A 106,649-nucleotide genomic window follows, 5' to 3' on the forward strand; every position below is an offset into this window, starting at 1 on the left:
TCCCCAGGAACAAGCGCCAGGAGCAGAGGAAACGGCCTCAAGTTGCGCCAGGGGAGGTTGAGGTTGGATGTGGGGAACAATTTCTTCCCCAAAGGGCTGTGGGGCATTGGAACAGGCTGCCCAGGGCAGTGCTGGAGTCACCATCCCTGGAGGGCTGGACAGACGGAGATGAGGTTCTCAGGGACATGGGGCAGTGCCAGGGGTGGGGTGACAGTTGGACTCGATCTTGAGGGTCTCTTCCAACCAAAACAACTCTCTGATGCTCCCATGCCGCAGACACTGACCCCCACAATGTGCTTTACCCCAGCAGAGCAGGACGGGGTTTCATTCGCAAACATCCCTATATTAATAACTTCCGTTGGTGTTTTACATTCGGTGCTTCCCTCTCCCTTCCCTTCTCAGCCTTTATTCGCTAAAACCCCAGACACCCCGCAGGGACCCGCACCCCCTAAATCTCCTGCCCCCCCACGAGGAAACACGTGCAGCCCCTGACCCCGCCCCTTCTCCAGGCCCCGCCCCCTTCCCTCGAAAACACTGGGCGCCCGGAAGGGGGCGGGGCCACCTGGAGGACCGCCCTGCCCGCCGCCTCTATGGTAGGTTTAGCTGAGACGGGACCTGCTCGGGCCGCCCGTCTCTCCCTCGCCGCGCTCCGCTTCCCCGCCGCTCCTCTCTATGGTGCGGGGCGGTGCGGTCACGTGGCGCGGGCCGGCCGGAAGCAGCCGGGCAGCGGCGGCTAAATGAAGCGGGGCGGCCGGGCCCGGTGAGTGCGGGACCGGTGCGTGCTGGACCGCGGGCTCGCGGCCCGGGCGGGGTGGCGGAGAACGGGGGGAGCCAGGCGGCGGGGGAGGGGTCGCTCCGGACTCCAGGGTTCACGCCGGGGCTCCGCGCCTCGTTTCCCGGGCCTTGCCTGTCCCCTCGGCCGGAGGGCCCGCTCGCCGCCCCTGCCCCCCTCAGGGCTGTGTCCCCGCTCTGGGCCGGGCCCTCTCTGCGCTTCCCCTCAGCGCCGCGTCCTTCCCCTCCTCAGGGCCGAGGCTGCCCCACTCCTTTCTCCCCTGGGATCAGCGGCTGGTCCTGGGGGGCTCTCGCCTCCCTCCGTCCCCGCGGTCCTGCCGAAGCCCCGTGTGCCCCCTCAGGGCGGTGCAGCGGGTGGGGACCCCCAGGTGCGGTTTCCCACCACCACTCCCCGTGGACTCTCCTCACCGGCCGTTACCAGGTGCCCCGGGCTGTGTGTTCGTGCTCGGGAAGGAAAGCGGCAGCGGTTCTGGCGCTTCTGGGGAAAGGCGGATACAAGGTTGTTCTTGTGCCTTCCTGTCTTGTTGTGGAAACACTTGGTGCCGCTGGGACATCTTGATGTTTCAGACATCTGCTGTGGGAGCTGCTGCAGAAAAGAAACCCCAAACACAGCTGTACTCAGAGCTGAGGATTCTGTTAGGGATCTGTTAGGGATCCTCCTCTTCTCCTCGATTGATTTAAGTGCTGGCTTGGCTTGGGGGCAGAGGTCAAAGGCTGCAAGCGATAACGTACATGTTTGCGTAACGGAGGCGTCTGACGGGTGTTTCTGCTTATGGTGCTGTGCTCGTTCCCCCAAACAGCTGGAGGAAGGTTGAGGTTCCACCAAAGTGTTCAAAGGGTGAAGAACCGTAGGTAAATCCGTGTGCAGAAGGAGGAGCGTGAGGTCGCACCCACAGCCCCTGCACACAGGTTTGGGATGGGTTGGCTTGGAAAGTCACCGGCATCCTGTGGATCTCCTGGCTTTGCAGCTGCACTCGTTGGAGCCCTTGTGTGACCCCTGAGAAGAGAACAGCTGCTTGCACCTGCAGATCTGGCCAGGGGGTCTTACTTTTCATCTCACCTTCACTTTATGACCTCAAGTGTTGTCTTTAATGTCTTCTAATACCTTAGGGTGTTATTGAAAAATACTTGTACCAGAAGCATGACTTCCATATTAATAAGTTCGTCAATGTTTCTGTTCAGATTCCTTCATGCCCATCAAGCAAGGTTCAGTTTCTTATGTGAAGTGTTATGGTTTAGTCACTGGTTTGAGACCTCTGATGCTTTTTAAAAAAGAAAAGCTGATTTGCTGGTGTGTACTTTTATTTCTGTTATTGAGGTGTAAGGCTGAGGAACTACAGCTTGTGCTTTTCACAGTGTCTCTTCTCATGTTTCTTGTCCAGCTTACCGACTGCTACACAGAGCAGCAGATGCTTCTTGCTTTATTTCAGGCAGTGATCCTAAAAGCAATAGCTAATTGCTGTGGTGGATGAAAGGCATGGGCAGCATTAGCGCTAAGACCTACGAGTGGATCCCCATTACTCTGTTCTGCGCTGTGGTGGTCGGTTCCTCTTTCTTACCATTTTTCCTCCTTCGATCCAAGTACTTTGGAGCTGTTGTGGGTTTCCAGCGGTAGCAATGGGGGAGAGAGCAGGTGTCCCCATGCGGGTAGATAGGCTGAACTTTGCATGCTCAGCAATAAAGTGGCCTCCTGCATCCAGAGAGGGTGGCATACGAGCTCTTTTCATCCAGTGGCTTCTTTGGAAGCTGAGGGGGGATGTTTGAGACCCGTCACTTTGCAGACCCAACTCTTGAGCAGGTTCTGGTACACAGACCATTTGGCGGCACCTGTTTTCTATAGGACTGGTAGAATTACAGGGACAGCTGTTAATTACAGACCTGTGGGATTTACAGCTTTCTTCCGAGTTTTTCATTTCTAGGATGAATGCTGTGCAAAAATTCCACTGCCTTACATCAGGCCTTTCAATACTGTAAACATCTTAATAGATTTAACGTGCTGGGTGTCTGCATGGTGTGTCTGGATGTTAATGAACAATCATCTCCACAGGAGTTTGTGCCTGGAATACCAAGACTTGGGAAAGCACTCAGGCCCCGAAGAAGATCTTTAGAGATATTCAGCCTATTTGGTAGTGCTACATTTTGGTAAGGGGCTTTCTTCCATCTCTTTTTCTTTCCAGGACGTTTTCCTCTTGGCCTGGCTGCAGGAATCCTTCTCAGGCAACTGTGTAAGTCAGGGCACGAGTAACCATTCCTGGAGGAGCGGTTGGGGCAGGTTTTACTCATGATAAGGTACATTTTGGTTTCCAGCAGGGCACTGGCAGCTTGTTCCTGCACTTGTGTTTCAGAAGCTGCCTCGGAAGTCTAAATTCCTGGGTAGACCAATGCTTTGTCTGCCTGAGAATGCAGTGGGCGTTACTGCCGCGAGCAAGCTACGATCTCTGGCGGCATGGCTTGTGCTTTGAAATCGGACACAAATCGCTTAAAAGTCCTGTGGCAAAAATAGGTGGAGCGAGCACGCAACTCCGGCGACTTTGGCGCTGCTGGAGAGAGGCAGAAAACGCATCTCGAGGGCCAGGAGCTGGTTAGAACCCCGAGCTGCACAAACCCAAGTGCAAGAGACATGGAGCCCTGTGGGTGTTTTTTAGAGCCGGCTGGAAGAAGCTCCCAGTTGTTAATTTGCAATGGGTGTCTTGTTATTTTTTTTCAAGTCATTGTGAGTGGTTTTTATGTCGTATGGCCGGCAGCTCGGCGCAGCGATGGGCGTTGGGGCTTGTCGCTGGCTGCATTCTTTTTGGGACAGTCAGAACTGTGCTGCTAATTCCTCTCGTCAGAAGCTTGGAGTGTTTTTTGCACGTGGATTTGGTCTGGAGATATTTTAAGTCTCTGTTTAAGTTATTGAAATCAGACATCTTCTTAACTACTTCAAGGAGAGGCGCTAATAGTCTCAGATGTCTGTGTGTGCACTAAAATAAGTGGTGCGTGTTGCCTGCCTTGATCCATGGGTGGGCTTTTCAAGCTGCTGTGTGTAACTTCGGTTACTCTCAGTAGGATCCATCGTCGGTGGGGTAGGTGCCTTTTTTAACACAGTGAGCAGCAGAAGCTGCAAAACATGCAGTTTGCTGGGTGCACCAGCTCTCTTCCAGTAACAGCCCAGGAGATAAGGCTATCTGGGTACTGACGTGGGAGTTTCTGTGCTTGAAATGGAGCTGAATAACGTGCTGATCAGCGTTGGTCTGATGAGAAGTAGAGGAGTTTTCTTTTAAGCAGGTTACTGGGACAGGGAAATCTGGGAAATTGGGGAAGGGGTCGATGGAGAGAGCAGGAAAGAGAGAAAAAGACCACTTAGCGTTCTCGTGACTTGAATAAGTTGTCCTTGCCAAAGCACTGAGATGTGAGATAAAGAGGGATGTTTTACTGAGCTGGGATAATCTCCTCTCAGCAGCCTTCATGTCGCTTTGATAGAATTTCAGGTTTATTTTGGAATATCTCAGGAGTGATATTTTTCCTCTAGGTCAGCGCTGAAAAGCTTGTGGTGGTTTTAAATTCGTAACCATCCTTGAGAAAGCTTAATTCCCAAGGACTAGAAATCATATTCCTGCTGAATGACACCTTTCTCCCAATCACCAGCACTGCGGTGGTTCCTTCTCCACGTTCTTGAGGGGACCTGGCAGTGTCTGATTAAATGGAACAAGCGTTGGGGAAAGATTTCAGCACGGGGCAGCTGCTACCCTGGGTCATGATGCCATTCCGCAATGTTTGCGACCCAGGCTGAGGGAGATTTAAACTAAACGCGGCTTCCTCGCTGGCTTTGGGAGAGCTCAGCTCTTTTGCTGATGCCGACGGTGCTGGTCTGTTAGCTTTTGGAGGCTGTTGTTGTAATGAGAAGCAAAGCTGATGAGCTAAAATAAATCAAGGAGCACGTGTAGGTGTCAGGGTGACCTGAAACGTTTTCAGTTGGCTTCTGAGGACAAACGCTGTGTTGCTCGCACTCCCTCTGCTTACCTCTGTAGGGAGGCCAAGCTAGTATTTGCGTTATTTTAGATAAACATTTGGACAAGATGTGTAGAGGCACCACGTGATACCACTTTGTAGTTTAAGGGGATCAGGATTTATAGTAGCTAGAGTCTCTGTTTGGGGAATATAAGGATGGAAAATGGCCTCAAGTAATATACTGAGTGTAAACTGCTTCTGGCCCAAGGCTTCTGTGTTGCTTCGTCAACACTGTCCTGCTCTTACCGACCCGTGGGTGCTGTTATTGCCATTTCTTGCCTGGAGAAAGCCCAACAGGCGTTTGCTTTTGCCTTTGTAAAACCGGACTCAGGAACAGATTTACACTTCTCCTTCCAAATACCATCCTGGAGACGTGATACATTTTTATACTTGATGGAGAGGGGGGGAGACCTCCTTTGCAGGTCGTTTTGCTTGAAGGTACCTGAAAGCCGGTAGCAGGAGTGCTCACCAGGTACCTGCAGGAAGTACAAAATAATGTTGGGTGAAGGTGTTACCATGGGGGTTGCGAAGTGGAACAGGCAGCGATGTTAAAACTGCCTGCAAGACTTTTCCTTTTCTCCCTGCTCTGCCTGTACTGTGCTGTAATGCAATTTGGAGCAGACGACAGCAGCAACAGCATGGAGTGGCAGGAAAAAAGCTTTGCGGGAAGCCAGCGGCATGGGATGTTTTCACCTCCCCTGCTGCTGGGATTTCCAGCCACGGATGAACAAGACTGGCAAGACCCATTAGCAGTAACTTGGCTAGTGTAAATAGTTCATGTCCTTTCTATATATTGTTAAACCGGAATCCTACTGGAGTGGAGCATTGTGTATAAACTGGGAGGTGCCCTTGGATCGGCCCCGGCTCGCGGTGTCTGGAACACACCTCCGGCTCCAACCGTGTCTGCAGAGTCCTCTGCTCAATGTTTTTGTGTTTGTTTAGCCGTTTGCGGCTGCTTTTACTGACCCTGCGCCCCAGATGGTTAAATAATCTATTTGATGTTGTACTGTTGCAACACCCAAGGAAAGAATTTATATTCTGCTATGTGATGGCTTAAACAGTGTTGGACACTTGACTGTGATGACTAAGGGGTAGGCACATGAATTTGCAGCCTGAAAACATTAGCGTCCTTAGCGAATGGTCTGCCTGCAGCCTGTGTAACCTCATAGCTGTGGCCAGTAGTGGTTTTTATAGTCTTGCACATACACAAAATATTTATTTCCCTGGGAGTGAAATTGTTGGGTACCTTGCAGCCTGCTATAGCTGCGTGCCCATACCTGGAGAATTAATCTGCAGGGCTGCTTTCGTTGCTTTTCAGCTGGCCAGTTGATAGCTCATCCATTTGTGAATTTAGGTGCAGAAGAGAATTGTGCTGGATGTGAAGCGCCTCCGAACCTGGCCACGATCTGACTTCACTGCTGCCAGTTCTGGTGTAGTTACCTCAAATACAACCTCTTTGCTCTTCTGTTGTTTTGACACGTTCCACTTAAACCCTGTGATGGCCGCTGCCACGCGGCGTGGGTGAAGTCAAAGCGGACCAAGTCGTGAGCCTGGAAAGCTGCCCTGGGCTGGGATCGCTTGGCTGTGAGGCTGACGCGTGGCTGCAAACAAAACGAAACCCGGGCTTACAAAAGCAGTTGTTGGCTGGCTCTAAACAGTGTTGTAACAACTGGTTATCTGCAGTGATTGAGCTGTGAGGACATGGCCAAGGTTCTTCGAGGGGGTTTGTGGGAATCCTCCTCGTGTGGTGGTTGTTGGGTGCAGCTTGTGGCTTTTTCTTTTTTACTCTTTCCAGCAGGAATTGGTGCAGAGCGTGGACTTGCTGCTCTGCTATCGCACGTGCTTTACAACATTTCCGCAGGTGTTTTACTCTCAGTACTTAAGGCAGTTTAAGAGCCGCTTCACTGCGAAATAACCTTGGCCTGTGAGCTCAGTGTAGCTCTAAGCTGGCTCTTGTGTGTATTTAAACCCTTCAATTGAAGGTGTAAAAGCCTCTTTCAAAGGCAGTGCCTGATCTTGGACTAAGAGCGTGTCCGGTTTAAATGTTAGCTCAATATCGGCTGTGGTTGCATAGTATCAACTGTTAGCCTCCAGTTTAACATTTTTCCCCCCTTCTTGCTGTTTATTTCAGCGTCTTAGTTCTGTTGTCCCACAGCGGATGTGTGAGGAGAGAAGGTACCTGACCTGAATCCTACAAAAACAGTTTTCCAGGGCATTTCTTTTCAAAGCTGTTACAAATGCTGGTGGAACTCGGTGTGAGAGGAAGCAACAAGCTGTGGTGTGAGAATGTGACCATCTTAAGTGGGTATTGCAGTGAAACCCTTATTAATATGAGGCCACAGCTCCTGACCATTTGAAATGATGGCAAGTGCAGATGCTTAATATGGCTCAAAACCAGGGTACAGCTGTGACAACCGGAATGCATGACCTGTGAAGTCATTCATTTTGGAAGTCCCTAATTCTGGGATGTTTGACAACTAGAATGGTTGGTGGCAACCTTTTAAGTCGATACTTCTAAAAGTACTGTGCAGATGACACAAAACCCTTCCTTTTTGCTAAGGTGGGCTACTGCAACAAGTCAGGACTTTTTTCCTTCTGTGCCACCTCAAGGTCAAGTCTGAGCTTTTGTGCTGTCAGCAGCTTTGTGAAATGCGGTGAGCTGCGCTTTGCAGACTGCAGCCATCCTTGAAAGCAAAGTTTCTTGTGATAGCTTCAGGTCACATTTATAATAAAGCAAAATAAGAATTAAAAAATGCCCCCTTCCTTTCCACCTTTGCTCCTGGGCGTGTGTTATGTTTTTTTCTGGAACAAAACTTCCCAAGCGCATTTTAAATGAACGTTTCCAGAGTTGCTCTGCTGGGCAGCAGCTTAACATCTAGGATGCCATCTCAACCTACAAATCCTCTGTGATTTTAAAGTCTTCTGGCTGTTACTGCGCTAAAACTGGCTCTTTGTGCTTTCCAGCCGGTCTAGTTAGTCCCTCGTTGCTGTTTCCGTAGTGCCAGTTGTGCCCAGCCGGTCTCTGTTCTTGCTCCCGGTGTCCCCGGCAAGCAGAGCTGCTGGGTGTTCATCTCCGTGGGTATCAGTGCCGCAGCCCGTCCCAGGGTTACTCTAACCAGCAACCTCACTCCTTTATTTTTCCATTTCCAGTGAAAAACGGTGCCGAGATGGCAGCCCAAAGGTTCTTGAAGATGCGCATCCGACTTGTTAAATAACTACTTAAAAGGTTGCGCTTGGTTTTCTTTGCTCTGCTATACCTTTTAAAGGTGACATTCAGGATCCCTAAAGAAAAAAGGAAAGAAAAAAAGAAAAAAAAACCCAAACTACTAAGGATTTGGAGAGGAAGTGCCGTGTCCTTTCTCCAGGAGAGCTCTGTGAAGCACAGGAACAGGAGCGCTCTGATCTCTGTCCTGGCGCACAGAGGATGTTTCTCTGCGTCTTTTCTGTGTGGCCGCTGGGTTAATGGGGCAGAGGAGGCGGTTGCGATTAATGTTCTGTAGAGCCGTGACAGGTACGTGCAGCACCTGGTAGTCGATGGAATCCGTCTCCTTCAGACACTGGTGGGTTTAATAATTGTACTGCCTGGAGAAAGAAGCCTCTGCCCCTTCTTGTGGGGGGTACGTGTGGATTTGGGGAAAGAAATCTGAAAGTAAAACTCACTCTGGAAGTGGCAAAGCTGTAAATCACGTGGTTTCACATGCTCTTTTGTTCATCCCCGCCCTTGCACCACAAAATCAGAAGGAAATGTTGCTATAAAGTGATGGTTTGGGAGATGGACTGGGAACCCACAGAGCTTGGGTTTGTGTGTGTGCTGTCCTGGCAGTGCTGAGCTGCCCAGGTCTGAGTTCCTGCTTGGACACGAAATGCCAAGCTGGCACTTAGGTTTCTGATGTGGGAGGGAGGTTTTGGATTTTGGGGATTATACCATGCGATGTCTCACATGCCACAAGTCTGAGGCAGGCAGAGTAGTAACCTTTACAGGAGCTAACTGCAGAGGTGCCTTTTCCTCCCCTAAAGCCTTGAATTTTCACTTGGCTCTTAAAATGAACTGCTCAAGGCAATGGCGTTTACACCCCTTTCTAACTGGATCTTGTAAACATAACCTTTGTTTCAGGACTCATTTTGATAGGGGAGGCAAATGACTGATCCAAAGCTCTTGTGCAGAGTGTGGGCTTTTCTTTATGTGCGTCAAAATTAGCAATTTCATGCTGGTCAGCGATGTGATGATAGGGAGCCCTGTTATTTAGCAGAAGGACTGAGGGGGGTCATGGAAAGGCTATGAAATTTGGGCAGTTGACCTTGATGCCAGTGCTTGGGGAACAACTTGAAGGCATCAGAAACTTGCAGTTGGGTTGAATTAGTAGCTGCCCATTTTTGGAGAATGAATGTATCTGTTTCAAAACAGTCTTACATTTTAGAGATTGGTTTTATTAGGAAAACTGGGGTTGTTGTAGGTGGCCAGCTGTTAGGTGAATAAGATAAAACCAGGCACGTTTCTTTACTCCTGTACTTTATGTTAATAGATGCAATAAAACAGAGATTAGGTGTTTTTAAAAAAAAAGATGAAGTGATACTGTCACCTTAATAAAATGACGAATTGGAAGTGAGGTTGTTTAGCTTTGTGATGTACAACAGTCGAGGTGTTTCATCTAAGACCTGCATTGACTTGCAAAATGGGGAGAGTATAGTTAGAGATTTGAGTTTTAGTAATCCTTAAAAATCTACTCTCTTAATTGCTCCTGACTAAGCAATTTTCATGAGACTGGAGCAGTAGCATATAGATGTAGCTTGTACCCTGTTAAACCATAACCTCTCTTTTCAAAACATCTTCTGATGCATTCTTGGTAATGCTGTTGACTGCGAATTGATTGTAAAGGAGACAGGAGAGCTCTGCATGGAGCTACAACACCCAGCCCTGGTTCTAGCCACAAGCAAGGTTTTGGTAAAGCTGGACAGCCCCGTGCTAGAGAGCTCATCATTGATTTTTTTTTTTTGTCGTTCTGGTTATCCAGAGCTCGTGTTGATGGTGTGCCGGGGTGGAAATGACCATCGCTCGCTTCAGTGCGTGTTTCATGCGGTGGCTTTCCTTTGAGAAACAGGGAGCTTTCGTGAGACATCTAGAAGTTGTGATTGCTGCCAGAGAAGTTTAAAGACTTGTTGTCCCTGTGAATAGCGCTCTGTCCCTGGAGCGGGTTAGGATGCTGATGTGGCCGCAGAAATAGCGGCGGCTCTTCCGACATGCTTTCCAAGCAATGTGTGTGCTGGCCATCTTGTATGTATGGGGAGACAAACATTCCGTTTTGATTTATTTGCCACAAGACGCTTCCAGTGTTCTATATCATCTTATGTTTTAGTGTGATGAAACCAATTCTCCGGCTTTCTGGAGTAGAATAGTGTGACCTGGCTCTTAATGGAGACAAAAGTGTTCGGCTTCAGTTTCGGTTCTTGATTTTTCTCAGATCTCAGGAATCCTGTCATCATCGTCAGGGGCACGTCTGTCTGAAGTCATTTGGTAAACCAATCCAGCCGCAAATGTCTTGCGAAACACTTAGGGAGTGTTACAAAACTTAAAAGCCGATTCTGTTATTAGATGATCTTCTGGCGTGATGTTCCTCTTCAGCACAAGCTACGGGTCCAAACCTTGGTGGCAGAGCTATGAGGGATGCAGTTGTGAGTTCACCCCTGTTCTGTGCTCCTGAGAGGAGCTTTTGTGTGAGACCTGGAGCCAATTGTGCCGTTTTTCGGAGCAAACCGAGCGGCTGCTGGAAACCAGGTGGTGTTGCCTGTGGGTCTCTGCCCACACGCTCCTGCCTTCAGGAGGCCGGGGGAAGGTTTTTGGGCTGGGGCTGGTGGGTTTTGGTTTGGTGTGATTTCCCACTTTTGCCTGAGCAGAAGCCGTGCTGCAGGTCCTCATTTTAACCTCTGGCTTTATTCCTTTGTGAGGTGCGATGCAGCGGTGGTAGATGCCTTGTGCATAGCAAATAGAAGCCTTTTGTGCCCAGCGGTTCTTGTTGAGCTTATGATCAGGGGATTTCTAATTTTCGGTTGGGCTGATGCCGCTTAACGCGACCAACCGCAGTTAAACTCTCCCTGCTCTTGCTAAGTGTCTGATACAAGGAGCAAGCCCCCAGCAAACTGTGAACCCTTTGAAATATTCCAATGAAATACTCAACAGTAAGTCAGGCAGGTTTATTTCCCTTCTGCTGTGCTATTTTTTTTTAAGGGCTGAATTTTTAGCTTTTCATTTTGCTGCTTGTCACAAGCCATGCATTATTTAAACAGCTTCTCTTTGTTTTACAGCTTGAAAGGAGCCAGCGATTCACCTTGCTCGCAGGCTACCAGCAGCCGCGTTTGCTGCCCGCAGGCACAAAGTAGGAGCTGATGCTCTTCTGACAATGTAGGTGAGCAACAGTGGTGTTGCTGAATGGGGGAGAGGCTAAATCACACGATCTGATGTTGCTGACATCTCTTTCAAGTTATGTTATTTTTTCTTCCCCTCCCCGATTCGATTGGGATTTCAATTCCTACCTCTCCTGCAGTGCTTTCTATCTAGTTCTGTTGCCTTGAGCTAGAGCCAGAAAAGAGCACTTTGAGTCTGGTCCCATCTTGGGTATGTGGGAGTTCAAGATTTCTAATACTGTAATTGGAGGAAAAAATACATTACGCTGTGTCCAGGAGGGGGGTCTCCCCTCGCCTGTCGGATTAAATTCCAGCGCCGTCTGAAGATGCTCATTGCAGCACAAATGCGAGGTGGAGGGAGCGGATTTGAGTTCTGCTCCAATTACCGCAGTCCAGAAACGCCTGCGTATACCAGGAATTTAAATATAGGCACACTACCGACGCTTGCTATTTTTAGGTCAGGCTAAAAATATGTAACGTGGTGTTTGCAGGGGGTTTGGGAAGGTTTTGGAAATCCTCGTGTAAGCGTTCTGTCTGCACCTGAGACCCACTTCACCTCTTAGCAGCAGATCTGGCCGCTGGTTGGGACCAGTGGGTTTGTAGATTATATTTTTGCATGTATGAGAAGCTTGTTTGGGAAGTATGTGCAATTTCAACTGTCAGTCAGAGATCTGGTCAGTTCAGACAACAGTTATACAGTAAGTCCCCGATGGTCTCTGATTCTTTTCCAGTAGCTGTTTTGTTAATGACTTATTCTCTTCTCAAGTCATTGTAGCAAAAACCTTAACAGGGAGGATTTTATTGCCTGTGCAGTGAAACAACTTGGATGTGCAGAGTTGTGAATACGTGGAGTAATGTGGAGAACGGAGGGGAGACTTGGTGGTGTTCATTGCACTGTCTGTGCGTGGCTTCGAGGTGACAAGAGTTTTGTGTCACCCTGATGCTGCACAGGGATTCCAGTCCCAGGTTCAGTTTTATGGGCTGTAGTGTAAGGGGGATATCTTAAGGAAAAGGAGAGCAAAAAAGAAAGAAGCCTACAAAGTGTGTATCTGTCTGCTGCCAGGTCTTTTTCTTTTGGAACTGTTCTGGTATCTTGCCCTTGACTGCATTGCAAAAAAGCTGATGGTCATGTTAAGCTTGGTTATAGGTAGCCTTGTTCTTTACCTATAAATGAGCACTAAAATCACGGAGATAAGTGTGGGACAGCATCTTTCCATCCATCTTGCTTGCTTTTTATGGTATTGTTTATGTAGGGCAAGACCCTAGGGTGACTTTGATCTTGTTACTTTGCCTTGTTGGTGGCCTAGTGCTATAAGCACGAATAAACTACTTATTCATACCACTAGGTGGGACTGGCCCATGCTTTTAGATATTTGTTCAAACTTGAGCTCTGGATTGAGTATTGACAAAATGAATTGCTAGCTCTTGTTGGAGCTTGGCTTTTACCCTCAAAGCAGTGCTTTATTAAGCTACTTGGGTTCTTACACAGTATGTGTTATCTCCTGTACCTCTTTCTTGATGCTGAAGTTTGAAGTTTGCAAGTTCTGCTCTGCAGGAACCAGAGTTGCCTGTAGAGAATATGGTCTTAATGTTGGTCTCGTGGCTTATCCCTTGTTCTTGGATGTGAACAGCTGTGGTTCATCTAGCACTGGAATAGCACCGTTTGAACTATTTGAGAGGTGCATTTGTGGTGTCGACCCACCCTCATGTACATACAGACCCAGCTCCGCTAATGCGTTGCATGCACCTGATGGGAAGAAATATCCAACCCACTTAGCTTTGCTCGGAGCAAATCTGAGCAGACAGCTGTCTGGCCTCTGTCCGCACCGCTCGATGCCGCGAGGGCTGATTTGTGGTTTTTACGAGTGTTCCTGAACCATTTTTCCCTGCCAAGAGGTTCCTTGGAGCGTGAGTCTGCGTGAAGGCGGCTGAGACGAGGCGGCCGCCAGCTGTGCAGGGCTGGTGCGTGTTGCTGTGGGTGGGAAAAATGCTGTGCGGGACTCGGTGGTAGCTGTGCACAAGTAGCAGGGAAAATACAACTGCAGTAATGTGGATGTGACCTTTTCAAAAGGCCGGGTTGTCACCCAGTACGCTCACAGTGACCCAGCTTCTGAGCTGCCGTTCCAGCACCTGTCTGCAGCGATGAGGACTGCACTTTCATGCTGTTCTGGCAAATGAACATTTATTTCTCCTTGCTTATAAGGCAGAAGCTGAAGAACCTAGTGGAAACTTTCCCAAAATCTTGATTTTGAAGTGTTTCCAAAGCATTGATATGCCCGTGATACTCTTGGAGCTGCTTACCAGAAACAGTGTGTGCTACTGAGGTTTGAGGGCTCACGTATAGGGGTAGTTGTGTATTTGTAGCGATGCTGGTTAGAAGAGGTGTCTGCAGTTCTCTAGCCCCATGTCCCAGTAAAATCTGGACCATCACCAGTGCTGGGACCAGGTGAGTGTTGCTGTTTGTAGCCAAGTCTTGAAAACCTTTATGGTGAAGGTTCTGTCTGGAGGAGGCTGATTCAGGCAGAACTGTGTTGCTGGCACCTGTTGTGTGTGGTGGGCAAGTGTGCAAATGGGAAAGCACCGCCGTCTTCCTTCGCTTATCCCGCTGCCCACAGAGCGAGGCTGCAAACTGTGTCTGTGCAGGCTGTCCTGCAGCCGGAGGGTGTCCTCCTGCCCAAAGCCACTTTCTGGGAAATGTGGTTTGGGTTTTGGCTTTAAGTGCTAAATTACACTTTTTTTTTTTTGTTCTATCCCATATTAAAATACTTTGAAGATGGTAATGTCTAGTTCCTTGTAGAAGGGATACAGATATGAGTATACAATGTGCATCTGAACCAATTTCATTTTGCTGTCCTAGCTGCAAATCCTGCTCCCTGCAGAGGAGGTTAAGTAGAATTATCGAGGAGGAGTTTATACTGCTCTTACAGACTAGCAAACAGGGTTTTATAGCAGACACACCATTTTCCTCCAACCTATGCATCAGTAAATATTTAAAACTGCAAATTCCTCTGTGCTGTAATAATGAGATGGATGCTTCTCAATAAAGAGACCTCCTTCCTCGTTCCAGTGATCAAATTGTGGTCGGAGTTCCCGTACGTATTCAGCCGCTCTGCGATAGCGGGAATTGAGAGCTATAAGCTGACTGAGCATAAAATGGAAACCTACTGTTCAGGTTGCAGTGATTCCTCTGATCTCCTAATCCTGCTCGGGAGCCTCCAGCTGGCTCATTGTGCCTCTCCGAGAACAGGTGGGGGTGGCAAATTTTAGTCCCAAAAGCTTGGTCTTGTGGAGGAACTTGATCCCTGTCGTACTCTCGTTTTGGTTTGAGAGCAAGTGGCGTATTCTGGAATTTGTACCAAACCCTCACTGAGGAGGGAAGGTGGTGTAGATCAGGGAAGTCTCTTAAAAATAGCAGATGGTGGCAGGAAAGCGTACTCTGTAAATTTGATTTGTTCCCGTTGTTCATAGTGCAGACACAATGCACACATTTACTTATTCCCCTGCCAGGGGTGCAGCTTCTGACATGCCAACAATGTGGACGTTGTAGAACTGAGCTCGAAGCATCTGTGGTCCCTCTCAAGTTGTGCCTCAGCTTGGCGGCACACGAGGGAATTTGGGGTGTGGTGCTGGTGTCTCTGTTTCAGCAGCGTGGCTCATTCCACAGTGCAGCTCCTCAACACCCAGGCTGTCAGGTCTGACCCGTAATATTGGCTTTTCACCTCAGTGCTGGTGTTTCTGCGGTGTTTGCGCCTGGTATGGCTAATGACATTAAATGTGGTTGTAGTGACATCGACCGGTACGTTTGAGATGTAGGTTACACCGTGTTGCCTGGTGGCAGCTCAGGCAAGTGGCTTTTGCTCCTCTCACCAGTAGATGGTGGCAGAAACACCAGAATGGGAGTTGGTGCAGCAGGTTTTTGACTTCTTGGAAACAGAAAGATCCACATTTGGGGAAAGTTTGAGTCCTGGCTGGACAGAGTTGCATCTTCCCATGGTTTCTGTGATTGCATCGCTATGAGCAGCTTTGTGTCTTCTCCAGAGAGCCTTCTCAGGCCTGACTACACTCTTCAGTCGCCTGTCTTTACTGTCGAACAGAAGACAACAGAAACATGTCTGCTTTTAGGCACTGGGAAGGTGGTACAGAAAAATATCCTTGCAGAGAGGCTGTGCTGGGAGGGCCAGGAGAACCCCCAAAATAATGTAGTGGCTTAGTCTTGGGAAAGCCAGATTAGGGTGCTGCTGAGCTGAGCTTACCTTACTTCTGTTTTTATTTTGTCTTCTAGCTCATCCTGCAAGCCTGACTGCCATGCCTGCACAGTGACACTTCTGGAGGATACAGCTGTTTAAAATGGCAGAGAGAGGTGGGAAGGAAGGAGTAATTAACTTGAACAGCTTCTCTAATCACAGAGGCAAAGGTGAGTACTGATCTGTGTATATTTCTGAAACTCTTAGTGAATCTCTGCTTACAAACAGCAGGATTCATGGATACTACACTTGTGAGAGTGTTCTTAGTTGGAACCTGCTCGTGGTCTGTTCTGCCGTGTCAGACGCTGTTACACTTATTTCACAGCAGCCCACAGAAAATTTTCTCATTTTTATGCTGATGTGCAAAATATTTGGCTGATCTTTCTCATGTTGTACTGCCTTAAGGCACACTGTGAACTTCTTGAGAAGACCATGTAGAGGTATTTCAGCAGATCGGAGGAGCTCAAGGAGAGAGGCTGGTTCTGCATTAGTATCCTCAGAGGGCTGTGCACATTGGTACCTGTGTCTCTAAGAGCAGAATTCAAGATGATGCTTTCTGTGTATGCCTGGAGAGTGATAAATAAATACTCATGAATACTTATGCTAAAGCATAAGCCAAAACGTTGTGTTAAATCATAGGGAAAGCACGGTTGTATGCTGTCTCTGCAGTACAGAAACCCTCTGGTTCTGGCTGCAGTGTCTCTCCTGAGTTCCAGCAGCTGCGCTCAGTAGCCTCTATATTCCACTCTTGACAAGCCTTGAGGGACAAGCTTGTCATCTAATAGCAGGATATCTTCTGCACGCACAGTTGGGCCCTGTCTCAGTTTTGCATCAGGTACCCTGCAAAGTCACACTCTTTCAGAACAGACTGAATGGCCCAGGGAACCTTATTGCTCCTCTGGGATGCACTGCACATTACTAGAAGAAAATGTATTATCCCTGAGATCCTGAAAGTTCAGGACTTCTCTGCAAAAATTAGGAAGTGCTCTGTACACGGCTTCTTCAGAGTAAGTTTTGCAGCAGCTTGACTCGTGCTAGAGTTTGGGACAGGAGAATCCCTGCAGAAGTGTCAGAGTGACTGTGTGATGCATGTGGTGAGCTGTGGTTTGTGCAGCTGTTTTGCTCAGAGGAGGGGGGGATGTAGGATGTAACAGTAGCTTGCAGAGGCACCCGTGACCTTTGAGCACTTCTTCCCTCTTGCTGCAATGCAAATATGAAGATTGCTTTTTTCAGGCATTTCGGTGCTCTTGCCCTGTAATTTTGGTTATTTACCTTTAGCAAACAGCTAACTTTACTTACTTTACTGCAGACCGGATAAACCGCAGGGACGAAGGTCTTATCACGATATCGGATTCCTCGGATGAAGAATCACCTTCACTGGAAACACCAGCAGAGCAGCAGCATGAGGAAGATGACGATGACGTAGTCGTCTTGGCAGAGGTGATTTTTCATTCTTGTACTTGCCCTGCATTATTCATGGCCTTTCCAGTCAACTCCTGTGTAAATATCTGATACATTCCTTTGAGAGTCCTGTCCTGTTACAGTAATTTACTTAGGATGTCTGAAATGAAATTTGAAATGATGGCATTTTGCTGGCTTTAAGTGTTTAATTTTGAGCACAAGAGGTGAGAACTAGATGTTAAATTGCATTGTATTTAAAGTTCTGTTTAACAAAAGTTGTAGCTTCTGTAAAGTTATCAAAATCCAAAAAGGTGGAGTGCTTTGTAAGAGGATTTGATGTTCCTCAGAAGATGGGTTTTCAAAACATGCCTTGTTTAACCCTATATGCTTTATATTCTTCCATGCTATTTGGACTTCGGGCCGGTCGCAGGCCCTTACATTTTTGCAGTTTTACAAAGCCAGCCCACCTGATAAATCTCTTTCCACTGGCTTAGGCAGCCACACAGAGGAAGGCCAAAGGCTTTAGCTATGTTAAGAATACATTTTACTTTTCTGTTAAATTAACCAAGGCATTGAAAAAATCTGTTGCAAAGCTGACCTTTCTGTTTCTCAATTGGAAACAGTATCAGAGAATATTCAGACTCTGGCATACAGCAGTGTGTCTGCTGGAGGCAAAAACAAGGCCAGAGATTAATGTTTTGAGCTTTGATTCCTGGTTGTTTGTTTAAATTGGTGAGAAGGCCAATGTGCCATCAGTTAGTTCCTCCTTCCCAAAGTGTTTTGCTGGAGGGGAAGTGGGTACCAAGGCGAGCTTAAGGACTCAAAGTCCTGTGCATCCCCAGTTCTGCCAAATGTTCTCTTAGTATATGGAGACAGACTGAGGATGGAGTTCAGTGAAACAAAGATACATGGGTGGCAGTTTTATGGCTTATTAAACACTTTGCTAAAGAGACTTTTTGTCTGTTTCAGAAATTTGATTAGATGCAAAAGATCATCTGGAGCAAGGATTTTGACATGCAGACCAGAACTCCTCCTAATTTTTGTCTGTTTTCTTTTTAGAACCCAAAGCATCAGCAGCTTGTGCGTCCCAATGTCATCAGACCTGCTGCTCCGTGGCAGGGTGCAAACACTGTGGGAGAAGGAGGATGTAAAAGCGCTGTTGAGCCCTTGAAGAGCATGTATCTGCAAGATGAGAGCTTAGCTCTGCGGTGCCAAGGAGACCAGTATGGTCTCATGGGGGAGAACAGTGCTGGACCAAGCAGGGGTGAGAATATGAACTTTGCCTTGCAGCAGCCTGGACTATCTGAGCTTAATGGCCCCAGGTTTGAACTTACAAGTAACCAGGAGCCTGGCCCAGCAATAAAGACAAATCCACAGCCTGTTGTTAACAGAGACACCGTTAGTCTGGAGAAAGCAGACCTACCACAACAGGAGAAGGTGGAAGCCCAGGGATGTCAAGAAGGGGACTTGGAGCCAGAGCAAAACCTCAGAGGAACAGCTGCTGCTGCTACCACAGAGCAGGAGATCCAGAACAGCCAGCCCTCCTTCCAGCCGCTGGAAGGTGAACCCCATGCTGTCGTCAGTGGTCGTGCTCCTCAGCAAGGGCAGCCTGAAGCAGATCTGGGATCGTTGAGGTCATTTGGAGAGGAGGCTCCCGGGCCAGCCTTCCCCCGACCTGACCCGCAGCAGGATGGGATTCCAGGTCCTGCTTCGCCCCAACCAGCACATCCGCCAGAAGAAACGGGTCAGCAGGCAGCGATAGACAATGAACAGCCAGGTCCAGCGTTCCCAGCTCGAGGCTTTCAGGAACTTGGCTCTAGTAACGTGCCAGAACAAGGAGCTGCTGGGCAGGACCAAGAACTCATTGCACTGCTCATCAGAGAGACAGTAAGTATTCCCAAGGTTTGTTTGCTTTCTGTGTGCGTGTTATTTTCAGACAGGTTTTTCAAGGCGTGTAGTGTTTCGCATGCTCAAAGTGCAGCCCTGTTGACTTCAGCTGCAAATCCTCTCTGTTTTGACTGAACCTCGGGTATGCCCCAGGTGAGGAGCCGCAGTGAACTGTCTTGGAAAACTCTCGTTTGGGAGACTAAGCCCAGAACTGTGGCAGAAGTGGTGAGAGGATGCAGGTCTTGAGGGCACTGTTTGCTTTGGGATGGACTCTTGGCCAGAGAGATTGAGCAGAACTGATTGCAGGGTCTCGAGGGCACAGTGAGGTGCCATAACATGGGTCTCTTCACTAAAAGGCCACTTAGTGCCCTCTCAGTAGAGCTGGTTTAGGGATGGATCTAGAGTTTGATGCCTTATGAAACACTTTTTTTGCAAACAAGTGTATTTTACTGCATCAGTATCATGCACCACCACCCCCACCCTCTCCAAGTCTTCTCTTCACATCCCAGGTCTAATTCAATTTGGGAAAACTGCAGTTGAGGAAAATACTCTTTAAGAAGCAGTCTAACAAAATTCAGTTCTTTCCAAGTAAGACCTTGTTGATCAGTGACTTACTTTGAGATGGGCAAGTAGATACTCTTGCATTGTCAGGGTTGCTTGACAACCATGACCAGTCCGGTCTTGCAAAGCAAAATATGATATGGTGCAATCGATTGTGATACCTGTACAGAAACCCCAATGAGAGGACAGCAATTGGCGCCCTTTGCTATGTGGCTGATGCTGGGAGAGGTTGCACAGAAATACCAGTAAAGGTTTGTTGTCTGTTCTGATCTCACCACTAGTCTGTCTGGGTGCTTTGGGTGGGTATGTGGATTGCTGGGGTTTTTTTGCTTTTGCTTTGGAATGTTGTGTTTCAGCACACAATCTGGAACTCCTTCATCTTCTGTCTGAAGGTAAATATTAGCTTTGCTTGTGTTGTAGATCATACCTACGTGCCTCTCCTCTTTCCAACCTGAATCGCTCGTTAGGCCGTTCACATCACTGCCCATATTCTTCCTGGGAGAAAGAGCTGTTAGCAATTGTCCTGTGGAGGAAAATGAAGGCAGCAGCTTGCAGTATCCAGGCTTGGTGGATATAAATGGTCTTTTGAAATCTGTTTTGGCCCTTGTCTCAGGAGAATGCTAGATAATTACCTGCAAATCTCTGGTTTTGGTGCTGTTGCTGTGTTGTGCTACACAACTACTCCAATATCTATGTCACCTTTAGTGTTTCCTACTACAGGAAGCAAGATTCCCAGATGTGGAGAAGGAATATATTGAAGAGTTAATCAGCCTCAAGAACTGCTATGACTTAAATGTGTAAGTATGGAGCTCAGAGCCAGGTGTATCACGCTGCAGTCACATTTCCATTTCCCCACCTGCTAACGATGCTGTTCTAGAGCACGTCCAGGCTGGGAGGCAGCACCACACTGATAGTGCCAGAGAGCAGAGAGGTTTTTTCCTTCTAGTAGAGCTTTTCTTAAATCCTCTCTAATTCTGATCTTGTGCTGTAACTTCTCTGCTTTTAGGATCATTTGCTCGTTTAAAGATATTGCATGTAATTTCCTCTTAACTATTTCTAAGGTTCTTAAAAAGGGCGACTAGCAGGGTTAAGGTGTTGAGTTGACTTCTATAAAACACAGCACAAAGGTGGGTTGGTGAGTTTTCAGTTGAAGAAGATATTTTCCTACCTCTTCATCTCACTAACTTTCAGCTTTTTCCAGGTAAAGCTGGCACGGTTTTGGACTCCTGTATTTAGTGTCATAATGTTGGTGTTTATCCCCTTAATCAAATAGCAGTGGTACTGTTTGAGTTCTCTCATATTGCCTTTTGCAGATAGAATAGAACAAGCACATTGAAGGGCTGGTAGGATTGATTCTAGATATCAGTGGAGGGGCCAATTTTGGTCAAACTGAGCAGAAGTGTGAGCCAAGAAGGGAAATAAAAGGAATGGGACAAACAGCGTGAGGATTGTTGCTTTCCCAGTTGAGTTAGCAGCTCCAGAATACCTGAGCGTTCATCATGCTGGATATCTCTGGGGCTCATGTTAGAAGCAAAAATGTTTTAAAAGTCATTAACCTTACTGATAACTTGCATCAGCTCCCTGCCCTCTTGGGTAAAGCTTGCACAGCTGATGAGTGAGGGGTTGTGGGTGTTGGCACCAGCAGCACAGAGAAGAGTGGATTGAAGTAAATCTCTTGTGAGTTGTCTGGTGCAAGGTGTCCCCTCTCTCTCTGCAGCTGTCACTGCCATTGCAAACATATTGAAACTACTTATTCTTCATACCTGTATCACACAATAGGTGTTGGTTACCAGAGTATTCACTTTATCTTGTATTAATCTAATGGCCTTTCCAGTTAACCAGGGCACTAATTAAGCAGTATTTAAGTGTGTGAGGCTTAGAATTAATTATTGAACCATAAATAAGTTAACTGGCAAGGAACTAAGGACGATCCCATCCATCAGGCATAAATTTCCTATTCTGCTGCCATTGCCTGTGTTGTGAGTTATGTTTCCATAGCAGGGCTGCTTGGTTAGAAACTTCTTTCTTGTCCTTGGAAAATCCTTTCCCTGCGGTGGTGGTGTGGTCAGCAGGAGAAAAGCTTTTGGGTGCCCACACCACATACTTGGTGCACCTTGGTGTGGATGGTTGTGTTGGGAGAGTAGAAGACACTCCTGGGGGCAATTGGGCCATTGAAGTTGGGCATCTGGCCACAAAACCCTTTCACAGGTTGTGTGTGAAAACTCAGTATTATGTCCTGCAGGGATCTAGCAAAGCCTGATAGAATTCAATCCCAGTATTGGCTTCTATCAGTCTTAATGTGTTCCTTCCCTTTTTGCTCCCGAAATCTCTTCTCTCCCATTGTGTGCCACAGACACAGGGAGATGAAAAGGTGCTTACAGGCTTCCCTGGAGGCCATCTACAGTGTCTGCTCAGCGGTGCGTTACCCGCTCGCTGGATGATAAAGATTTCTTCTCCATATTTTTATTCCTTTAACCAAACTATCTTTTGAGTTGTCAGTGCGTCTTTTGTACGAGAACAAATGGGTCAAAGCGCTGGTCAGCCTGGCTGGCGGGGTCTCTTTGATCTCCATGGTGTGTCAAGCCGAATCAGGCTTGAAATATAATAAACAAGGGTGGCTGGGTTTGGGTAGGGATGAGGCTTTTAACTGTCTCTGTGTCCTGCGGTGCGGATATTAATGAACAGGGCTGCAAGGGTGCGTGTGGTGCGCGCTGGGACCCACTTAACTAATTGTCAGGCATTGAAGGTGAACGTCTCCGAAAATCCTGAGCGTTGAAATGGCAACATGCGGAATAGTTCAAATGTATTCTGACTGTGCCCCAGCTGAAACCCTCCCCTTTGAGCTGCAGTGATTTGAGCTCCTTGAAGTTTATTTTGTTGGATTAAAACAGGGGTTTTTTTAGTGGGGTGCATGGGGGCTGGAAGCTATTAAATGCTCAGTGCCGAGATATTTTGTTGTTTTCCGAAATGATCTTAGAACTTTTGAACTGATGTGAAAGATAAGATGTGGGAGCTCCTCTTAGCAGGGTATCATCTATTCAGCTTTTGTGTGCAGAAGCATTCACACTCAGTCAAAAGCTGCTGGCTCAATATGTCATTACCTGATTAAACAAAAAGAAATGCCTCTGCTTTGAATGTGAAAGCAGGGCTAAAGTAATCATGCCTCGATAGTGGATTAATGCTTCAAGCCAGTTCAGATTTCTTAATTAGGGACTGATTTCTGACATTAGGAATGTAAATTAGCTGCAATTATGTCTTTGCTGCATCCTAGGACCTTCTCATTCAAACAGTTTTACAAATGTTAATTGCTTGTCCTGGCTCCTTTCGGAAGGATGTTATTCTACAGCTGGGGAAACTGAGGAACAGCTTCTGTTACCTGACGCAGCCAGCACAGCTGGTTAGCGGTGGTTCAGAATAAGCTGGAACAGTCGGATTCCAACCCAGCCTACAGCAAGACAAAGCTTCCCTTGCAGAACAGCTTCCAAAGGATTCGTGGGTCTCCAGCAATGGGCTATTCTGAAGCTACTTGCTAGAGTCTTTTCTAAGCTGAAATACTCAGTTAAACTAAATTTTCCTGAACAAGTTATGGTTGGTTGTAGTAGGACCTCACGTATGCTGCACTAACAGGCTAGTATGCATTTTTTTTCAGCAATTTTTCTCACTAGACCAGTTTCTAGTGGGAGTTGGACACTGCTGGTGTCATTTCAAGCTTTGTTACAATGAAACCTGTGTTCAGACTATGTATTATATTTAACCACAGTTTAAACATCTTTCTGTCTCTGCTCTAATGTGAAAGTAGATCAAGACTGGAGCCTTTAATTCAAATTTGAATCTATAATCTTCTCTTGAGGAAGACATAACCTTTCACAGGTTTTGTAGGGGTTTATATGCTTTTTTTTTCCATAAATGCGTTTGTATTAGCCACAGCAGATGACAGCTAGATTTCAATTAATGCTGCTAATATTATGACTGTTGCTTCTTGTATGGTCTTCCTAATGTTAATTCCAGAGTAGCAGAACCTCAACTCTTAGTCATGCAGGATTTGACACGTGCTCACAGGAGATACCACCTTACATGGTGTTTCATTCTACACTTAATTCTCAGTCATGTACTTGCAGTTTGCCCTACTCCAGAACCTCCCTTGGTTCTTACAGGGGCTTGCCTGCCCAGCCTTGTAATTATAGAATACTAAAAACTGGACAAGTGAGGAATAAACCTCATCTCCCAAACCCTGAAATAACTATATTTATCTTTTCAGACTCTGCAACTATCTTCTGGAAAATCCAGATTACCCAAAGAAAGAAGGCAGAATGGTTTTAAATCCCAGCAGCAGCCTGCTTGCCAGCCAAGATGAGACAAAGGCAAGTGAGAGTATTCTCATCTACAGCATGTGTCTCATGCAGTCTGTTCAACCTGAGTGGACCTTGGGATGTCTGGTTCTCTTAGTGCATCTTGGTGGAGTGCCTGGTTGAGCCAGACTTTCATAGGAGGCCTCTGAGTGCATTTAAAACTCTGTTAAATAGCAATAGTTAGTTGCTTGGAAGGTGACTTCCAAGTCTTTCCTGTTTTGCTGTTGCACAGCTGCACTTTGTCTGGTCTTTTGCCTTCAGCGAGACCTTCTGCCCTGCCTGCCTGTCAGCTGCCCCCTCTGAAGTGCTCGTGTTGATAAGTGATACAAGAATCCCATGGTCATTCAGTCACCTGAAGTAGATTAGGCCCTCAGGTCTCTCTTGTGTGGCCTTTAAGCATTGCCTTTCAGCCTCCTAACTGCGAATCTTCCTATACCTTCTTGGTTTATTATTTTTATATCCATTTGACAAAAAAATTCCTCTGAGCCGCTTTGTGTGTGTTGAACTAGCTGTGCGTGGCCTGAGAGGGAGAAAAGTTGAATACCTCCTTCTACTCTTGGAAACATCTCTCAACGTTGAGCCAGTGAGGTTTTTCACCCTTCATAGTATCATCTCCTCGCTGTCTCGTGCAGCCACGCACGACAGTGTGAACGTTGCGTTGTGGGTCCTGCACCATGGGGTAGGTGACCCGCACAAGTGCAGACACCAGTTGGCTTTGCACCCAGCTGTGCTCTGAGCTGGTGGTTAGATACATGCTCAGAACTAGCTGCTGTGTAACCTGAATTTTGGGTGGTGTTTCAGAAGGTCCTGATCACTGAAAGAGTGGTTTGGGGTGTTCTTGTATGTATTTATAGCAGCTTCTTTTAATATCTTTTGCATTTTCTCCTTAGGTGCCTAAAGTGGACTACTTTGACTTCTCCAAACTTGCCCCACTCGATCAGCGGTGCTTTATCCAGGCAGCTGACCTGCTCATGGCAGACTTCAAGATGCTGAGCAGCCAAGACATCAAGTGGGCGCTGCATGAGCTCAAGGGACACTATGCAATCACACGAAAGGTTCTGCAGCTCAAGTCTATTTTCTTTCCTAGGGTTATCTCCTGTGTCTGTGGAGAGCATTGTGATGGCTTTAGCCTTTCTGTGTCATCTGCTAGTGTGTGATGATACTTTTTTTTTATTATAATCTTCCTTTTAAGAAATATTGGTCCATTTAGTAGAGACTTGCAAAATTTATTAGCCAGACAGAACACTGCAGGAAGTTTTTACTCTAATAGGAGAACGGGGGAGACACGAGCTACTTGATGGTAGGCGATGCATTAAACTGGGAAGTGTTCCTGTATGTTGCTGCTGAAGTGTGGTATAATTGCCAATAAATCCCAGACATTTTGCTAAATTTTTAGATATGTAACTGCTGGTATTAGTTAACTGACTGCATGTAATTGAAGAGAAGCCAGAGTCTCACTGTCCTGTTTCTTCTTGCTATGACTTGTAGAATGAGTCCTGTATTCCTCATAAGACTGCAAAGACACTTGTTTTAAGTATTAACAATGTAAATGTGGCTTCAAGCTTTTGAATTGGATCTCTACCCATCTGATGTGCTCCTCTTGCTTGAGCTTCTTTCTCTGCTATTCCAGGACTTAACTAAAACTTCTTGTCTATTCACTTGCTTGATAGAGCACTGAATATTTGAGCTTTGTTTTTAAATTAGATAAAAAAGACCCAACAAAAAACAAGAGCAAAACCAGCTCTGCATCAGAATGGACACAAGTTGTATTAGATTTAATAGCTATGGGGTAGTGAAGTATCATTCAACTGTTTTGCTTTTATGGAATGATTGCTTTGTGAGTACATAAAGCAACACGGTGATCAAAGGAGAGAGGTGCACTTGCCTCTATATGGGGTGTTTGGCTTTCCGGTTTTGGATCAGTCTTATGCACATGTTTGTACTGTACTTTGATTTGAAGTATGTGCTTCTGCTTTCTTCCAGGAACAGACATGATTTAAGTCTGTATGTTGTTTTCTAGACCTTTTCAGATGCCATCAAAAAATGGCAGGAGCTGTCTCCCGAAACCAGTGGGAAACGAAAGAGGAGGAAAGAAATGAATCAATATTCGTATATAGACTTCAAATTTGAGCAAGGTAAACACCAAGCTGTATGCATTGTGCCCTCTGTGTTGTTATTTTAAGCAGAGCTGGCTTGTGGCAGAAAAGTACTATTCTTGAAAAGGGATGTGGTACCAAAACAGTGATGTTTCTGTCACTGTCTGGGGTCTGTTTTGGAGATATTCTTCATTAGTACCCTGCATTCTGTTTGAGATGCTGGTGGTGTGTGGAGGAAGGAAGGATTGGATCTTTGTTCTGGCTGCTCCATCCTGTGTCATTTATCTTTAACTCTGCTTTAGGGGATGTGAAAATCGAGAAGCGCATGTTCTTCCTGGAGAATAAGAGGCGTCACTGGAGGTCCTATGACAAACTCTCTCTCCTCCCACCGGTGCTACGGGAGCAGGAATTCTATGAGCAGAAAGTTAAAGAGATGGCAGAGGTGAGTGGTAGGAGCTGCTTTGATCTTGTGGTGCAGACATCTTCAGCTATGGTAGAGGTCTTGCCCCAAACGTGGAAATCTGTCTCTTTGAGAAATTTAAGTTGAACAAAATATTGAATAATTGACTATCTCTGCCCCTTTACTACCTGTTAATGTGTATGACTTTTCCCAAGTAACTCATTTCTGAAGGAAAAAAAAATAAGCTTGGAGTTTCATACATATTCAAATACATAGCTGCTACTTTTGCAAACACCGTTCTGGACCTTTTTTGCTACAAAGCTGAAAAAGCTTTACTAATTTCTTCCTGTAATTGTTAGCAAGCTTCTCTGCTACTTTAGGGCTTGTAATTGTGGCTCAGTGCTGGTGGTAATGACCAGACCCAAGGCAGCCTGTCCACTCCTCCACCTCCCCCAAGCTGGTGGTCCTGTGTCCAGAACGTCTTGTCCCGTGCTGAGGACCACGTGTTTCGCAGCAGAACCCTGCAGCACCCGCTGCTGTGTTGTCTTCCCCCTGTCATCTGAGGCAAGACTGAATTCACAGCTCTGCGCCTACGATCTTTTCTAAAGTAGCTTCTTAAAGACCCCATCTCTTCGGCAGATGGATGGTGTCTCCTTTTAAACACAAAGCACATGTTCCTTGGGGCTTTCCCTGGAGGGGCCCATTGGGTGAGATCATCTCTGCCCATGGAAAGCTGAACCAGCAGCCCTCCATAATACGGAATTTGGTTCTTTGTTCTTGTTATCTTTACTTCTCCCATCTGTTTTAGCTGAATCATAAATGGCTTAATGGATTGGAAGGATGGGCTGAGTGATGCTGTAAGCAGACAGTGAGGCTTTTATAGTGGTTTGTGAGTCCTGAGATAATGTAAAAGAGTGGAGAGGCTACAAAATTGCTTTGTCTATTCCATAAATACAGATGCACATATCTCTCTTACAGCATGCGGACTTTCTCCTTGCTCTGCAGATGAATGAGGAGCAGTATCAGAAGGTCAGTATCTATAATGTGGTCCCTTGAGTTCAGCTTGTACATAGACACTATTTTGCACTTACAACTTCGGACTCTTTTGGCTTTGGGAACAGAGCTGTTCTGAAGCTGCATTTGTACCGTGCGGCTTTTGCTGAGCTGGCAAAACCTGTATAGAGTGTTGGCTGGCTTTTAGAAAAGGTAGACAAGAGCCGAGCCCAGCAGTATTGATGCACATAATGATCTGTAGTAATTCAGTCAGCTGCTGCTTGTATCTTTACTGGCCAGAACAAACATTGCAATAGAATAGGACCAGGTTTGCTCTTGCTGCCACCATTACAGCTGTTGGAGCTCTGCCAGTGGATAGGCATTCCTCATTTGTAGAAAGGACTCTTTAAAAACCTGAAAATCAGATCTTTCCCTTTAAACGAAGAGAGAAAAGTTAGAGATCAGTTCAGCAGCAGTGGATTACCTTTTCATTCTCAATGCCCGTTTCTCTCCAAACATTGGAGAAGATGTCGGACCTTTGAAGAAATGGGTGTACTTACTGTTTAACAGTGACAAGCTTTTCCACTCCTGCAGAGAAGAGCCTGAGACAAAGTCTCTCCAGGCAGATGGGTAAATGTTCCTTTAAAGGGCAATAGATCTGAAGGTTGGCTTTCCCCAGATGAATGGTTTGTATTCTCTGCTGCTTCCCTGCAATTGCAGTTTCCAAAGCCCAATATGCTTCTCTGCCTGTGAACTAAGAATTATTAGAACACTGTGTGTTCTGTAGATTTTTAGAACCTGCCGAGCAGGACATACAGGTATTAAGTTGCTTAAAACTGAGTTTTTCATTGGTCTTAGTGAGTTTTGACCACCAAATAGGATATCTAATGGAATGGTGTATATCTGTTGCTCTTTTTTAGAATAAATGCTGGTATTGCTTGTGGCTTGCAGTTATATGTGCCTGTATGTTGCTATAGTTATCAATGCTTTGATGGCGATGATGCTAATACCTCTGTTTATGGCTGCAGGATGGTCAGATGATAGAGTGTCGCTGCTGTTATGGGGAGTTTGCATTTGAAGAGCTAACTCAGTGTGCAGATGGTCACTTGTTCTGCAAGGAGTGCCTGATTAAATACGCTCAGGAGGCAGTCTTTGGCTCTGGGAAGGTAAGAGTTTCCCAACTGGACAAGGGGAAAGTGGGTCAGTCGCTCTTGGGAGATCACATTATGGTTTGTGTAGTGGTGTTGCTTAAATCAGATGTAACTGCACTTCCAAGGAAATATTTGGATGGATTTGTGTCCTGAAATCCAACAAGTCAGTCTCACACCAAGTGAAGCCAGCAACTTCAAAATGGGATATCTGCTGAACAGGATTTCAGTTTTGCCAACCTCTGTCAGTTGTGCTTCATGCCTAACAATGTGGATGATTAGGAAAACTTTCTACAGCATTCATAGTGACAACAATAACTTGAACTTGTCTGGTTTTTATTTTCTGCTTAATAAACCAATGGTATCTGCACAGAGAACACACTCTGACCTCTGACTTGCCCAGTCTCCTCCTAGCTAAGGCTGTTTGTCCTTCTAAATGTGATCCCAACTGAATTGAGGGATTGGTTCCTCTATGATACAGCTAACCTTAGTTGGTAGTTTAGCTTCCAATTATCCTGGTACTTAGCTGAGCTATAAATGAGTAATTACTCTGCTCTGAGGTCTGCATGCTCCTTTGCCTCGAGCTGTGGTGATCAAACTGTGGGATGCTTTTGTACTCTGAGATCTCTATTTCACATAAACATATAAACCATCAGCTGTATTTATTACCATATTGACAAGAATACAACGTGCTGTTTGTGAGCAGAGACCACAGAGTGATCAAGGGCTGCTATGTGGTCTTGGACTGGACTGTGATCCCAGCTGTCAACAGCATCTTCATGCCCAAGGTTTGAGGCCTGATCTGTTTAAGTTGTCTTGTTCTTGTCGTCTTCAACCTGTTATCTGGCAGTCATCTGCTGACTTGGGCTTTATTCTCTCTAGGCAAGGCTTTGCACTGGTTTATATGGAATTGTTCTGAGTACGAGGCCTTGCTTTTTGCTGGTGCTGTACTGAACCTGAGCTCTCTCCTTCCAACCCTAGTCGGAGCTCAGCTGCATGGAAGGCAGTTGCACGTGTTCATTCCCCACCAGCGAGCTGGAGAAGGTGCTTCCAGAAAACATCCTCTGTAAATACTATGAGCGGAAAGCCGAGGAGGAGGTGGCTGCTGCCTGTGCAGATGAGCTTGTCAGGTACGTGTCCATCCGAGGGTGCAGACTGCACTTACTGCTGTAAGAAATTGTTCTCTGAAACTCTAAATGTGTGCTGACTATGAGACACAGAGCTTTCAAAGAGCTATGTTATAAATTCAGGCTTCTGCCTTCCCAGGTCTCTTTTTATTCAGGTTGGTCTGCCTTTGACTAGGAGCAGATTAAAATTCAATAGACTTGTCTCCCCCAAGACTTGCTTGCCAGCTCTGTGCTGATCCTCTAAATTACACGGTCAGAAGCAGTGCTGAGCGTATAATATTTTGATTGTGAACAGGGAAGTGATCGAAGAAATATGAGCCAAAAGGCAGTAGTCAGCATATCCTGGTGGCAGGCGTTTGGTTGGCAACCTTATTAACTAAATCCGCTTTCAGCAAAGATATGTTTGACACTCTACATTAATGGCATCTTATTTGGGGCTGCAGGTGTCCGTTCTGTAACTTCCCAGCTCTACTGGACAACGACGTGGAGCGGTTCAGCTGCCCAAATCCCCGCTGCAGAAAGGTAATTGGGGGCTATTTGCTGTTTGGTCTCTTCTGAAGTGTTGGGCAGGAGAGCTGGGAGGACAACTCTGCTCTCCTAGCAGGTGAGTGAATATCTGATGTTACTGGATGGGGGCAGCAGCCAAAGTATTTGCTGCGTCCTGCTGATCTTCTATAAAATTGTGTGGCTGGTCAGGACACCGTTGATAAAGAGAACACCAGTATGTATATTCCTTTCTTTCCTTCAAAGATGTTGGCTAAAAAAGGCTTCTAGAGGCCTTAGCTTGCTGTCTTGCATATACAGAAATGTTTTAGGTAAAAATGGAACTGGGTGTTTAGAAGACATAAAACCAAATTGTGATTCTTTATCTGATGAAACTACTGAAACAACCTTATGTGCTATCCCTAAGAGAACTGACATCTGCCTCTTTCTTTTATGCTGTCACCTGAATACAGATTCAGTTTGAAATGACAAAAAGTCCTGTTTGAAGAGCCCACTGAAATGTGACCATTCAAAGGGCAGAAGATCTTTGTGCTTCTCTGTTTGCTAATAGCCATAGCAGGAGACTCACCAGGCGCAATGGGGGACAGGGTGGGGGAATCTTGCTGCTGCTCCTGCACCATCTGGTTTAGGGAAAAACAGAAGCATAGAAATGTGTTTCCCAGTCTCCTGAATGTTTGCAGAACCCTATTTACACCTGGTACCAATGAGCAGAGACCAGTACGGTATCAGTGTTTAGCACTGAAGCTATGAGGTGTCTTGTGTAACTTCAGCCACAACAGTGGATTCTTGTGCAATAGGCAGGGAGCTGCCTGTCCCCCAGCAGAGATTTCTGCTAATCGCTGAAATTCCTCTGGAGTGCGTTAATTTTATGCTTGTAGCTGCTGTAGCTTTGGGTTCTCATATTGACATGATAACCACTGTTTGACTCTCTCAAGAAAGTAATAGGAAGTCAAATATCTGTTGTCTGGAAAAATTGAAGTCACCAGCAGTGAACTTTGCATTCCGTAGTGAAAATTGAACTTACTGGTGGGGGAAAGAGGCTTATGAAAGAAGCATGATTCCATTTTAGATCTCTAATCTGCAGATAACATTTTGTTACAACAGCATCCACCTCTAGCATTTGGGAAAGAGATGGGATTGTGACGGATCATCCAAGTGTCGTGAGCAAGGAGGTTTGCGGTCACTAGGTGGCAATGTTGATTCATGTGTAAAGATTCATGTGTCAAGCGAATTGTTTTCAAAATGTACATGTGTCAGCACCGCAGAACAAAATTCAGGCTTGAAGAGCACAAATGCTTCAATGTGCTAAATGAATTGAAGTAGCTTTTTCTTTTGTAAAATGTATATTGTGGCACAGTAACTGGTAAGAAGGGTCATTGCTGAGATGTCCCTTTCCTTCTGGTGTGCTGTTTCATTTCCTTCCTAGCGTACTGCCTGTCCCCCCTCCCCAGGCTTGCAGCATTCCAGTGGGCTGGATTTCTGGTTTCCTGGACAGCTTGTGTTGATTCATTAGCTGAAAATCTGCTGAGTAGCTTTGTGCTCTTCTTAGAAGTCTTGAACGACTTCAGGATTTGCAGCAGAGGGTGAGGAATTCGGATAGCAGGATGTGGTGTTTCACAGCAGCAACTGCAGTGATTCCTCGTCTTCCCGCTATCTCGCCTCTCTCCAGAATGAAGGATTTTGGTTAATGCTGTTGCTTGCAGGAAACTCTTGCCCTTAGGGAGGAAAGGGCTTATCTGGGGAACTCTGTAGAGGTTGGAGAGGATGCGTTGGCTTTGCTAGTGGTGCCTCTGGCAGGCTCCGTGCTGGTGATGACTGATCCTTGGAAGGAGTCCCTCTGGGTTGGAAGGACTGTACTTGCACAGCTGAACCTAAAGCGAGGGGAAGCGTAGAAAGGGAAAGGTCAAAATGTGCCTCTCCTGAAACCTCGGGGTTCCTCAAGAGTGGGAAAAGGAGGAACAGATGGTGGACCCGTTGTGTTCCTGTGCTCCATCACCTGGATCCTTTGTCTCGTTTTGAGAGTTCATGTTGATACTCTCAGGCTTTCCTTTACATCTTGCAGAGAGGTTGATTGATCATTTAGGCCAGCTCTGGATGAGTTGTAAAGTGATGGGAACCAGCTGGAAACCTTCATTTTGGCTGTATATGTGTGTGTTGGGCTCAATAATGAGAGTTGTAGGCGTAGCCAGGTCATTCTTGTGCATCTCACCTGTGGTTCAAGTAATTTGCACCTTGCAGGGACCAAAACATGGCTAATTGTAACCCCAGCAATGGGCAGAGCTGCTGGTCCGTAAGGACATGAGTCTGCACCATCTGCCATGGCTACTGCGGCTCCAGCTGCCTGTTGTCAGCTTTGGCTCCTAGTTTGGTGGCCAGGGCTTGAATCTTAATGTCACAAACTGCAGGGTAGAGAAAAAGCTTAATTAGCCAAGGAAAAATGTTTCCCAAGGCACCCTACAGATGCATTCTGCTGTGTGTGTGTGTGGGGTCAGAGCTGGTGCTGGGGGAGATGCAGCTTTTGCTCAGACCTGTCTGAGTTTTGGGGTTTTGCTCTATAATGGGTCACTGACCGCACCTGGGGCCAGGCATCCCTGGGACAGCGGCTTGCCAGCCCACTCGGTCGCCCTCAATCTTATTCTGCACAGGGATCCCTGCGTGGAAACAGCTCTTGAATTCCTCATCTCTAATGATGTGTGTTTCTCCTCCCTGTACTTTGACCCAGCAAACCAAAGCTGGCAATTCTGGTAAAACCAGGCAAGGCACATGTTGCTTGTTGATTTGTGCAGCCCTGGGAAGTGAGTTTGCACTTTTGCACGTTGGGGGAAGTGCTGTTTCCCACCAGAAAAGGAACTCTGTCTTATCTGCTCTGCCTCCCTCCTCCCAAGACCCCATATTGTTGGTGAAGACAAGGCTTTTGTTCCCGGCCGGCTTGCTGCTGTCCCCGGCGCTGTGTTGCGGGTGGGGGGGAGATGGTCTCTCCCCTCTTTGCAGTCTCAGCACAAAGCACTGCGGGGCTTTCAGCCAGCACGAAGAGATGGGGAGGTAAAAGCTGCAGTTGCCATGGAAATGATGCATGCACAGAGCAGCGCTGTCCCTCGGTGCACAAAACCCTCCGCGCGCTTTTCATAGCCAGGCCACATCGCAGGAGCTTGCATTTCCAAGAGTTTTTCTTTAAAAACTCCTTTGTATGGCTTAATTTTTATTTCTTTTACTTAATTGCACCGAGTTGCTGTCTGCCTTGGTGCAGGCTGGACACCGAGAGGCGGCAGCGTGTGGTTGCACGGTGCTAATTGCATCTCCCTCGGACTGGGGAGCTACCGCTCTCACTCAGGGTCCTTAGCGCATCCATTAATTGGGGCTGTGTGTAGGGAAGGGGTTTGCCTGCTGGGTGTCTGAACTATCACACTGGAAAAATCCATCTGACACGAGCACATCAATGCTCATAAAGTCTCCTCTCTTTTGCTTTTTTGGCTTCAGGTTGGGCTCTCTGGCCACGGCAATCCTTTGCGTACTTCTCATTTGCAGGACTAAGACATGGTGGCTTAGGGGGCTTGTTTTTAAGCTGCTAGAGTGTCTCAGGATTGATTTCAAGGTGCTGGCTAGGAACAGATGCACCCAGCTGCTTTGAAGCTTCATTTTTCTGTTAGAAGCGAGGCAGGTTTAAGCTTGTACAGAGTTGTGCCCAGCAAGCCGTGCCTGAACACGGCATCTCTTAGCAGGGTGCTAATGCTGCATCCCCAAGCCATGTTAATAAGTGCAAGTCGCGTTGTACAATTTACAGCAACTTTGACGTGAGTGACCTTGCTGAAATAAATAGTTGTGTGATCAACGAGACCTGAAGTTAGAGAAGCGACTGAGGCGTCTGCTGCAACGCCACGATCTCCATACCTGGTGTGGTGATGGGGGATGGAGCTGTTTGTGCTTCAGAGGGAGGTAATGAGGCAGCCCTGGCCACCTATGATCCAGTTGCAAGTGTTTTATAGGGTGCAAGGGGAGATGTTTGTGTAATCAAGTCCCCAGCAGCAGGGGATGTGTTGAGGATGACAGTGGCTGCCAGGAATGTCATCCAACACATACCACAGGGCGCATCCTTGTGCGAGGGGCCGCCCGGAGCTGCCCTTCCTAACTCCAGTGTGTGGTGGTTTTAGGTTTAAACTACATCAAGATTTGTGACTGGCAGGGTGTGTGTGCAATGGGGGGAGGAGGGGGGATTGTTCTGGCTGGAGGAATTGAGCTTGTCCAAAATGCCTTAGAGTAGGATGTGCATGTGGAGAATTACTTAATTCTCCTTGTTTTGCAACATGTTTTCCCAGCTGTTGAAGTCTGCTGTCTCATTCAGCTTCCTGACAGCAGTGCAAACATTTTGAAGGTCCCATGGCCCCGTCTCATTCTCTGTTTAGCCGTTTTTATTGCTGTTCTCTGTATGCTTTTCCTTGGGCGTATTTATTTGGATTTGATTGTTACTTAGAGCTTAGCCCCACAGCTTTAGTGGAGAACAGAGCCAAAGGTGGCACTCATGCCAGACCCCTGTAATTTCCTTCTGATGGCAGTGACCTCGGACCCCAACTCCCAGTTTTAAATTCCCATCCTCTTGTGTCTGTGTGAATGTGGCTTAGCAGAATTTTTTAGGATGGGGAAGAAAGGGAAATGCAGTATGGGGGATCTTACTACTTGTGTTACTGGGTGGGGGTTAGAAATGGAGCACTTATGCCTGTACACACTTTTGTCCTGAGGTCTGTGTCCTGCTTGCCTGAGCTGGCAGAGCAGTCTAAGCCACCTTTTCACGACTCTGCCATCTTCTTCCTTTGCGCTGCATCCCCGAAACCTCCTGCTCCGGACCTCTCAGCTTTCTCCTCCAGCTCAGTGCCTTCGCTGCACCCTTTTTAAACGAGCGGTACGCATGGGAACACGCTCCGCTCTGTTACTGCCAAAACCACAACAAATGGCAAGTTTCCGTCTGTCATCTCGGCTCTGAGGCACTCCGCGGCCGGGCAGGCGATTTTCATTTTTCTTCCATAAAAGGACATTGAAACTCGTCGGCAGCCGCGGCGCTCGGTGCCGCGGGCAAGGCGATGCTATCGCCGGCAGCGCCGCTGATTTCCGTATCTCTCCTCAAAGGGATAGGCAGGAGGGAGGGACCAAGGCCAAAGGTGGGGTTGAGGTGATTGTAGGTGGCAGATAACACCCCGGTAGGTTTTATTGCCAGGTCCTAAAGGAAGATAGATAACAGGAGGGCGCTCCTGGTATGACAAAGCCTTAAATGTACAGTCCCGTGTAGGAAGAGGATGCACATGCTAAACCACGTGGTGCATCCCGTTGAGGCGCGTAGGGTCAAAGTTGCGCGGGGAGTGCTGAGAGTTGGGAGATCTGCTCGTCCCCAGCTTTCTGCTGGGCAAGATACTGATCTTTTGGAGGGAGATGAAGGGAAAGCCACATGCTGGGGCTCTCCTTGGTTTCCTGGAAGCGGGGCGGTCCATGCCTACAGCTTGCTCCCCAGCTGAGAAGGAGCATCCAGCAAAGCCAGGGACCAGGAATGATTTGTGTCCTGGGTAAATCCTTTAGCTTGCTCTTTGGTGTGTGCTTGGGCTGGGCTGGGAGCAGCTACAAGAATTGACTGGTACCAGCAGTAACTTGCTCCTAAATGCCCCTTTCTAAAGAGGAAGCACAATGACCAGCCCAAAATTGCTCCTTGCCTCGTCTGTGTACCTGCCAGTCTTCCTCGGGACATGTAGGAAGGGGCTGTAGAAGCTCCAAGAATACCTCACCTGGGAAGAGGGCAGGAGCAGACTGGGTTCATTGCGGTGGTGGTGTGGAGAGATCCCATCGGGAGCTCAGGTGCTGCTGCTTTTACAAGGTCAAGTCTATTTATGCAGTGGTATGTGGAAATGCTCCACTTGATAAATGAGTCTGACAGAGGAGGAGAGGGTGAAGCCCAGCCTGGAAATGGACCTGAGGAAAGAGGTCAGTTTAAATGGGGTATCTGTCTTTTAGGGGGGGGGAAAGCTGCTGAAAGCAAGAACTCAAACTAGTCCCTTTAAAAATAGACTGTGTTAAGTCAGTGCAATTTCAAGCAACAAAGCTTAGTCCTGTGCTTGCTTTCTGCCTTATATAGCAATATCCATTCAGTGAAAAAGGCAATTCTCCCACTGTTTACTGACCAGTGAATAGCTCTTTGTCAGGTCCATAAGAGGTAGCAGTGCTATCTTCCCTTTGTAGCCTTGTCCTTTGCCAAGGAAAGGCCCAGAGGTAATAAACTGAGCACAACTTCACGTGGGGATGGAAACTTCAGCCTCGACAGTCTCATCCCACCTTCCCTCCCTGGGCACAGCCGCAACTGTTTGGGAAAGGAGCTGCCGAGAGCAGCTGCAGACCCGTGGTGCTCAGTGCAGATGTGTGATGTCTTTGGAGATAAGCTGGGGCAAGTCTCTCGAGTGGTCCTGTAGCCAAACCAGACCCTGAAGGCTGTAGTTGTGCTGAGGGTTGAGCAGAGTCTGAGCTGGGCTTTGCTTTTTATCCTAAATCCCTTTGAATGAGAAAGGGAGGAGTGGTGTTCTTCTGTTTCATGCAGGGAACAGAAGGAGGGGTAACATAACGTGATCACCCTAATATCAGTGAGAAACCCTGAGCCTCTGTATGGACCAGAGTGCTCACACTGCCTGATTTGATTTAATTTTAAGCAGTGAGGTAACTTAACCTCTGTCACTTGTCTGTCCTCGCAGCAGGTAGCGATGCCCCTGAGCTGCCCTGGCACCGCTCTGGTTGTTCGATACCTTCATGGCACCAGGGACCAATTTAAGCTTAAAGTTCTGCCTGGTGCTACTTGTATTTGCAGAGCATCAGAGCAGGGTTATCATTTCGCTGCTGCAGTGGAAATGGAGGTTGGAGGGGATGGAAAAAGGCTGTTCCCAAGCTAAATTAAAAACGTTGTTCTGACCTTAGTCAAGAAGCTACGTCTTCCCTCTCTCTTGCCTCCCCCTCACATTCCTGTCGTAGTAATCACTGATCTCTAACCTCAGCTTCATCTGCCACAGCGAACCACTTGAAAAATGTACTTAAAAAACCCCGAATCTCTGCATACACCTCATCTCGCTGTTACCTTAGCACTCCCGGGGCAGAGTTCTCTTTGGAGGGGATGTGAGTCAGCAGTGGAGGGTTCCAATAGTTTTGTGTCAGGGCAGCTGATCACTGACTGCTGCTTTGGGCCAGAGCACCGAGATGGCCTAACCTGGTGTGTGGAGCACAAGGAGGTGTTTTTGCTTCTCCTTTCTGTTTGCACATAAACAGATTTCAGCAGATGACAGAGTCAGCAGACTTCCTGAGCTAATACAAGGCTTGTGCAGACGATGTCCATTTTGGAGGCTGTCAGTAGAGTTTGTTTCCTAATTTGGTCACAGTGTGCTCAGGGCTGGCCTGCTTTCCTTTGTCTCTCTTTTTTTCTTCCTAAAAACACTCATCCTTTTATATAATTGTCACAGAGGGGAAGCTGTTTGCATCAGAGAACCTCCAGCTCCTCTCACTTCCTCACTGCAGAGGAAGTGATACTTGAAATGTCTCTTTAAAAAAGCAATGCAGTTCAAGCTGATCTCTTCCAATCCTTTTTCTACCTTTGCCACTCTTTTTGTGAGCTCATCTGAATGAGCCTGCTGGATTTTTATCCATTCTGGGTCATCATCTGAGCCCTTCGTTATGGAGGACTTTGGAATCCTTCTCTTAAGTGACAGGGGAATCTATGCTGTAATTAAATAATAATGTTGATAAGCTGATACATTGGAATATATACTGCGAGAGGTGTGTGTGATTTCAGCTAATGAAAAGAGCATGTTTTGTTTTGGTTCATACATCACCCCTAACAAGATGCCTGGTACCATGTGGAAGCTGTAAATGCCAAACACCAGGAGAGAAATAGCATGGCTGGTCAACTTCATTAAATGACCTTTAAAGGTTAGCTCATGTGTCTTGCAAATCTTCAAGAAAACTAGGGAGCACCAACCCCTCTAAGAGTTGCCTGCTTTTTGGTGTTGGACCAGAGTCAGCCCCAAACAAGCTGCAATCCTGGCCTGCAGGAGACAGTTTTAGCCCTTCCACCCTCAATGCGAGTTTCCATTCAGCAGTAGGAACAGCTGAGGAATCAACACCAAACCTGTAGGTTCCTTTTTTCCTGTATTTCTATGCTGGACTTAGCAGAAAAAGGAGTGGCGGAGGGAGAAGTTTCAAACCAATGTAGTTAAGTATGCAGCTCTGGTGTCTTTATTCAGTGTAATTATGTGGTGGTGAAGCTGTTGAAGGAGCTACCATCTGTATTGGAGAAGACTCCCTGGCCTTGGAAGCACAAGGAGATGCTGGGTTACCTCCTCAAATCCAGCGCTGTTTTGGGTCCAGAGTACACGTCATAAACAGCAGAGCCTCGGGTTAAGGTGCTAAGGAGCAGCTTGATTACGGGCGTTGGAGGTTTGGCTGCCGATGGGCAGGTCCGGGCTGGTCTCTGCGGAAGTTTCTCCGGAGAGGTGAGACCAGCGTGCGTCATGTGTCGGATGCCAGGTTACCATTGACCTCTGACACATGAGTAACGGAGAAACGGGGACACGAAGTGGTGAGGCAGCAGGTTCGGAGGGGGAAGAGAAGGTGAAACAAAAGTTTTCTTCTAATATAGTGAAGATCACCTCTGTGTGTCATTCTTATTTGCATAGTATCTTCTAATTAGCCATGACTGACTCACCCACCACTTCCACCTGAAAGGAACAATATGTTTTGAAGTGTATGGTTTATAATCTCAGTAGGCCAGCGTTTCTTCTCCTCCTCCTCCCTCTCCCCTTCCAGTGCCCCCCAAAATGCATTTCCTTATTGCTTTTAACCTTCAAGCCTCTCTTCTGCTCTCTCTCCGTTACTACTCTTGCATTATTAATGGGGCTGTAGCAATCCAGCCAGAACACTGACATTACTAATTACTGCTTGTAGCAGCGGAATGAGGAGCAAGATAAAAACTGGGTCAGGAAATGTTGCCGTCATAAAATGATAGCATCAGAACTGGGGAGCAGAACTCTTAGTACAAGCAGGTTTGCATTGGAAACAGGCTCCTTCACCTGGTATCGCACCTGCGCACGTTCGCCATGCGCGTCCTCCATGCTTATTTGCTGCATGTAGATCGGAAGGGCATCTCGCACACACAGAAAGGTTAATGGACCCGTAATTTCCAGGAGCGGAGAGATGGAGTGATACGTTGTGCTCTGCCTGATAGCTTTTCAAGCATCACAAAATTCGTGTGCTCCTCATTGTTGGCACTGTAGTATGAAGCCCCTTCCCACGATGGTGTCAAAAGCTGAGGAAGCGTAAGTGCCTGCGTTTATTTTTGCATTCAGTGAGAGCCTGTCACGCTCGATGCGTTCAGATTGTCCTTGGTTGTACCAAGGGCATCCTCTAGCAGCAAACAGCTCTCCGTGCTCCGTGTGAGAGAATACGTCTGCTATGAAATCAGAACAAGAACATTATTTGGGGGATGCAGCAATTAACCTGTGAATCCTGGGCTGCTGTAAGCATAAGGAATTGCTTGTCTCTCCTGCTTTTGGTTAACGGAGCTCAATTGGGCAGAACGCCCGCTTGGGAACCTGGCATCCCTTGGAGGCCTTGCATGAACAGCCGTGCTGTCGTGTTAACTTGCTCCTTGAGAGAGGAGCAAGTGTGAAAAGGGAAGCGTTATTTACTGCAAAATGTATCGACTCTTATGGTAAGCAATGGTTAGAGAAAGTAACCTCTTTAAACACCTGTTCTCTTCTTTGAAGTAGTTAAAACAGCTAAAATACATAGGTCACAAAATACAAGAAAACACAGATACAAAACTGATCAGTGTGTGCTGGCAAAAGTCTGAAGTCCCCCCAAAAAGATCCTTTAAAAGAAAAAAGACGAACTGAAGTAATCTCTACCAGAGGTATCAGTTTTCTCACCATGGATGAGGGGACGAGAGTGTGTCTCTGGGGGACGCGGTGGCCTCAAGGGGACAGACAGAATCGTTCTGTGATTCTGTGACTCCTTAGGAGTCTCTTGGACACAGGGGAAGGGACTGTGTGTTTCTTCCCTCTCCTTGTAACTGGTCCCAGTATGTGTGACCAGCGTGTGCATCAGCTGGGTGACCCTCCCTTGGGTGAATATGGGGAAGCATCAAAGCGATTTGTGCTCAGTCCCTGCAAGGTGGTCGTGCACCCAGATAAACCATTACCGCGCTTCGCTTATATTCTTGACAAAGCCGCGAGGCCGGCACACGAGCAGCACGATTCCCTCACAGGTCAGACGGGAATGTGCACCAAGCGAGCTGGATATTTAGGCTGGGCAGAGTTGACAATATCCCCTTTCAAAGATTATCCTTTAAACTGTCCCGGTCGCACAGCGCCGTCGGCGCTGACCTGAGCGTTTTGTAGGGATGAACAGTATTTAAAAGAGAGGCTGGCTACTCTAATCTCTTCTCCGTGGGCTGAAAAAATCAATCATGCCCTAGCTAGCCAACTTCATTTCTTTAACTGATCATTGTAAGTGTAGGGCTCTTAAATCCTGACTCATATTTTATCTGTGGTGTTGGTGGGGCTGCCTGTAGTCTTGAAATGAGCCCAAAGCAGGGCTCTGCTGGTGCAGCTTAGGGTGTTTGAGGGAAAGCAGACATTCCTATTAAATGGGAGCTGATAAAGACACTGAATTCTACCACCTATTTAATAAAACCATTGTGGAGCTTGAGAGGTCTGAAGTTTATGAGCCCAGTATTCTTTTTTTTCACAAGACAAGTACTGATTTGCCATTAAAACTCTGCATTGTCAGTAAGGCAAATGCTTTATCTGTCCAAAATTTCGTGTGCACATATTTAATTAAAAGGCGACAGGGTTAATGAAGCTTTGAGTGCATAAGGCTTCATTCCCTGAATTTAATTTTAATTGCTCCAGAGATTGAAATTCCCAGCTGTGGTTTTCCGCTAACGTGTGAATTAAGGCACTGGAAAGGGACAATTTGAGTTGTCTCCCTCTGTGCCAGCTTCTTCCTCTTCCACTGATTTTTCCATCTCTTTGGTTGAAAGAGAATTAGGCAAAAATGCTTTTTAAGTCAGTTTTTTAGCTTTGCAGTGGAATGGGCAAAACTGTGCGGTGCCGACACCTTGGACACGGGGAGGGAGGCGACAAACAGGGAGCATTTGTGCAGGTCGTGTCACTTGTCCCTGATGTATTACAGAAGATCGAGAGCAAATACGGTTTTTATTCTCTTCCCAGTACCTGCCATCGTATTCTGCATCAGTGAGGTCGGATTGACCAAATTGCCAAACCAACCTTCCTTAGCATGCAGTTTTAGGGGGGGTAAAAGTGTTTTGGGAGTGAATTTCTTGCCTTTTTTTTTACAGGGGTGTTTAAATTGTGGTTTTAGTGCTGAAAACCTCTGTGAGAATCAAGGTGTTTTTGTGGTCCTCTGGTGTTAAGTGTTGTGCGAGCTCATAGTCCAAGCTCTACAAAGCTCTGTAAAAGGGCAAAAATGTAAACTGCAGCAAACCCATGTACCAGTGAAATGATAGTGATGGAAACAGCCAGTTGTGTTCCTGACTTAATTATAATAAAAACTTACGAGCCTTGCTGAATGTCCCCATATGTGGCACGCACTGTCTCCATTTGTGACAGATGCTGTCAAACATTCCAAGGCCACTGTATGTTTTTATGTCTCCTGATGGGCTTTTTAGCAACTACAGCCTTGACTAGATGGTTAATAGAGAAGCAAAGCTTCCAGCAGCAACAGGAGTCATCAGGGGTTAATATAACGCGTATCTAACAGTGGGACAATAGGAACAACGAGTGTTTTAGGGTTTTGCCAGTTGTAGGTCTCGGCTGTCAAAGATCCTGGGGAGAATGTGGTAGCATCCCCTTGATCTGGTGGAGACTTGTCATAACCTTCTGGCATGTGGTACTGATAGAAAACCATCCCCAACATTAATGGGCATTTCAGAGCTGTCAGGATTTCCCAGTAAGAAGCTGCTGGTGAGCTGTGGTGTGTGAGGTGGTGCCTGGGGGGATTGATTTGGATGAGCTCTGATTTGAATTCAGAAGGTCTGGGCTCTCCTCCTGTTGCTGTGGAAGAGCCGCTGTGCCGGTGCTGCTGTCCTGGCTGTGGATCTGGGGGTGCACCCAGCACCCCAGTGGGGTGTTTGGGGAGGTGGCACAAAGAGAGGTGCCCTCCCTGTGTGAGCTCTGACCTGTGTTAATCAACCGTGGCCATTGAATCTCTGCCTGAACATAGGAATCCATAAAACCATCGGGGTTAAAAACATTTCATTATTTTCTGGCGTTCTTAAACCTCCCTTATTTCCAGTCAACCTATTCATCTTCAGCTAGAGTCAGCACAAATTCCTCTCTCAAGCTTGCACTTGTGGCCTGAAGATAACCACTTTCTTTGCTACTACATAACACCTCTCCTACACCTCGATGGTTTAAGCAACCTCTGCCCTGATGAATAACTAATGGCCAAGTCGTGGTGCTGAGGACCAGGAGGTCCAGGGCCTGGCCCGTGTGCGGCTGCTTCTCCTGCCGTGGGTTTGGGGACCAGAGGTGATGCTTAAGTGGTCTCCGTGCTGCTACCAGTGTAAACAGAGCAGATGTTTCCCTGAGTCGGGGGAGCATTAATGGAATGTATCAGCCCTGGCTGATGTAAAACATCGCTGCAAGTTTTGGGAATGAGGTCAGCAGGACTGAAAGCTGATGGGAGTTTAATGTCGAGTTTGCTTCTCCGAGCTGAGGGGTCAACCGAGAAAGCTGCGGCTAATGGAAACACAAGTACACTTGTCATAAATCAGTGCCAAAATACTGAACAGGCGTAGCTGTCGCTGGATCCCGCAGCCAGCGAGGGTTCTGTAACCACCCGTTAGCTATTCGGTGGCTGCTTTCCTCACCGGGTGCTCTTTGTGTTAATGTTTGACTTTAGAAGGGACAAATGGAGGCTGAAAACAGGGTGTGGGGCAGACTTTACCTCACCAGGGGATCCTGTGCTCGCTGCTGCCCACCCGTTTGGGGAACAGCAACAGGGCAAACAGGACCTGCTTTTAAACAAGTCGTCTTTCTGCTAAAAGGAGGTAGGTTATGTTTTGCTGCAAGGTTGCTGTAAAGTCCTGAGGCATCCAGGAAAGCCTCGAGACAGGAGGGAAAGCAGGCTTGGCAGCGCTTAGGGATCATATGGTTATTTTAAAAGCAAACAAATCTTGTAAAAAGTAAAGAGCAGCATTTTTCTAGACAATGAAAAGGCAGTTTGCCCTCCAGACCAACCAGTGTATTTCCTGTGAAGCTGGACACTGTAACATACCATTTGCCAACGAGATAAGATGGTTGTATTTGTTCAGTGATTTATCCTCTGTGAAGCTAATCTGAAAGAATGCTTTATTGCTCTATTTATTTTTTCCAAAGAAGCTTCTTTGACCTCATTTTTTGTGTTAGGAGCATGCATGCCTTGGAGCAAAATCTCAAAGCCCAGTCGAAATTGGGGTCTGTCTTCAGGGTTGCTGCTTAAAACACAATATCCGTGGGCTGTTAGTGGCAGAGATGCCATTTGGAAGCCGAGGTGAGCGTCATTCCCCAAGGCCTTTTCTGTATTGAAAAGCCCTGCCGCGATATCCAGCTTCATGCAAACCAACAAAGCCAGTTTGCAGCTAGAATGTGTTGGGTTTTCATCCCCTTTCTGGGCCCTACTTAAAGGGCAGAGGTTAAAATAAAGCAGATACTCTTGAAGGGGGTGTCTGCTCCGCTGAGACGCAGTTGCTGTAAGACACCTTGCCTTGGCTCCCGAAACAAGGATGCTACCTCTGATTTGCAGGTGGATGTCAGGCTTCTGTAAAAAACAATCTGCAAGAGCCAGGTGATCCCCCGAATTGGGGCGAGAGAGAAGTATCAATGATATTATTGCATTGTCTCCATCCTAAAGTGTGTGTGTGCAGTTATCCGGGTAAGTAGAACCCCAAGGTGCTTCCTTACGGCACGTTCTCCCCAAACAAGGGAAAGGATTGCAGCTATCGGAGCAGCCTGCGAAGAGAGGGATGGATCTTGCAGGTAGCTGGAAGCCGTGCCAGTTCGTGTGTTTGCTGGTAGCCTGCTACTATATTTAGTTTCTCTTGGCCTCCCCGAATTGGACCTTTCTAGATATGGAGATAGGCACAACCCCAACCGGCCTGGGACAGCAGCGTGCCGCCCGCTCGGCTTTGCGGCTGTTGTTCTCAGCCGCTGTCCTTGCTGTTCCCGTGTTTGGGGTGGAGGATGGTTGGATGAGGTTACGTGAACCAGAGTTGTTTTTGTAGCTGTTCTGTCTGCGCGTGAAACCTGGGGTATTTTTTAAGAAAAGCTTCGTTTTGGAGTCTGTTCTCTTGTGGCTTTAACCCTTTGTGTTGAATTCCTGGCGTGCAGAGCAAAGAACAGGAGTCATTAGGGAGCTTTTCCAGTTTTGTACCACAAGCAATCACACAGATACTTTGAGGCAACTTTGTTTTACTGTAAGAGATCCCTGTCTTGAATAATTGTGACCTACCCATGTAATTAAATGAATTCTTTTCTTCCTGGAACTTTATTCTGGCTGCAGCTGTTGTACAAGCTATAGATTTCTAGATTTGTGTCAGAAAACCATGACTTCAGACCACTGGGATTTTTGTGGGTGGGTGAAAGTGATAACAGATTAATGAGTTTTCCTTAGCATCTCCATCTGCCAGACTAAACCACGTTCTGCACAGGAGACTTAACGCAGCTGTTTTGAGCCGGTCCTCTGAAAGCAAAGCACCCTTTACCCAGTCAAAGCTGACCCCTGATCTAAAAAAACAAGCTTTGCTCTTAAGGTGGCCTTTTGAAAGGCAGGACTTGATATATAGTTATGTTTGCTTTCCTTTTCCTGATGATGAACTCGAAGCCTGTAAATGAGGAAAAGTGATGATCATACGGAGAAATGCAGCAGTCCCTGAAGGACCAGGTACCAACCTCACATACTCCCAAAAACATGGATCAGGTTCTTTGTCTGAAATTTGAACTCTTATTGCTGTGACACTTGCAATTGCCTTCCTTATGCTTTACCTCAGTAAGTAGATAAATTAAAACGTGCAGTATAAAATGAGTTATTTCAGTCCCAATGCAGGCGGCTCGTACCGGAGGAAAAGGAGCAGCGAGCAATAGCTGTGCACGGCCGTACATGTAAAAGTGTACGCGCTTTCTCAGATTGCACTTGGCTCAAATCTGTCGCTGCGAGGGGCACCCAGCTGTGAGCAGAACCGGGGGAGGAACGAGCTGAGCTGATCAGGCAGAAGCTGCTGTGCATGAGCCATCGCTGTTGGCTTTGCTGTTCCCTCCTGTGAGCGCTGGAAGTTAAATGGGAATGAAGTAGCTGCCGAATAAGACATGTTATCCCTCACCTGCATCCATTTATATGTAGCCAGTTGCCATGGCTAGGACACCGATTAATTATTATTTTGAAACTGAGCATTATTCTTCAGCTTTTTGGGCTATCTGTCATCTCCAGTCTCCAGAAAGTATCTGCAAATGTGTCTGTGTTTGTGTGTTGTGTGTGCCTGCGCATACACACTCCTTTGCTGTTCCCGTGTGCCCTTTCTTTAATTGTTTTAATGACTTTCAGACTGGATCAACAGCCCCAATGCTGGGGAGCCGGACGGTGTGGGGACAGGGCTGGCTTGGCTCATTTGGCTGTGTAAAACTGAAGAGCACATTGCGGGGACTGTTCTTGGATGTGATGAGTTGTGCAACCGCACAGCTGTACCAGAACAGCCCAACATCCTCTGGCTTGTCTCCCACATGGACTCTTTACAACTACCTGTCAGGAAGATGCAAAATTCCCATCATCTGTTGTATGTGTCGCCCCAGATTCCTTTGGGCTCAGAGTGCCCGTGTTGTGCCTGGAGCATCAGGGGCTTTCTCACTGCTCTTTGTGGGCTTGGTGACATGTCGTATCCTTAAAATTTGGACTGGATGGTTCCTCTGAAGTACAACACATCACCACAGAGAAGTGAAAACTAGCAGTGCAATTACCAGGAAAGCTGCTGCAGTCCTTGGCCTTTTGTGCTAGGGACATGTAGAGTTGGAGAAAGATCTTATTTTCTTTATATTATGACATTACTGACACCAAGTGTTCTGTTCTGATTCTTAGTCAAGAATGGCAGGAGGCTACAAGACCTTTAGAAAAAGTTTAAAAGTATTCTCTGCAGTCTAGAAATTCTACCTTATGGTAAGGCGTTAAAGTTAACTCTATGAAGAGAAATGTTATGAGATCACTTGATGAGTCTATAAGTGTGCACCTTCAGAGGTGTATGTAACTTTTTAAATGTAGCAGGTAATGATAAGATGGTATTAAAAATCTAAAAGGCAGAGCTGGTTGAATTGGAGCTTTTGGATCGAGTTGGATATCTTGACAGAGAAGGAGGAAGGAAGAGATTTTACCCTTAGTTGTAAGTGGAATTTTCTATATAGGGCATAGATGCTTTTGTAGGACTCACTACTTTAATGGTGACTTCTGGCTTCATTCTGGGCTGAAGTCTATTGCTTTAACATCATTACAATCTGCAAGCCCACCATTTCAAGCTGTGATTCAGCTGGATTGTCCAGGCGAAGACAGACTAGGTGCGAACAGCCGTGGCGGGCTGACAACCAAGGAGCTGAAGAACCACAAGAAGCAGTAGCCTGGATTCAATAGGTAACGCTCTCCCAGGGATCGTGCGCTGTGTTAATTAGCGCTGCCAGGGGAGAGACAACCTCAGAACATGGGCGATTCAAAGGCCACAGGACAAACTCAAGAAAAATTTATAGGAAGCCATTAGATGAAGTAGCACTGATGGTGCAGAAAGTACCTGGGCTGTGCAGAGCAGAATGCCTGCCCTATCTGTGTGTATGAATATATATATATGTACAACTGCCCTCTGTCTTCCTATGCAGGAAACAACACAGGTCTAGATGAACTGCTGGTGATACCATGCTGGTTCATGCTAATTTTGCTGGTGGACAAAACTAGCACTATCTTGGTATTCAGGAATAAGAGATGTGCATGTAGCTGGCTGTAGGTAATCACTGCATCTAAAACTCTGCTTTGGGCCTGAACTCTGCAAAAGAGCATTTGTTTTGGCACAGTGGTTTGTTAAAAGGTTTTTGTTCTGGGGTGAATGTTGTTTCTCTGTGTGTATACTGAGAGAAAGGTTCTGCTTTAAACTGAGGTCCCTGGATTTTTCCTGCTACTGAACCGATGCTCGTGGATTGGGTGTGTGGGAAGGTCCTGGTCTGGTTCTTCTCTGCGTGTTTCTGTTTGCGACTCTCCACTTAGTGTTGAATACGGATGTTTATGCATATACTGAGAAAAGGTTGGTCTGGAAATAAACTCCTCTGTGCACCACTCCACCTCCCACTTCATATTTTAAGACTTTATTCTCTCATAGTAATTTTCCAAGTGGATTAGCGCAGGTCACCAAGGCATCCACCTCGGTAAAATACAGTGAGATGTTCCTGTCATCTCCTGAAACACTCCAGCACTTCACCCCATTGCTTATCAACCCACACTCCAGTAATCCTAATAGCTGTGTCATAGCAAGATTAACAGAAAATCCAAGCAGATATTTATGGTTCCCTTCAAGGTATGTATTAATGTATTAATAGGGATTCTACCGGGCTGAGGAAGCTGCTGCTGCTGGTTTGGGGAAGTAGAACCACAGGGCAGGTGATGCTGCTGCGGTGTTAGTGGGGATGCAGGGGGGACCAGGACCAGTGTCTCAGCTGCCCTCGGTGCTACAGCAGCGCCACACAGCATCTTGGTGATGAGAGTCAGGGAGAAGAAACACAAAGGCAAAGCAGAGGAGGAGCTGCTTGGGCCTGGAAGAAAGCAGCAAAAGGTGACATCTGGTGCTATAAATGCTCGGGCAGGCAGTATTGAATCATGTTGAAGACTTGGTTCCTTTTTGCCTGTGGGGCTGTGTAGGTTCCTGGTGTTTGAGTGACATGAGAAGGCTGATGTGGTACCACAGCTTCTTCCCCCAGAGTACAGCTGGTCCAAAGGGTGCCAGGCTCCAGTCTAGCTAATGCTGGGGATTCTCTCCTAGTTTTAAAATCCCTGTGCTCATAAGATGGTCGAAGCTAAGTTTTTTTTAATAGCAGCATCTCAACACTGATCAGAACCATGAACTCGGGAGCTGCTGCAATGGAACACCTGGGGAGGAGTGTGGTGGATGTTGCAGTTCAGCTAAATTCAGGCAGAAACTGGTCTCCAAAGGGGAGAAGTGGAAAAAGAGGAGGCTCTCTGGGTGTAGTTCAGAACTCTAGGAGATATCTGTGATGTCCTTACTGTGCTGTAGTCAAAGAATGCTTTGTGCCTGGCAAGGCCATGGTAATCGCTAATGCTTATAAATATTGTCCCCTCTTTCCCACACAAGAAAAAAAAGCAGAATTCCTTGTAGTTTCTGTGGGTTTAGGGAGTGTTTTTATTCTGATATAGCTGCAGGGTTGTGACACCAGAGGGAGCAAGCGAGCCTGAAATAGTTGCTTTCAACAAAAACCAGCAGCGAATAATCACAGCCTTTGCAAGAGGTAAATTAAAACCATCTCCAGCCTGGGAAACATGCACAGCTCAGCATCTTTTCTCCATAAATATTTCCCTGCTGTTGAATCTTTGTAACCCCTTCAGAACCAAGCAGCTGGGCTCCCCCTGCTAGCAAACTGCTTCCTCCCCTGTGCTCCCGGAGCATCTGCTGGGCAGATTTTCACCCGTCGATAACTGAGCTCTGTGGCTCTGTCAGGCTTTACTGGACTGGAGGAGTCATGGAGGGGTTGGGATGAAATGAGTCTGGCCTTCCTGCACGGCACTGGGCAGCCTGACATCCCTGTGCAGCAGTTTTAGTACTGGAGCAGTAGATTTAGTCATTTCCTTAGCGCTCCTCATGCATTTCTGTAGCTAAAGCAACACTTTAGCTCAGGAGGAGGTTGGTCTCATCCTTTAAACATGAGAGTTTTCCAGTCTTTGCGCACACATCGGGAGCGGGCAAGTAGCTGGAGGTGGGGGTTTTCAGTGTTATTAAACCTCCCTTGCAGGCAGATGTTCTTTCCTGCCTTGTCTCCATGGCATTGCATCCTTGTGGACACAGATACAGCGAGGCGTACGTGGGATTTTGCTGCAAGGCGGCTGAGAGCAAGCTGCCATCAGAGGGCTCCAGAGCCCTGTTCTTCAGTGCCCTCCTTTGTGGAGCGATCTTCCCCTTTTTCTTCACCCGTTTGTCCAAGCTGCCTTAGCAAAACCCTCTTACACCTGCTCTAAATATTTTTTTCCTTGTATTTCTCAGATTGGTTATGAACCTGGTCTCTCACTTTAACCAGTATAGCTGTACGTGCTACAAAAATGCCTTGTACTCATCAAGCCTATTTCTTTGTCTGAACAGAGAAATTTGACTTAGTAACACCCCTTCCCTGTTGCAACCAGACCCCCGTAGCAGGAACTGTGTCAGAGGAGGCCTGAGACCACTTTGAGGGGCATCGTTCATCTGTATGCAATGTACTGTGTGCCCGTCTGGTAACCAACACAATGAGCCTTGGCGCTGGGGTTTGGGGCAGGGGAGGGAGTTGTGTTGCCATGACAATACAAATTGCAATAAATGACTCTTCAGATAAAAGCATCACGTTTTTCGAAGGAGAGAAAGAAAGAAAAAAATAGCGGTGTAAAATAACAACAGTTGAAATACGGTCTGAATTCCAGCTTCAATAGATGTGGCTTCCTAGAAAAATGTGGGGCTGTAGGTGTTAATTCTGGAAATGTTCTTCCCCTTGGGGTGTTGAGGGAGCGTTAAGATGATCGTGCAGGAGCCAGGCAGCCTATGACTAAGTATCCAGCAAGTTTTCCATGCAAATGTTTGGATGCGAGTTCCAGTACTAACTGACTCACGCCATGGGGCGTACTGGGAGCGCAGGGACCGCGCATCGGTCACCGCTCCCCAGCGGGGCCACAGCAGCCAGGCTGGCACGTCAGGCGCCCTGCAGATGGCCAACTATTTATATTTGTGTTGTGCCTGGAGCAGATTCCTCCGAGTTATCACTGTCTGGGGGAAAGTAAATGTCCTCTGGAAGCCAGGAGTGGTAGGGATGTATTTATAGGAAACTCAGCAAAGTCCAAGAGATTTAGTCCCGCTCTAGGGGATTTTAGGCATCTCCTGTTGATCCTGTTTAGGTGGAACATTTATAATCCTGCTGTGAATCCCTGTTAGAGTCCGGGTTTGTTTTTAGACAAGGCCAGTTTAAGATCTGTTTCTGCTTTGATCTGGCACCTCCCCATAAGCTTCTCTGTTTTCAACATAGACTCCAAAGACCAGGCTCTTTTTAAACTTTCGTTCTCCAAAATCGTTCACAAGAAGAAACTAAACTTATCCAGTTGCCTGTAATTCAAGATGTGTGATGATTGCACTGGTGTCGCAGCCTGTTGTGTCTTGTTAAGCACAAATAGAAATTCTGAGGAAGTGTGGGATAATTAGAAGCAATCCAGTGATTCTTGTGACTGTATAAAAATAACAGGACTTTTTAAGGATGGGTTATTTTTAGCAGCTTCATGTCAAAAAGGTTTTGCATCAGAAAACAGTAAAATGAAGTATTATACCTGGGTTGTGTTGTTTTGTTTTCTCCTCTGAGTATGATCTGTGTTGAGACTCTTGCTTCATAAAATCAACTGGAAATGGTTGGGGGTAACTAACATAGCCCACTGGTTTTCATACAAGGGGAGATAAGCACCAGGTTTAGCAGTGGGACCCAGAACCAACCAAACTCTTAGTGGGTAGTGAAGATCTGATTTAAAAATAGTACGTTTTGAGCAATGCACCCAAAGAAACCTTGCAGCCTGAAACCGTCTGATGTCAATCTGATCTGTATTTAGTTTTGGTGGTTTATTGTGTCTCAGGGAGGTCAACTTTTTTCTGCTTGCCTGTCCTGTAACAAGACTCTTGTGCAAGACGAGGTGTTTTTCAGGCTTGTTCTGAAAAGCTGCTCTTCAAGGGAGAGGTTCCAGATTGGCAGCCAAACCCAAAAAGTTATCTTTTTATGGGGTTTATGTATACTATATCTTCTTTGTGCTCCTGCAAAGTCAAGTAATGTTTATATATTAATAAATGGAGAAGAGGGTTGAGGGTCTTGATAGCTGCTCGCCCTGGTTACCAGGCAGAATCCAACCCACAGCACTGAACCATTTCAGAGTTGCTCCGTTGTAGTTTGTGTCACCAAATGTTAAACTTTTGCACCTGAGTGCAGCTAAATGAATTCAAGGTAAATACTGGAAGTGCTGTGGGGCGCTGTGCTGGTGGGACTTTGGTTGGAGAGCAATTGGTGACATTGGGAGCTGCACAGAGTGAAGCGCCTTGTCCTGAGGTCTGGTGTGGGATAAAGCAACATTTCCTTTGGTGTAAAGAGGAAGGACACAGATCTCTTAGTGCTGTCTGGCTTCCTTCTTGCTGAAAATCATCTGGTTTGAGAGGCTGGTGCAGGGGAAGGGGGACGCACGAGTCACTCGTGTGGGAACCACGGTAAGGAAGAGACTTGGAGACATCGTGAGTACAAAGCGATGATGTTTTCCCTGTCTCTAAAATGCCTTTTAAACACAAAATTCCAGCTAGGTATGTAGTTTTCTCAGTAACAGCAACCTCTTCCCAGAAAACTCTGATAGATGATGCTTCGGGATCTTAACAGTGCCCTATGAGCATTACACTGACTTTTCTCCCCAAATGCCATAGTGCAGACATCATCTCCCTTAATAAGACTTGACGAAGCTCGAGTTCGTTTTCAATTCTGGAGTCGTAATCAGTTTTGTGGTTTCCGCCCAACACTGCTGCTTGGTTTGTGTGACTCTGAAAGTGAAACTTGCACCAGACAACAACCAAGAAAATTGTCATGTAGGCTTTTGTTGGTGATGCTTTTGAAATGTGAGGTGTGCGGTGCTGATGGTGAGCGGGAAGTGATTTTAAGTGTGGAGCCATTTGGCCTTTGTGTAAGCGGGTTTAAGTAAGGCTGTGTTTGATGGTGTAAAGGAAGAGAGTACTTTTTCATTAAAAAAAAAAAGGCATAAAAGCAAAGTTACTATTCCTGAATAAAACAGTTTCTGACTGCTCCTATTTTTACATTGAGCATCTCTGCATTTAAGCTCAGGAATTCAGAATAATATCTGATGGAAGAAACATAGGAGTGAGTTAAACAAACATAAACATGTCCTAATTAAAAGACCAAATGCCTTCCTGATTTCAATGAAATTCCCAGCTTGATAAACATCATTTTCCAGCAGATGCGTGAGTGGGATTGTGCGGAAAGGAGCATTTTGGGTAAACAGAGCATCGTGCATCGGACCTGCACGGGAGCCCGGAATTCTGCCCTATTCTGCCTGTTCGCTGTCATCTTTTGTTTTTTGTTTCTCTCCCCTTTTGTCTCCTTTAAAACAAGACATCCGTGCTGCTCCAGAGTCGCACCCACGTGCATCCCTGACGGAAGCGGGAGCAGAACCTTTAATCCCGGCCGGGGGACGGATGGTGGTTTCTCTGGTGTTTCCGCAGTTTTAAGGAAGTGGCTGAAGTTCCTCCTCGTTGACTCTTCCTCTGCAGAAATGGGACAGATGGGTCTTTTCCTTTTATGGCCAATAATGCTGGTTTCCCTTTGCAATAAAATCCCGGGTCAGAAGTGGAAGCGAGAAGTCAGGCAGAGCGAAGGGGCTGGTCCTGCCACCTCTGAACGGGTGGGGATGGCATTTGCGACATAGTAAATTCCAGGCTGAAAAAAAGGCAAATTACAACATCTACCCGGAGGCACTGGTTTTGTTTGCTTGAGGGGTGCCTTAGATTTCCAGCAGTGTTGCTTAAGACAGCAATTAGGAATTGTGAGTCGTCTTAATTGCATGGGGTGAAGTTTATCTGGTCCAAACCCAGGATGGATTTCTGGTAGGGTCTAGATAACTCTGAATCTGGGTAAGCATAGGAGGGCAATACCCAGTTCTTTTTGACAAACACCTTCAGACCTTTACACCAAGCAAGATTGGTCTCTTATGGATGTATCAGAATAGTTTTCTTCCGGACCCTAAGGAGCCATTTTTCACAGCAGTTTTTGTGATCTCGGTGCCTGACACTTGGCACTGGCCTCACTCATTAGCTGAAACAGGTAACGTCCTTCTGGGTGGTAATTGCCGATGGGGTTGGTGAGCCAAAAGCCAGCTTTGTCAGCCAATAATGTCTTTTACAAATCATCCCTGGCTGCAAATGGTTGGATGAATTTGAACCTTGAAAGTATTTTTCTAATAAAGCGAATCTCTTGTTTCTTGCTACAAAGTGCTTCATATCCTGTTTTCACGATGTTAATGCAAACGGCTTGTTTGGCAGTGGGTTAAACTGCTGGGTTTTTAAGCGATACAGCTTGTGTTTCTTCCCTGCAGAACTTGCTGGCTGCTGCGTTGGTTTAGCTTCTTATTTAGCCCTTGAGCTCTGAAATTAGAAGGAAAAAAAAGAGCAGCTGGTTAGGAGAGTCTGTTGTGATGTTCCTGTGACCGTCCCCAAGCTTCCTTTGCTTCCTGGAGCTGCTGACCTGAGCAAAATGGTTCATTTATGGGCTCCCCTGCTCTTCCTCGAGCAGGTAGCTCAAAGACTGTTTCTTACCCTGGTCCAACTGGTTATTTCCCTGCTTGCACCTTGGAACAAATGAGTTGGACGCGGGCTGGTGCACCCATCTCTGTACGTTATGGATCTGGGGTTTAATTCCAGCCACCCCTCCCTAGATCACCGCTTCCAGTTCCAGCGTACGGTTGGGGTTTCTCTTTCGAGAAGGTGTTGGGAAGATCTCAGTTCCTTGGTGGTTGACACTGGGATGGGCAGCAGGTTTTGCTGGCATAGTAACCCTGGGAAGAGGCTTTTCCAACTGGTCAGTAGGAGCTAAAAGCTCCTACTCCCCAACACATGGGGGAGCAGTTTGGAAATATTTTTCAGTAGCATCTGTATATTCTTCACTTCTGTTTTAATGATGGTGTATTTGTGATCACGCTTTCTTTTTTCCCTTCCTTCCTCTCTTCATCTTTACAATAGAGATCCTAGGAAAATGAGAACAGGGTCTGTAAGTGGCTCTGGGGCTGGGGAAATGGCCGAAACCAGCCTTGTTTCTAAATGCTTCACTTGTGCTGCCAAAATTGTTGATTTGATCTTTCAGTATCCCACAATCTGCATTTTTGTCTGTGGTTGTACCTCTCTGAGGGTATCATACTTACTTCTTGCAGAGGAACTGCATGTACAGCGTAACTTAATAACCCACCCTTTTGATAAGGTAACCCCCAAGCACCAGTCTCAATCCTCACCTGCATTCAACCATAATAAAGCCCTCCAGACTTGAAGTTCTTTTCTTTTCTTCCTACTGTACGAGTGTAGAAGGGGGGAGATGATCCATGCGTGGTGAAGATGAGCACCCCGTGGACCCCCATTTTGGAACAATACCCATACTCCTCGCTGGCCCAGTGTGGCAGGATGGTTTTCCTTCTCCCGAACCAGCCAGGATTCTCCCCCCAAAACCAAGTTGACGTCAGCGATACAACATAAAATATTCCGTTTTGTTTTGCCGTTGTGGTCGGGTTGTGGCAGAAATGACTGTTGGTACTTGGGGGTGACTGCTGGGTCTAAACAGATCTCTGGAGACGAGGTGGGTTGTGGTTTGGGTTTATTTTTCTGTCTTTTACAGAAAACGGGCTTGCAACATCTCTGGTTCATGCACAAGTCGTGCCCTGCGAGTAGTTGAACAGTGCGCTTAATTAAACTACTGAAAGAATGGGGAGAGAGGGGAACCGATCTGTCGGATCAGTGTTTTTAAGTGTAACAGAAAGGGAACCGCTCGGCCGGAGATTTCACAACGTCAAGGGTTGCAGCTCGCTCTTCCCGTCTCGCTTCTTTTGCGATGCGCTGTTTTCTGCACGGCGCTGGGACCTCACGGATGTTTCAGGGTTCAAGGTGTCGTTTCAGTCTCGTTTTCCCTGCTTCTTGCCTGGTCTCCCGTGGTTGTGCGGAAACCAGCCCGTCCTGATGGATTACCAGCTTTGGTTTCAGAGCTGGGGTGGGTGGAGAGGTTCTCCTTGGAATTGCAAACTCAGTTTAGCTTCAGTGTCCACAGGTCTGAGATGGTCTCCCTCTTACTCCAAAGTGTTCCCAGGCCTCACATTTTTCTGAGACTATTAAAAAATAAAAGTGGATTGAAAGGGATTATATGAGTTAAACAAAAATTATATCACAATTTAAACAACTCTTCAAATTAGAAGACGAATGTGTCCTGAATTGCCCTGATTTGGCGGATACTGCAGCACCACTGTTATTAACCTGCCCGGCCTCTATCGGGAGTTAAGGCGGCCGATTGGCTTTGGTCAAGATTAGGCCGGTCTGGGGCTAAGCAGGCACTTTCAGCAATGGCTTTGGATCCCTGGATCCCCTTGCCAGGGCCAGTGGGTTTGTGGGGTGTGCGCTGGGTATTCCTCTGTTATTTCAAAGCCTCGGGGCTGGTGCAGTCTAAAAGGAAAGCTTGCAATGGGGTGTACTTTGGGTAGGAGACGCTTTAGATTGCTGTAGCCTCTGCCCATTGGTTTTCGGACATCATTTGTGCCGCATCTCCTCCCCAGTGTCCCTCTGCTCCCCGCAGCCCTGGGGAGCCACTTTGCAACCGCCGAAGCTGCGGGGCCCAACGGGTTGAAAATCCATCCCCAAATGGCAGTTTTGAGGCTTCTTTGCCCACCTCTGCACAAGACAGAAACCCAAGCTCAGTTAGGCTGGGCTGCTGGGTGCTTTAGGTATGGGAGGGAATGGGAACATCATCTGGGGGCTCTGAAAGAGGAATTAGGGAGTTGCCAACACATCTATTTCCCTGATTAGTTTTTGATATTCTGCTTTATTTTGGTGTATGCTCATTTGCTTGGTATCTTTTTATTATCATTATTTTGAACAGGCAGCTGGATAGTTTTTGTGGTGTGGGATGAAATCCAGTCCGTGTCTCCACCGGAGCTTCGCGTGTAAACTCCTCCATCACGCTGCACTTCTCAGTGGTTTTGCTGTTTAAAATCTCGCTGGGCGCTCTTTCTCGCCGGAAGGTTTCCGCAGGCTGCTGGTACAGCCCATCAGCTTAGCTTTTACCGCTAACTCATTTCAGTGTAGCAAACGAGCTGCAGATGACTCAGTGTCACATTGTTGAATTTGGAAGATGGAGGTTAGCAGTTCAGAGGGCCGTTTTCAGTTTATCTGCCATAAATGCTATAGCTATAAATATACTATAGTTACAAGGCTGTCGGCTGCAGCTGGTTCAGGGGCTGCAAAGTGTCCTCTTAGTGTCTGCAGAGCTCGTCAGGAGCAGTAGGAAAGAGGTAACTGTACCATGTAGGCATTAAAATAATAAACCATCTGAATTTCTGAGGTTTCAAGGAGGCCAGGTATCATTTTGCTTTTGTTTTTCCTACTACCCCAACATTTTATTTGATTTTTTTTTTTTAGATATATATATAGCCATTATAAAGCTAGGATCACCTTGTTTGTCGGATTTGCCCTCGCTTGGGTTTGGTTTCCTTGGCAAAGCAAGCTGTACTTGCCCAATTTCTGAGGGTGTATTTGTACTTAGACTGAAGCTGTTTACCAGTTCACCCTTTCTCATCCCTTGCTGGTGTTATAACGACCTGGAGCATTACATTCTGCTGTAGGTAGAGAGTATGGTTAAAAAGGCTCTAAATTAGAAATGAAGTGTCTTAATGCTGCTAAATTACCCTGAAAATTGCCATATTGCAGAAGCTCATTAAAAGTGGTCGTAGGTGTGTTATATAAACCTGGGTCTCCATGCAACTGTTGATGGAGGAGAGGACATCTGTAACCACGCTCCTTGGGTGATCCTTTCATAGTACAATAAAATCCGCGAGACAGTAGGGGGAGAGAGAACCACGAGAAACACAGGACAGGTTTGGACGAGCTTTTCTCCAGTTCTGCCACCCAAAGCTCTGGGCAGGGATTTGTATGGGGTGGGGTGACGGGATTTGTTTATCGTGTTGGTGGCGTAAGAGGGAAGTTTCAAAATTAACTTTGATAATTGTTCCTTCTCTCAGTCTCACAATGCATCGTTAGCTGATACCTCCGCAAATAAGATACCTTGATTCTGTTAGACCTTAACCTTCTTGATGTCGTTGGGTCCAACCCCTTGAGTGACCTTCTAGAGTTATCCTTTAAAAATCAAGTTGCTTGTCTTGAAATCTAAATCGGTTCTTCTCCTAAGGTCCCTATTGTTTCCACCAGTTCCGCAGTTGCTGCCTCTGTTATTTAGCCCTGCTAGATTTCATCATTTAGAGTTCCAGCGAGTGGAAGCAGCATTCCTTTTCATGTGAGGTTGTGTGTGGGATTAAGGGGATTTACCTCTTAGATCTTCTCTCCAGAAGGGGGTAAGGCAATTTGCACTGGGGGAGGTGGAAGAGGGTCAGCTGCTGAGCGCTTTGAACCAGGCTGCTAATATTTAATTATTGATATTGGCTGGGAAGCCATATACCTATTATCTGCAATCAGCCCAACACATCTAAAAGTCATGGTTAACAACTACGGATGTATTTCTAGTAGCATGTACTGAATTCCTCCTTCATTCTGCCCTGAGAAGGAGCAATGTGACCTCAGGTATGCTCATTTTGACAACATCTTCAGTGCGGGATACAGACTGTACTGAACCTGCCTTTATAAAGTGACCAAGAGGTGGTTTCCTGGGTCAGATTGGTGGGTGAGCACGTCTGGATAGATCCCAAATCCTGGCCGTACCCAAACTTTGTGCTGTGCTGAGCTGGAGAGATGCTGTGTGTGTATCAGACTGGCTTCTTAAAATGTTATTTTAGGGAGAAAGCTTATCTTTATGAGAAACCCTTGTTTCTCCGTTCAGGAGAACGGATCCTGGTGGGATGTATGTGTGATGCAAATATTCCAGTGCTCATTTACGCAGCTGAGCTGCTGCCTGAAACCTTCATTATGTTCCTCACATCCCTGGAGCTTGAGAGGAAGTAACTTTAAACCCATCCCATATAATGAAAAAAACTTGAGTTTTGTACAAGCTCGAATTAAATCACGATCCTTCTCAGTGAGAGAGCTGTTTCGCTTATTCTGATTAAACTATGGTACATGAGCATGAGAAAAACGAGTAATTTCCTCTGCTAGCTCTGTTTCCAGCTCTGACCGCCATAGGGTGATGCTGGTGCTGAGCAGCACTTTTGTGTGAAGCTGCAGCTGTTTTTGCCCTCTAGGTCTCTGAGCCCTGCACCCAAACCGGCAGCTGATCTGGCCTTTTAAAGTCAGGCTCTGGGGAGGGGAAAAGCTTGCTCTGGTTTGGTGCATGTGTTTCGGGAACTTGTGAATTACAGATATGAGATAATCCTACTGAGTTAGGCAAGTGTGGGGTGGGAGTTACCGCATTTCTGGTTTACAGATTCTAACGCGAGTGATCCAAACCTCTGGGAACCGGTTTGCCAATGCATTTCTGGAAGGAAAAGGACATTGCCTGTCTCTAGTGTCTTAAAGATGGGGAGGGAGAACAATGTGTTCAATTTAACACAATGTGGAAAGCAGGAGACATTGCTTAGGGTCATAGTTTTTGGTAATGGGGTTCAATACATGGCCATAAAAGCTTTAAGCAACCCTCCTGGTAGGTGTCAGATAAAAATGCATGTTTTCCTTATCCAACCTTTAACTCACCCAGCTTTAAACAGAGACCTGTGAGGGATAGGAGAGTTAATGTTTACATGCTGACACATTCTTAAGCCTAGTCCAAGGCTTGTGCCTTTGCTTTATTTGTCCTTGCAACCCCTCTCCCCCTCCAGAATAAATCATGACCGTGCTGAGAAGAGGAAACTTGTGTTTTCTATGGGTTTCTCTTAGCTGCTCGTCTCCTCTGTTCATCCTGGGGCTGCAGCTGCCGTGTGGCCAACAGCCGCTGAGCGGCAGCCCTGCCTGGGGAACCGCACACCCCCAGCACCCCCCTCCCCAGCCCCTTGTTCCATGCGCCCTCGCCCATCCCAGCCAGGCTGGGTTTTTTGTCTGTGTTGCGTGGATTTTGTACATTAGGAACTGGGCGTCCTGGTACCTGCGGAGGCGCGGTCCCACGTCCCCGCTCTGGGTATTTGTACATCCCTAAAGAAGGCGCTCTCACCAAAATGGATTGTCTTGGACTGGATTATAGTCTCTTTATCCCAGCTTAACGTATAGGAAATCCCAGAAACAGCCCCGAAGGAGTTTGTTCGTGAGAGCTTATCCGTGCTTAAAGGTTGTATTCATTTAGCTACTTCTGCGTCCACTTTTAGTTAAGATCAGTGCAGCTTTATGGACAGTGGAGATCTTGTGGGGAGGAAGACTGTGTGGTTCTTTGTTTTCCCATTAACTCATCTGGTTGGGAATTACAGCCCTTTAATTAAACCAGAGCAGTATGGACTGGCCCCGAGGTGCTATTTTTAAGACTATTGCATTCACATCTGCTTTTGGGTAAAACTTGGCCTGTTTGAGTTTTAGCCTGCGCTATTGTCTGAATGCAGGAAGAAGCAGAGAATCAATCACTGAGGCTCCATCCCAGTGAGCATCGAAAGGATGCACTGTATATTTTGCCTCTTTCTCTCTTAGCAGCAAATGTCCCCGTGTGTGCAATCAGCAGAGATAGCCAGAGCCAGCTATGCGTCCTTCCTCAGGGAATCGCATGGTGCAGCAGCAACAGGATTTAATTAAGCAGCATATGGAGAGCTAAGGCGAGCGCTGGACTCCGCTCAGAGCCACTGCTGAGAGCTGGAGGGCGGCGATGACAGCCTGGGCCCTCGCCTGTCGTTTAAGCTGAGCTTGCCCTCCTCCCTTCTGCGTTTCGCTCTGGCTGTAAATGGTTTTGTGTGAACTCCTACAGGAGAAGCAGGCACGCAGGAATGCCGTGGGCAGCCGGTCAGTGATCTGTGCCTATCATCTGATGTTTTTGTCCGTGTGGCATTTGTTTGGGTTGAAACCAGGAAAGCTGGTGCGTCTGCGTTGCCAGCGGTGTGTAAAACAGCCTGACTGTCCAAAAGGACGTGGAGACTGGCAGGGAGAAGTTTATTTTTTGCATTTTTACCCCCCGTGCCCCAATATGTGGGCTGGACCTTGGAGAGTTATTTTTAGTAGACGGCAGAGTGAAAAAAGGCTTGGGCTGTGTTTAAAATGGTAGCATCCACTGCAAATACCAGTAGAAATGCTGAGGAAGGTGGTCAGTTCCCACAAAACACTCCCTTTTACCTTCATTAGGTGCTGGGGCAGTTACCAAGGATATTTAAGGACTGTGATGTCCATGCTGGAAGCAAACTGGGCACCCTTGGCCAGGCTGGCCCTGAGCACAGAAAGCTGCGTATCCGCACCGCTGACCCTGGGAACAAAGGATCCTCCTGAACTCGAACATGTTTGTGTTAATCCCGGCTGCTTCCTGGCGGCCAGCGAGAGGAAACGGAGCTTCTACCTCCAGCAGATGTACAGTGAGGAGATTACAGCCTGCGACTAAACACCCTCTCCATCACATCCTCCCCTCCGCCATCCCAGCCTGGAGCATTAATGGACTGTCCCAGGCTGCTGGCCAAGTTCGGGCAGATGTAACAGACAACAGATACTTAATCTCCTCCATCCGTGCCTGGTTTGGAGCCGTTTGCTGATGCCAAGGGTTCTGCAAACACACCTTCCCTTGCACTGGAAGCGTGAGCTGTGTTAGCGGTACCTGCCTGCAGGGGGCTGGGGAAAGGCAGGAGAAACATGGGAAATTCAACCATCCAGAAATGACTAATTTAGCTAAAAAGCTGTAGATGAGGTTCTTACGGACATGGGTTAGTGCCAAAGTTGGATTAACGGTTGGACTTGACGATCTTGAGGGTCTTTTCCAAAATTATTATGAGAGTCTAAAACTAAAACTGTGCTTTCCTGCATCAGGTACCGCTAAGCGAGTAAACCAGGGTTTACTAATGGACAAGGTGCTGAAGAAGTTGGGCAGGGTCTTATTTTTGGTGGACTGACTTGCTTTTTGGCTGCTAAACTTGGAGCAGAAGCTTTCAGGCCTGGGAAGGACTCATTCCCTCTTTGTGGGTTTAGGCGCTGCCTTATATTGTGGTAGCCAGTCTTAGTGCTAAGTGCTGCTCTTAAAATGGAAATAATATAGACTGTTTGCAAAAAATCAGCCATCCTACTGTTTAGGTTAATTAACATGGTAGTGGCAGAATGTTCCTTTATCAAACAGAGAGCTCTTTCTAAAGTAAAAGAAACCCCAGTGGAAATTGTAGAAGTTGGAATTGCCGTCATGTGAGATGTTCAAAACCCTCGTCAGCCAAGTGGGTTGGATTTGACTACGAGTAAAAATTTTAAAATGATATTTTCTCAGGCAAGAGCTTTGATCTTGGTTATGGTGCTGGAGCAGTTGCCTTTGTCTGAACCATGAACTTTCTCCCTGCTTTTGTGTAAAGAGATCGAACACGGGTTCCTGTAACTACCAACAGCGTACCGTTGTCTTGGGTAGAACAAGGAGATAAGTCACATCGAGTTATGCTAGTGGCATGCGTGTTGTCCATTTTTCCCCTGCTTTTGTTTTGGAGAGGACGTGGCTTGGTCAGAGGCAGCACCAGGTGACGCTCAGAGTTAAGAAGCCATGGGGACATCTGGGAACAGGTTGGCCAGAGGTGGTGGATGAACCATCCCTGGAGACATCCCAGGCCAGGCTGGACGGGGCTCTGAGCAACCTGAGCTGGTGAAGATGTCCCTGCTCATGGCAGGGGTGGCACTGGGGGAGCTGGGAAGGTCCCTCCAACCCAAACTGTTCTATGATTCTGTGATCTTCACGGTGTGCGTTAGAACAGGCGGAGCTGCTGGTGGGTTTGCAGCTCCCCATGGCAAACACATCTTGACCTCTTCCCTTTCTCTTGCCCTGCACAGGAATCCCTTTTCCCACATGTAGGAAACAACTGTTTGGCAAAAATTAACAGCCTCAGCTCAAGGGAGAGTATTGTTTTTGAATAGCTGTAGTGTGCAAAGTGAGGATGGTGGCAGTAACAAAAGGCAAAGGGAACGGCTTGGTATGAAATATAAGCAGCACCATCTGCTTCAGAAGGGCAGCATTTCTAATCCGGCAGCAAAGGAGGCTCCTGGAGTTAAGTAATTTGGAATAGTAGGCTCCTGGCTGGAGAGTGTGCCAACCCTTCTGGCAAAGAGCTGATAAATCTTTGTTGCTGGCGTGTGAAAGTGGTTCTGTGTGGCAGAGCTCCAAGGGCTGCTTTTAACTCTTGATGTACGTAAAAGAAAAAAATTAAGGGAAAAAAGAAACAACACAACAGCACTTTTGATCTTGGAGAATGGCATGTGGCCAAGTGTGGAGGGAATAAAGGGGAGGTGGATCCTCATGGAGGTACGAGAACGGCTCGAAGTGTGATCCTCCCGTGCCGACAGCGGCCGGACCCAGCCTGCCAGCAAATGCACACAAAATGGGGCCTGTTTTAAGAGCTTTAGCAGGAGAACGGTGTATGATGAATGAATTCATGAGGATCAATAGAACCGAGGCATTTACTACCCCCTAAAACCAGTGCCTGCCCACCAAAGGGTGCATTTGCAAGGTGAGCGATTGCAAAATCCTCTGCTAAGCTTTGGGACGTGGTCACACACTTGGTTGTCCTCCTACCCTTTACCCCTGTCCGGCTCACCAGCCGGGACAAGGAGCCTTTAATTCTGCAGATGAAAGCGCGCTGTTACGCATCTCCCAGCAAGCACCAATACAAACAAGTTAACATCTTGCACCCTCTCCCGGGGTGGCTTCCTTGGAAGCTTTGCTCTTCATCCTGTTTGTCTGATTCACGATCAAAAGCGTCTTGCTGCCTACGTGTGTCTTTAAGCAGTTACTTCTATTGTGTCTCATAGAGAAGTCCGATTTCTTCATGAAAGTAAAATGAAGGTAATGCAATCAAAAAAAGATCTGTCCCCACAGTTGTCGTTTTTCATTAGCAGTGCCACCAGAGCTGGGCAAAGCTCTTTTGGGACCTTTTTTGGTGTGGAGGGGAAGAGGATTCTTCACAGCCATGGGGGTTTTTCTGCCAGGGGGGAAGTTGGATTTAAAAGCCCGAGCCCCAGCCATCCTGAAGATGAAACAGTTGGACCGTGAAACCTGTGCTTTTTCCAAGTTTGATTTGGATGTTTTTTAATCTTCCTCAAATTAAAGGAAAAATCTCTTGTTTGACCCAAAACAAAATTATGTTTCCTTTGGCTAGCCAGCCAAAAACTCAGCTCCATCCCCAGTGTGAGTCCAAGTTCCCTTGCCAGTCGCTCCACGCAGCTTTACCAGTCCCCAGTTAGAGCCTATTTGCTGAAGAGTTTACAAGACCAGGAAAGTTCAGCTTGCTCTAAGTTTAGTTCAACTATTCTGTTTAAATTCATGAATTATTCCGCCTCCGGTTTATGGACATTTGTCCACATCCTGCCTTTTTAATCTGTTTACTTGCATAAACTACTTTTACTTTATTTTGTGAGGTTTTACAAAGCATAATATGGATTTGCTGTTTGCACAGTGAAGCAGAGGTTTTGATGCAGCTGTGAGGTTTCCATCGCCTGTTACCCGGAAACCTTTTGTATGAAGGCGTGAGGGATTTTGGTCGGAAAACAGATGAACTTGGAGTCCTTTAGCACCACGTTTTCCCCTTGATAGTTTCTTCGGGGTAGTAACCAGAGAACCTGGTAGCTGTTCCATGAGTTGTAGGTGAACTAGCATTTACAGATTCATTTTGTATCTGTTTTTTTTTGGAAAAACCCTTGGCTCCCATTGTTTGAGGGTCTTATTCTGGTCTCCAGTGCTGACCTCCATACCGTTCTGCCAGCCCCATCCTCAACTGAGAACCTGCAGCGTGGTGGGGGAAGAGATGGGGAAGTTTTCCAATTCCTGATGCTGTTAGTGGTGTGCTGGGTCTTTCTCCCTTTAATGCTCGTTATCTCCTCCTCAGGAGACGTGTCGGAAGTGCCAGGGGCTGTGGAAGGAGCACATGAACCTCACCTGCGAGGAGCTGGCTGAGAAGGACGACATCAAATACAGGACGTCTATGTAAGTAAACTCCCCAACCAAGCAAAAACGGGGAGGCGGATGAACTCGTGACGGCAGCACACAGAGCAATACACTGACATGGAGGGGATGAGAAACCCTCTGTTCTTCTGAAGGCCCTGAAGTTCTGCTGGGTGTCACTACCTTCCGGCAGGGAGGTCTTAGGGATGTCAAAGCCGAGGGGTCAGAAGACTCCCAGGATGGGATTTCTATCTGTGAAAGATACTTGGCAGCGGATCCAGCTGGTAACTGGAGAATGTGGGAGAATTGTCACCAACCCAGCCTGTTCCTCTGGCTGGCCCAGTGTCTCACAGGCTGGCACCTGGTCCTTCCCAGAGGTGAGAAACCCCCATCAGTGCTTTGGGGGAACAAGGGAGGTGTCACATAGAGCCCAAGTAGTGGATTGAGTCACAGTATGTTGTTTATTACCCTTGGAAAATCTATGCTGGTGACAACGCAGTTTGCTCAGCTACTCCTTTCTGGCTTCATGGGAGGGGGTGTGTGTTCTTACAGAAGCTTGTCTCTGTTTCTAACCAGTTTGTAGGAATTGTTACAGAATGGAGGCACGTTTTGAAATACGCAGGTGTAAATCCTGAGGTTTTTCCCTAAAGTGTTTTGAAGTTTGATCTCTCTCATTGCTACAGTAAACTACAAAATCCTCTTCCTTTAGGAAATGAAGGTTCAGCCACGGAGCCGCGTGTCCGGTGCAGTCAAATGGGACTTGCCCATGTTGACCAATCCATTCCCCTCAGATTTAGAGCCCATCTGGCACGAGCAGAGGCTGGAAAGCTGCACCCCCGGGAGCCTTAAGGGCGGCTGCTTGCTCATCCCACAGTCCCTAATTCAGAACACAGTCTTTACAATTTGATATGACTCTTTTTCTCTGCCACTCCTTTTGCTGTAAGAAAGAGGGGTGAGAGGGAGGAGGAAAGGGTTGTCATGTCCCTAATAAGGGAAAAAAAAAACCCAACAGTTTCCAAACATTTAGCAGGAATGTTGCTGTGAATAGATGAATCTCACTGCCCGATACAATAAAAACTTCCTTTTGAAGGCCTTGCGTAAGGAAAGGGAAGCACAGCTGGAGTTCAGGCCAAACTTCCTGCCTTGCTCAAAGTTTCCAAAAAAAACCTCTACATTGGCAGCATCCTGTTGAGTAGTGGAGGGAAGAGCAGCTGCAGCTCGGAGGACAATCAGTCTCGAGTTGTTTGGGGTTTTTTTTCATCTCTATTCTTAGAATAGCTCCAAATGCCTGGGTGCAGGTTGTACCAGGTGTGACTGCAGGATTTGGGGTGGCTGCACAGCAGCTGAAATTCCCACCTCCCTCCCAACCTCCCCTGCTTTGTGGGGCCGTGCTGTAGCTTGGTTCGCTGCTGTGATCCTCCTCAAAAATACCTCCCTGTCCTCTCCCGAACATATGTTGACTTTGCAAGCCCACTGAAGTAACTGGGTGGAGATGCCTGGAAGAGCATTCGCAACTGTCAGGTCAGCCCAGCCAGAAAACTGTGTTTCCCTCCGTGAAAACACAGTCTCTTTACTCTTCTGTCATCAAATTTCACTTCTAGGTTGTGAATTAAATTGTAACGTGATCTCCAGTGGTCACAAAATTGGCCCTTAGGATGACAACTTATATTCTTAAGTCTTTTAATTAAATGACTGAGGCTTTGTTCCATTTCTGTGCCAAAATAGCATCGCCGCGAGCTGAGCACACGTCGCTGCCAGGATGTCTCTTGGGGACAGGGACTGTGCTTTGTCCTGGGCTCCCATTTGTGCTTCATTAGAGTAAAACCCATCTCTTGAACCTAAAGCAATAACCTCTGGAAAATGTATGCAGGGAATCTCAAGAGAAGGGGGAAAGCCCAGTCTCTGTGGGGAAAGATGCGATTATTTTTCAGTTACTGATTTAAAATTTAACAAAAAACCCCAAATAAATCTGAAGCGTAGCAGCTTGAGTTGGAAAAAAATAATGTATGGTCGTGGCAAGTTTGTAGCCCGAGCAAGAGGCAAACATAAAACCAGCGAATGACAGCCAAGGGTTTGCTTTTCCTGAACTTTATCTCCCAGGCTGTATTTCTTCACAACCAAGTCAAGCATCCACGCGCCCTTTGGCCCTTCGACTTTATGGCTTAAATTCCTCCCAAGCCAGAGCCCGACGCTGTGGTGTTTTGGCTCGCATGGAAACCGGGATCGAGTCTGCAGCGTGCAGCCAGTGATTGACTTTCTTTCACTTAATTTGTTCTTGAGTTGTCATGGGTTGGCTCCAAGTGGAGCTGAGCCCAGACCTCCTTGGAACAGCGGTGGATCGTGGGGATGGCGGAGGAGGGAAGAGGAGGGGGAGAGAGGCACTGGGGAAAGGTGGGGGTTAAAGCATCGCTGGGATAGCGTAACAGTGATTTTATCACGGGCTGGTGACTGCAAACATCCCTTCTCTAATTCTTCTTGCTCCCCTTGTGTTGCAGAGAAGAGAAAATGACAGCCGCCCGAATTAGAAAATGCCACAAGTGTGGGACTGGCCTCATTAAATCGGAGGGGTGCAACCGCATGTCATGTCGCTGCGGTGCTCAGATGTGCTACCTCTGCCGCGCTGCCATTAACGGGTACGACCACTTCTGCCAACACCCCCGCTCGCCCGGGGCTCCCTGCCAGGACTGTGCAAAGTGCTCGCTCTGGACAGACCCCACAGTAAGTAACGAAGGACTTCTGTGAATGATTTGCACCCTGCTTTCAATTACCGTCCCATGCCAGCACGTTGAAATACCAGAGGAAAACGGCTGTTTTTAGACAGCGCAACTTTTTCCCCTTTCCCAAGGCAGCTAAAAAACCACACTGGAAGCCAACATCAGCACAGAGTCACATCTGACCGCAACTTGGAAGGAACTGGTGTTGCTTTAGGGGAAAAAGAGCTCCTATTAGACGAGGGCTTTGGCTGGAAATGCTCTCAGCGTTGTTCTGGGGAGCAGGGCTGTGGAAGGAGCTGGTAGGGAGTGTGTGCTGGCACCAGACACAATCGCCAGTGCTGGAATTACTGGGACTTGTTCCTAGTTTTGCAGCTGAGTTGCAGTTTGGTACGGCTTTGTGTCTGGAGGAAAGGGGAGTCACATCTTTTTGGTTCCTGGTTTATCTGCTCACCCCACGAGTCCCTTTGCAGAGATGGAGAAAACTGCCTGGAAGCCGAATGGCCCGAAGTTACGGTTGGGTCCGTTCTCACAGCTGTTGTCAACAGCTGCAAAGGAGAACTGAAGCGTGGACTGAGCTGTAAGAGAAGCTGTAGTAACTTAATACAGCTCGTAGCTGTGACAAGCATTGGAAAACTTAGTCTCTGTAAATAGAGGTGTCCACTGTCAGAAATCCAGAAGGAGCGTAGGTAGGAGCAGGAGTTGAATTCGCTGGTCTCAGCAGTCAGTGGAGCAATGTGAATGTGGATTTGCCTTCCCAGGGCTTGTCTCAGCTTTGTTTGTCCCGATGCTGCTTTGTCTCAGGCTGCTGCAGTTTGCCAGAGGCTGCTGCCAGCCGCTCTGTCTGCAGGGATGTGCACAGTCCTGTGCTCGCACAAACCAAGGAAAAGCCGCTCTAAATCTCTCCCTCCTACCTGCGGGCTCCTGGGGATCTCCCACGGGGTCCCAACCAGGGTAAACTTCATCCTCTGCCTCCCTGCCTTAATTCCCTGCATTACGCTTTCAACGTGTGGTGTTAAACTAAACACAGACACCTTTCAGGTGCCCCTGTAGCCTTTCCGACACCTGGTTATGTGCTCCAGGGATTCCTGTCCCACTCCTCCCCGTTTTCCACCGGGATACGATTCAGGGTGCGCTGGCGTCCTTTGTCCCCATCGGGCTGCTGATTGTGCTGGTCGATGGCATTTGTTCAGAGCCAGAGAAAACATGAGGCCTCTCAAAAAAAGCTCGTGCTGTACTTTAAAATAAATAAATAAATAAGCAGCACAAAGAGGCCACTGTCACCGGGCCCTTTCCAGCTCTCTAATTAACCAATGTTGTGGCAAAGAAAAATTTCCCACCGTCAGCAGGGAGCTGGCACCGCCTGCTCTTTTTCTTTTTTCTCTGCTTTTTTTGCTCTTTATTTTGTGGATGATGGAGCACTGGTGGGCTGGGGAGGTGAAGCTGGGTGACTGTCCTTGCTGCGCTGCAAAGAATAATGTGCAACTCAACTGTTGGCTTCTAAGGTGGTAAAGGGCTTAGGGACACTAACCCTGTCCCATCCAGGTGATCTGTGCTCCTGTGTGGGACACGTAAACAGGAGTTACTGTAGGTGTGAAGAGGGCGAACAGCATCTTGACGTGAGGATGTGAAAAAGCAAAAGGCCACTTTGTCAGTAGTGTCTTGTCCTTTATCAGGGACAATGTCCATCCAGGGGATTACCCTGTCTCAGTTCTGCCAGCAGCTGCATTGGCATCTTCTTGTGCCTTTCTTCGTTTCTGTTTTCTCTTTTGGCTCAATTTCTTCTATTCTGTTGAAGCCAGTAGACAACCAGTGCTGTACACATTGGAAGAAAATATCTGTTGTGGGTTTGCCTGTGTTTGCAGCCATGCACAGAGAAGACAAGGCCGGGTAGTCCCATCGCCTGTAGCATTATTAACCCATTGCTTAGGACCTGCAGCTCCTCTCCCTGGATTAGGCTCTGCTGCAAAATGGGGAGGGCACATGTGTGACACCAAAGCCTGGCTTCCAGAGAGTGACAGGCTGGTTTTATTCTGATTTCTGATATATTCATGTACAGCCTTAACTTAGAACCATCTTCACAGCAGAGCGGTACCACGGGTTTGTCCATTTGCGTTTCGGCTTTCTGTCCAACCTGGATAATTTCACACCTATTGAAGGATCTGGTTTAGGTCCCTGTTATTTACAGAAAAATTCAACTTTCTTTAAAATAGGAAACGTTTGTTCTTTTCCAAATGTTTAACGTTTTCTGAGTATGAAATGGCTCTTGAGAAAGTACAAATAAACCTGTTCGTTAGCTTGGGTTAAAACCAAATTAAAGACAGTCCTGCAGGAACTGCCACATCTGTTAGTCCTTGTCTCAAATGATCTTGAAGAGGGTAAAGCAGACGCTTCAGAAATTCCCACAATGAAAGGTCAGTTAAAATCTTGTCCCTATGCTGTAATCAGACTCGAGCCTAATTTAAAAGCACTCGTGCAGTGTTTGCTGGCTCAGAGACGCTGCAGCCGGGCTGCAGTCGGCAGCTCCCCGCGTTTCAGCAGACATCGCTTGATCACCGCGTTTCCTCTCGAGCCGATTGCTGCCCTGCGCCCCGAAGGCTCCGAACACGGGCCAGGAGCTCTTGTCCATACGCTGCTTGGCCAAAAGTCCTCGTGCAGCCCGTGCCAGCCCTGGCTGCGCTCGCTGGGATCTCACCGGCTGCAGGAGGGGCTGATGCAATATTGCCAGAGACAAAGCTGGGGACGGAGCAGTGGGAATTGAATCTGCAAACAACGGGCTCTGGGGCTCGGTGGGGCTGCGTTTTCCCTGATTTTCTACGTATCTGTAGCAAACCTGAGGCTGGTGTGTGTATTTTGTACAAATCCTGCGATGCAATCTAATTCATTCGGACTGTTTTGGGTAAACCAGATTCTGCTCTTATATGTATTATTTTTAATTTAATACTCATCTTTAGACTATCAATGATATTACATAGCGGCTTTTTTGGGGTTTAGAGTTTAAGATGTTTTCAGTAAACTCTTAAAACGCTCCCAAATGCCCATCATTAAAGTTCAAAGCAGAAGACTAATCATTAGAAGGTGTCAGCCATCCTCCCTCCTCCTAGCGTTATGAACAGAAGATGTTGAGCGAAGACTGTGTAAAACTTCAAATGCATTGAGGAAATGCATGAAACGCACAGCACTGCCATTAGGATTTGGAGGGAGGGAAGCGCCATTAAATTTAGGGTGTTGCTTTATTTTTTTTAATGCGCTATAAAGTGCCTTAATCATAAGCATACGGTTAATCCTCCGTATTCGCGGAAAGCCATCAATATGGAATGCCTGTTGCTAAAATAACTCTGCGTTTCTCAAACACCAGTGTGTTCTTTGTCCCTACCCCGGCCCCCCTTTTTTCCTGCAGCCCTGCGGATGCCCCGTTCCAGTTAGACCAGTTAGAACACAGCTCGCTTTTATCCCCTGCTTCCTGCTGCATGGAGGAACACGGCCGAGACAGCCGGAGCCTGTTCTTGCTCAGCCTCTCCGCAGCTGATCTGGGAATGATTTGAAACAAAACCCCTTAGTCCTCTGGAAGCCTCCGTCGTGAAAAAAAAAAAACCCAATCATTTTAAGTTTATTGGTAACGGCTGCGAACGCACATACGTGGAAAAAGAAAGCAGTAAAAAGGCAGGAAGGGGGAGGCAGCGGTGGCGAAGCCACTTTCTAAAAGACCAAAAATAGTTACCAGGTCTCTTGTTTTCCCTCTTTCAGCCGTGACACTTAATAATTAAAGATAACGAGAAGCGCAGTAGATAAAAACAGGGCTTTCAAAAGCTTTTGTCGGTGGCACTTTTGTTCTGGGCAGAGGAGGTTTTATTTGGGGGGAGGTTGTCTGTGTGTGACTGGCGGAGCTTTTATCTCCTTTTCCTGCTGTATTTTTCTTCTTCCCAATGGGCTGTTTGTTCCTCCGGCAGCTCTTTCTGTGTGTGCGCAGGGCCCTGCGTGGACGTGGATTCTGTACCAGCATTGTTGAAACCTCCCTGCCATGAAAAGGTGCCCGGCTTAGTCCCCCCCAGCCCAGCTCTTGAGTTAATCCAGCCCCGGACCAAGCCAGCCTTCCTGCTGCCATCGGCTCCGTGCTCACCACACTCCCTGTGTTCAATGGGAGAAAGGGGCTGAAAAGAAAAGCCTCCGCCATGCCGAAATCCTTTTGCAGGTGGGGGATTGCGGGGACAGGCTCTCAGACCAGCCAGGGACAGGCATGATTTTTGGCAATGGGACTGGGGATGGTCCCTGCGAAGACCATCCTGCCATTGGATTTGGGGCAAAGCTGGGTCCTGTTTTGCCACTTAAACACAGCTGCTGTTAATAACAGCCTTTGCTTTCTGCAGCATTTGCAGACAAGAAGGATAAATTACATCTCGTAGATCCTTTGCGTTTTTCCCTCGGCCACCTCCCTTCTCCTGTGATGCGATGGAGCGTGGAGAAGGGCCACGCTACAGCATTGCTCTGCATTTGCTCTCTCAGGAGGAGAAAAATTACCTCATTGCTCAAAAACCATGTGGGCAGGCCAGTGCCGAGACCCCCCCCAGGGTCCGAGGGGTCGCTTTTCTTCTTTCTTCTTCTTTTTTTCCCCCCCTTCTTTCTTTTTCTTGCCATAGGCAAGGCAGCTGACAGGAAGATGACTGTTAACTTGACAAGATAAATCCCTTCAATCCACACAGCCTGTGAGCAGGCTATTAAAATTATAATCTAATCCTTTATTAAGGGACTTGAACCCGCTCAGGGAAACGGACACAAGAGGCTTTTGAAATTGTGCTGCAGCCTCCACCCCACGTGACGTGAAATGGTTTCTTACCACGACAGTCGGCCGTAAGCGTGCTAATGAAAGCTTCATTTTCGGTGGGGATTCTTTACCCCTGGATGAATCTGTCATCTCTCTCCAGTTACTGGGGAATCAAAAAACACCCTTTGCTTCTCAGAATTAGAGCTGTTTTGCAAAAATCGCCAAATCACGGCGAATATTTGTAGCGCTGAGACGTCTTTTCTTCATTCTGGCCTGTGCAGTATGTAATAGGCAGAACTTGTGGCATCAGCTTTCCTTCACGAATATCCTAAAATTAACTTGCTGCGCACATATGTTTTTTTGTTCCATCTGCAATGTGGATCTTTCCTAAATACCGCAGGTATTGAACTGTGCTGCGTATTCATCACTTGCCAAATTTAATGTCAGCTTCTGAAGTAGGAAGGTGCATATTGTGCTGGGTGGTTTTGTTCTTTCTATATTAATGGACAAGAGTTTTTCAGAAACACTGATGCAAAGAAAAAAAATCTAAGCCAAGGCTTGGTATGTGGGATTAATTGTAAATACTTCTTAACCTTCCAATGTGAGAATGTACTTTTATCAGCAGAGAAACAATGAAGCTGATAACTTCTGGTCTTGGAGATGTGGTTTGTTATCCCTGTGCTGTGATTTGCAGTTGTAGAACTCATCAGGACCTCGAAATGCTGATCCGGGTCTGTTCTTGGCGGTTGTTTTCGCACCCAGGGTGTGCTGCAAGGTCTTGAAGACCACGAGGGGATGGGGTTGAACGGAGATCTCCGTATTTGAGGTGACGTGGTCGCTGTTGTCCTTGCGATCCGGGCGTCGTTTTGGAGACGTGGCAGATGGGCTTTGCTGTTGCTGCTGTTCCCTGGTGTTCTGCGGGATCGAAGGCAGCATCTCCCTGGCTGCGCCTGCCCGGGGCAGATGGCCTTGTCCATCCATCATTAGCCCAGGGTCAGCTGCAGTTTAAATGGGGGGGTCGAGCAGCCCTCGCTGCGGGGAGGATCCTGCAAAGCTGTGTTGTCCATGTGGCCGATTCCCTGCACTCTTGTGGGACTGAGCAAAAGCAACAGTGGGTTTGCAGGAGCTGCAGCATCACTTGTAGCAGCAGGATGGTGGAAAGCTCAGCTTCAGAGGGTTAATCGCAGACCTAGCCTAAACAATAGCTTTATTTTTTAAGTTAGAACAGACTTCTGCAAGTTTCTAGGATTTAAGTTGAAATGTATGCCTTTGTGTGAGTGAAGGAGATCTGGTGATCTTGCTCAGCTGAGCTTAAAATAATTTCTTGTCATGTAACTAAAATAAAACCTTCAGGTGCATCTTTTCCAGTAAGTGGCAATAAAATGGGAGAGGGTGGCTATCTCCATTCACAACATCATTGCCAAAAACATTCCGAGAAGAAAAAAATTGAAGCCTTGAAGGTTTGGGGCCACCCTTTGAGAGCTCGGCTTGGGCAGCAAAGGAGCAGAGGATGTTTGGGTGCTGTTGTGGAGCGTGACCAGATTGTTCTCCAGCCGGGAACATGGCAATCTGATACTTGGGGGGTAATTTGAAGTTCCGTGCAGGCTCAGAAGAGCCGTTTTTCAGGAGTTTTTATAACGATAGGCTGTAATTAACAGTCCGTGGAAGGTGCCCACTCTAAGAGTGTTCAGGAGGAAATGTATGGGTTTTGACAGTACTGAAATTAGGATGAATAAAACAAAGCGGAGTCTTGTGCATCGTGGGGCTTGGGGTTCCCCTCCTGCTCCACCGCCTGCAGATGAGCTGCTTAAGCAAACCAAATGTTCCTTCTGTGCAGGTAGACCCCGAGCAGCTGGTGCCAGGTGTTTTGTGTCACCCAGCAGCTCCTATTCTTGGCCTTTTTCCCTCATGACTAACACCCAGAGTACAAACACTGTCCAGGAGGCTTAGCTCTTCTCCATTTGTTTGCTGGAAGTGTCAGGTAGCGTTTCATCCCAACGGACACGAAGCAGCAGCAGATGCAGCCCTGCAGAGACCAGAGGACCTCTCTTGCCATCCCTGCACATCTGGCCAGCAGAAACATCTGCTGCCTGGACTAAAAGGGAGATAGTTGTCTCTTAAGTTGTTTGGTGCGGTCTTTATTACCCCAGTAGCTGTTGCGTGCTGAAGAAACTCGTTTTTCACAGCTGCTCTTATGAGTGAACAGTTGATGCTGAAGTATGGATTGAGGTGATTCTTTGGCTTTGTGGCCTTGTATAAAGCCCGAGAGCTCCCTGGACCTTACAGGCTGTTGGTGCCTCTCCTAGCTCAGGACCTGCATAGTCTTCTTCCAGGACTTTGTCCATCATGCTCCCTTGCTCTAATAAAACCTGGTGTCAACACCAGATACCTGCAGCTTCACTGCGTTGTTTGGTCTCGCTGCTGCTACTTGGGTTGAGAAGACTGAGGATGATGAGAGGCAGAAGGATGCTTTCAATTTCTGGCTTGTCCTTGTGTTCTCGTTGAGCAGCAGGTCTGAATATTCTTGCTATAACCTCTAGATAGACATTAAAGAAACATATCGCGATTTATGCCCTCCTCAGAGTTACAGATAGGATCTAAATGGCCTCGTCACGGCACCGTTTAGCTACTAGAGCCAGGATTTAAGTCGTGTTAATGCCAGCTGTTGGGCCAAAAACTCCAGAAGTGCTAGCATAATGTAAATATTTAATGGACTATTGCCATTTAAAAGATTAACAGCTCTCCAGCAACTCTTGAGCTGGGCGGAGCTGGGTTGCAGCTCTCTGGTTTCCATCAAGACAATGAATTTTAGGCTGATCTCCCTGGAAAGCTGATCTAAGCCTCTTAGTCGGACTCTGTAGGGCAGGCTTGGCTCTGTGCAGGTTACGTGTGCTTCAATCCCCCATCACAGCCTTGCTCTTAACTAAACATAGGGCAACCCGAAATGAGGACAATTCAGCCAAATTTGCCCCTTTTTCCCCTGTGTGAATGTGCTGAAAAGACAAGCAGCACTGAGAACAGAAGGTTGCTGCAGCAGGAATTCGCCCACTGACTCTCGCTGTGATTTCCAGGAAGACGACTCGAAGATAATCCAGGAGATTCAGAAAGAGGGTGAAGAGGAGCAAAGGAAGAAAAATGGAGGTAAGGGCCAGTCTGTACCTGTGGTTTGAGATCAGCCTGAGGACGACAGGAGAGCAGAGCCTTCCCAGCTGGGACAATCTTCTGGATTTTCCCTGGATTCTTCCCATGGCCTGGCTGTTTGTGGGCTTCTCCATACATTGCTGTCACCAAGCGTCACCCAAATGTTGCTTCAGGAGCAGCCATCGCCCTGTTCCTGCTGGGAGCTGTTGTAGCTTTGACGTGGGCCCACAGGCCCAGCTGGGACCATGGGGAGACAGCTGGCTTGTGTCCTTGGCTGTCATGGATGCACAGACCTGTCTCCTCTCTGCTTGGCAAAGCAGCTGCAGAGCAGCGTGAGCTCTTTGGTGAGGGGTGCATGGGCATGCAAGGGGCTGAAAAACGAGGTGTTCCCCCTTTGTGGTGCAATATTGATGGAAAGAGCCAGCCTGGGAAGCTGGTGCTGTGCTCTGTGATGCCTGGAGTGTGGAGGGGGTGGGAGTGGTGCTGTAGGAAGAACGCTGGGGATGGAGGGTGCTGGTGGCAAGTGTAAGACCTTGGGCCAAGCCTGGTGAGGTTTCGTTTGTGGGATGACTGGTTCTGCTCTCTCCTCCCTCCGCAGAGAACAGCTTCAAACGGATCGGCCCGCCCGCGGAGAAACCCGCAGAGAAAATCCAGAGGATTGAAGTCATCCCCAGACCTGTTCCTCAGAACCTCCACCAGCCCCGAATGCCCCCTTACCCCTTCGTGCACCCCCCCTTCCCGCTCCCTCCCGTCCGTCCCATGTACAACAACATCCCCCTCAACATCGGCCCTATCCCTGCCCCCTACGTCCCCCCGTTACCCAACATGAGGGTGAACTATGATTTTCCCCAGATCAATGTTCAGCTGGAGCACAACTTGCCGATGCACTTTGGCCCTCAACCGCGACACCGGTTCTGACCTGGGTCAACCAGCACTTGCCGTAGAGTCACTGCAGGGCAAAGCCACCCCAGTAACATCACCCGTCCCTTTCCTGCTCCAGCCTCTCTCGGTTTAACCACCCACAAGGGGAGCTGCTCTGACTCGTGTGTACCGGCCTCTAGAGCTTCTCTGAACATCCGCCATTGAACATTTCAACCTGTGCTGCAACAGGGCTTGGTGCTGCGTTTCCAAGGGGTCTCTTTCTGTGTTGGGCATCTGGATAATTTTGATTTTGACAAAGCCTGTTCAGGCAGCTGTTGGGAGCGAAAGTGAGACTTTCTGGAGCTCAGGGATGCAGCCGTTCCCCGGGGACTTCCCAGAAAATCCTGCCTTCCTGCTGGCCAGAGCAGCTGCCACACGATCGAGTGAATCTTGGGGGTAGGCAAGAGAAATTTGACATCTGGGTAAGACCTTTGGGAAGGAGATAACAGGAGTCAGCTGCCCCAGCCTTCTGCCTGCGGGGGGCACGAGGCTGGGGGTCCCATGTTCTCCAGCGTCCCTGTCACCTCCCAGCACCTCCCAGCAGGAATAAATTGCTCAAAACCAAGTCAATGTAATGTTTTTAGCATTTCTCGCTCTGCAAGCGGAGTGAGGGGATGCAGCAGCCATCTCGTTGCTGAGATCTCGGTAGGAAGCCCAGAGCTGTGTTCTGTCTCAGGGCTTTAGTGAGCAGCAGACAATTTGGGCACCCCGATTTTTGGCTGAACTGAACTTGCCCCATTTGAATGCCTCAGGATTTTTCCCCCCAGAGGTGGGTGCCTCTGAGTTTCCAAAACGTGGCCTTTGCTTTGCCATTCTCACCTGGCATCCCAAATCTCCCTCCTGTTTCTGCCAGAGGTGCTCAAACAGCTGGTAGAAGCACCCAGAGTGTCATTTGCAGCCTTCATTGCAACAACTGCTTGGGCAAATGCCTGGTTAGGTGTAGGCAGCGGTGTGATGTGTGCTGTGACAGTACAGCCAGGAGCTGCCCCTGTTGTGCATGTTGGTGACGGTGAGACAGGACCCCTTCCCCGCAGAATGCTGCTGTGGTGCTTAATGACTTCTAAAAATGCGTATTTTAGCTTAATTGGCTTCAGAAAAATGTATTAAAAGACAAACACAAGTGTTGCTGCAATTAGGAAGTGAGGACTTAGGAAAAGCAAAACTTCCTTGTGAGAAGCAGGGGGTGCAGTCGCTGGGCTGTGGGAGCGGCGCTGGCACGAAGCCCTTTCCCCACAGCCCTTGGCTGGCACAGGCTCCCTTTAGAGAAGAAAATGGTTGGAGTGGAAAATAGAAAATCCTCTTGCCAGAAAGGCCAGGCTGCCTTTTAGCAGCCCAGTTGTGCTGTTGCTCCCCGAGCGGTTTGCTCAGGGCCGCGTTGTGCTCTGTCCTGCTGGGAACCCACCGGGTTCTCTCTTCTCCTTTGGGTTCTTCTCTCTTCGGGTTTTCTCTTCTTCTCCTGTTATTCCCCCTGTATTTGAACGTCCAGGTGTCTTTTGTTTTTGGTTTTTTTTCAGGTAAAATACCCTGTTTCTGCCAAACCCTTGCAACTCCCCATAAGGACGCCCGGCACAGCATCCCCTGGGCGTGCGGTGAGCGATGGATGTGGGCTGTCAGTGGGATGCTGCTGGTGGCCTGGGACATCCTCTGGGGACTGTTGTCCACAGGAGGGTCTCCCAGAGGGGATTTCCATGCTTTTTGAAGCCGAGTCAGCAATTTATCCCATCTCAGGCATTGCCTATGGGTTGAACATACCCTGCAGAGTGCTCTGTTCCAGCTCCGCAGTGCCGTGGTTTCTCTAGCATTAATAACCAAGCAGTATTCCCTTGCTGCTGTCGTTTTCTTTAATTTATTTCTGGAAGTAGTCTGGAGACTGCAGGAGCTTTGTGCTTGTTCAGCTGAGCTTTAGCCAAGTTTAAATCCTCCCTTGCACTGAGTGATTCCTGTGGTAGCCAGGAGCAGCGTGTCCCGATGGCTTCGGGAAGGGCTGGTGTCCACAGCCTTAGCAGGTGGCGAGAAAATCGACCCGGGTCAGGGGAAGACCCATAGAAAGGAAAACCTGGGGGGTTTAACAGCCGAGATCTTGTGGGCTCAAGGGCCGGTTTGGCTGAGCCCTCCAGGGTGGTGCTGCTGGTCCCCCAGCCGTGCAAAGGGGGTCAGGCGGCTGGGCACAGCTCAGCTGCCAAACTGACCCAGACTACAAGGGACACAGGATGTGTCACGCGGTGCTATGTGCGAAATGACAGTCTGATCCCATCTTTTGGTGTGTGTCTAGAGACGTGTGCGTGTGAGGAACTAAACCTTGGTGAAGTGGCGAGAGGGAGAGAGGAATGGAGAAGCGTTGGGGGGAGGTCGGTGTCCGTGGTCCGTCCTGGATGTGTCTGTTGCTGTCATGGTCCTGGAGGAGCCCAACATTGGTAGAGGACCATGGTGCCTCTGTCCCCTGCAGAACCATGAGGTTATTTGTGTCTGAGAGAAGAGGAATTGATGCTTGGGCAGTGATGGGGAGGAGCACCCAGCGGCCCTGAGCGATGGGTGATGTGGGGATCACGCTGCTTCCCGCCGAGGAAACACCCATTTCACCAAAAATGCCTCTGCAGCCCAAGCGCTTGGCTGCTCCTCCCCCCTAACACGAGAGACCCTGAGTTGTGGTTTCCGATAGCGCTTGGGTCTGCATTGATTTATTTTTGAAGAAAGCAGAAATAACCCAAAATCTGCACAACCTCCAGAGCCGTCTGTGACCTGGTCTCTAACTCCTGCATCCCGGTTTCCCTCCCGCCCCGCTGTCCTTGAAACCATAAAGGTGACGGGGAGCTTGCTGTGCCCATCCGATCCCATAACAGGTATTTCTTATGGTTATTTGCAGTGTCCCATTTTACTTGCCTTAAAGATGAAGAGAGAAACTTAGTATTTGCACTTAGCAAAACATATTAAAAGAAACCCTGTAAAGATGTGCATGTTCTGCAACTTTGTATAACAATAGCCGAAAAGAAATAGGTGGTTTATTAAAAAAAAAATAATTAAAAAATTAAAAAAATATTTTTCTTTACCCCCTGGTAGTAAACTGTTCTAATATTCTGTGTGTAAAAAGTTCCTGTATTATATTGTAATTTGAATTTTTGTAAATAAATTTTGTGCACTCAGGCTCTTTACCTCTGTGCTTTCGTTCCAGCTGAAGCATCATCCTATGGCCAGGCAGGACTGTTGTGCCAGATCTCGGCTTGCGTGGTTGGAAACTCTGCGAGTTGCGAGGCAAAACCCGCTTGACCCTCCTGGAAAAGCTTAATTCATTCCACATGCTCCTGAGTTAAAACTGGACAGCATAGAAAATGGTTTCCAGTCCCTCCTTTAAATGGAAACCAGGATGCTCGTGTTGTTGGAGGGGAAGGCTGGGGGGATCTTCCCCCCCTTGCAGGAGTGATGGCAAATATAAAATCTGGCCTTAAAAGCAAAAGGAAATGGGAGGGATGGGAAGGATGAGGGTGCAGCCCTGGGGAGCCCCTTCACATGGTGTCACGGCCGGTTTGCTTGTGCACGCACGGATGACGCTGGAGGTACCCGGGCAAGTGTGTGGCAACCGGAGCCGCTCAGCAGTTCCTGCACAGCTTTAATTTTGCCCTGTTTATTGAAAGGAAAGAGCATCCCTCCTTCCTTCCCTTGGCCCTTGCTGCAGTGCTTAAACTTGTCTGAGGTTTAGGTTGCGCCTGGCAGTGCCCTCCCACTGTCCCCTCGGGATGGGTGTTTGGGGGGGAGCTGGGGAGCCCCAAACTTTGTTGTTACCAAACCAGCTTTAGCTTTTAAAAGCCAAACCGGAGCCCGTTTGGATCTGCCGGTGCTGAGCCAGGCTGTGGGAGATGGAGAGCAGCGAAAGGGCTGGCAGCTCTTGGTGGGGGGATGGAGTTGGCCCCTGGCCCTTCTGTAAGCACGTGCTGCACCCGAATTCATAGCCAAAACTGAGGGGCTTAGAAGAGTTTTGGGGCTGGTTTTGGCTGTCTTGGAAGGACTGAGGGCACATCCCAGCTCCTCCAGCCAGACATGCTATGTTTTGGCCAGGGCTGGGCTGCAGCGGATGGGACTTCCTTCCTCCTCTCTCTGCTTTTTTATTTAATCATCATCTTTTCCATTTTGCTGAGCAGAGGAGGAAGGGGTTTATTGCTGACTCCTGCCACGCCGTGCACCTCAAACCAGCGTCCCATCACTCTTCCTCCCGCAGGTGCCTCACCCTCAGACCATCCGACGGGGGAAATATCTGAGCCAGGGAGAGAAAAAGCAGCTTCTCCACAGTGCTGGTAGGGTGAGGGGGGCACGGCTTCACTCCGGCTGCAAGGGCAGGAGAGATGGTTTCCAGGAGGAGACGGTTTGCTGGTGCATCTCCCTGACTTGAGGGTGGTGAGAGCCTGGCCCAGGTTACCCAGAGAGGTGATGGATGAACCATCCCTGGAGACATCCCAGACCAGGCTGGACGGGGCTCTGAGCAACCTGAGCTGGTGAAGATGTCCCTGCTCATGGCAGGGGTGGCACTGGGGGAGCTGGGAAGGTCCCTTCAACCCAAGCTGTTCAATGATTCTATGGCCTGTGCACAGCTCCTCAATCCTCAAAGCTGCCCCTGGGCTCGGTGGCCGCTCTGAGCACCCCAAGAGGTGACCCAGACCCCAGCCAGCTTTGGTTTTAAAGCTGCTCAACGGACATGAACCTGTTGGTCGCTGTTCCCTTCCCACCAACTCCCTTGAGTTCTCTAGAACCAGCTCAATCTTCATGGGAGGCATTTGACGCCCAGAGGCTCCACCAGCCCAAATGGTCCATGCTCAGGCTCCTGCCTCTCATTAAAAGGCTGTTGCAGCCCCAACAGACCACACAAAACCGCTTGTATCGGAATGCAGGTTTTATTTTTTATTCATCTTTCTCCATTTGAAGCTATCTTTTTTAAGTTATACAAATGGCACTTACAAAAAAAATAATAATTAAAAAAAAAAAAAGACAAACCCCCAGAAAAAACAAACAAACCCAGTACTTAAATTTTCAGAATGAGATGTTTTCAGAGTCACGACACCCGATAAGAGGAGACAGGAGAAATGTTGACCTAATGTCACACGGAAGAAGCCGGAGTGGGAGTTACGGTTCGAACTGCGATGGGGGACGGGGAGGAGGCAACACGGAGGGTTTGTGTGTAGGGGGGTGAAGGCCAGCGGAAAGTGTGTGCCAAGTCACAGGGTCACTCAGGGCTTCATCAAGACACTGGGTCCTTTGAGGGACATCGCGCGGCGCAGCAGCCCCTGGATGTGACGCAGAGCCGAGGTAGAGCCCCAGCCGGGATCCCCCGCACCGGCCAGGGACCCCGGCCCGGGGTTGTCCCCCTGGCAGGGGACAGGTCGCTCGCTCTCCCAGCTGAGAGTTTAGCACCAAGCTCCTCCGGAGGGTCCATCCCTCCTCATGGCTTTAAGGCTGACGAGCCCCTGGCCTTGTGTCCGGCGATAGGGACCGGCCCTGGTTTTGGCACGGCAGCGATGCCGCGAGCACCCTTGGTGTGGGGCTGGGGGGGGGAACCGGCGCTCCCTCCCCAGCAGGGGAAAAGGCTCCTTGGTGTGTTTGCAGGGAGCAAATAGCGGCCCCGGGAAGGCCCCAAAGGATAAAGTGCCTTTCATCACCCTAACGAACACGTCAGCATCACCCGTTACAAACAGCGTTAAACTCTAATGCAGACCTAGTACAGACAACAGCTGGTAACACAGTGCCATGGAGAGCGTATATAAATAGAGACTAACAAAAATACTGTTTTGGTTTTTTTTTTTCTTATTTTCTTTCCAGTAGGGTTGAGACGGCCCGAGAGCCGAGCCCGGGGGCTTCCTAATTCAGCATTAGGTGTTCAGCGATTTATATCGCTGCTCCAGTATTTGATGAGAAGAAGAAGAAAAGAAAAGAAAAAGGTACTGAGCAAATCTCACTGTGCAAAGTTTGCTAAGGAACTTTTCTATTCTGTAAACCAAAATCTGCAGTTTATGCTTCCAGCTACCACCCAGGGGAGGTTCCACCCGGCTCCTGTGGGGACCAAAGGCGCTGGAGAGGGTGGATGGAGCCCCCCAGCACGGGGTTCCTCTGTGTCCCCCCCACACCACCCCCTCCCAGGCACAGCAGCAGGACCAGCCGGGCTGGACCCACCAGCAGGGTCTGGGATGCTCCTCCAGAACCAGGAGGTGCAGAGGGACACAAGGAGCACGGGGCTCTGTGAGATGAAAGTCTGAGGCTCTCCAGACAGGATCAGCCTAAAAAATCATTTCCAGTGGCATGGGGGGGGTTGGCTTGTTGGCCCTTCCGTGGGGACACGTGCCAGCACACGGCAGCCCCGTTCCTGGGGATGCTGTGATATGTAAGGTCACCTTTTTTGGCTCAGCTGGGGGTGAATCCTTCCCCGATAGCCTGGAGCAGAGCGAAGATGCAGGGAGGAGCTGGTGCCATCGCTCTGCCCCGGGATGGGATGGGATGGGATGGGATGGGATGGGATGGGATGGGATGGGATGGGATGGGATGGGATGGGATGGGATGGGATGGGACAGGTGCTCCAGGGAACACTGGCAGCACAGACCGAGGTGGCACCGGTGCTGATATGGCAGCAGTGAGCACAGAGGTGATCTTATTCCCTTTTTTTCAATCGAGGAGAGGAGAAGAAACTACCTAAGGGGCCAGGATTGGGGGTACGGCAGTTTCCAAGCCCAGCAAACCTAGAGGGAGGTGGTGGGGTGGGGGAGATAAGAGACAGACCCCTCTACAAAGCTATAGGCTGCCCCATCACTTTTCCAGTTCTTACAGAGATTTATGGGGACCCACCTCCCACATAACGCACCGACTCTACGGGGGAGGGAAGGGCGAGCCGGTCTGAAAATCCTGTTACAGAGAGGAGAAAAAACCCGAAAGAAAAAAGGACGAAGGAGGGGAAAGAGAAGTTGGCGATGGGAGGAACGCTAAAGTGCATTAATATTCCCAGAGGGTGGAGGCGTCAATGGCGTCGGCCGATGCCTTGAGGACCCCGGCATGGTCACCCTTCAGGTATTTGCCATTGATTTTGATCGCCACTTTGTTATAGTCGCAGAACTCAAAAAAGAAGTCCACGGGGGTGTCGCTGCTGCTGGTGACGGACGACTCGCTCCCCACCATCCAGTACTTCCCAGTGGCATCTGCAGGCATAGGGAGACGGGGATGAAGTGGCCCTGTTAGCCACCAAGGGGACCCCAATGGCCACCACCCCCCAGCCCGTACGCATCCCCAGGGACTCACCCTTGATGTTGTAGGCTCCATCATTGAACTCCAGCTGGAAGACGTCATAGGACGAGCGGTTGGAGTCCAGGGTGCCCGTCACCTTCCGGCACCCGATGAAGCCGTGCTCGCCACGCAGGACAATGATGGGCCGGTTGATCAGCTTCATCACAAAATGCTCCGTCTCCCCTGTGCCGGAAGAGAGAGGTTTGTGAGAGCGGCCCCGGGGGGTGCAGAGCCCGGACCCCACAGGAGGAGAGTGGGCTGTGCCCCCCACCCATTTCTCACCCACCCCATCTGTCCCATCTCTGAGCACCTAAAACAGTCATTAAGAAAACTTATTGTCTCCAACCCTGAGCATCACTTGGAAGTGGAACCTGGTTTGGGGAATGGGGGGTGGGATTTTGTCTGTCCCCTGCTGTCCCAGGGTAGGGTGCAGGAGTCCCAAAGGGGGTCCCTTACCCGCTGTCTCCATGGATGCCGCCAGCTGCCCGTTCTTCTTCGCCGTCACGTACTTGCCGTTGGCGGCTTTCAGGGTGATGCGCTTGTCGCACCATTCGATGTCGAAATAGCAGCTCGCGTTCCTGCAGGGCGAAGAGGGCGGTCAGTGGGATGTGACAGATGGGGATGCTGCTGGTGACACCCAGCCGGCTGGGAAAGGGCCACGGCTGGATCAGGGGCCCCAATTCCATCTATTTTTGCAGGATGAGCCATGCTGTGGTGGCCATCCCGGTGGGAAGCCTTTGCCTTGCAGGCAGGAGGCAGACAGGCTGCCAAACGCACTTCTTGTGTTTCTACCCAGCTCTGAGCTCGTGTAGGGTTGAACTGTGGGGTAAAGCCCTTTGACAGCTCCAGATGGCCAGGAAGGATTACATGGCCTGAGGGACTTCCCGAGCATCATGTTCAACAAGCCCCAACCCCGCTCTCCGGGGAATTCCCTGCATTTGCTGGGAAGTGTTCCAGGGTGAGCTCCTAGGCTGGAAAATCCCCCTTGGAGGACCCTGGGAGATACAGAGGGGTTCCCAAGCCCAGGCATGGCCCAGAGCCACCGGGGACAGGGGACTCACTTTGTGGAGGCGGTGGACTGGATGCCCCCGTTGGAGGTGAGGGTCCAGTACTTCCCTGTGTAGGTCCTGAAGGCGCATTTCTTGGTGTCCTTGTTGATCTCCAGCTGGTAGGTCTCCTGGTCACCCTCCTCGTCCTGGTTGGCCGAGAGGTCCATCCCTGTGGGGCAGAGGGAGATGGAGGTGGGGAACACCGAGGGAATCCCAAACAACCTTCAGCAGGTCCTGCTCCCCTGGGTGAGCTTTGCTGACCCCTAAATCCCTCACACATGGCTTCCCTTATAGCATTTGCAGTCAAAATCCAGATTTTTATTTGGCTACTCAAGACTGTAACTGAGGGTTAAACTGAGCTCGACCAGGCACGAGCTCAGGACTCTAAGGCTCCACCACGCTTCAGCACCAAAGACCAACACAGATATTTCACATGGAAAAGGGCTGTAGTTCTTTTCCCCAGAGGTGACAGCTGGGTTATTCAATCCATTAGCAGAGGCCGCCGCACCACCTATGAATCCCCAGCTCATGGCGTGTTAAGGACCATGGCACCGTTTGTCATTCATAAATTGTCACAGCCCATTGAGGTGGTGAGGCTGGCAGCACAAGGGAGCTCAGGAAAGCCCTGGGACAGCCAAACCCTTCCCTGGCTCCCAAAACCACCAGCACTAGCCCATCCCCTGGCTCTGCCACCCGCGATGACCCAACCCTGCACAAACGGGGTGTCACTGTGGCCACAACCCAGCAGTCAATGGCCATTTCCATCCCAGGCACCAGCCTTGGAGGTGGATGCAGCCAGTTTCAGGGCCACCAGCCACGGTCCTGTGGCCACCACTGGCCCCCCGGGCCACATGCGCATCCACCCACAGGCACTGAGCCCAAGCAAACCTGCTTAGTCAGGACTAGCAAAGCCAAATCCTCTCCAGAGCTCTCCAGCTTGGTGGATTTCTGCCTAAAAATACCATCAGGGATGCGAGCCACAAGCTGTAGCCTGGAGCCAAAGAAAAGCCGTGCCGAGGTTTGGGAGGGAGCTGGGGTGCGGTGCTCAGCTGGGACAGGCAGATGAGTCCCAGTCCCACCAGTGGGACACGGGTCCGTAACCAGTGCCAGCAGCCCAGGAGCAGATGATTCAGAGGAACCAGAGGAGGTTTTCAGCAGACAGCACCCACGCCCCTGCCCCACTGCACGGGTTCTACAGGCTCGAGTCCAACCATGCCCCTGCTCCTGGAAAGGATGCAAAGCATGCGTGCAACCTTTCTGCACAAATCTGCCTTCTCCTGGAACCAAGAACCTGCCCGTGGGGCTGGCAACGTGTTCAGCCCCTGGCACCCCGTGGTGCGTTGCCTCTCAGTGTCTTGGCTGCTTGGATTTCGAGGGTTTCAGGGACTGCAGCCTTGGAGGCCCTTCTGTGCTGGAAAGCCACCAGCAAGTCCAACCAGCTGCACCCAGCGAGTGCTGACCCACCTGGGGAGGGCCCATCCACCTCCACACACCAGCTCTGGGTCCTGGAACGGGAGGTTTCCTGCAGACACAGCCAGCTGGCAGCGTCCCATCGCCCCATCTGCATCTCCAAACAGGAATCCACATCCAGCCCCCGCAGGGAGCAGCCACCACTTTGTATCTCAGTCTCCCACCTTTCCCAAAGAGATCAGGCTTTGAAGGCTTCACTTTGTTGGCTGTGATCTTATCTCCCACACCTAAATTGTCCTGTTGCTGCCACATAATTGCCTGTTCACAGCATCCTCCAGCACCTTCTGTATCTCTGCATGGACAAGCAACCCCCCCAGAGTTTTGCTCCCTGGGGTATTTTGGGCAGCTTGGGGGAAGCTGCAGGGCCACCAATGCCAGCCCCACCAGCCAAGGTCTTGGCTCGTGTGGTTGCCCCACTCTTGCCACCTCCAGGGCTGCTGGGGGCTGAGCCAGCGGTTGGAAGAGACATTTGGTTTTGATTTTGTACCCCTGCGGAAAGCACCGCTGTGCACCGGGGATCTGGGGTGCTCCTGGGGAGGGACCGGGCTGCGGGAGGGGACACTGAGAGATGCAGCCCACCACCCATGCTGCTGGCACCCCTGAACCCCCCCAAACCTGCAAGAGGTGCTGCTGCTGCAGTTTTCAGGGTGGAAAAGTGGGTGGCAGTGCCCCCTCCTCACTGCAAAAGAGCTCCCTGAGCTGCAGCACCAGGATGGGGGAAACCGGGGCGGGGGGGATGCTCTGTGCATGGGAGGGGCTGGAGATAGGACAGCAAGTGCCAGGACCCTCCTGACACTGTCCCCTGTCCCCCAAAGAACCAGAGCCCAGAGAACCCACTAGTCTCCCCCCACCCCAACACCGAGCAATTGCCCGCGGCCCTGCTGTTGTGCAGGGATTTGGCTTTCACAGGGCCAGCGGCAGGAGGGTCTCCCACCGCCCCCTCCCCAAAAGCAGGGCCGGGTTGGGTTACACCGACTCAGCAGAAAGGAATGCAATTACGGCTGGGGCAGAAGGAGGCTTCAAAGGGCTGTAACTGAGCTGGAGCAGGAGGTCTGGGGGGGGCAGAGATGGGCAAGTCCTGTGAAACACTGGAGGCAGCGTGGGCTGAGGGGTGGTAGGACCACGGCGGTACAAGAGAGATGTCCCCGTGGCGGAGGACAGAGGTTGTCCCTCCAGCCACCCCCCCCATCACCCCTGCTTTTTGCAGCCCAGGGCTGTGGCAGGGAGCTGGCATGTCCCCCAGCGCCCGACCGAGCCGCTCCCGCTGCAATCACGCTTTAATTACCACTCTTGGTAAATTTACAGTCTGGAGCCTGCACGACTATGCCTGACCTTGACGAAGCTGCTAATTACAGCTGGAGGCGGGAGAGGAGGGGCGGTGCTTTGGGAGGGGAGAGAGCAGACCTACGCCTGTGCCCCCAAAAATTCCCTGCATGGGATGTTCTCCAGCTTTGTCTGCAATGCGGGTTTACTACAGGGGTCTCAGGGATGATGCAGATGATGCTGGTGGGAGCTGGAGGGCTGAGGTGTGTGTCCCCCCAGGGCTTCCTAACACCAAGTCCCCAAAAAGCCTTTCCCATCCCTGGAGACAGCCCAGGCCAGAGCTCTCTAACCAACCTGATCTGGGTGAAGATGTCCCTGCTCACGGCAGGGAGGTTGGACTAGGTGACCTTTGAAGGTCCGTTCCAACCCAAACTATTCAATGATTCTATGATTAGGTTGATGCAGAGGGTGTCCTATGAGCCATCCTGGTGAGACCCAGTGGGACACACTTCATGGAAGAGGCCATGGTCCTCCAGGCCCTTGGCTGGGACAAACCACCTGGAGCAGCCCCCACGCCCCAAGGGACAGACCCCACCCCAGGAGCTGCCCACAAGAAACCCAGTTTGCTCCCTCCGAGGGAGCGCCGGCAGCACCCTGCAGAGCCCCGAGCCCTCGTGGGTGGCAGGGCAGGATTCTGGGTTCTCGCTCAGCTCTGCTCACACAGGTCGGGTCTGGTCTCCCCGCAGGGCTCTGGCACCTTCACTCCACGCTGCAGCCACACGTGTGCCCCAAGACTCATCTCATCCTCTCCTTGTCCTTTGGATGGGCTTATGTTGCATCCATACATAAATCTAAGCATGTTTGTTTTGTCTAAAAGCAATAGCCTGGAGCAACTGGGGACTGTGCAGCTCCTCTGCTGGGGGTGCAGCTCTGCAAGGGGGTGATGGGTGGGGGTGAAACACGGATTTCCTAGAAAACTCACCCCTCCTTCCCTATGGATTTCCTGTGGCTTTGTGTAACCACCAAGTGCCAACATCCCACTTGGCATCTCCAGATGAAAAACCACAGCCGAGCACACACGTCCCCAGCTGTGTCCCCCACCCCGGAGCTGCGTCTCCCCCCATCACTAAGGCACCCAGATGAACCAAGGGGAGAAATTGGCTGCAGTTGTAGCCAACAGCAACCCACCCCATGCCGGGGGGCTCCTGGCCCCGGAGCAGAGCTCCCTGCCATCAACCCAGCGCGTCTGGGCGTGCTCCCACCATTGCACTGCTTGCTCACCGTGCCCGCCCAGACCCCTCTTCCCGAAATGCCTCTCTCCCCAGCCAGCCCATCCTCTCCCCATGGCGGTGGGGGGCACACCTCTCCAGGCAGGGGCCTGGCGGGGGCCCAGCGGAGCAGGGAGGACTCCAGCACTCTGCCCCCGGGGACACTCGTGCCCACAAAGGGCCCTTTGTTGCCGCAGCCAGGGCTAGAAAGGAGCCATTGAGCCGGGGGGGAGGCTGCTTTCTGCCCTTTCTGCCCAGAGGGGCGATGGGGAGATGGGGCTCTCATGGAGCCCAGGGCTCCCCGGGGACCACATCCTTCTACAGCTGGAGGTGGGGAAGAGAGGCCAGCGCCAGCCGGCGCAGAGGGAGGGCTGGCATCCCCCTGATGCCCACCCCTGGATGGCCAACCTTGGCGGTCCCCAATGCCCTGCATGCAGGGGACGGTGATGCCGGGGCCATCCCAGGGACAGGGATGAGGCTCCAAGCCAGGAGCTGACTCGGCACTCACAGGGCTGGACCAGCTCCAGCTCCCAGCCAGAAGGAAACCACAAAAGCCCCATCCCCAGGGCAGGGGGGGAACAGCCGCTGCCATCCTCACACCCTCCCTGACTCCCTGCAGGAACAAGCTGCCTTTTCCCAGGAGCCTGCGCTGAGCCGCAGCCGCTCCCTGCCCACATCCCACATCCCGCATCCCCCATCTCCGGCGGCCTCCAGCACATCTGCCAGCAGCGCAACGCTTATCAACTCAGCAGGGGGAAAGGGCTGTCTGCAACCGCTTCCTCCGACGGCTGGTTTTCGGCTGCCTTCTCGGTAACCTTGGGACAAGGCGCTTTTCCCAACGGCAAAAGGGAGGGCGAGTCCCGGAGAGCGGCAGCTCCCAGGCTTTCACTGCTGCCGGGCAGGATAAACCGGGTGGAAATGGCTTCTCTGGCCAAAACGGACACAAGCGAGGATGTGCAGCCCCAGCGCACCCCTCCCCACTGTGTTTGGCTTGGAAAGGGGCTGGGCACAGCCCAGAGCCCCCTGTTGCTGGGGAGATTTGTGCCCCCCCGCCACCTTCCCACCTCCTCCATCCATTCTCAACCACACAAAGCCGGCGAGTCCGCCAGCAGCCGCGCAGTGGGGGGAGATGTGCGGGATGGGGCAGCGGCAGTGGGGTCCCCCCCATCCTGCACGTCTCCCTCCACATCTGGTTTTCCCATCTCCGGTGACAAAGGGCTGCAGCAGCCCTTCCCCCACAGCGCTGCAGCAGCCTCCCACCATCCTCCCGCCATCACCATCCTCCCGCCATCGCCATCCTCCTCCTCTTCCCCAAATCCCAGCGCCTGGACAAATCATCCCCCACTGCCCATCTTTGCAGGCATTTTGTTTTGTTTTGTTTTGTGTTTTAAGGGGTTGCTTTGCAGCGCAGGATTGATTTGCTCTCAGAAAGGAGAAAGGCAGCCAGCCGCCTTCAAGGAGCTGCCCAGGCATGGATGAAGGTTAAGCTGCAACCTTGGAATATTATATATACACACAAAAAAAATTCCCCGCCGCTTGCTCCTCCGGGCTTTGCTGCAGTGGGACGTGCTCGCACCCATCCCGCGCCCGGCGTGTGCCGGCCTGACTTGGCACGCCGGCGATGTGCCCCGCGGCTCCCACGCCAGGCGGCCACGCACCTCCAGCATCGCCCTGCCCACGGAGCAGGGACCCGCGTCCCCCAGCAAGCACCCCTCAAGCCAGGGGGGTGGGATGCACACCGGGTGCTCGAAGGCGGGAAGGCAGCCATGTGCCCCGGGAGCTGTGCCGTGCGGCCGTGATGCTTGAGGCTGGTGACACGGTGGCCTCTCCAGCAGGCAGAGGGGACGGAGATGGGCACAGGCGAGGCCCTTTGTGTGGGTGGATGTAGGTCATGGCTTGATGCGGGCATTTTGGCGAAGCCATTTTTGTAACGCTGCCAAGGCCAGGGAAGCGGGTGGCACTCACACCCCTAACCCACCCACCAGGAACTGCAGCTCCATGGCAGGGAGCAGCCCCCCAGAGACCCCCACTGCAGGGCATGTGGCTCGGGGATGCTCAGGCAAGCTCAGGGAAGGGGGAGTTTGGCGGAGGCTTTGTTGGGTGAACAATGAGCTCTGCAGGTAGGAAGGTAAGGGATGGCAGCCCTGCCTCCTTCACCACAAGGGAAGATCCCATCCACACCCCCCAGCCATCTCTGCACCCCAAGGCAGGCCCCTCGCCATTCCTCCCCCAGCCAGGGCACCCTGCAGAGACGATGCTGCAGGGATGGGGGTGCTGGAGGGATGGGGCCCTCAGGCAGGGGGATGCGGGAGGGGGAAGGGAGCGGGATGTGGGAGGGGTGCGGGGGGATGATGATGGAGGGATTGGGGGAGGGACCGCGGGCAGCCATGCTGGAGGAGTGCGGGGGGTGCCCTGGGGAGATGGTGACTCCCGGAGAGGGGTGTGTGAGAGAAGGGTTTCAAGCAGCGGGGAGAGACCTTAGAGCGGTGATGGCAAAGGGATGCAGGGGGCTCCCTGTGGGGTTGCTGCTGCAGGGAGGCAGGAGATGCTGGAGGGACGTGGCCACCGGCTCCCAGGGGTGCGATTCTGGAGGGATGTGGGGGATATGGAGGAGGTGATGCCAGAGGGATGCGGGAAGAAACCCGGGGCGGCGACACACCAGGGACTTCGGGGCGGCCGAGTTTAGCCCCAGCATCTCCTCCTACCTTGCCGGGTGGAGACATTCCTGTCGTTGCCGGCTCGGAGCACGACCTGCGGGCAGCTCTGTTCGAGGGCAAAGAGCTCGTCCTTGCCCACCTTGGTGCTCTTGCCCGCCTTGAGGGTGCCGCTGGGTCCCGAGGGGGCCAGGTACCGACCCTCCCCGTCGCGAAAGGCCACTTTGCCACAGCGAAACTCGAGGGTGAAGGCGGTGCCGGGCTCGGCGTCGGGGACCAGGCGGCCGTCGGAGCGCAGCAGGCGGTGGTCGCAGCTCTGCAGGCTGTACCGCTGCTCCACGAACAGCAGGGTGATGAGGGCATCCACGCCCCACGGCACGTCGCGGTCCACGGCCAGTTCGTCGCGGCGAGGTCCCAGGTGAGCGTAGCGCTTGCGGGCCAGGCTGTAGAGGTTGGCCTGGGGATGCATGGCCAGGTGGACGCTCCATTTCTCGGTAGCCGAGACGGAAGGGGCGAAGCAGGAGAGACGGTCCTCGGTGCCGCCGAAGAAGCGGCGATGGGGCTCGGACTGCAGCGACCAGCGCCCGTCGCCGTGAGCCACCACTAAGAAGCGACAGTCGGGACCCGGCTCTTCGCTGTCGCAGCTCACCCGACCGTCCTTGTCGGCTGCCAGGTACCGGCCCAGGTGGCTTTTGAGCAGCACAGCGCTGGAGTCCTCCCCGTCCTGCTCCAGAGTCCAGATCTGCTTCTTCTTCATGCTGGCGGCCGAGGCGTTCACCTTGAAGCCGAAAGCCTCCGCCGTCAGGTACTTGTTGCTGCAGTTGATGAGCCCGAACTGGATCTGCACCGGCTCCGCCGTCCCGTTCGCCGTCATCCTGCCGCTGCCGCCGCCACCGATCGCCGCTGCCGCCGCGCCCGCCCCGACGCCGCCTTTATAGCGCGGCCGCCGCGGTACCGCCCCCCCCGCCCGCCGGGGCCACCCCCGCCGCGACCCCCGCCCGTCCCCTCCCCGCCGCCCCCTCCGGCCGCTCCGGCCCTCACCGCTGCACCCCCGGCGCCCCCCGCATGGCTGCGGAGCCCCGCGGCGTGGCGGGGCCCCTCCGGGGGCAGAAGAGCCCCCGTGAATTGCAAGACACACCCCCGCTCCCCCATTGCGAGACTGCACTGCATTGCAAGACCCTTCCCTGCATTACAAAAGCCCCCTTGAATTGCAGGACGCCCGCATATTGCAAGACCCCCCACTACACGGCAAGACCCCTCCAGGCATAGGAAGAGCCACGCTGAATTGCAGGATCCCCCCCATAAACTGCAAGACCCCTTGGCATGGCAAGACCCTTCCCTGCATCGCAACAGCCCTCTTGAATTGCAAGACCCCCACACACACACATTGCAAGACTCCCACTGTATGACAAGACCCCTCCTTGCACAGCAAGAGCCCCATTGATTTGCAAGATCCCCTTGCATACGCAAGTCCCCTCCCTACGCTGCAAGGCCACCCTACCCCCACTGCAAGAACCCCTCTGCATTGCCAGACACCCCCCACATTGCAAGACCCCTCACCTGAAATGCAAGACACCCCCCACTCACCATTTCAAGACTCCTTTCTGCATTGCAAAAGCCCTTGGCACTGCATGGCGAGAGCCCCCTTGAATCACAGGATGCTCCCCTCATTGCAAGAGCAACCCCACATTGCAAGACCCCCTATGCATTTCAGGATCCCCTCACAATACAAGGCCACCTCCCTCATTGCAAGATACCCCCTTGAACTGAGAGTCCCCCTCTTGTTTTGCAGGAATCCCTTCTGCATTACAAGACCCCATCCCATTGCAAGAATCCTCCTACATTGTTGGCCCCTCCCTGCACCCCTCTGCTGCTCCATACTGCAGGACCGACGGGGAGGGGGGTGAAAGACCCCACCACCTCTGAGCTGTCCCAGCACCCTGTGCCAGACACCAGCACAGCTGGAGTATTGGGCCCCTGGGGAATCCAAATGCCCCCAGCAAAGCCAGAAGCAAAACACAGGCTCTCCTGTGCAAAGGGGGTATTTTGAGGCCATTTCTTAGGGTGTGGGTGAGTGACATTGGTGTGCACACACAAGGCCATGCACATACAGTAATGCCGATCCTGGTATAGGGACATGCCACAGCCTGTGCTGTGCACGGGTGCTGCCCAGTGCTCCTTGGGGACAGGGACACTTCTCATGTCTGTAATGTGGACACAGATAAACAGGAGCATGTCTGGGGTGGCAGGTTCGGAGCCCCATGGCTGTATACATGCTCCTGCACGCTGGCTGGAGGAAATGAGCTGTTTGCCAGGGAAATGTGCAGAAATAGAAAATCAGAGAAACAGAGGGCTGGGAGGAACATGGGATGGTTTTCAGCCGGATCAGGGAGCTGAACCACCTGCCCCGGCTGAAGCAGGACAAGGAAAGGGCTGGAGCATGAGTGCGGGTGGGAGGGTGCGACAGGGTGCACCCGGGGCTGGGTGGCACAAAAACCTTCCCCAGGCTCACACAGCCCCCCAGACAGGGCTGTATCCAGCCCCCATCTCCCCAGGCCCTCCAGGCTCCACTGGTTCTGCACTGGCCGTACTGGTTTGAGCCACCGCTCCGCCTCGGGGCTGCACCACAACCACCCACCCCTGCCCCAGGGGTCGCTGGCACATTCCCCCCCGGGGCAAACCTGCCAGCTCAGAATGGGGTTTGTTTTCTTGGTGCCTCAGCCAGACCTGCTCTGTGCTTGTCTTAGAGAGACAGACAGGCCATTTGCAGCCAGAACCAACCCCACAGCCTCTCAGCTGGTTTGGAAATAAACCTCCCCCAGCTCCAGCAAGGCAGATCCACGTTTGTCTTGCAAACCCCTTTTTTGCTAAAGGCACCCAGGCGTTAGGACCCGGCTGCGAGGCCGAGCAGCTGCCCAGGCCCACAGCTGCCGGGATCTGCCTTCTCCTGCCGCAGCAGGCAGATGGTGCCGAGGCTGAGAAAGAAACGGCTTTTCTGCTTGACAAAAAAAAATAGCAATTATGCACGGAGAGAAAAAAACCAGCCTGTTTTCTCCCCACCGCCCAGCAGCGCGGCGTGGATGCTGGTACTGCCTGGCTCAGCAGAGCCTGCCTGCACCCACCCTGCCTGCACCCTCTGCATGGGGGGACGGGAGAGCCCCAAATGCTGTCTGAGATGTCCCCACACATCACTGCGGTGGCAAAGGGTGCTTCCCAGTGTGGGGATGCAGCAGCCAAAATCTGTCTCCCGAGTGCATCCGTGCGTGCCGGATGCACTGGAGCAGGAAGGAAAGCGCTGGGTTTCCCTCTATATATTGCATTTCCCGTTGTCTTTGCAAGCTGCCGTGACTAAACGCTTCTGAGCTGTCCCTGCCCCCCTGCAGCCCTCCCACCACTGCTCCAGTCCCCGCACGCAGCATCCATGACAAGGGCTTTCCGGAGCACGGCCGTGTCCCCTCCAGAGAGGCTGCGTGACTCACCCACTAGGACTTCAAATAAACCCCTGCTCCAAAAGAGAAAAAGCAAAGAGAAAAGGAGCCCCCATCATGGAGCGACCCTTGTCTTGCCTGCCTCGGGCACAGGAATGCCCTCGGATTTTCACGCTTGCCTGGACGCTTTTTGTTGCCGCTCGGCATCGTTTGTTGCCGCTCGGCGTCGTTTGTGAGCGGTGCCGGGGCAGAAGGGGCTTAGAGGGGACAGAGACAGCAAGTGCAACGTAGTCATGTCTGGTGAAAAGTTGTAGGAGTGCAATGGGTTGTTTCATCTTTGTGACCCCCAGGAGGGAAGAGGAGCTGTCCCAGGCCAGCAGGAGATGTCCCCAGGTGAAGGGACAGGATGGCAATTAGGGAGAGAGATGGAGGCAGCAGCTGGGAGATGCTTTAGGCTGTGTGTCCAGCCCTCTCCTCTGGGCATGGCTGTGTCATGGGGTGTCTGGAGCCGGTGCCACAGGGTCACCCCGGTGTCCTCTGGCTTCAAGCCACACCTCAGCTGCCAGCCTGGCCTGGCGCCTCCTTGTCCTTGCTGGAGCAATTTTGGGATGCACTGGGAAGGGGCTGCTCGCAGGTTGTCATCCCAGCGGCACTGGGGACATGGACTAGTGAACGACTTGCTTCCCCCGGGACCCCCACGTGCTGTGAACCCTGGCGTGGTGTCACCGGCACATGCTGACAGACATCCCAGGGGTGTTAATGTCCCTTGTAGTGGTGGTGGTGGCTGTGAGATGGCCAAGGCTGGCCTGGAACCCCCCCAGTGTGGTGCCCCCCTCACCCTATAGCTTGGCAGAGATTGGGAACTGCACTGTTGTGTGGCCAGCATCTCTCCAGCCACCTCCGTCCCCGCACAGAACAGCACTTGGTGACAACAGGAGTCCTTGTGCAGGACTTTATCTGGCAGGATAAAGGGCTTTGCCAAAACCGCCCGGTGATCAGGATCGCTGGACCAGGGGTGGGAACGAGCCCTGTTGCGGACCCACTACCCCAGCCGGAGGCTGCATCTCCCTGCGGTCCCCAACATGTCCCTTTCCACTGCTGGGGGCCATGGGGGACACCCCGGGGTGCCCGGCTGCCCCAGCCTCGCTGCCATATGCCACCAGACAGCTCAGCAGAGGTGCTCCGGCGGCTCTCCCAACAGTTGGCAGGCGCCCCGGCCTCATTAAAATTGTATTAGGCAGTATTTAAAAAAATCAAAGAAAAAAAAGTTGCAGCACCAGGGAAAACAAAGAGCAGCCCTGGGAGAGGAGAGGGACTGGAGCAGCGGATGGTGCTCCAGGGGGGGTTATCCTATCCCAGGGGATGCTGCCCCCAGGGGGGTTGCTCAGCCCCACAACCCCAGCAGCAAGGGGTGGCTGTGGAGCATCATTGGGGTTCAGACGTGTCCCCGCATCTCATGGCTGTCAGGAGCGGTCATGGTACTGGCCACGGTGCTTTATCAGCCAAGTTTATCCTGTTATCCTAATTTAATTGTGTCTAGAGTGTAATAAGGGGGGGAAATGCTTGAAACACACTGTTTAAAGCAGTTTGTGTGTTGGGCACAGGCGAGCCGCGAACAAATGCAGGAAGAAAGCGGACGGGAAAGCACATACAGCTGGGTAATCCTGGGCCCGGGTGGGGACTTTGTCCCTCTCTTCACGCTCAAGCTTATTTTCTGGTGTGTTTTTTACATTATCAGAAGCTAAAGCAAAAACCTGCCCCTTCTTCCAGCCCTCCCCGAGGACCCCACGGAAGTGGGATGGAGGATGGAGCCCAGTTTATCCAGCAGGAGAACAGATTTTATTGGGAAAGCTTAAAATACCTTTTGTGTGGTGGTTATTAACTTCAGTGGTGGGGACAACGCTCTTTGTCCCAGAACGAGCACCCTGCCTGGTCCCCAGGGGCTCTGCCCGAGTGCCTGTAGCCCCATGAAGTGCCCAGGAGCAGCGGACGAGAGACACGGGGCATTTTGTGAGCCAGAATAATTGGGTAGCAGGGGATGCTTTCAGGCCTTTTTTAAAAAAAAGACACACATACACACACACACAAAACCAAAAACCACAAACAAATAGGGATGTGTCCATTCTTCACTGCCCATCTTGCAGAAAATGCAGCACATTCTGCAAGCAGAGGGTGCAAGAGCCTTGGGGGCTTTTCCTAATCCCTTAGGGTGAAAAATAAGCGGTGTCTGTGTGATGGTGGCTGTTCCCACAGTGTCTCGCCGGCCCGTGGGTGACGTGGCGGCAGCCCTGCTGTGACACATGGTGGGGGTGGCTCTCACTGGCCATCACAGTGTGTTTGCCTCTTGCTGGTCGCCCACACGCAACCCAGCGGTGAATTTTGGCCCCAAAACCACTTCAGAGGAGCCTCCAGCGCAGGCGATGCCCACTGCCCTCCTCCCCGGGCTGCAGAGGTTTTGACCGTGGCCGGGGTCAGGTTGGTCCATGGCGGCAGGAGGGTGATGCCAGGGGAAGAAGCCACAGTGGTGCTGCTGCCCGGAGGTGCAACGAGTGTGCCCGTGCTCCACTCTGCTGCAGCTTGTACCCATCAGCACAGAAGCCACGGCCGTGACCCAAACCAGGCGACCAAGAGGAAGAGTTCAGTGCCAGCCCCATCGCCCGCCACGCGTCCCTGCTTCTAATTCCCCGCTGCCGCACGGAGTCAGCACAGAAGAATTTGCAGGGAAGCAGAAAGTGTGTTATCAGCATCTGCCCACGCAGCTCTCCAAAATAACCCGGCCCCAGCCACTCGGCAGCGCCAGGCGGAGCAGGTGACTCAGCTTGCGACAGCAGCTCCTTTCTGCTCTGATTTTCGCGCTCGGTCATGCCCAGATCCATGTTTCCCGCTGCAGCCGATGCACTGTGTCTGATGCACAGCTCCAGCATCGCTTCTGCTTATGGCCTTGTCCACGGCTGCCCAAGGGTTTGGTGGGCAAAGGAACAACCTGAATCCCCAGGTACGGCTGCCCTCCACAAACCAGCAATGTGCCGAAAAGCTGGTCTGAGCATGGCTGGGATGGCGGTCCCCATCCCTGTGTGACACTGCTGCGATGAGATGCAACACAGAGGCTCCATTGTCACCTTGGGATGGTGCATGGTGCACCCCAAAAAGGACATATGAGGGATGGAGGAGCCTTGGAGTAGCTTGAGATGAGTCAGAGGGTGGCAGGAGGGACATCAGGAATTGGGGATAAGGCAAGCAGAGCAGGAGGAAGCCACCCAGGATGGGGGATGAGGAGGATGAAGAGGAGGGGGGAGCAGCTTGTGTTTTTGTGTTTGCCATCATCCCAGCACCTCACTGTGGGCTGAAGGTGCAGCTTTGGGGCTGATGCACCTTTGCAGGATGCTTTGCAGGGGGCCTGGCACCCGGATCACCGTCCCCTTAGGGTTTGCATCCTGGGGATGTACAAGTTTGTGTGCAAACCCCTCCGGTGGGGTGAGAGGGCTGAGGCTCAGCCTAGAGAGAAGCCAAGGCCAAGCCTCAACAGAATCAGGGGATCCCCACCCCAGAGCAGGAGAGCCCATCTCTTTAAGGAGGAGGTAGCAGTAAAAGGAGCAGTAATAGGAGCCAGCTGGGAAGCCCTGGGGGGATTCTTATAAAGGGCTGGAGAGGTGTAAGGGGATGTTTCTGGTCTGTGGCTTGGAGAGGAGTTGAGCAGGTTGTCTCCTTTGTTGGGGCATCTTGGGGTGGGCTGTAGCAGTGCATGCACCTGTACCTGCAGTGGGGAGTGCTGGGGTAGGCGGGGGCTGGGATTTTGGCTCCGGGAAGGAGCTGGAGGCAGCGGTTTGAGGCTGGGGGGAGGTCAAAGCTCCCTGCCGAGGCATGGCCCCCACCAGCTGTGCCTTCCTGGGCCGGGAGATCCCCTTCCAGATGGATAACTCCATTATCAATGGTGAAAAGAGTCCATTAGTCAGGATTAGGAGCAGGGCCTTTCGGGATTAGCCCTGCACCTCCCACCCAGCCCTGCCCAGCTTCCTGCGGATGCTGGGCTGGGGGTGCCCATCTCTGCCTCCTTGGGGCATCATCCCCACTTATCTTTTCAGATGCAGGAAGGAATGGAGCTGGGAAATGGGAGAGCTGGCAGAAATAGGTGAATTGTGTCCCCAGGTAGTTTGACGTCCTCTTCCCTATTGCATTTTCTCATGTGCTTGCAATCCTCACAGCAGCAGCACCCCTTGGGTGGGGGTCTGCAGCCCAGGGCACTGCACGTCCCGGTGGCACCACTGGCAACTGGTGCATGGGACTGTGCCCTATTGTTCAATGACCCACTGGTGGGGAGTGGCTGACGGAGGGAGGAGGGAGCCTTTGGGGCAAACAGAGAGCCCCTTGCTCTGGCCAGGTTGTTCTTTTATGGGGTCAGTGGCACCTGGGAGTGCTCCAAGCTGCAGGAGGGAAAGGAGTGTTAGAGCAGAATTATTGCTCTTGGAGAGCCCACGAGACTTTGCAGCTCCTCATTTCTCTCCTTAGGTACATCCATGCCCATCTCCTTTCAGTATTTGAGCTTCTTTTCAGGTTGAGAGAGTTGGGGTTGTTCAGCTTGGAGAAGGCTCTGGGGAGACCTTACAGCAGCTTTCTGGTATTTAAAAGGAGCCCATAAGAAGGATGGGGACAGACTTTTTAGAAGGATGTGTTATGACAGGACACGGGGTGGTGGTTTTAAACTAAAAGAGGGGAGATTCAGGCCAGACATGAGGAAGACATTTTTTACATTGAGGGTGGTGAAAGCCTGGCCCAGGTTGGCCAGAGCGGTGGTGGATGAGCCATTCCTGGAGACATCCCAGGCCGGGCTGGATGGGGCTCTGAGCAACCTGAGCTGGTGAAGATGTCCCTGCTCATGGCAGGGGTGGCACTGGGGGAGCTGGGAAGGTCCCTTCAACCCAAACAATTCTATGACTCCATGATTCCCGTGCGTCTTTATAGGGCCCCAGTGAGGCTGGAGGGAGTTTTGCACATGGGGAAACTGAGGCAGGGGGAGCCCAGCCATGTTGCCATCTGGCATATGGAAAACCACATCTGCGATGTAAATTGAGGCTGTGCTTCCTGTGGGATCTGCAAGGAGGGGCAGCAGGGCTGGGGTGGGGACACACACCCAAAATTTGGAGCTGCTTGTTGAACTGAGCACGACACCTTGTGTGCTCGGCAAAAAGGTGTTGGATCCAAACTCCGGCTTGGCAAACCCGAGGGCTCCTGGTGTGAAACCGGTGGCAACGGGAGCTGGGGGGGCTTTCACCTCCCCCATCGCACCCGCTGCCGTCGCTTCCCATTACAGGCGCTGTCAGAGCGGCTTTATCCGCGGGCTCCGGGGGGGCTGCTGGGGGGGCTGCTGGGGGGGCTGCGGCCGCGCTGGCTGCAGGGAGGCCCGGGGGAAGGCAGGAATGCGGGGCGGGGGGGCGGCCGCTGAAACCCAAAACCTCCGCGCAGGGGCCCCGGCTCTCGGCATCCGGCCCGGCGGCGGCTGCAGCCGGAGGCCCCGGGGCTGCGGGCGGGGACGGGGCTGCCGCACCCCCGGTATGGGGGGCTGTGCCTGGGGGGGTCTGGGGTGTGTGGTGGGGACCGGCTCGCCTGTGCAGCCCCCACTTCTTAGTGAAGGTGCTGGTAACCCCCTCCCCAGTCCACCCGGGGTTAACCCCTCCGGGAGTTCCCCGGCTGGAAATGGAGGCAAGAAGGAGAATAAACCCCAGCGATGCAGGGCTGAAGGGGACAGAGGGTTCCCCGGTCCCAGGCATGGGTGTGTGCGCAAAGAAATGGGCTGGAGACTGGGTTTCCAGCGCCCCGGGAAAGACACTGGGTCCCCTGTGCAGAGCCACCCAAGGAGCGGGGATGGGACACGGACAGTGGTGGCTTTGCAGGGCAAAGCATTTGGAGAGGAGCAGGGGCTATGTTGGTGTGGTGGGGCTGGGGCTGGAAGGGGTCCTTGGTCAATGCACAGTCTCGTGTAGCCTGAACAATCCCACACACAGCTCACTGCATGTAATTTATCGTGTAAGATGCAGGTTGATGAGCGTGATCCCAGGTGCAGCATGCGTCCTGGTGCACGTGACCCCATGGGCACAGCGCACCTTGGTGTGCATGGTCCCATCTGCAGTGTGCACTGGTGTGCACCTCCATGTGCACTTTCTTGTGCAATGTGCGTGTTGATGTGTGCAATCCCATATGACACATTCAATTCCTTGTGCAGCGTGCATGTTGGTGTATGCAATCCCATATGCAGTGTGGACCTTGGAATGCCTGATCCCATGTGCAGTGTGCCCCTTGCTGTGTTCAATCCCATGTGCAGCATGCACCTTGGAGTGTGCAATTCCTTGTGCAAGATGCATGTTGGTGCGTGCTGTCCCATGGGCACCTTGGCATGTGTGACCCCACATGTGTTGGGATTATGCACACCAAGGTGCAACATGCACCTAAGGGCATGCAATCCCATGTACATCGTGCGTCTTGGCGTGCATGATCCTGTGTCCGGCGTGCATGATCCTGTGTCCGGCGTGCATGATCCTGTGTCCGGCGTGCATCCTGGTGTGCGCAGTCCTGCATGCAGCGTGTGTCTGGGCGTGCAGGCCTTGCGTGCAGCTCTGCGCAGCGCAGTGTGCATCCCAACACTGCCACCCAGCAGCCTGGCCGTGCTTTGCAGTGGGCTGGACGGCTGTTGAGCTTGTGGAGATCCTGGGCAGGGTGAACAATAATGGAGACAAACAAAGCGGTTGAGGGGAGTGAGCATGGAGGCTCTTCTGCCCGCTCAGACCCCACCAGGGTGTCTGTGATCCCCTCTGGGGATGCTGCATCTCTCCAGAAGCAGACCCCTTGCCTGTGTGCAGTGCTTGCAAACACCAACTAGGAGTCTGCGGTGGTCTGGCTACTGGTGGTGCAGGATTTAAGCCTGTTTGGCAGTGAGCATCATGGTAGGGGGAACCAGGTGCCTCAGCACCAGCTGATCCCTGCTGGTGTAGCTGGAGGCTCAGTGGTGGTGAACTCCAACCCAATCACTTGGGCTGGTTTGTCTGGTGCTGTGATTTCACTAAGTAATGGTTTAACAGCTTGTTCCATCATGGCTTGATCCAGATCATGATACCCAGCACAGGGATAGGGAGGCTGGGGGTCCCCAACTTCTCCACTCCATGTGATGCTCTTGGCATCACCCCCACTGCCGCTCCCTGGCGCTGGTGAGACTGGGGGGGGTGGCCCAACACGGACCCACTCCCCATTCATCAACACATGCAGGAAAACTGTACTAGTAAAGTGCAAGCTGCCCGAAAGCAGCCCTGGCCATCCCTTGGGGCTCCCTTCACCCTCCGAAACTGCACACCCCATGGCCCTGCACGCACCTTGGGTATTGCAGAACGTCACCAGAACACTTCCCAGGTCTTATCGCTGGGTGAATCATTTACCGGGGCGGGCAGGCTGCCTGCGAAAGCCTCGTAACAGCCGGTGTCAGTCGAGCCCGGCTGGGATGGGGTGATCTCGCTGCCCAAGTGAAGCTGAGAGCTGAGGGGTCATCACTGGTTCCTCTGCCCTGTGCATGGAACCAGTTGCAAAAGGGGAATTTAGGAGACAGGGCGGACGGTGGGTGTGTGGCTGAGATCGCTGCCCATCCGGGGTGGTTTGTTTAGCCAGGATTTGGGAAAGCTCTGGAGTGAGAACCCAGCTGCAATCCCACTGCTGGGGTGGCTGCAGGGTTGGCTGTTGCCCCTTTGCAACTTTGGCCTCCCCATGAGTATTTTTGGGTGTTTGCCCCATGGTGCAGATGGGGATGTGACCACACCAATCCCCTCCCAGACCCTTGGTCAGGGAAAGGCTCTGAACCACAGGGCACTGCCATGTCCCCACAGTGAGGTGACAAGGGATGCGCAGGTGATGTGACCACCCAGACCAACACCTGGATTTCCTCCCTGGGTGATGGGAGAAACCGCTGCTTCCTCCCTCACACCCTGGGGCATTTCCCCTGTGACATAATCCCGGGTAGATGTGTCACACGGGCTATCCCCAGAAGGGATGAGCTGAGCTGTGCCAGTGCTCGAGCGCCAGTCACTTATCAAGGCTTTGTTAAACCACCCCAGGGCGGAGCAGGCAATCAACCCTGCTTCCTCCATGGGGAAACTGAGGCAGCGCTGGGGCTGGAGGATGTGGTGTGGGGTGGACACGGTGCCCTGTGTCCCACTCTGGGCATGGCTGGGGAAGGATGGGCCAGCTCAGGGTTCACCCTGGGAGACAGTTGCGCACTGGAATGGGACCAGGGTCCAGTCCCTGTGCTCTGGATGGGCTGGAGGATCTTTACATTAACGATGGGCTCTGTGATGCCTGTCCCATGCGGGACAAACAGGCTTCACCCACCAAACTCCAGATGCTTCAAGGTGCTCCCAGGTGCATTTACACTTCTGTGCCTCTAGACTGAATTCTTTGCAGAAAGTGCTGTTTTGGTGCCTGACTGCACCAGGTGCCAAGCTTTCTGCTTTCCCCAGGGTGTACATTTCCCCCCGCAGACCTCCCATGGGACCACGGTACCATCTCCCCGAGTCCGGCAGCCGCCCTCGGCCAAGCCCGTTGCATGGCGGCCGGTGCGTGGTGCTTTCGGGACGGTGTTTGCCGAGGCAGAGCCGCTCCTCCCCGTCCCCCCCGCGCAGAGGGGAACGCGGGGAGGAAATTGCTGCTGACGGAGCTGCGAGCGCTGCCGGACTGGGGATGACTAAGTTTGGCAGTGCTACCTGCCGGCTGTTTTTCCTTTTATGGAGGATTTGAGCGAGCCGCTGGAGCAATTCTCCGAGAGAACCCAACGGGATCCACCCTGACCTTGGGGACAGGGATTGCTGAGTTGGGGACGAGGTGGCTGGAGAGCAGGGTGGGTGGCAAGATGCTGGGGCAGTGTGCAGCTGGTGGACCCCCCCCCCCTCCCCATCTGGATGGGGCACCCAAGTGTTTTCACTTTCTATTTTAAGGAGCTGGATACTTGCCTCAAGCAGAGGAATGGCCCATGGTGCCAGCTGGAGCCACAGCTGCCAGTACCCTCTGTGTCACCCGCCTTTGAGGCCGCTGCTCTATCCCACCTACCCCCCGGTGTGGTTTTCCAACAGGCTGGGGGTCCTGTGGGTGCTGGGGTGAAGGGGAGGATGCAGGGGGGTGTGTCTTTGCAGGGGGACATGTCGCTGCAGGGAGACACAGCTGCAGGGGTGGGGGCATCATCCGCACAGGGACACACCGCAAGGTGATGGCATTGCAGGGGACACATCACTGCAAAGGGACACCCTCGGGTGGGGGGACACCCACTCTGTACCCCAAGGCTGTTCCATGGGGCTGAGCTGGAAATGGGGCAGCCTAGCCTTGGAAAGTCCCCAGCTGGTGAGAAATGCAGAGAAAGAGAAACAAAACCAGCACCTTTCCTGCCAGCAGCGAGTGGTTTATGGGGCCAGTGTCAGGCTTTGGCCGGGCTCCCCCAGCACCCAGGACGGCCGCCCCCATAGCCCCCAGCCCGCGCCGGGGGGCCAGGACCGGGCTCCTCTCACTGTGTCCTGCATTCTTGGCATTATTCTCCTTTTTTCTCCTCCTCCTCCACCCCGGGGACGCACTCAAACCTCTCCATTTATGGCCAGGAGGGTAGGTCAAGTGGGAGGACGAGGGGATGCCTGGGTCCCTGGGGTGGGACGGGGTCCCTTGTGGGTGACGGGGACTGCGGCCACCCCTGGGGGGTCACAGCAGTGGTGGTGTGTGGAAAGTTGAGGGACACCCCGGCATTGTCCCTGGGTCCCCACCATGATGCCCTGTGCCACTGGGACCCCCAGCCAGGGTGGTGGTTTGGGTCACCCCCAGGCCCCCCTAGATGCTGGAGCACCCCAAGCTGCTGCAAGTGCCCAGGAAGAGGTTTTTCCTTTTGTTTTATCATTTTCTTTTGAAGCCAAATACTGCTAGTTTTGCGGTGAGGCTGCAGCAGCCACCTCCCCCCGGAGGAAAGGCTGGATGTGTCCCCAGCCCCGGGCCACCAAGGAGTCACCGGGGCAGGGTGAGATGACTCCAAAGCAGCTCTGCATGATGAAATGTCTTGATTCATTTGAATCATTAATATTAAAAAAGGGAAAAAGATTGAAGAGGTGACTCAGACAGTGGTACCCAGCCATTTGGTGATGACGGAGCGGCTGCTTGGGGGCAGGCTTTTGGGATGGATTTCCCCCCGGTCTATAATAACACCTTGGGGTGTTGCTGAAGGCAATGAGCTGGGGTGGGGGAAAAATACACATGGAAATGTGCTGCTGGGACAGCCCTCTTGCTCTGCCATGTGAAGCAGGGCTGAGGATGCTTTAAAGGGGGCCACATGAGCCACCCCCCAGCACTGGGATGTACTGGGTTGTCACCAGGGTGGGGAAGGACCTCAGCACCTTGTTGGGAAGGGGGAAATGAATGAGCCTTGGCTGACTCTGGGGTTTTAACCAGCCCTGCAGACCCTTGGCCAAAACCCTGTCCCTGTGGGTTGGGGGACAAAGCGGGGGGACCCCCAGGACTCAGCCCTGCACCCCATGGGGACCCATCGTCCCCTCCCCAGCTCCTGGCTGACTCAGCCAGACGGGATTCCCACAGTTTCCGTCAGGTGCTGCCTGGAGTAAATGGGGAAGAGGTTTCACAAGCCCCAGTAATTAATGCTAATTACAGAGCAGCAACATGGGAATCATTTCTTCCCCAGGTGTCCTTCCAAAAATGGCTTTCTGTAGGTGTGGCACCATCCTTCACTTGTCATTAGGTGCTGCTCCGCCTCGGAGAAGGCGAAACCTTCGAAGGCTGGGACTGTGGGAACGCTGTGACGGAGGACGGTCCCCACGGTCCCCGCGGGCGCCCGGCCCGGCTGTGGCTGCTGGCAGCCGTGTTTGGCTCGCTCAACCCTGGGTCAAGACAACCCATGGGGAAAAAAATACCACCCAACCTCCTGAGCAACATGACTGCTCCTGGCAGTCGCCAGCAGAAAAATAAAGCCATGTTGAAAGGTCTCAGTGTCCTTTATTTTACGGCTTGGTTCTGCTGCCTGCCCTGGGGGGACAGTGATGTCCTCCCTGGACCAGGAGCTCACACCAAAAGGGACTGAGCTTCTCTCATGCTTGAAAAAGATTGGGTGAGGGGGTTTAAAAAACTTTCTCAGCTTTGTTCTAATTCTCCTTGCTGAGCTGGTCGTGCTCAAACTCCCCGTGTGTGAAATGTTAGAAATCAAGCAGGGTGGAGGTGGGCTCTGATGGGCTGGCCAAATCCTCTCCTGCATTAGAAACATGCTGAGCATCCCCAGCTTGGGCTGCAGAGAACATCCCCTTCCCCTTATCTGTCTGGAGGAAAGAAGATAGAGGAGACACAGCGGGGCAAGGAGGAGAGGAAGGAAACACCTTGTCTTCCGTGAGCGATGGCAGAAATCCCAGGCTGAACCGTCAGTGGCAGAGATGTGAGCAAGAGGTGAGGAAACCCTTCCAACGCAGACGGTGGGGTATATGCCCTCAGAGCCTGGTTCTATGTGACGTTTTTCTGCAAGACTGAGCAATGGGAAGCCGCTCGGAGGTGACCCAGTGATGCAGGACAGCAGCCAGCTGCTGGTGGTGGCATCAGCTTTAGTGATAAAAATCACCCACCCTGGACAGTAAAGGGCTGGATGGCTGCAGAAATTGGTCACTCTGCTTATCTCCTACAGCCTCATTTTGTTGTTTAAAATTGGTCTTAAAATTATGGGATTTGGTTCCCTATCCAACAGGGATGGCTGTGTCCTATTTAACTTAAGCCTCAGGACTTTTGTAGCAGAGGGAGATGAAGGGGCTGGTGCTTCCCTGTATGATGAAAAGCGTATCCCAGGCTGGAAATATCTCTTTGTATTTAGGAGTGGAAACAATTTCAAAAGACTCAGGTGAAGCTCAGAAGAGGAAATCAGACGGGATTAAATCCACCTGGAGCCAGTTTCCAGGTCTTTTACATACATCTTCTCTAGAAGGAAATGCTCCCAGTCCAGGGGCTGTGGATGCTGAGCCTCCCCGTTCCCCAGCCAGCCGGGGTGGGGACCCTGTGACAAAGCGGGGCTGGCAGGCAAAGCTTCATCCCCACTGGGCCGGCAAGCTCGGAAACCGGTCCTGGCAGAGGAGAAACCCATCTCGTCTGCAGACTGAGCAGGAGCTGCAGGGAGGTGACTGTCTGTGTGGTTTTTAAATAATCGTGACTTTGCTGAGATTAGTTCTTTTTGATGTGTGCAGACTTCTCCCTCCGACTTTCCCTTTGCAGATTTTTCCCTGGCAGCAAGTGGACTTGCTGTGTGTATCCCAGCGGATGGGGCTTGGTCCCTGCACCCATCTGAAGGTGCGGGGGGAAAGGAGCAAACCCAGCACTCCTGTGTGCAAGCCAATTTCCCCAAGCAGCGTTGCTTTAATGAGATGTCACAGCTAACAAGCCTGCTGGCAGAGGTGCTCGTGGAGAAACGTGCTGGGAAATGGTAACGCAGCAAGTCTCGGTGCAGTTTTCCGGGATCCCTGCCCCGTCCCAGCTCCATGAATCCATGGGAGCAGATGAGCGAAGGATTTCATTCTCCATCCCAGTGTCAGCCAGGAGCGGCTTGGTGACAGCCCGCTGCTGCTCACTATGAGGGTGGGCTTAGACCAAATGTAAGAAATACACTCATCCCCCAAAAAAATGGGATGGCCAGTAAACCAGCCAAAGCAAATATTGGGAGCTCCTGACACACTGGGGTACCAGAGCAGGGTTCATTGAGTGGGACTGGGCATTTATGGGAGGAAATTCCTGATCCCTGTGGGCTTGTCCTGCCCTGTGAACCCCCCGCT

At 50.4% G+C, this 106,649-nt stretch overlaps 2 protein-coding genes and 1 long non-coding RNA gene across 10 annotated transcripts; 2 read left to right on the top strand and 1 right to left on the bottom strand.

Moving 5' to 3' along the window:
* Nucleotides 1–542: 542 nt before the first annotated feature.
* On the top strand, nucleotides 543–78,590 carry RNF216 (ring finger protein 216). 8 transcript variants are annotated; one of them, XM_071814911.1, is made up of 18 exons: nucleotides 602–760; nucleotides 2,970–3,017; nucleotides 15,464–15,595; nucleotides 16,735–16,865; nucleotides 17,886–18,713; nucleotides 19,980–20,071; nucleotides 23,533–23,635; nucleotides 24,514–24,678; nucleotides 25,644–25,758; nucleotides 26,022–26,161; nucleotides 27,098–27,148; nucleotides 28,141–28,278; nucleotides 29,242–29,390; nucleotides 29,831–29,909; nucleotides 63,861–63,958; nucleotides 66,412–66,634; nucleotides 74,461–74,530; nucleotides 75,129–78,590. In XM_071814911.1, the coding sequence occupies exons 3-18, from the start codon at nucleotides 15,529–15,531 to the stop codon at nucleotides 75,446–75,448; spliced, it is 2,769 nt and encodes a 922-aa protein (XP_071671012.1). In that variant the 5' UTR covers nucleotides 602–760; nucleotides 2,970–3,017; nucleotides 15,464–15,528; the 3' UTR covers nucleotides 75,449–78,590. The 8 variants fall into 8 exon arrangements, with proteins under 8 accessions (XP_071671009.1, XP_071671012.1, XP_071671007.1 ...); XM_071814906.1 differs by lacking the exon at nucleotides 2,970–3,017 and adding an exon at nucleotides 11,083–11,183; XM_071814909.1 differs by lacking the exon at nucleotides 2,970–3,017 and adding an exon at nucleotides 11,083–11,179.
* Nucleotides 78,591–80,312: 1,722 nt separating this feature from the next.
* Nucleotides 80,313–91,331, bottom strand: FSCN1 (fascin actin-bundling protein 1). The gene is made up of 5 exons (XM_065850382.2): nucleotides 90,458–91,331; nucleotides 83,764–83,920; nucleotides 83,159–83,280; nucleotides 82,718–82,885; nucleotides 80,313–82,617 (listed from the first exon to the last, which is right to left on the bottom strand). Exons 1-5 carry the CDS (start codon nucleotides 91,278–91,280, stop codon nucleotides 82,415–82,417), a joined length of 1,473 nt encoding a protein of 490 aa, XP_065706454.1. The 5' UTR covers nucleotides 91,281–91,331; the 3' UTR covers nucleotides 80,313–82,414.
* Nucleotides 91,332–95,946: 4,615 nt separating this feature from the next.
* LOC139829166 (uncharacterized) lies at nucleotides 95,947–104,834 on the top strand. Its single transcript, XR_011741522.1, has 2 exons — nucleotides 95,947–96,829; nucleotides 104,534–104,834. It is a non-coding gene; the product is annotated as an uncharacterized lncRNA (long non-coding RNA).
* The last annotated feature ends 1,815 nt before the right edge of the window (nucleotides 104,835–106,649 follow it).

Source organism: Patagioenas fasciata, chromosome 15, assembly GCF_037038585.1.
Source record: "Patagioenas fasciata isolate bPatFas1 chromosome 15, bPatFas1.hap1, whole genome shotgun sequence".
Classification (NCBI taxonomy): Eukaryota; Metazoa; Chordata; class Aves; order Columbiformes; family Columbidae; genus Patagioenas; species Patagioenas fasciata.

Excerpts from the sequence above, each read along its gene's own strand:
- RNF216 (XM_071814908.1), top strand. The coding sequence starts at position 15,529 with ATGGCAGAGAGAGGTGGGAAGGAAGGAGTAATTAACTTGAACAGCTTC. Across the intron at positions 26,162-27,097 it reads AAGTTAAAGAGATGGCAGAG|CATGCGGACTTTCTCCTTGC; the intron begins GTGAGTGGTAGG and ends TCTCTCTTACAG. Across the intron at positions 27,149-28,140 it reads ATGAGGAGCAGTATCAGAAG|GATGGTCAGATGATAGAGTG; the intron begins GTCAGTATCTAT and ends TTATGGCTGCAG.
- FSCN1 (XM_065850382.2), bottom strand. The coding sequence starts at position 91,280 with ATGACGGCGAACGGGACGGCGGAGCCGGTGCAGATCCAGTTCGGGCTC. Across the intron at positions 83,921-90,457 it reads GAATGTCTCCACCCGGCAAG|GGATGGACCTCTCGGCCAAC; the intron begins GTAGGAGGAGAT and ends TCTGCCCCACAG. Across the intron at positions 82,886-83,158 it reads GGCATCCATGGAGACAGCGG|GGGAGACGGAGCATTTTGTG; the intron begins GTAAGGGACCCC and ends CTTCCGGCACAG.